This window comes from Adiantum capillus-veneris, chromosome 19 (assembly GCF_014529385.1).
Source record: "Adiantum capillus-veneris isolate H3 chromosome 19, ASM1452938v2, whole genome shotgun sequence".
Lineage (NCBI taxonomy): Eukaryota > Viridiplantae > Streptophyta > Polypodiopsida > Polypodiales > Pteridaceae > Adiantum > Adiantum capillus-veneris.
In genome coordinates this window covers 117,431,185-117,575,363 of record NC_140949.1, presented here as the reverse complement: position 1 = coordinate 117,575,363, position 144,179 = coordinate 117,431,185, and the positions used below count along the sequence as shown (strand labels likewise).

Here is a 144,179-nt window from a genome sequence, read left to right as displayed (position 1 = left end):
CATCAAGTCAGATACCCCCACTATGCTGAGAGGTACATGGATCGTGATCCATGTTCCTGTCAATTTTTTTGTTTTTCAAATTTTCCCAAATTTTGACTATGTGTAGACAAGGTCATATGCAAGCTATATACCAATTTTCACAAGTTCTGAGGTTGAGGTACATGGATCGCGATCCATGTTCAACCACATCTTGACTTTTTCTCTTAAGAGTTTGTTCCTGACTATGTCCACAAGCTAAATCTCAAATCTTTTTGGATTTGGACTTGGTTTGATAGGTCAAATAGCCAACACTAGGTCTGCACAATGGTTTTCTGTCTGTCACCTGTTTTGCTTCCTTTTGACCCAAATTTGCTCAAATTTTTCCAAAACTAGACTTGGTGATATGTTTCCTTATGTGTGTCCTACTGATTTGGAAACTTTCAATTCAAGCTGTCACTATGCGTACATGGATCGCGATCCATGTTTGGAGCCCGAATTGATTTCTCTTGGTATCATCACATTCATCGTGCTTAGGAGGCCCTATGGTATCAAAAATTTTGAAAATGGACCTCTGGATTGGAAGTGAGGTCAATTATGGCACTTGCACATAGTACTTGGTAGTTCAAGGCTTTTGGTTTTGTTTTTGGTATCCAAATTCACATTTGAAAAGACCACTAGATTCCTTGTGATGGGCTCTAACTATGGTGCAAGTTTGGTATCAATTTGTGACAAAGGAACATGGATTGCGATCCATGTACCTATGTATCAAATTGCACTGAAACTTGGCACACAGCTTCCCATTGGTCTAGTGATCCCTGCTATACGGTTTTTATGTGATTTGGATCAATTTAGGTCAGGCAAAAGTCAATTTACAGGTCTGTTTTAGAGTTTTCACCTTGAACAATTTATGGAACTTTTGATGACTTTTTTGGACTTTTTTGACAAAACTCCTTTGGAGACTTTTGTTCACAATGGTCTCTGCTACAGGCTTGAAAATATTTTTTCCAAAAATTTCTCAAGGGTACATGGATCGCGAGCCATGTTTCACCACTTTTGGATCTAAATTTTTGGTGTGCTGATAGCTTATGATGTTTGTAGATTGCTCACAATTTTTTTTGGAATTTGGATCAGTTTTTCCCTACCAAAGCTGACTTTTACAGTCTGATGTGTGACAGTTTAGAGGATGTTCTGTTTTTGGCTCTTTTGACCACTTTTTACTACTTTTTTGCATTTTGTTCTTTTGGGAAAAATGTTTGTCTATGTCTCAGCTACCTGCTGCTCAAATATTAGCCAAAAAAAAATCCAAAAATTTTCATGAGGTACATGGATCGCGATCCATGTTTGACCACATTTTGACATGAAACTTGGTTAGCTTGTAGTCCATGTTATGGTGATACTCTTCTCCAAATCTTTTTGAATTTGGCCAACTTTTTTCTAATCAAAAGTGAGTTTTTATGTCTGCCCTACAGTTTTTGACTAGTTTCTGTATTTGGCTATTTTGACCAACTTTTTTCAATTTTTTGACATGGTCCCTTTTGGCAAAGTTGTTTCACTAGTTATCAGGGATGTACTTGTCAAATATCATCCCCAAATGTCAAAAGGTACATGGATCGCGATCCATGTTTGACAGCATTTTTTCAAGAATTTTGTTATGTTGGTTCTTTATGCCCTGTAGAAGCAAAATCTCACCCCTTTTTGAATTTGGATCCCAAAACCTCAAGATTTTCCCCATTTTGTGTCTGCAATGTCTGTTTTACTGTTTTTTCCCTAACATCCAATTCTGATGTGATTTTTGAGTTTTTCTTTCAAGCAAACTTGACCAAAGCAATTTCCCAATGATGTACATTGTGACTGGTCACTTTTTACAAATTTGGTTTTCTGGGGTGCATGGATCGCGATCCATGTTCCTCCACAGATTCTTGCCAAACTTTCCAAATTGATTCTAAAGAGTATGTTGATGCCCTTGATCCACAAATTTTTGAATTTGGATCATTTTTTAGGTCTCTACCATCAAATTTTCAGAATTTCAGAGTTATGGTCGTTTTTGCCAAAATATGATTTTCACCCTTTTTCTCTCAATCTTTTAGCCCAATTTTGATGGTGGTAGTTTCTACTTATCCTACTCCTAAGTACTGAAATAAAACATGAAATAAAAACAAACAGAACAGTCCAAAATAAAGTTGCAACGGAAAACGGTACAGCACTCTGAAAGCATAGAGAAAATCACAGAATGAAATGCTTTTGGCTATCTCACTCACAACCCTCTTTATTTCTCAAGAATAGATCTAGCAAGTCCTCGACTTCTAGACTCTATCAAGCACAAAACCTCATGTCTAGCTGCTTCACTGCTAAAGTGTAAATGGATTGGAGAGACAAATCTTCAAAAAAGAACGCTCTAAATATGCACTAGGTCACTTACCATCTAAGGATCGTATCCCCGGTAGCGGCGTCAATGTTAGCGGGTCGATGCATCGGACGTCTGCAGCATAGCTTTCTGCTAACATAATGTCAATACTCAGGGAAAGTGACTCAGATGGGGCACAGAGACTCTATGAGATTGTCAATCTCATGAAGTGAACCTTAACAAGCAAACACAACAACTCTACAAGCAAACCAACACTCAATGATCAGGGAAATCTGCCTATGTCCTTTCTCACAGCACTAGGTCATCACACTATTTCGGCACTTGAACGAAACTTTAGGAGGAGGTCTAGGACACCTAGGGGCACTATCCTAGCAAGTCTGCTCGCAATCCAACAAGGTACCAAAATCACGATCCATCATGAAAAAGGTCCTAAAAACTGCAACAGAACTATCCAGAACTGTCGTCCTATGGTCTAAGAACACTCTCCTATGGTCAAAACGACTAAAAACAGCGATTTAAGTACTCAAATCTGCATTTACAGCTCACGGCCACGTAGTCACGAACCTCAACAAAACTGACAATGCTTACACTTGAATTAAAGAGCAAAGAAAGAGGACCACAATGCAAGTTTCAAAACTGAAATCTGATTACCCATTTATTAGTTGCGTCGATTACAAGATGGAGCAGCACGTAGCTTGAGCGTACGTTCAGCTGAGCTCCTTGTTCTCCTTCTAAAAATAAGCCTTTTTTCACATTAAAGTTATTGACCTTTATACCTAGGGCATTCTAAATGGCCAGTGGCCGGCTCACACGGACCTTTACAGTTATCATGACATCATTACAACTCAGGGAATTGACCTGTTACTCTAGAATTAGGATTTACATTGAGTATCACTACACTAGCTCAGATAATTAATAGAGTACAAATGTGGTGTCCAGCTACGTGTTCGGCCAGGTGGGTGCCCGTTTGATCTGTCTTGAGACATCTCTCTTTGTCATAAAATATAATATCCAACCAACCCAAATGATTTTCTCATATTAAACTGATCATTTAACGTGGGAGAATAGACGGGAACAACGGTTAGAATATAGACATGTGCTTACGGGTCTATCTCAACACGGAGCCAATGGTAAAGGGGTCCAAATGAGAGATGATCTCTCAAAAAGCAAGGCTAGCTAATGGAGCTTAAAAGACCTTAGGGTTAGCTTCATTAAATACCTGAAAAGGTTAGTGTTAAAAGTCCTTTGAACTTAGGTAAGTTAGGGTTGTGCTTGAGGTGGGAACCCGGCCCAAGCTTGAGGTGCCTGTCGTGCTTGCTGACTAAGGTGCTGGAGGTGCTTGTCGTGCTTTCTAACTAAGGTGCTAGAGGTGCTTAATGGGTGCTCCATGACTAAGGTGCTTGAGGGTAAGTTCAAAAAGTTAAATCATATCCCTACTCATGAGGAGGGAAGAGCCCTCATTCTAAATCTAGAGAGAGAACACACACACCCTCACACAAGGCAAGCTTGGTACCAAGAAGGCAAACATGACACTTGTCAAGCTTCTCCTCATGTTGCCCTCATAGTGTGCCTAAAGCCTATTGGTTAGCCTCCCTTGGGGTCCAATGATAATTTAATTGATTTAATTCATTGTTTTTGCATTTATCAAGTCCTCTCTCTCAAAGGGGAGAGGGGGACACTTGTCCCAAGACTACCCTTGTTGCTTGATATGCACTAAGCTTGTGATTGGCCAAGCTTGAGTAGGTCCAATCATATGCAAGCTAGTGCTTGAAGACGGGTTTGACCAAAGCAAGGAGGGGGGTTTCTAGGGGGGTATACTCTCCCACTCTCTCTCTCTCTCTCTCTCTCTCTCTCTCTCTCTCTCTCTCTCTCACACACACACACACACACACACACACACACATTGTGTGGAGTGCAAAGTGCAAGAGCTCCATCTCCTTCTCCAAGCTACTAGAGAAGTTGAGAGCCTACACCAACACTCTTGGATATGGAATAAAAATCCAACCAAGAGACATGCTTCAATGCTTAAGCTTGTCATATTCTCCATCTTCATTACTATGCTATTATGTATGCTAGCAAGAAGAGTGATGAATGTTTCTTCTTCCTCTTCCCTACCCTCATTCCCCCACTAGCTCTCTCCACCTTTGAAGGTGTTTGAGGCATTGGGACTGAGGCTGGGGATAGTTAATGCTTTTTACAAAGTCTATGTTATGCTTGTGATGCATGAAGCTTCCATCTTCATTCCATCACCTAGGTGATAAGGAACACAAAGATTGTATTGCACCAAGTCTCTCTTGATGGGAGAATCTATATTACAAATGCCTATTAGAGGGGGGACCGGCTCCACATAAATCCGGTCCTCAATTGTTGTCAAGTTCTCTAAACTCTCTCTCTTGCAAAAGTATTGTTCATGCCAAGTTAATTAAGTACTATGATTATGTTGCTACCATCAATTAAGTTCACCCTCTATGTTCTCAAAGTAGTCTCACAAAAATGTTCTCTTTAATTCTCCTAATTTCGCTATTCTCAAAGTTCATAGGCTATTTCCATTACATTGGTATCAGAACTATTGGTTTCTCTTTTCTTGCTTAAGAAGATAGGTCCTTAATTTTTCGATGAAAGGCTATTTATTACAATAGGGTAAGTGGGACAGGGATCTATTATCTTGGTTGAGAAGGACTTAGTTCGAGGTACACCGTTGGGAACCATAGTCTTAATAATGGAGCCTCTCGAGGCTTTCCTTTGGCTTTTGTCTTTTTTGAGAGTACCAAAGCACAAAGTAATCTATACATAAGTTTAATTAGCATGGCTAACAAGAGAATAGAATGAACATTGATAACTTTGATTTTGCACATGAAGGTGCTAATGATAATGCCCCCATGTTTGTTAATTACCTTGTTACTAGGTTGCAGCAACCTATGGGCAACCCTGCTTTGCAACCCAAAGTTACCTAACAACCTCGTGCTTATGGGATTTACCTTCCTCTCCAAGAGGAGGGAGAGCATAGGAGGCCTCTTGATGAGACCCCCAAAAGAAGACTCTCTCCCATACGAGAGGAGGAACCCAAAGAACGAGAAAGTACAGAATCCCTAAGTTCCTCTGAAGTTGTGGCTCCATGAAGATGGCGGTCTATACATAGCTAAATAGATATTTGAGTAGATTACTTAATGGAGAGAGATAGATTTCACACACAAGAGATTATAGAGTAGAGAGAGAGAGAGTACACACGATATACGTGGTTCACCCAATGTGGGCTACATCCACGGGAAAGCAGCCACTCAATGGCTTTAGTACTTCAAAACAAGAAGTAGTTTACAAAGGGATTATACCCTTAATAGAGCTCCCGCCTTGCTTCACTCACACCACCTCACACTCACCTTGTTGCATCAACTTCACACTATAAAATGTCTGTAGAAATGGACTCCTTTTATAGGCCAAAAGGGTTGTCCTCTCTCATGAGAGGCAACCATGTGTAGCCGCCCTTGTGTAGATAAGTCCAAATCGGACCCTCCAATCCGCCCATGTGTGGCCGCCCTTGAGAAGACAAGTCCGCTTTTGAATTCGGCCACCGGCCATTGACTTCTGACCACCAACCACCACTGGCCAACTAGCCAACCGATCGGTCGTTTTCCGACCACTTTTCGGCCACCGTCTGGCCATAATATTCCGACGAAAAGGAAAATATTCCGGTGGCCGTGGAAATTTTGGTTTCCGGCGAGTTATTTTTCTTCACGCATGATGGCTTCTCCTCATAATGGGGGCCTTACAAATGTGTGCTTTTACCACAAAAAATACAAGGGGTAAATCAGGCCCCATACTTAACAAGACAGTCGCCAACTCCTCCCAAGAGGAAACGGTCAACCTACGGTCCTTCTCCTCATCTCTTCGAAAGGGAAGAGAGGAAACAAAGGAAGAAAAGTGTTACCATATACATGTGGTAGTGATGTGTGTGAACACACTAGGACTGTCAGGGCATTTTTTCCCTCTTTAGGAGGTTTTTTCCCCCAAGCATTGTGTATACGCCCATCACTCTAGGGCTATCTATCTTTCCATTGCACACTAAGTAACACACACTCTATTCTATGCCTTGAGATTCCTTCATCTTCTCCAAGTTGTGTGTGTTTCTCTGCTACCCTAATTCCAACAATTGGTATCAGAGCAAGTTGCGTCCTCTCAGGCTTAGTCGCCAGCTGCTCCAGTACACACCTGCTCACTTTCTTCGATTACAGTGAGGTTTGGCGAGCGTTCGCAGGTCGAAAAATATTTCGGATGTGCTCGTAGAGCTCAGTCTGCTCAGATTTCTGATTCGGACTCATTTCGGCCTCCGTTTCTTCTACAAGCAATTGTGCACGGGCTATTTTGTCATTTTGTGTAGGATTTCTGTCAGTGCCATTTTCTACATAACAAGTGCCTCATAGTCTTCTATGGTTTGTGCTATATAGCACATGTTGTTCCCGCTTCGTTTCTCCTATTTTCGGGCAATTTTCACATCAGGTGCAGCATTTACCATGGCTGACAACAACACAGATGTGTTCAAGATGTTTGCTGCTAAGGACAGGTTAGATGGGGACAACTACCCTATGTGGGCTTATATGATGCAACATGTTCTTGTGTCAAAGGGCGTCTGGAACATTGTGCAGGGCATTGATGTACGTCTTGGTTCTCAGGATGTAGGCTATGTTGAGAATGTTGCAGGTCTTGCTGCAAGGATTGTTGCTGTTAGAGTTGTTCTGCCTACGGCAGAACAAGCCCTTTGGGATGTTAAGGATGCGCAGGCTCATGCATTGATTGTGTTGTCCGTGAAGTGCACCATTGTTCCTCACATCCGTTCAGCAAAATCTGCAAAACAGGCTTGGGATATTTTGGCTGGTCTTTATGCAAGTCCTAATGAGGCTAAAATTGCTTTGATGCGTAAAGAGCTAGAGTCGAAAATTATGCGTGAGGAAGATGATATGGACACGTTCCTTGCTAGTGTCAAGGATATTAATGAGCAACTTATTTCTGCAGGTGAAGTCATTTCAGACAGTTCCCTTGTTCAGACTGTTCTTGATGCCTTGCTAGATTCTTACCACACTTGCTAGTACTTGGAGACTTATGACCCAAGGAAATCCTGAAGTTGTCAAGTTTGATGCATTATGCACATTGCTACTGCAAGAGTCACTTTCCAGAAAAAACAGGACTAGACAGCGTGCAGTTGAACAGGCTTTTATTGCCTCTCAAAGAAAGGGTGGTAACAGCAATGCAACCACTTCTTATGGTTCTGCTGCGAGTGGCAAAACTTCTATTCCTAATGCTTCTGCTGGCAGCACTTCGTCTAGCAATTTTGGTGATAAGGGCAAAAAGAAAATGTGTTGCCATTATTGTAAAGCTATTGATCACTTGATCAAGCGGTGTACTAAATTGAAGGCCAAAGAGGCTAAGAAGAAAGAGGGTGGTTCCACTGCAAATGTTGGTCCCACTAAAAATGCAGCCATTGTTGAGTCTTCTGTGAAAGGAGACTGTGATGCTGATGTCGATGCAGAATGGGCTTTTAGTGCAAAGTGCACTTACAATCCTGTTGTCCATGATACATGCTTGTCAGTTTGCTGCAGATTTACATGTGTGGTATTTCGATAGTGGTGCTACAAAGCACATTACCTCACATCGTGAATTGTTCACTTCTCTCGAGTCTGTCCCTCATGGGAATTTAGTCACTTGTGCCAACAATGCCTCTTGTCCGGTTCAGGGAGTTGGAAAGATTGTGCTTACTGCTGCAAATGGCAGTTCCTTCACACTTGTTGATGCACTTTCTGTACCTGGGATCAAGAAGAATCTCTTGTCAGTATCCGCACTTGCTAGACTTGGACTTGTAGTCAAATTTGTGGATGACAGATGTACAGTTCATGATCTCAATTTTGGTGATGAAATTGTTGCATCTGGCCTTTTGTGCCGTGGGCTGTATAAGCTCACTTTGTATGACAAGTGTAGACAAAATTTTGCAAATTTTGTTGCAGATTCAAGGGCTATTTCAGATGCAAAACTTTGGCATGCACGTTTTGGTCATCTAAATTTTGCCAGTTTGCTGCGTTTGCAGAAATCTGATATGGTTGCGGCTTCTTTGCCGCCTCTTGAAGCACCTGTCAAACATGTTTATGAAGGCTGTATTTTGGGTAAGATGCAACGTTCTAAGTTTCCAAAGGATGGTTCTCAATTCGGGCCACATGGAGGTTGCAGCTTGTGCATAGTGCTGTTTGTGGACCCATGCAAACTCCATCCTTGGGCAATTACCTGTTTTTCGTGACTTTCATTGATGATTACTCCAGGCATGCATGGGTATTTCCGCTTAAAGCGAAGTCCGAAGTTTTTATGTTCTTCAAACAATTTCTGGCTATGGCGGAAAATGTCTCGAAATGTACTATGGGCACCCTCCGTTCCGATCGAGGGGGGAATATATGTCTCATGAATTTAATGCATTTTTGGCTAGTCGTGGGATAAAACACCAATGTACAGTTCCTTATACACCTCAGCAAAATGGTGTTGCTGAGAGAAAAAACAGGTCACTATTGGAAATGGCACGATGTATGGTCAAAAGTCAAGCTTTGCCGCATTCTTTTTGTCTTGAGGCCATCATGTGTGCCACTTATGTACTTAACAGGTGTCCTACGAAAACTTTGCAGTCTATTACTCCTTATGAAGCATGGCATGATAGAAAGCCTTCTATTGAGCACATGCGTGTTTTTGGCTGTTTGGCATATGCTTTGGTGCCACAAACACAGCACAGAAAATTGGATGATAAGGCTGTTGAATGTATTTTTGTTGGTTATAGTGCTGAAAGCAAAGGTTACAGGTTATATCATATGCAAACAAAGCGTATTCTGGTTTCACGGGATGTAGTGTTTGTGAAAGATTCTGTTCAGCCCTTATTGTCATGTACTAGAGATAGTAATGTAAGCTCACAGGACATTTATGACACTTTGTTGCCTCTTTTCAGTGGTAGAAATACGAATGTAATTTCCAATGAGGCAAATGTACAGCCTATGGGGGTTTCTAAAAATATTACAGATCAGCCTATTACCGATGCAGATGTACATGATGTACTTGATGAGGAAAGGGCTGAAAATGAGCAGGCTAGAGGTATGCCAAAATGGCTGGTGCACACTTTGCGTGATAGTAAATTGGATGCACCTTTGTCTAGTCGTACTCATTCAGGCTCTCGCCATGCATCTTATGCATCAGATTGTTATGCTTTGGCTATGTCTAGCTTACATGATGTTGAGGAGCCTCTGTCTTTTGATGAAGCACAGAATTCAGAAAATTGGATGGCTGCCATGCAATCAGAATATGATGCACTTATAGAAAATGACACATGGACTTTATGTGATTTGCCTCCTGGCAAAAAGGCCATTGGTACGAAGTGGATTTACAACCTGAAACGCAAGCCGGATGGTGAGATCGATCGCCATAAGGCTCGACTTGTTGCAAAGGGTTATGCACAACAAAAAGGCATAGATTATGAAGAGACTTTTGTTGCCACTTGTCGTATGACTATTGTGCGTTTTCTATGTGCATTGGCAACTCATTTTGGTTGGGATGTACATCAATCAGACATTGTTACTGTTTTCTTGAATGGTGACATATTTGAGGAAGTTTATGTAACGCAGCCTCGCGGTTTTGCCATAAAAGGACAAGAGGACAAAGTGTGCAGATGTAAGAAGGCTTTGTATGGGTTTGAAGCAATCTCCTCGTGCCTGGTATGAGAAATCTGACACTCATTTGGTCAAACAAGGATTTCGTAACAGTCCAACATAAAGCACATTGTGTTTAAAGCGTGAAGGTGATGTACTTCTCATTGTGGTTCTTTATGTCGATGATTTGTTGATCACTGGACCAAATGAGAGACATATTGCTGAGTTTAAGGCTGATTTGAATGCTACTTTCAAGGTGAAAGATTTGGGGTTGTTGCATCATTACTTGGGTATACAGTTTAAGCAGTGTGATGGTGGTATTGCCTTGTGTCAAAAAAGTTACATAGAGACATTGCTATGTAAGTTTGGACTTGAGGATTGCAAACCTATTGCCACTCCCATGGAAACAGGTTTGAAGTTGAGTCTACATGATGCTGGTGATCCTGCTGATGTCACTCTTTACCAAACTGCTGTTGGCTGCCTCATTTATGTATGCAACACGAGGCCGGATATTCAGTTTGCAATCTCATAGGTCAGCAGATTTATGCATAGACCAGGGTCTAAGCATTGGCAGGTTGTCAAGAGGATTTTCCGCTACCTTAGTGGCGCTTTACATCTTGGCTGTTTTATCCCAAGGGGGATCATTGCCGCCAGACTTACATGCCTTTTCGGACTCAGATTGGGCTAGTTGTTTTGACACGCGAGTGTCCACAAGTGGTTTTTGTTTCATGCTTGGCAGTTCATGTATATCATGGTTGAGCAAGAAGCAACCTATTGTGGTCACTTCGAGTTGTGAAGCTGAGTATAGAGCAGTCTTCACAGCTACGGTTGAGTGTGTATGGCTCAGACGCCTTATGGCTGATTTGGGTGTTGGACAGGACACTTCCAACACTATCTACACTGAGAGTCAGAGCGCATTGGCAGTTGCGAGGAACCCAGTTTTTCATGCTCGCACAAAGCACATTGAGGTGCATTACCACTATGTCAGGTAGAGGCTCTCAGCAGGAGAGATCAGCTTGGCTTATGTGCCAACACAGGACAACCTTGCAAATCTTTTCACAAAGGCATTGTCTCGTGAGAAGCTTGAATCTTTCTGCAAAGCTTTGGGCTTACTCCCCTTTGTGGACTGATCATGTCCTCAAGGAATGGCACTTCCCTTTACTCATGTGCCAACTCTCGTTCATCGCATCACTCCAGGGGGGATTTGTTACCATATACATGTGGTAGTGATGTGTGTGAACACACTAGGACCGTCAGGGCATTTTTTTCCTCTTTAGGAGGTTTTTTCCCCCGAGCATTGTATATACGCCCATCACTCTAGGGCTATCTATCTTTCCATTGCACACTAAGTAACACACTCTCTATTGTGTGCCTTGAGCTTCCTTCATCTTCTCCAAGCTGTGTGTGTTTCTTTGCTACCCTAATTCCAACAAAAAGGGCAAGGAAGAGGTCACCCTCTTCTCCTTCTTTTTCAGTTTCCTCTTTTTTCAATGAAAGCTATGGCTACTCTCCTAGAGAATACAAGAGGGAAGGACATCACAAATCATACCCTGCATGGAGAAGGTCACAAAAGCTCAAGAAGTTCAAAGAGGGAGGAAAGAGTATCTCTTTTCTCACCTATGATGGCACCTTTGGTGCTATCGACAAAGTATTGGCTTTCATCCAGCAATCTGATGCGGCCTTTGGAGACGAGGGCTTCAGTAGTCCTCCAAGCTACACCATGTATCTATGGACTTCCAAAAATTGGCTCGTCAATGGTGGGCTAGCCTTCGTGGCAACAATGAAGCCCCAAAGACATGGAAAACTTTATGAGTTTCCATCATAAAGCAATTCCTTGCAAGCAATGCAAAGGACAAAGTGCTTACCAAATGGCGGAGTTTGAAGCTTCTCTCCCAAGAGTCTATCCACAAATATGTGAACAAGCTTTGGGATTTACATCTCAAGGCTACTGTCTTCCAAAAGATAGACATTGTCAAGAAAAAGAAACAATTCTATGCGGGATTATCTGAAGAGATGTCCGAGTATGTCAACTCCCAACGGCCTAGTTCTATCACCAAAGTAATTCACCACACTATGGTTGCTTCGTGCATCAATTTCCAACAAGGGGCTAGACGGAATGTCAAGCCCATGGAAAGCAAAAACAAAGTGATGCAAAGGGCAAAACCAAAGCCCAAAATTATTCCCAAGGCAATTCCAACAACAAAAACAACAATCGGTCCAAGGAGAAGGGAATTTACAAAGGTAAAAACAAACTCTCTCCTAAAGAGCTTGAAGCTTTTTACAAGGAAAATAAATGTCTTAAGTGTGGGGAGCAAGGAGATGGTTATCGTTCTTGCCTCAAGAGAAATGCCTGCAATGATACTCCTAGAGTTTACACCATCGAAGCCCAAAAGAGGATGCTCATTGCAAAGGATCACCTCTCTCCTATGATTGGGGAAAGGTAAGGGAGCATGATTCCTTCATCATGTTTGACCATGGATCTACTCACAACTTCATATCAACGGAGTTGGCCACCAAGTTGGACATTCAAGCTTTTGAGATGGGAGATACTGTAACAGCCAACACAACTTTAGAGGGATAGTAAGCCTCCATTACTCCCTAATTGGGAAATTGAGGCTTCATGTTCAAAGATACGTTGACAAAGAAGACTTTTTCATCTCTCCTCTCCAACATGAGGATGCTATCCTAGGGGCAACATGGTTCAACCGCATGGTTGCCAGCATGAAGTTCCGTGAAAGGAGAATCTACTTCACCTATAAGGAAAAGGGCATGTATATATATGCTAGTGAGTCTAGTTGTACTATACCACTTGTAAATCCTCCTACTTTTGATAAGTCAATGAAGAGCTCAGTTTTTGCGCACATGTTTTTTGTCAAAGAGTCCTTAAAAGGTCCTAATGCTTCATCAAATGTAGATGGTAGGTGTAAGGACATGGGTCCTACGGGCAAGGCCACCGGCACGGCTGGATAGTGTGTAAGCTAGGGGGAGGCTATAAAATAGTATGGTTGGGTGGAGACTAGCACACGCATTACCATCGCCCTTTCACTGGTATTCGAGCTATTTTTGGGAAAGAGGAAAAGCGGGTTACATGTGCATGCGACGCGCTACTTCTCTCCCACGATTCACAGACAGTGGCGTCTCTACTGTGAAGAAAAAAGAAGGCAGGCACAGGGTTCTATGTGCAACGTGCGAAGGCAGACATCACCTATGCCCTACATGTGCATGCGACATGCTACTTCTCTCCCACGATTTGTAGACAGCGACGTCTCCGCTATGAAGCAAAAAGAAGGCAGACACAGGGTTCTGAGCACAATGCGCGAATGCAGATACCACCTATGCCGTGTGCGACTAAGGCAAGCGACCAAGGCAAACTCGGCCGACAACTCTACAGCACCGAGGCTCCGAAAGCTTTCGTGGATATGCACGTAGGAAGGCCCGCTTAACCCTTGCATGAAGGAGGGTTGAACCCACCCCATGAGGGTAAGAGGCCAACACTTTACCATCAAGATATTGAGTCTTATTGTGTATAACAATGAAAGATAGCATACTTGTGTTGACAAGAAAGCTAGAAGGAAAGAAAAAGCTTCAAACTTCAAGGAAGTAGTTTCACCCTTACTTTTCACTTCTTGGAGGAAGACAAGTTTTCCTCCGATTATTCTTTTTTCCTCAAGGAGGTAGCTTCAAAGTGAACAAAAGCCTTCACAAAAATGACGAGTTTTTGTGAAGAATCCACGAAGGTGTTCTTACGACAAACAACACGTGAAGCGCTATAATTTTTGCAAGGCAAGATTCACATGCGACGCAAATCGCCAAGCATAAAAAACACAAAGACTTCAAGCTTTACAAGGTACAAGTTGACGATTTTTTCTCTCTTTACATTAGTGTGTGTTTACCATGGCGAGTGAGAATATCCCACCTATGCACACTTTTGATTTTGAGCACGTAGATCAAAATCAGGACACCACGGGTGCTGCTGACACTAATATCCATGACGATGATGATCTAGGAGATCATGGCCTTGTAGATAAGGTTGCTTTCAAGACTTTGGAAAATCGTCAAAGCGTACTTGAACGCAACCTCTCTGCACTCAATGCAAATGTTACAAATCTTACTGAGCTACTTGTGAAATTTATGAACTCACAAATGGCTCAAGGAGCCACAAGTGGCAAGGTTCAAGGAAACCAAGCTCGCACAACTCAAGGAGTCCAAGAGACAAGTGCTTCAGAAGATGCAGAAGGTAGCAGTGCATTGCTTAAGAATATCACCATTCTTGAGTTTCACGGGGAAGAAAGTGATTGCAACAAGGATGTGGTCAATACGTTTTTACACAAATGGAGTGATAATCATAGGTTGAGACACACCCCGGATATAAAGACGACTGTGGAAACAAGTCTATCTCTTAAAGGCAAGGCCTATAAGTGGTGGATGACATTTCCAGTAGATGCTCGTCCTCCGTCTTGGGTACGTTCCAATGAAGAAGATAAGAATTGGTTAGCATGGGATGCATGCCACATGTCTGGCCTCTCTCTCATAGAGTACCTTTTGAAGTATTACAAAATCGTATTAAAACTAGAAGGTCTAGATGAATTCCAAAAGATACGGGGTTTTAATAGGGGTCTTGACAAAGACTGTCGTCTTCATGTCAAGACCCAACATCCAAAAACTTTGGAAGAAGCCATCGGTCATGCCCAAAGATATGATGATGACCAAGAGAGGAAGGGAAATGTTCCCTACTCTAAGAAAAAAATTTCTAAGAGCAATGTGGCTAATAGCCAATGGCGAGGTAGATCTCCCACACGTTCCAAGAGAAATAAGAGACAATCTACCTCTCCACGCCCACAAGAGGCTAAGAAGCCTAAGCAATCACGAGATACTCCACGTGGGTCTCTCAGCACTGCTGATTTTGAGCGTGCAAAGAAAGACAATTTGTGTTTTAGATGTCTTTCGAAAATAACAAGAAAGATTGTCCTCTTTTGCAAGGCAAAGAAAAGGCCATGCGCACGGTGCAACGCCTCACATTAGATTCATCTCCTAAATATTATGTTGTAGAGGTTCTTCATAAGGAAGAAAAGCACAAGTGTTGTGTGACTGCTTCAATGTGGCAGCCCACCTTTGGTCCCATGATTTGATTTGCATGCATGGCACTATTAACGAACAACGTGTTCGTATTTTAGTGGATGATGGTGCAACTCATAACTTCCTGAACTGAAGCTTACACAGACTCCCTGCTCTCACAAGTATGTGGTAGAGCAGATGTCTAGGAATGATAAAGAAGTATGGGACACAGTAGTTCAAGGGGTTGAGCTTATTGTTCAAGATCATATGATGACCCTTGACTTTCAAGTTATGAACATGGACCGTGCTAATGTAGTTTTCTGACGGGAGAGGCTGCATAGTTTAGGAAACACATTGCACACTAGTTATGAACACAACTCCTTATCCTTCATGGCCAATGGTAAGCATGTGTTTTTGCTTGGTGACAAAAATATACCATCTGCACCTCTTATATGTACAGCCGAGCTTTCTATTTCGCAGAAAGCATATTTAATAGATGAAGTCTTTTTGTGTTATTGCTTGTCTCCAAGTCTTGTGAATTCTCAAGAGCAAAGTGCTATGAATTCTAGTAATGGTATGGAAAGTGAAATGAATTCTAATGATAAGCAAAGTGTTAACAAATCTAACGAGCAAAGTGCTCTCAGTTTTAATTCTGCTGAGCAACGTGCAACTGCTGTGAAACAAACATTACAGGAATTACAAGATTCTCCATCCCAGCATAACTCTAGTTTACTTTCTCCTTTTGCACAGCAAAAGCTGACTCACTTACTCACGGATTATAGTGATGTATTCTCAAGTGATTTACCACCGGGTTTACCCCCTACACGTGATGTGCAGCATGTCATAGATGTCTTACCAGGCACTAAACTGGTGAGTAAACCACCTTATCGTATGAGTGCTAAAGAAGCCAAGGAGGTTGAGTCAGTTGGCTGACTACCTCGCCCATGGTTTCATTAGACCTAGCACTTTGCCTTGGGCATCACCAATTCTATTGGTAAAAAAGAAAGATGGTACTATGCGCATGTGCATAGATTATTGTGGATTAAACGCAATAACCATTAAGAACAAGTATCCTCTGCCTCGAGTGGATGAGTTGTTTGATCAACTCCATGGGGCAAGATACTATACAAAGATAGATCTTCGTTTAGGATACCACCAGGTGCGTATCCTTTTGCAAGATAAATCTTCGTTCAGGATACCACCAGGTGCGTATCCTTCTACAAGATATCTCACAAAACTGCCTTTAGAACACGGTTCGGGCATTTTTGAATTTTTGGTTATGCCTTTTGGTTTAACCAATGCTCCAGCTACATTTATGACACTCATGGATAGTGTCTTACGTCCCTATCTTGGAAAATTTGTTGTGGTTTTCCTTAATGACATTCTCATTTACAGCAAGACTGAAGATGAGCACATAGAACGCTTACGATTAATGTTTGAACACCTACGAGCTCACGCTCTGTATGCTAAGCAAAGCAAGTGCAATTTCTTTATAACAGAGATACATTACCTCGGTCATGTGATCATTTATTCTGGCATCAAGATGGACACTGACAAGGTCGCTACCATTCTCCGATGGCCACATCCCAACATAGTTGAGGAGCTTCAAATATTCTTTGGCATAGCTGGATTTTATTGACAGTATATTCGTGATTATGCCAAAGTCATTGTTCCTATGACATATCAACTTAAAGCAAAAGGTAAGACCTTTTCTAGGAAAGAAGCTCAAAAACTCAATTTTGAACAGCTCAAGGTAGCTATAGCCACTGCTCCCATCCTAACAATTGTTGACCCACTTAAGCCGTTTGTGGTAGAGATTGATGCTAGTGATAAAGCAATTGGTGTGGTACTTCTCTAGGAGGTACGACCTATAGCCTTTGAAGGTAAAAAGTTAGATAGAGCTCAACAAATTTATTTTGTCTATGAGAGAGATCTCTATGCCATAATTCACGCTTTACGAAAGTGGCGACACTATTTATATGGTGCCGAGTTTGAAGTAGTTTTTGACCATGAGAATATCAAATGGTTTACTACTCAAACGGACTTGAAGGGCGGTAAAGCTAGATGGGCAGAAATCCTTCAAGATTATGACTGTAAGCTACAATATTGCAAGGGGAGATATAATGTAGTAGAGGATGCACTAAGTCGGATGCCTCATATTATTTCACTTGCTTTCACAGAAATAAAGAGTGGATTTTTGGAATCATTACGTGGCAAGTGTGCACAAGATCAATCACACGCTAAAGTGTGGAGTGCAGTTTTAAAAAGGGGTCCCTCACACTCACATGTCTGTCAATCAGATCAACATGTCTCTGCACGCGCGGATAAAAACTCCAACACACAAAGCTCCACCCCTACTCAGGAAGAGCTTAAGCAATGGAAAAAAAATTCCATTATTGATGGTTACTTACTCCACAAGGGTAGAGTATGCCAAAGGAATCAGACACTAGGTGCCAAATCTTATTTGAGTGTCACGATAGTCTAAGTGTTGGTCATCCAGGTATTCGTAAGACGTATGCCTTAGTTCGACGGAAATTTTATTGGCGAGGATTATATCATGATGTTCAAGAGTACGTACTAAACTGCCAACCCGACCAAGTTAATAAGGCAGAGCACCTCAAGGTAGGTGGCCTTTTACATCCTTTAGAGATTCCACAAGGTAAGCGGGAGAGTATCTCTATGGATTTTGTAGTAGGATTACCTACTACAAATTGTGGCCATGATGCCATATGGGTAATTGTAGACCGTCTCACAAAGATGGGTCGATTCATTCCCACTAAGACTACGGTTAAGACATTGGAATTAGCACGGCTATTTGTAGAGCATATATATAGACTCTACGGTCTTCCAGCTAGTATCATTAGTGACAGAGATCGAAAGTTTGATAATCACTTCTAGAGAGCTGTGTTTCAAAAGTTGAAAACTAAACTTAATCTAAGTACGACTAATCATCCAGAAACAAATGGTCAAACCAAAAGAGTTAATCAAGTGCTAGAGGATATTCTACAAGCGTACGTTAGCAAGAAGAAAACCAATTGGGAAAACTACTTACTTATATTGGCATTTGCTCATAATAAGCATGTGACTACAGGGTTTAGTCCATTTATGCTTTTATGTGGATTTCAATCGAGATCACCCGTTACGGTGGGGTTGGCTAAGGAGAAGATACAACAAGCGAAGGATTTTCTCGAAGACCATTTTGACATGCTTCGAGTTGCTAGACAGAATGTTAAGCAAGCCCAAGATCGATATAAGAAGTACGTAGATGAGCATCGTTGTCTTGCTACTATCAAAGAAGGAGACAAGGTTCTCCTCAAGGTTTCGGAGCATTCAAAAATTTTGAAGACGGGAAAAGTTGCAAAACCTTCACCACACTATTGTGGACCGTTTACCATTCTCAAACGTATAGGTCAAGTGGCCTATAAGTTAGCTCTTCCAGAGCACTCACGAGTTCATCCTGTTTTTCATGTTAGCCGTTTACGAAAACAGCTAGGACAGAATGATAATCTCATTGACGCAGGTGTGTTAGTTGACCTTATCAAACCGCCAAGCATCCCTCATGAGCCCGAAAAGATTTTGGATTCTCATGAGCTTCGCACCAGACAACATGTCAGACGACAGGTGTTGGTAAAATGGCTAGATAGACCTGAAGAAGGTTCTACATGGGAGAATGTCTCCGCACTTAAGAAACATTTTCCTACGTTCATTTTCAAGGACAAAAATGATTCTCCAAGGGGGGGGTAATGTAAGGACATGGGTCCTACGGGCAAGGCCACCGGCACAGCCGGACAGTGTGTAAGCTAGGGGAAGGCTATAAGATAGCACGGTTGGGTGGAGACTAGCACACGCATTACCACCGCCCTTTTAGTAGGAATCAAGGAGAGTTAGACTTGTCTAATTTTCTAAAAGGATTCCAAGATGTATTCATCGATGATATCCCTATGGACTTACCTCCAAAATGAGGGGATGATGACCATCAAATTGAGCTCCTACCAAGAAGCTCACCGCCTAACAAGCCTCCTTAAGTTTCCCAAGCTCAACAAGAGGAGCTCATGAGACAAGTACAAGAATTGGTAGACAAAGGGATGGTGAGGCCTATCCTCTCCCTTTTGCTCTCCAATCCTTTTAGTGCAAAAGAAAGATGGTACATATCGTATGTGTGCGGACTATCGAGCAGTAAACCACATCACTATCGAAAAAAAAATTCCCGTGCCTCAAGTAGAAGATCTGTTTGATAAGCTACAAGGATTTACCTAGTTTAGTACGATTGACCTTAAAAGTGGCTATCATCAAAGAGTCATCAAGTAAGGATAGTGGATGAAGATATCCTAAAGATCGCGTTTCGTACAACGTTTGGTCTTTATGAATATCTAGTCATGCCTTTTGGCTTGACTAATACACCAGCCACATCCAATTGTTTAATGGAGAAAAGCTTTCGACCCTGCCACAAATTCACTGGAGTGTTCTTTGATGATATCATCATCTACTCCAAGTCCTTGGAGGAACACAAGCAACATCTCCGACTGATTTTTCAAGCATTGAGGGAGAACAAGCTTTTTATCAATCAAAAGAAAAGTATCATCTTCAAGAGATTCAATACTTAGGTCATATTATCTCTCAAGATGGTATCCATATGGATCCATCAAAGTTAGAGGTAATAAAAGCATGGCCTAATCCAAGGAATCTACATGAGCTAAGAAGCTTATTGGTATGTGTGCATACTATAGACGCTTCATAGAAAAATTCTCTCAAATCGTAGGACCATTACATGACTTAACAAAGAAGAATGTTAAGTATTCATGGACTGCTAAGGAGCAAAATTCTTTTGACAAGCTCAAAGAGAAGCTTACCTCCCAACCATTCCTTATGCTTCCGTGTCTCTCAAAGCCATTTGAGGTCCAATGTGATGCTTGTGGTGATTGCCTTGGAGTAGTCTTGCTCCAAGAAGGGCATGCCATAACATATGAGAGCCGAAGGCTCAATGTGGATGAACAAGTCTTGGGCATTTATGAAAAAGAGCTTTTAGCTGCTCTACATGCCGTAGACACATGGGAGCACTTTCTATTGGGGACTTCATTTATTTTACAAACAGACCACCAAAGTCTCAAAGTACTTCATGATACAAACCAAGCTTTTCAACAAACAAATGATGTGACCAAATTTTCTTTTGCAATTTAATTTCATATTTCTCACATTGTTGGTAAGCACAATCAAGTGGCCAATGCACTTTCACGACGACCAAAAGTTAATGCGGTGTCTATAGCTACTCACAATGATCTATTTTCTATGATAGATGAGTATGCCATTGACCCTGACTTTAAAGATGTAATGTCAGCCCTTGCTTTGGGGAAGAAAGAGGAACCATTCATCTTGCAGGATGGTTATCTTCTCCATGGAAATAGGCTATGTGTTACCCACTCCCTTCGTGAGAAAGTTATGTATGAATCCCATACTCCTCCCTATGCGGGGCATAGAGGCATTCAACCTACTCTCCGAGGAGTAGAGACATATTTATATTGGCCTACCATGAAAGTGGACATACAAGAGTATGCTTCAAAATGTGTGGTATGCCAAAAGACTAAGTATGATAGAGGGAAGCAACCTGGATTACTCCAGCCATTGCCTATCCCAAATTCACCATGGGAGAGTATTATCCATGGATTTTATCTTTGGATTACCCAAGTCTATCCATGGGGATACGAGAATATGGACAATAGTTGAGAGGTTCAGCAAGCAAGCACACTTTATTCCTGTCAAAAAGACTATTAAGGCACACCAAATGGCAACTCTCTTCATATCTCAGATTTTCAAACACCAGGGATTGCCAACATCCATTGTGTCAAATAGAGATCCTAGAATGACCATTAATTTTTGGAAAGGTCTCTTTGAAAATCTAGGTACAAGATTGAATTTCTCTTCGGCCTATCACCTACAAACGGATGGCCAAAGTGAGATAGCCAATCTCACGATACTCGATTTACTAAAGACTTATGTTACAGAAGTAGATCAATGCTCACAATAGGAAAAGTACTTACCTCTTGTAGAGTATGCATAAAATAATACTGTCCATACTTCTAAGGAAAAGCACCTTTTGAAATCATTGAGGGAAGACCTAAAAGTCACTTGCTACTTAAAGTACATGAGAAGATCTTTGTTGCCTATGAGTATAGCCGTGACCTACAAGAATATTTTCAAAAGATTAAGGAGGCTATATCCATCTCTCAACAAAGGCAAAAAGCTATTTGCTGTGACAATCACAGAAGGGCCTTAGCATTTAAAGAAAATGATTGGGTATTACTTAAGTTTCCTGAGGCTCGATTGAGGCAAACCACTACAAGAGGCTATTCATATTAGCGACGCTCACACAGCGACGCTCAAAAAAAAAAATCCCGGCGTCGCTATGAGCGTCGCAATTTCTTTGTAAATTTGCGACGCTCATAGCGACGCTGACTGGGCTAAAAAAATAACAGAGCACGCCCAAAAACTCAGATCTCAGATCTGTGTTTTTCGGCGCCCTCAAGCAAGGAGCAGGTAACGCTCTCTCCCTCTCTCTCTCTCTCTCTCTCTCTCTCTCTCTTTTTCTTCTCCACACACAGACACACACACCAACACACACACACACACGAGGAGAGGAAGGAGAGCCAGATATGCTCCTTCCCTCTCCTCACTCTCATGTTCCCTTCCCCTCTTTCTCTCTCCCTCTCTCTCTCTCTCACACACACACATACACACACATAGTGTTTTTGAGAGAGAGAGAGAGAGAGAGAGAGAGAGTACAAACATAAACAAAAACGCACACACACATACATAAACAAAGAATGCACACACACATTGAGAGAGGAAAAGAGAGAGAGAGCATGCATAAACAAAAAATGCACGCATTGAGAGAGGAAAAGAGAGAGAGAACATGCATCAACAAAAAACGTACACATTGAGAGAGGAAAAGAGAGAGAAAACATGCATACGATCCAAAAAAACGCACACACATTGAGAGAGAAAGAGAGAGAAACTAATTTAACGTCGTAGGAAACTAATTAAAATTAAAAGACCTAAAGATCTAGCCGAGGAGGAGTTGAACTCAAGACCTATTATTCAAGAGGGAAATGGCATAACCAATCTATCATACTTGGCATGGGTGATAGAAAGGTTATACCATTTATCTCTTTTTATTGGCACACACATCCACACACGCGCACACACACAAGAAGAAGAGAGTTATAACGTCGCAGGAAACTATCCTAAAAGACGTTAAAGATTAAGTTAGATGTAGACTTACGTTAAATTAGATTTAGGTTTATTTAAGTTAAATTAGATTAGATTTAGGTTTATTTTTAATTAGATTTACGTTTATTTACGCTAGATTTAGATTTACGTTATATTAGATTAGATTTAGGTCTCCATAGACTGCGATGCCTGCATGAAGCGGGTGAAGAAAGCCCTCAATGGAATATAGGGTATTGCTGCCTTCACTCATGGTGGGCTCCGTTGATCCAAAAGTACTGGTGAAATGTCTTCAGAAGATAGGGAAGAAGGTGGATCTTCAGGGCGGCAAGAGTCACTACATCCCCGACACAATGACCATCTAGACAACCTCTAGTCATTCAACAGCAACTTCAAAGTTAGTAACAAGAGCAAGAACGGTCTAAAGGGCCAATTGCTGTCGTCAGATGTGGATGGAGATGAGGCAGCGTCACCGCCGGAAGTTAACTCTCACATCTTTAGTGATGAGAATGACAACTCTTGCCGAGTTATGTGAAAAATTATGTGTTAAATCAGTTTTAAGGTTCTTATAATCCCTGTTAGTTTAGTTCCTTGTTTTTAATATAACATAATTTACGTTAGATTTAGATTTATGTTATATTAGATTAGACTTAGGTTTATTTAGGTTTACCCACACACACACACACACACACACAAGAAGAAGAGAGTTTTAACGTCGTAGGAAACTATCCCAAAAGACGTTAAAGATTAGGTTAGATGTAGACTTATGTTAAATTAGATTTAGGTTTATTTTTAGTTAGATTTACGTTTATTTAGATTTACGCTTATTTACGTTAGATCGAGTCCACGCAAGAATTACTTACGGTTTAGGGTTTAGAGTTAGACGAACAGTGAAAAGATCTACTGTGAAAAGATGTTAAGATGCTGTGAAGTGCTACAGCTAGAGAAGAGGCAAAGGGGTTTTGTCCACTACATGCAGTATCATGTAGACGTGGGTCTGTAGATTTCTTGTACCCACAAATATAGGTATTGACCAATAAAGACGAAATTATAACCCGGTGGTTCTGATCTCCGTGCACCTCTAGACCGAGGTGTGCGGGGATTGGACATGACTAGAGAATGAAAGGTAAAGAGAGAGAGAGAGAGAGAGAGAGAGAGAGAGAGAGAGAGAGAGAGAGAGAGAGAGAGAGATAAGACGAAGAATGCCAATAGAATATTAAATTTGTTGTCCAGGTTATAAGATTTTTATCCTCATTATGAGTAGTGACGAGGATGTGGGACCGTCCAACCGAAACACCTATCTCTCAACGAGGGTCTTATGTCCTTGTAATCAATGCAAGCATGCTGTGCGACGGACAAGACGTGTTTCTTTGCAGCACGTTCGCGAATTTGGCGAGTTCGATCCATCTATTATAGATCGAGTTGTTGCCAATTATAACTCGTCGGACTCTGACGTTGGCCAACAAGCAGCAATCTTGCAACCCAATAGACGTGTTCGCAGGCGCTTTGGTCAAGCAGCATATGTGAGGCCACAAGATGTAGCCTCTGACAGCTCAGGGGATGATCATGCAGAGCACATTCCCAACGAGGCAATGTTTGAGTCCGAGATTGATGAAATGATCGAGACGATCATGGATTCAGAAAGGCTTATCTACGATGATATGAAAAGTGAAGCCGATACGCCATTGTATAATGGAGCACGTATGTCTAGATTGAAAGCACTCCTGGTTCTTCTCAACATGCAGGCAAAGTTTGGATGGAGTGACACTAGCGTCACAGCGCTTTTTAGGTGATCTATTACAATTAGTTTACTTTAATAAAACTCTAAATGTATAATGATCTGATAGATTTTTACATGACTGTATCGTATTTTTATGTTGTGTAGATTGCTTAAAGAGCACATACTACCAGCTGACAATGTGATGCCAGATTCCCGAGATGAAGCAAAAACGATTTTGCAAAACTTGGGGATGGATTACAGTTCTATCCACGCTTGTCCTAATGACTGCATTCTTTTCAGAGGGGAATACATAGACATGGAGAAGTGTCCGAAATGTGATTCCGAAAGATATCGAGTAGATCTCCACGGGACAAAAATTCCACAAAAGGTTTTGCGACATTTTCCTCTGCTTCCTCGCGTCAAGCATTTCTTCGAATGTAAGTCCATGGCCGCCCTAGCATCATGGCATGAGGAGAATAAATCTTCGGATGGTGTGCTACGAATTCCTGCAGATTGCGCAGCCTGGAAACATATAGATGGAACATGGTCGGATTTTGCCAGGGAAGCTCGAAATTTGCGCTTAGGCCTGGCTATGGATGGCGTAAATCCATTTGGTCAAAGATCAACATCTTACAGTGTATGGCCCGTTGTCATCGTCGACTACAACATTCCCCCGTGGTTGACTACGAAGAAGGGGCACCTATGGCTAAGCTTGATTGTGCCAGGGCGATATAAAGTGGAGAATATGGATGTGTATCTTCGTCCACTATTGGAAGAGCTACAACAATTGTGGATTGGCATAGAGGTGGTGGATATGAGCTGACACACAGGACGACGGAATGCTTTGATCAGAGGCATTCTAATGTGGACCATGCATGACTATCCCGGGCTAACAGAATGCTCAGGTGATCTATTGACACTCCTCACTCAGACACTGTAAATCTTGTTTTTTCCCATAGTTGATCTATTATCATGTGTATACATGCAAGGCTTCAAACAAGCGGATACAGAGCATGTGTCACATGTGGACCTAGACTGAATGCACGTAGGGCGCCCTCACTGAAGAAGCAAATCTACGAAGGTCATCAAGCGTATCTTCCAGAGAATCATGTGTTACGCGACAGCTTTTTGGGAAGAGAGCCACCAAGGATGTCTGCACAAGCATGGTTAGAGCAGAAGGAGATGTGCGATGACGGATTGCCTCCAGGGATGAAGAGACTATCTCTATGGTACGAGTTACCATACTGGCCCCGACTCATGATCAATCACTTGCTCGATCCAATGCACATATTCAAGAATGTGGGTAATCTACTATGGGACCATCTGACCGGCAAGAAAGATACTTTGGGAGCCATAGTTGACCTTAGAAATGTGGATCGTATGGAGCAATATTGGCCGCAAACAACGTCTGATGGATCGATAAAACTCCCTAAAGCACCATGGATTTTCACAGGAGCCCAAGAACGCAAAGTAAAAGAGACCATTCGATCTTTGCGGACCCCCACTGGCGTAATGCACTCGCTCCGAACGTGTTTTACTAAAGAAGGAAAGCTTACCGGTTTGAAGTCACACGATTGGCATAAAATGTGTCGGGTACGTTCATAGTGGACTTTAATATCATTGCTGCACATACTTTACAGTTTATTTTACCGGTTGCCATTGAGGGATGTTTGTCTCTCGACATCCGTAACACAATCTACAAACTTGCAAAGGTGGTGCAATGGATCTCACAAAAGGAGATCAACGTAGACTCCATACCATTCGCCAAACTAAATGCTGCGGAGCTTGTGTGCATGTTTGAGAAACATTTTTCTACTACCATGCTAACCATTCAGGTGCATCTTCTTGTTCACATAGTTGATGAGGTGGAAATAGCTGGCACAGTTCATTCCAGATGGATGTTCTTCTTAGAACGTTTCATGAAAACGATTAAGGGATATGTGCGTCAAAAGGCACGTCCGGAGGGTAGCATGGCAGAAGGTTGGTTGGTATCAGAGTCCCTAGTGTACATTGGAGAGTGGCTAGACGGATTTGATAAAGCCCGGGACACGCTATGGCGAACCATAGATGATGAGCGCATATATGGGATTGTCATGTGCAATCTCGGTGTTGAGAAGAAGATGACGGAAGATCTAGAGGCTAAAATCAACCGATTTTGCATGCTTCACAATCCAGTGATGCAAAAGTGGATTTCACAATATGAGGATGCAAAGCAAGAGCGACAAAGGGCACGAATCGAGTGGAGACGGGGAAGACGACCACCGATGCACTATCCGACGGTTCTGGAGAGCCTACCAACCTTCATGAGCTTAAGATGGTTGCACAACCAATTGAAAAGCGCACAACAATGGGGTGACGAAGTGACTAAGGAAGAGTGGGAGTACTCTCGGGGTTGCGCGACCAAGGTAAGTTTGCAATGTACGACTAGCTAGTGACTTTATTTCTAAACGTTTGAACGGCCACTCATAATCTTTGTTCGTTGTAGTATAAGTCATACACAACAGCATGGTGTAAAGGTCGACATTTTAGGGTGGAATGGATCGACAAAAAGCGTTTTACTCAAGATTGTGGAATCATGGCAAAATTTGAATAGTCTAGTCGACAACGTTCCTCTGATGCAGAGCCTGTGGTGGCGGAACTCACTTACTTCGGCACGCTACAAGAGATTTTGAGGATCGATTACAGAGGATTTTTTGTCGACTTGTTCGACGTGCAATGGTTCAAGATAATCATGGAGGGTCGCAATGCTACTGTGCGTAGAGGAGAGTCTGGTTTTCTTGAGGTGGATTCTACTAAGAAATGGACTGACCTAAGAGACACTTTCGTACTACCCGAGCATTGTGAACAAGTAAGTATGTAAATAGTTAACATCCCCCTTTTACAAGTTATGTGCTTGAAAGCTCTCATGTAAGTTATGTGGCTCTGGCAGGTAATATTTCATCCTACAAAGTCTACATCAAACTGGTGGTACGTCATAGAGGTAGCCCCTCGTAGTGCAAGGACGTATGAAGGCTACCATGTGCCAATCACAACGGCATCAATGGAGGAGATCAGAGAAGATGCTCAATCAGAAGCCGTGCGGTGGTGCCAGACGAGCATCAAGATGCTACTACTCTATATGGGGTGCATGCAGAGGAGCTACAAAATGAAACAGAGGATATGTGTTTAAACGGAGAGCTCTATATAGATATAGGAAGTTATGCTGAGTTATGCGAGGATGAGAGAGAGATCTCTTAAAGCCACAAATATTGTATTTGAACAATTTTGCTCCGTGTTGTAAAAGCTCTGGCTCTCTAAGTACCTTCCATGGTGTATAACGCTCTTTTTTACTCGCGCTCACATCTTTTGATTGAAAATTCTGAGTTTTCGACTTGCCTCTTCTATCACTCAATTCATTGCGTCATTGTATTTATATGCGTCATTACGTCATTGTATTTAATGGTCTTTGCGTCATTGTCTACTCTATTCATTCAATATTAAGTTTAAATATTCGTGTGTTTAATGCAGGTATGGATGATGAGGAGTTTCTTTCTACTTTGTCACCGCAGCAGAGACAGTGGTACGTGGAGCGTCATCGCTCTGGCGCATCATCGCGCGTTCCTACTCCATCCGCATCTCCCTCTCTTTCGGAGCATTCGGCGCGCTCCGAAGCTTCGGTGTCGACGAGACGATCTTCACACTCGTCTAGACACCAGCGCTCTAGTGGTGGCGGTGGCGGTTGTTGTGGGGATTCCGTCGCCGATGCCTCCACACCGCCTCGTGTTCGACGAGGCTCTTTACCCTCCCCTTCTTTGCCCGCCCCCACACCAGCCACAGCATCGCCATCTACGCCAGGTTTTGCACGGCTGACTGTTCCTAGCAGCTACACACCTCTACCTACTCCGCCAGGAGCCACCCCACTCGACACTCCTCGCTTCGGGGCCCAGATGCCGGTGGAGACACCTGACATCCGTACCCCCATCGACACGCCGCTAGAGACCCCTACCGGGACACCCAGGTTCACGCGTCACCGGCCAGAGGGCTTGCCTTACTCCGTCGACTTCAGCGGCGGCATCATCATGGATGATGACGGCAAGAAGGTGATCTCGCGCATGCGTGGTCTTTGCTCTCAGCTGTTTAGACACTACATACTAAACAAATGGAGTGAAGTACCAAGTGATTTAAAAAACAGAGTCATCAGCATACTTCATGATGAGTTTCCCGTTCCAACACGGGGTCAGCGCTTCAATGAAGACCTGATGAAGATTCGAATGCGCGAATACTGCAAACACAAGCGTTCCGAAGTGCAAAAAGCAATCAAGAATGGGTGGAACAGGCCAGATTGGCTGGCCAAAGAAGATTGGAAGAATGCGAAGAAAGCAGCGCGCGAGAATCCCGACAAGTGGAAGCAACAAAAGGATGCAGCCAGAGCGCGAGTAGAGGCAGGGAGCTCGCACCACTTGGGGAGCGGTGGATGGGCATCATTTGAGGCCGATTTTGTAAGTGTTTTCGCATTGCTCTTTATGTTCGATAGTTTAGGGTTTATGAGTTTTTTAATTCTAACATAATGAAATCTTTGTATGTTTTGATAGTGGTCGATGACAGGACGTGATCCCACACCGTACGAGCGCGAGTACGCAGGCAGGAAGGGCTTAAACGCCCTGATGGACATTCTCAGTTCTCGCGGCGGCATGGTTAGTATTAGGGTTTACTCTTTTCTATTTTTTGTATTGTTTTATAAATGTCGTTATATGTTTATACTTACTGAAAGCTGTCTTATTGTCTTTTTTTGCAGAATCCGACAGATACACCGCTTGGACGCGATGAGACGTCTGACTAGACGACGTCAGTTTAGTCGTAGCTAGATAGCAGTAGTTTAGGGTTTCTCATAGCTTATGTATCATGAGACGGATTTTATACGTCTTTTTGAACCATGTATATTATTACATTTGTCACCGCAGTTCCTTTTGCCAATCAATTCTTTATGCCTATGATGTTGTACAATTGTCATTATTACATTTGCCAATCAATTCATTTTGCCTATGATGTGTACAATTGTCAATTTTACGCTTGTCAATTTTGCAAACAATGCGTCTTGTGGGTGACTATTTTGGGTCTATTATCTACCCTTGCACTTTTTTAAAAAAGTGAATCAAGTACAATATGGTTGATGGGTGGCAGGGCATTCAATGCCCTGTCACCAAAAAAAAATTCTCTCGGGCGTCGCTATAACCGTCGCTATTTATGGCTCTGTAGCGTCGCTATGAGCGTCGCTATAGTCTTCTGTGTAAACGTCGCTATAACCGTCGCTATGAGCGTCGCTATATATAGCGACGCATTTAGCGACGCTCTCGTAGCGACGGTTTTAGCGACGCCGGGGGTTATAAAAACCCAGTGTATTTCCGTCGCTAACAGTGTCACAAAATCCTACTGGCCATCAAAAGTATTATGCTAAACTAGCAAAAAGATACTATGGTCCTTTTCAAATCTTGAAGCCAATCAATGAAATGGATTATCAACTCAAGTTGCCAAACCAGTGCCTCATACAAAATGCTTTTCATGTGATCCTACTTAAGCCCTACAAAGGAGAGCCACCAATTGAACCAATTATTGAAGACCCTTCCGAAATCGAAGACCAAGAAGAGGTGCTACAACCCGAAGCTATCCTTTGGCATGAAGACAAGGTATTGCGACATGGTAAGATTATTCGACAGTATCTTATTAAGTTCAAAAATTATCCTTTTGAAGATGCTAGATGGATGCAAGGAATACAACTAAAGGATAGTATGAACCTTGTCAATGCTTACAATGCTACATTAGAGTAAGCAAATGTACAAATTTCTTTCAAATGACCAATGTTTTTGTCTTATAAGACTAATTCTCTTTTCATTGTGCACAAATTTAAGTAGTATGCATGCTTAGAATCATGTTTGTGATGACGAAGTCTCTCAAACACCAAGTAAAATTTATCACTCTACTTTGGGAGAAACATTGACTAATGACTAAGGCTTTATCTCTTCTACCTCATAGTCGAGGACGACTATGATTTCAAGGGAGAGGTAATGTCATAAAATCTAATATCTAATCAAGACAAATTATTTTTGCATATTAAACTGATCATTTAATGTGGGAGAATAGACGGAAACAAGGGTTAGAATATAGAAGTGTGCTTACGGGTCTATCTCAACACGGGGCCAATGGTAAAGGGGTCCAAATGAGAGATGATCTATCAAAGAGCAAGGATAGCTGATGGATCTTAAAATACCTTGGGGTTAGCTTCATTAAAGACCTCCAAAGGTTAGTGTTAAAAGTCCTTTGACCTTAGGTAAGCTAGGGTTGTGCTTGAGGTGGGAATCCGGCCCAAGCTTGAGGTGCTTGTCGTGCTTGCTGACTAAGGGGCTTGAGGTGCTTAATGACTAAGGTGCTAAGGTGCTCCATGACTAAGGTGCTTGAGGGTAAGGTGTTCAAATCATATCCCTACTCATGAGGAAACGAGCCCTCATTCTAGGGGCTAGAGAGAGAACACACACACACCCTCACACAAGGCAAGCTTGGTACCAAGAAGGCAAATAGGACACTTGTCAAGCTCCTCCTCATGTTGCCCTCATAGTGTTCCTAAAGCCTATTGGTTATCCTCCCTTGGGGCCCAATGATGATTTAGTTGAGTTGATTAATTATTTTTGCATTTATCAAGTCCTCTCTCTCAAAGGGGAGAGGGGGACACTTGTCCCAAGACTACCCTTGTTGCTTGATATGCGCTAAGCCTGTGAGATTGGTCAAGCTTGAGGAGGTGCTAGAAGTGGGGGTCAACCAAAGCAAGGAGGGGGGTTGCTTGGGGGGTATACTCTTCCACACACACACACACACACACACACTCTCTCTCTCATTGTGTGGAGTGCAAAGTACAAGAGCTCCATCTCCTTCTCCAAGCTACTAGAGAAGTTGAGAGCCTACACCAACACTCTTGGCTATGGAATGCAAATCCAACCAAGAGCCATGTTTCAATGCTTAAGCTTGCCATCTTCTCCATCTTCATTACTATGCTATTATGTATTCTAGCAAGAAGAGTGATGATAAGTGAGGAACTATTTCTTTCTCCTATGAATGTTTCTTCTTCCTCTTCCCTACCCTCATTCCCTGCTAGCTCTCTCCACCTTTGAAGGTGTTTGAGGCCTTGGGACTGAGGTTGGGGATAGCTACTGTTTTTTACAAAGTCTATGTTATGCTCGTGATGCATGAAGCTTTCCATCTTCATTGCATCACCTATGTCACAAGGAACACAAAGATTGTATTGTACCAAGTCTCTCTTGATGGGAGACTCTATGATACAAATGCCGATTGGAGGGGGGACCAGCTCCATATAAATTTGGTCCTCAATTGTTGTCAAGTTCTCTAAACTCTCTCTCTTGCAAAAGTATTGTTCGTGCCAAGTTAATTAAGTACTATGCTTATGTTGCTAACATCAATTAAGCTCACCCTCTATATTCTCAAAGTAGTCTCACAAAAATGCTCTCTTTGATTATCCTAATTTCGCTATTCTCAAAGTTCATAGGCTATTTCCATTACTCTCTCTCTCTCTCTCTCTCTCTCTCTCTCTCTCTCTCTCTCTCTCTTTGAGGTTTTTGTATGGGATTAGGAGGATTGAGATGGCCTTCAATGGTTGGCTATAGATGGAAATTCCACCTATGCAGCTACATGCCTTGGAGCACCTTCCATGCTGGAAGATTGATCTTCTCTCTCTCTCTCTCTCTCTCTCTCTCTCTCTCTCTCTCTCTCTCTCTCAATGCACTCTATAACGGGATTTGTACCAAGGCAGTGCCAAAGCACAACCTCTAACTATCAATATAGTCATGAATTTTGGTGGCCATATTACCATATTGCATAGAATCAAATGCCTTCAAAATACGCATGTAGTTGATTGCGTCTGGACAGAGACCATCTACTGAAAAACAACACAGAGCTTCATGGACCCTTCCTTGCTATGCCCTTGGACAGAAAGCGCTATGTGTGTGTGTGCGGGTGTGTGTGTATTCCTCGTGTATCTCATGTAGGTGATCGTGTTTAAAGAGAGCTTTGCATGTGCAACACAGAGCTTCCTGCCCCCCCCCCCCCCCCCCCCCCCCGCCCCTCTCTCTCTCTCTCACACACACACACACACTATCATAATAACTAATATCTAATTCTCCTAGATGATTTTCTCATGTTAAACTGATCATTTAATATGGGGAAGTACCAGGAGAGAAAAAGCTAGATTATTGGTAAGGCTAGCAGACTGATCGAAGTAGGGATTCAAAGGAGGGAAAATAGGGATCCAAAGGGGGACCATTTGCATAAGAGCAATGTGCAAGCAATGGTCTTCAAAGACCTAAGGTTCAACCCATTAAGACTTCCAAAATGCTAAGGTTCCAAAATTCAAAGGTTAAGTCCAATGGTCATTGCTTAGGAAAGTTGGATGCTTGGTAGTGAACACAAAGTCTTCAAAGACTCCTAAAGAGGAGGGGGCGAGCCCTTTTAGTAGGGGATGAGAGAGAAACACACACACACACACACACACACACACACACACACACACAGGCTCCCTTGACACAAAGGGAATAAGGGACACATGTCAGCTCCCTAACCATTGTAAAATTTAGTATTAGACAATCAAGGTAAACAAGTAATGAAAAGGGCACATTAGTTCTCCATCAATTTTAGCTAGTGTTATCAAAAAAATTCCAAGCCAACTTTATCTCTCATCCTCGATGGACAATCAAACTAGGGACTACTGAGATGATAAAGCAGCACATCGGATGGTGTTTGGATGAACCAGTTTAAATGAGAAAAATCATATAATTTGTTTAATGTTATCTATTAGGGGATATTAACCGATTGATGCCTCTCATTCACAAGTTGCCTTAGCCAACCTACCAAATTTCCATCTTTAAAAAATCCCTTGTCTGTAGGTCACTTTCCAATGAGGAGCTCTAGCAAGATCATCTCAAATGAGGAGATGTCCCCTTTGAAAGTGCACTAAAGCTTTGGTAGTGATGTGGAATTTGGAGGCACATAGGGAGGTGCCCATGCCAATGTGCTCACACTCAAGTGAGTGTCCAATGCACTTATTGGCCATGTCATGCCAAAGTCAACATTTTTGTCTCAAGGTTATCTTTTGACACATTGGCACAAGGGTTCACCGCAGACCTAGGTTGTGTTCAAAACTTGTTGAACAAGCAACTCTCAATTGCCCACCAGCTGAAGGGATTTGGGCCAAAGATGTATTTATTAGACATATCAATTTCAACCACAAAGGAGCAACTGAATTCTTCAAGCTTGTTATGGGAGAGGTCCATAAATCCTATTGTTCTAAGAGCCAGTACCACAATACTGGTGCCCTTGCGTTGCAAAAATCCTTGCTTAAAATTGAGGACATCTAGAAAGCTTTGTCACTTTTCAGGGAAAGGTCTGTCTCGACTTAAAACTAAGCCACATCATGAAAGCTTTGCCACTGCTCAAGGAAAGGTATGTCTCCCAAAGAACTGTCATTTCATGTTCAAAGTAGCCAAAGGCAAGTTGGAGACTGTAGGTAATGAAATACACATGAGGTCACTTTTTACATTGTGGAAGTGACAATGACGAGATGGACCCAACACAAAGAATTCATTGGAAAACAAAGAATTTTCAACACATCAACTATCATTAAAATAAAGAAGATGCCTTGCCTTGCCTTGAGTTTCCAAATTAAGTTAAAGTTGAATAAATTAAGTTGAAATGAGGTCCTCAATTTTGTTTATTTTTTATTTTTTAAGCAGCATAACAAAAACATGAACATGATGGTGCTGATCTCCCCCCCCCCCCCAAACCACCACCAAAAAAAAAGAAGCAAGGCTAATCTTTAAAGATTTTGGAGGCAATTCTCCTCTTTTTCAAATGAGCATTGAGGGGGAAGACCACCCAACCTTCTAAAGAGTAGAAGTTTTAGAAACCATGCGGCATTCCTTCTAACTTTACCCTTCAACCCATGAACCTTGCCTGCAAGAGAAGCATAGGCAACAAGCTCACACTGCTTCTGGACTTCAAAACAAAAAAGTTGTTCGTAGAAAAGATGCAATAGCTCGATGGGAAGGGAAAATGTTCTTTTAAGTTCCACATCCTCCACAACAGAATCACGAATAATGAGTCTTACATAAGTAGATGACAATTACATAACATTGAAGGGCCATTTGAAGGGCTAATGCTATTCTGAAATAATAAGAAAAAGTGAATCGCCCCTTCCTGTCTCTTCGAATATCCCAACTAGTTGTGCATGAGTGTAGCCTGGTTGTAAGAATAACATCAGACAGACGAACAAGCATTTTTAGGACATGAAAATAGTGTTAATTTCAGAGTTCCAAACAATCAATTCCATATTAAATGGATATAGAGCACGATAATGACAATATATTATTGGAGTTGGGGGCTAAAATTAATCATAGTTAGCGAGAGTTAATAGAAGTGTACAGAAAGCGGACAATTGTGAAAATGGGGTGGTGATACCTGCCCAACCACCAGCAGCTTCGATAATGACAATATATAATTGGAGTTGGGGGCTAAAATTAATCATAGTTTGCGAGAGTTAATAGAAGTGTACAAAAAGCGGACAATTGTGAAAATGGGGTGATGGTACTTGCCCAACCACCAGTAGCTTCGATAATGACAATATATAATTGGAGTTGGGGGCTAAAATTAATCATAGTCTGCGAGAGTTAATAGAAGTGTACAGAAAGTGGGCAATTGTGAAGATGGGCAGCAAGGGAAAATGGGGTGGTGGTACCTGCCCAACAACCAGCAGATTAGGGGGAGCAGGTATACCTTGGGCTATCGTCACTGTAATTTGAGATGTTGGAGGTAGCTTGCTTCAACTGGTGGTCGATCTTCTCGTCGGATCTGGCCCGCTCACAGTACCACAAATCACAAAGAGTTTTTTGAAAATGCGTATGTTAAGTTTGAGAGAGAGAGAGAGAGAGAGAGAGAGAGAGAGAGAGGGGGGAGAAAGAGTGGGGGAGTTTGGTGAACTAAGAGAGAGAACCAATGGCATACTTTACCTACAATATGCAATCGACATTTTTGTATTGTCTCTATGGGCTCATGCACCTCGCTCCTCCATGTGTGCTCTTTCCTCTAGTTGTCTGCCACTACTAAGACCTCAAATCTTTGATATGAGTGTTCTCTCGTTCATCCAATTAAAAAATCGTGACTTTTAAAAAATAATCCCCCTTTTTCATTAGCAAAAAGGAAACCATCACTAAGGCCTCCCCCCTTTGGGGCCGGCCTTTAGTTAACCGGGTTCGGCGTATCACAGCGCTCTCTCTCTCTCTCTCTCTCTCTCTCTCTCTGACGGTATCATGGAGCGCTTGGTTTTTTCTTCACATCAACAACCCATCTCCGCACGCTTGGGTCCCGTTTTCCAGCAGAAGCAACACCTGTCAAATGTGCCTGCTCATTGGTGTCCTACGAGTCTTCCTTTCAAGTGTAGAGCAATGGTAGCTGAGACCAAAGCTGGCCTTTCATATAAGGATGCGGGTGTTGACATCGATGCTGGCACTGAGCTAGTCCGTAGAATAGCTGCCATGGCTCCTGGCATTGGCGGCTTTGGTGGCCTTTTTCCGCTTGGTAAGTTTCTTCGGCATTCCGAACGCAGGCATTCCGAACGCATCCATTACATTGCTTTTACAAGTGTGGTATGTAACACAATGCAAATATGATAAATTATGGTGTAGGAATGGTCGTGCAGTGACCATTTCTTGAAATAAGGGGCGATCATGGTGACTGCGGGAGCCATGATGGGAGCACGTTTTCAGGGAATGGTCACTGCACAACCATTCCTGGCCGTCACAAGTCGGGGGGAGGGGGACCAGCTAGCCGACTCCGGTTGCTGAGGTGGCAAGATTGTAGAGCAGCCAACAATTGTTTAAATCTGACGTGTTTACAACAAAAATTCCGGATACTGAGGTGTTTACAACTTGTTGCATTACGTATGTTAACCTAGACTGGCATGTTTGGCTTGCAGTCTGTACCGATTCCGAGAGCTGACGTGATGGCCATCCGTTGACTGCTTGCTTGGATTTCTCCTCAGAATCGACAATAGATGGAGGGCGCAGCCCCCAACTCTCGATTGTGAGGGGGATGTCTTAACTATTGACAAGACTATGTAGATGCTAATATATATATATATATATATATATATATATATATATATATATATATATATATATATATATATAAAACAATATATATATATATATATAACAACGTAATGGAAATGGCCTATGAACTTTCAGAGTAGCGGAATTAGGAAATTAGATGAAACACTTTTGTGAGATTACTTTTGTGAGCATAGCGGGTGGACTTAATTGATGGTAGCAACATAAACATGGTACTTAGTTAACTTGGCATGAACAATACTTTTGCAAGAGAGAGAGTTTAGAGAACATGACAACAATTCGGGACCGGATATATATATATATATATATATATATATATATATATATATATATATATATATATATTAGCGTCTATATAGCTTTGTCAATAGTCAAGACATCACCCTCACAGTCGAGGGTTGGGGGTTGCACCCTCCATCTATTGTTGATTCTAAGGAGGAATTACGCAGTTAGAACCCGTAGAAGAAGCCCCGAACCTCGCAGATCTCACCTTCCCGCAGCAGAACCTCGTCGCATGGTCAGATCCCGCGAAGTTTGAAGATTCAGCCCGGAAAACGTAGATTTCAGCATCTGTGTTTTAGCGTGTCGTCGTCGCATCATCGCCATTGACATCGTCCCCGACATAGAGTCAAAATTCAGCAGATAAAGATTTGCAGATTTCAACCCTTAGAGTTTTCAGATTTCAGTCCGTCTCGTCGTCGTCCTCATCGTCATCGACATCGTCGGCAAGTCCAAGCATTGTAGAGATTTTTGCAATCATAAGGAGACCACTCTCGCCATAGAGAGTGGGATCCTTGGAGGAGGGTTTGACAACATCTCTGGTGTCGTATTCTCTTCTCTCTCTATCTCTCAGTTTCATGCACCTTCACGCACAATGTCCATTCACTTTGTTTGTGTCCATTGCACTCTCTCACTAAAGGAACGGAAGGCTCTCCCTTCCGTAAGTAAAAGGAATCCTTGAGCACAGTTCGGAGCACTTATCTTGAGCAAAGTTCAACATTCATTCCGCTGCACCTTACATTGGTATCAAAGCTTTGACAGTGTTTTGTATCACTCAAGGAAAGAACCACAAGAACCACATAATTTTTTTTGCTTGTTGCGGTCGCACGTAACCCAAGTCATCTTGGGCGTGTCGATTCCTAATCGTGTTTTTGAAGAGTGACAAGAAACCCAAGAAAAAAGGGCTTGTCTAGCCTCCCCTTGTGCCTCTTTTCACTCATTGAGAGCGGACCGTGCACTTAGCGGTCGGCCAATCGACGTGAGGTGGGAAAAAGCAACCTTGGTGTGAGCACAAGGCCGCCAAGGGGTGCGGGTGAAGAGAAGATCCTTCTCGAACACAGATTGCAAGCGAAAGAAGAATCGCAAGAACCTCGAGAATCCCAAGAAACCAAGACTCCCAAGAATCCAAGTTCCTTGTGAACGCAAGATTCCAAGCCTACAAGAATGCACAAGAACCCAAGACTTCTGTGGATGGTCATCACTCGAAGCGGAATGGATACTTTACTTGGAAATGATGAGCATGAGACAGGTGAAGAAGAATTTTCCCCACCAGGAGGTTTTTCCGACCCTCCCCTTTCCCCATCTACGCCAAGGATTGTACTAACTCCTATACAGGCTTTCAACAAGATGATGAGGGATAGGGAGTTAGAACGCGAAGCAAGAACAACAGAAAGAATGGCCGAAATTGATCGTCAGTATCAAGACAAAATGGCAGCCATAGCGCGTGAGCGGGAGTAAGTACGCTTGGAAGCCAAAGTAAGACAAGCAGAATTTGATCGCGAGAACAGAGCAAGACAAGAGAAGGGTGACCAACACATGAAAGAGTTGTGGCAACTTTTTTCTATTGTGTAGGCCCAGTTTGCACAGAATCAGAAAAAGGAGACTCTCTTAGTCTCTTCTTATCCCAAGCTTGACACACAGGATTTGCACGATGATAAGCATGATGATTTGAACGATAATGATAAGCATGATGATTTGGATGACAATGACAAGCATGATGATTTGCATGAAGATGAGGTGATTTTTCAAAAAGAGGATGGATTAGTTGATGCTTTTTCTAGTGAAGCTAACCTCATTGCAGACTCGATAGATTTCGAAGATCTGATCTTGGCTCTCGAGCCTAAGTTCAAAGAACCCTCATAGGAAGTACTATGTGTTCGCATGATTAGTCAGCATGCATTGATCGAGTGTTTCATTCGTGATCGTTTTCTGTATTTTAGTTAGCGTCTTTATGTGATCCCTTTTCCTAGGCATGACATTGTACGTTGAGCACGTTTCCCTCATGAATGAGCACGGATGTATACGGATTATTCATGAAAAGCTGAAACGTATGCATTCAAGGAACTCACATTCCATGTCTCTTCCTTGGCACGACATAGTTGGAGAAAGAGCACAAGAAAGTATGAGCACCAAGCATGGGCATTTCCTTTGTGTTTTGCCACAGTTGATTGATTTAGATCAGAACGAAAAAATTCGATCTCATGGTTTGCGTATGTTTGTTGAACGGTTTGGCACTGCGTCTATTTGTTCATCTACATTGCATGCACAGTCTTTTAGGAAGATAAGATTTTTTCCAATCACTCTACATGGAATGGGTATGTTCATGTTTTTGTGTTGGAAGCGGTTTCAGGAATTTTCAGCCATGGAGATTCTTGAAGAAGAAAGAAGCACGACTCTAGACGAAGATGACGCATCGAAGGAGCCACAAAAGACTTTGTGTCGCTTTGTCACAAAGTGATGACGTGGCTACCGACAACAGAAACCCTAATATTGCAAAAACCCTAATTCCCGGAAATCACGGAGGTGGAAATTAAAAAAAATAAAAAATAAAAATAAAAATAAAAATAATTTTTTTGAGCGACGCAAATCCCATCTTTTGGCTTTTTGCTACGAAAGAATTGGATGAGAGAGAGTCGAATTGCTTTATTTTTACTCATTGAGAGAGAGAGAGAATCTGCTTTTGCTTTCAAGCTTTTGGGACTCTGCTTTTGGGCATCCCTTGTAACATTTAAATTTGCGGTGAGGGCCTCACTTCTCAGAGCATCTGGACGCAGAGTCTGAGAGTGAAACCCTAACCGCTCTCTTGTACTTTGATCATTGATTAATACATAAAGAAATACCGAAAGGGGCACCAGTCTTTGGGGCCAATATCTCAACGGAACTCCGTCGGGTCAGTGCAAATCTATTGTGATCTGTGACCTGTTTTGAAGTGGTTATTTGGTGCTGTCGCGATTGATTCATGACTTGGAGTGTCCAAGTCTGTTATAGTGGTATCAGAGCACAACCGATTTCTCTTCTACCGGAAATCCGATCCCCATTTTCTTTTTCCGCGGCACCTATGGCTTCACGCAAGGATCAGTCGACTCCCTCTGCATTTGGAGATGCGGGCAGGGATCACAACGAAGATTCCGGCAGAGAGTATGGTCCACCTCGGCCTACTCAGGTGGAGCAAAGAGAGATGAAGCGTCGTCAATTGATCGGCGATGCAACAAAGATGATGCTCAATTTTGCAAAGGATCCAAAATTGGCAAAATATATGAGAGAGACTTCTTTTCAGGAAGTGCATGCAAAGTGGCAGAAAACCACTACACCACCCCTGAAACCCGCTCTCAGGAAACCTTCTGATCACAAACAGTATTCAGAGAAGGAATTACAAGAGGTGGTTGATGCACGGATTATTCAACTACGCGCAAAAGAAAGCCAAAAAGCATGGCAAAAAGCAGAAGAAAAGGCATTGACTTCCCGGGATATTTGGGTCGTCAGTCGACATTCGACAAGGCAAAGAAACAGAAGAAGCGTGTTCGATTTGAAGGAGTACCCAGTTCTTCTTCTTCTTCTTCTTCTTCATCTGACAGTTCTTCTAGCTCTTCAGATTCGAGCGAAGAAGACAGAAAAGGTAAAAAGCGAAGCAAGAAACAAAGCAGGGCAGGAAAAAGGCAAAGAAGGCTACATCTCGCCCAGAGAGTGACAGTTCTACTGAGGACTCGTCTACAGACAGCTCAGATTCCGATGACAGAAACTTTTATGCGAACAAGAAGAATTTTTACAAAGTCAACCAGTATGACTTTCTCGAAGATAAAAGCAAAGAAGTCAGAGAGTTTAAGAAAGGTGGCCACTCGATCAAGTTTGATACTTTTTCAGGATACTCAGATGCTTGGAAGGCTTTGTCTTTTATACAGCAGTTTGACATTGCTTTCGCGGGAGGACGCTATTCAGAGCACTCCAAGTTTTAGAGAGCTACCTCTTACTTTAAGAGGAATGCTCGTACTTGGTGGTCCACGCTTCTTTTAAACAAGACTTCGTCAGTTAAATGACTGAAATTTAAGAAGCTTTTTATTTCTTCTTGGTTGATGCAAGAATATGAACGAGATATACGAGCTGCTTGAAACGATCTTCGGATGACCAAGAAAGATACAATCAATGCTTACTGTGAAAGATTCTGGAGCTCTTTTCTACCCGCCTCTTCATTCAAGAAGATCTCGTTTAGAGAATAGATTGAGCGGTTTACCTTGGGTCTACCTACAGAGATCCGAGATCACTGCTTGGAACAGAAGTCAGCTTCTATTCAGGAGTTGATGAGTCATGCGAAGCGGGGCTTTGCCATTCACTCTGGCAGTCTGACCTACCCCACAGATGAGACCATGACACTACGAGCCGAACAGACTTCTGGAAATGAAAGTAGAAAGACAAAAGAGCAACCCAGAGAAAAAGGATGCACGACCCAAGCTTACTCCGGAGGAGGGAGCTCGCTTCATTAGAGAGGGGAAGTGCTTTGGATGCGGGGAGCATGGACATATCTCCGCGAAGTGCCCTGAAAAGGCACAGAAAGAACAGAATGATAAAGACGACGACAGGCTCGAGAGTTCGAGAGCAGCTGAGGAACGTGGGAGAAAAGACAGATAGAAAAGCAGAACTAGTACCACATGGCGTGGGACCTGCACCGAATCAAATGAATGAAAGTACAAACTTTTTTGCTTTTAGGGTAAAGTGAAGGTTTAGGAAGCTCTTTTGAAGGAGCCAAGGCCAACTTCTTTTCACTTGAAATTGGCGGCTCGATTTGGAATTACGTCCGACAGACTGACGGCACAGGCGGAGGTAGTTCGATTGGCACCCGGATGGGATGTTGCCATTACACCGAGCATTGGCAAACTTCGTTTGCAATGATAGGGGTGTTTAGGGCACGCAAGTGATGTTCTACTCGGAATCCCTTGGTACCACAAGAACTACGCCGTGGTTGACTACCAGGCCGAGAAAGCGACTTTGATAAATGAAGGGCTCAGAAAATTCTACTTGATGAACTTCAGTTTCTTTACTCATTCTTTTGGGAGAGAACTGAACGATGGATAAAGGTTGAATATGTTTTGACCTGATCAAAAGAACGCCAAGATTTTTCTCCACACTCATGCCGATTGCTTTTTAGAGGGCCTGAAGATCATACCATTGACTTGATACGTGGAAACACTTCACCGAACTGGCGACCTTACCGTATGAGCCGAGTAGAGAATGAAAAGATTATGAACCAAGTGAAAGACCTCTTGGAAAAGGGTCTTGTCGAGACTAGTACTTCACCGTATTGCTCTCCACTGTTGTTGGATTTGAAGAAAGATGGATCTTGGAGAATGTGCATCGATTATAGAGCTCTCAACAAAATCACCATCAAGAACAGATTTCCGATTCCCAGGATCGATGATATGCTTGACAGGTTACAGGGATCCTCGTGTTTTATCAGGATTGACCTGAAGAGTGGATATCATTAGATCCGAATCGCGCTGGGAGACGTCTACAAGACAGCCTTTCGGACGACTTTTGGGTTATTTGAGTTTTTGGTGATGCCTTTTGGCTTAACCAATGCTCGTGTGACATTTAACCGGATGATGGACATGTGTCACGTGACACATCCAACCCTATGTGTCCGTGGACAAGCTTCAGCATAACAGGGTTCAGTCATTCCAGATTTAGAAGTGATCTGGCACTTTTGTGAGTCTATTCGTAGACTGTGCATGACCAGTCATGTCACAAAGTGATGACGTGGCGGACAACAGAAACCCTAATTTCTGTCAAAAACCCTAAAAAAACCGGCAAACCCTAATTTCTGCCACAAACCCTAATTTCCGAAAATCGCGGAGGTCAACATTTTTTTTTTTTTTTTTGGAGATATTTTTGAGCGACGCAAATCTCAGCTTTTGGCCAGAAAAGCATATTTGCTTTTTATTGCTCTCATTGAGAGAGAGAGAGAGAGAGAGAGAGAGAGAGAGAGAATTTGCTTTTGCTATCAGAAACTCTCTGTGAGAGAGCGAAAAGAGCTTTTGCTTACAGGGCTTTTGATTTTGAAGCTTTTGGGGCTCTGCTTTTGGGCATCCCTTGTAACCTTTAAATAAGTGGTGAGGGCTTCACTTCTAAGAGCATCTGGACGCAGAGTCTGAGAGTGAAACCCTAGCTACTTTCTTGTACTTTGATCTGATTAATATAAAAAGAAATACCGAAAGGGGCGCCAGCCTTTGGGGCCAATATCTCTAGGCACGGAACTCCGCCGGGCCAGTATACATCTATTGTGATCTGTGACTTGTTTTGAAGTGGCTATTTGGTGCTGTCGCGGTTGATTCTTGACTTGGAGTGTCCAAGTCTGTTACAGTGGTATCAGAGCACGGCCGATTTCTCTTCTACGGGATCCTTTTCTGCGGCACCTATGGCTTCAGGCAATGATCAATCGACTCCCTCTGCATCTGGAGATGCGGGCAGGGATCACAACGAAGATTCCGGCACGGAGTATGGCCCGCCTAGGCCTACTCAGGAGGAGCAGCAAGAGATGGAGCGTCGTCAATTGATTGGCGATGCAACAAAGATGATGCTCAATTTTGCGAAGGACTAAAGATGGCAAAATATATGAACCAGACCTCTTTGGAAGAGGTACAGATGAAGTGGCAGAGAACCACAACACCACTCCCGAAACCCGCTCTCAAGAAACCTTCTGCCTCCAAGAAATATACGGAGAAGGAACTGGAGAACGTGGTTGATGCATGGATTGCTTAGCTTTTCGACGTGCAAAAGAAAGACAAAAAGCACGGCAAAAAGCAGAAGAAAGGCACTGACTTCCCGGGATATTTGGGTCGTCGGTCGACATTCGACAAGGCAAAGAAACAGAAGAAGCGTGTCAAGTTTGAAGGCTTACCGAGTTCTTCTTCTTCTTCTGACAGTTCTTCTAGCTCTTCAGACTCGAGCGAAGAAGACAGAAAAGCAAAAAGCGAAGCAAGAAACAAAGCTTCGGAAAGGGCAAGAAAAAGGCAAAGAAGGCTACATCTCGCCCAATTACTGACAGTTCTACTGAGGACTCGTCTGCACACAGCTCAGATTCGGATGACGGAAACTTTTATGCGAACAAGAAGAATTTTTACAAAGCCATCTAGTATGACTTTCTTGAAGATAAAAGAAAGAAAGTCCGAGAGTTTAAGGAAGGTGGCCACTCGATCAAGTTTGATACTTTTTCAGGATACTCAGATGCTTCGAAGGCTTTGTCTTTTATACAACAATTTGACATCGCTTTCGCGGGAGGACGCTATTCAGAGCACTCCAAGATTCGGAGAGCTGCCTCTTAATTTAAGGGGAATGCTCGTACTTGGTGGTCCATGCTTCTTTTAAAGAAGACTGCGCCAGTTAAATGGCTGAAATTTAAGAAGCTTTTTTATTTCTTCTTGGTTGACGCAAGAATATGAACGAGATATACGAGCTGCTTGGAACCATCTTTGGATGACCAAGAAAGATACAATCAATGCTTACTGTGAAAGATTCTGGAGCTCTTTTCTACCCGCCTCTTCATTCAAGAAGATCTCGTTCAGAGAACAGATTGAGCGGTTTACCTTGGGTCTACCTACAAAGATCCGTGATCACTGCTTGGAACAGAAGTCAGCTTTTATTGAGGAGTTGATGAGTCATGCGAAGCGGGGCTTTGCCATTCACTCTGGCAGTCTGACCTACCCCACAGATGAGGCCATGACACAACGAGCCTAACAGACTTCTAGGAATGAAAGTAGGAAGAAAAAGAGCAACCCAGAGAAAAAGGATGCACGACCCAAGCTTACTCCTGAGGAGAGAGCTCGCTTCATCAGAGAGGCGAAGTGCTTTGGATGCGGGGAACATGGACATATCTCCGCGAAGTGCCCTAAAAAGGCACAGAAAGAACAGAATGATAAAGACGACGACAGGCCTGAGAGTTTGAGAGCAGTCGAGGAACGTGGCAGAAAAGGCAAATAGAAAAGGAACTGGCACCACATGGCGTGGGACCTGCACCGAATCTAATGAATGAAAGTACAAACTTTGCCGCTTTTGGGGCAAAGTGAAGGATTGGAAAGCTCTTTTGAAAGAGCCAAGGCTGTCATAATAATCAATATCTAATTCTCCTAAATGATTTTCTCATATTAAACTGATCATTTAATGTGGGGAAGGCCAGGGGAGAAAAAGCTAGAATATTGGTTAAGCTAGCAGACTGGCCATAGTAGGGATCCAAAGGAGGGAAAATAGGGATCCAAAGGGGGGGCCATCTGCAAAAGAGCCATGTGCAACAATGGGCTAAAAAGACCCTAAGGTTCAGCCCATTAAGACTTCCAAAATGCTAAGGTTCCAAAATTCAAAGGTTGTGTCCAAAGGTCAACCCTAAGGAAAATTGGATGCTTTGTGTGTGCCCTAAAAGTCTTTGCACATCCCTACATGGGAGGAGGCGAGCCCTAAAGGTAGGGGATGAGAGAGAAAGCCACACAAACACACACAGGCTCCCTTTACACAAAGGGAATGAGGGACTCATGTCAGCTCCCTAGGCCAGATGCCCATAAGGTGTGCCCAATTTCTATTGGATGACCCTTGAAGTGGACCAATGAGAATTAAGCTAGAGTAAATCTAGTTTAATTAATTTAAAAACATTTAATAAAAGAAACCAATGAGAATTAAGTCTCCTAGAAGACTATTGAGCAGTCTCCCAAGGGGTCCAATGAGCATTCAGGAGCCCCATGGCTTGCCTGATTCCTATTGGCCAGGAGGCAAAGGGGTCCAATGAGAGTTTAGTTTAATTATTTAATTACCTAAAGCTCTCACAAAAGGGGAAAGGGGGACACATGTCAGAAGGCTATCACTTATGTTGCTTAATTGTAATTGGCTTGACTTGGGGAGGGCCAATGAGGCTTCAGCAAGAGCAATTAGCAAGAGGGCTCGCCCAAGAGAGAGAGGGGGCTGATTTTTGCAAGGCATTATCACACACACACTCACACAAGCTCATGTGTGAAGAAAGAGAAGACTATCTCTTCCCAAGCTTTAATGGAGAACTCATCACCTACTCCAAGCTTGTGAGATAGAAGCCTACATCAACACTCTCTTGGCATGTGGATGCAAATCCAACCAAGAGCCAAGCTTCAATGCATGCTCATCGCCTCTACCAAGCTAAGCTATGCTACATATGAGTGATTATATGAGGAGATGTACATCTTTCTCGTAAGATACTCCTTCTTCCTCTCAATCTACTCTCATACCCTGCTAGCTCTCACCATCTTCGAAGGTGTGTGAGGTCTTGGGTCTGAGAACGGGGATAATTCAAGTTGTGTTTGTTAAGTGTTTTGCTTAGTGCATGAAGTTTCCATCTTCATTGCACTAGCTAGTCTTGAAGGAACACAAAGAATTGTATTGTACAATGTCTCTCTTGATGGGAGAAACCATAATACAAAGCCTTTTGGAGGGGGGACCGGCTCCATGAAAATCCGGTCCTCAGCTGTTGTCAATAGCTTAATTTCTCTCTCTTTTGAAAGTATTGTCGATGCTATCTAACTAGGTGTTATGCTTTTTGTTGCTCTCTCCACCCAAGCACTCTTGTAATTCTCATTAGGAATCTATTCTAATGAAATGCCCACTATGTTCATGCTAATTTCCGCTACACATAAGTTATTAGGCCATTAAATGTTACATTAGTATCAGAGCTCAAGGTTTCTCTTTTCTTGCTCAAGAAGGGAGGTCCTCAAGCTAGCTACAAATGGTTGGTATTATTAATTGCCTGTGAGTAAGTAGAATAGGGATTTTTCAGCCTTGCAGTGCGCCTGCCTTCGTGCAGTTAACGGGGCATCACCGTCGAGAGCTATGGTCTTAATAGTGGAGTCCTACGGGGCTTGCCTACGGCTTAACCACTATTGAGCTATTAGAAGCTTGACAGGAGCCGGTGCTGTTTTGGTGTCGAAAGACCCTCTCTTCTATTCCTTGCAATTAATGGTATTCGAGCTGCGGGTACAGTAGCTTGAGTGCTTTTTCTAAAGGGGTAAAGAGAAGTAGCAACTAGGGCTTGAAGTGCCAAAGTACACCTAAAAATTTTACACCTAAAAGTTGTTAGAATGGCTGACAATAGTAAAGAGAGTGAAATTAATGTCGATAACTTTGATTTTGCTCATGAGCAAGCTACTAATGATGCTTCAATGCTTGTTAACTATCTTGTTTCTAGGCTTCAACAAGCCATGGGCAATCCATCTCTCCAAAGTGAAGTGCAACGGTAGCTCCGTGCTCACGGGATTCTCCAAGCTCAGCACCATGACGAGAGAACACCTAGGAAGCCTCCTTGTGAGACTACCAAAAGAGGTCTCTCTCCGATTCGGGAAGAAGAAGGGAATCCATATGAAGGGCTCAAGAATTTACTTCTTGATGATGCATCTCCTTCCCAAAGGAGAACTCAAGAGCCTCCACCGAAGGAACGAGAAAGAAGCGAGTCTCCCGCCACCTCGGCGGAGATGGCTCCACGAAGACGGCGGGCTAAACGCTCTCCATCACCACCAAAGCGGAGAAGACCATCACACTCTTCTCCACGCCATAATTCAAAGAGGGATGATAAAAAGCAAGAGAAGAAAAAGGCGAGAAAGAGGACACCCTCTTCTCCATCTTCTTCATCCTCTTCCTCTTATGAAAGCTATGGTGAAGACGACAAAGATCAAGACAAGAAAAAGGCGAGAAAGAGATCACCCTCTTCTCCACCTTTTTCAAATTCTTCACCTTCTGAAGAAAGTGATGGTGCAACCTTTGAACCATAAAAAAGAAGAGGCCATAGGAAATCCTATGCCGCATGGAAGAGGTCGTCCAAGTTGAAGAAATTCAAAGAGGGAGGGAAGAACATCTCTTTCCTTACCTATGATGGTACCTTTGGTGCTACGGACAAAGTCTTGGCCTTTATCCAACAATTCGATGCGGTGTTTGGAGATGAGGGCTTCACGGAGTCCTCTAAGCTACGCCATGTAGCTATGCACTTTCAAAAGTCCGCCAGACAATGGTGGTCTAGCCTACGAGCCAACGGTAAAGCTCCACGAACATGGAAAGCTTTAAGAGCTTTCATTATGAAGCAGTTTTTGGCCACCGATGCCAAAGACAAAGTACTCACCGAATGGCGAAGCTTAAAGCTCTCTCCCAATGAATCTATCCACAAATATGTAGACAAGTTTTGGGACCTACAACTCAAAGCCACTGTCTTCAAAAAGTTGGATTTTGGAGAGCAAAAGCAACAATTTTGTGCGGGCTTAACCGAAGAAATGGCGGAGTATGTCAACTCCCAAAGACCACGTACCATATCGGCGGTAATACACCACACTATGGTCGCCTCTCGAATCAATTTCCAAACGGGGGCAAAAAGAAATAATAAGCCCCCGGAAAACAAGGGTTCCAATGAGCCTAAGGGGAAGGACAATGTCCAAAAGTCTCCTAAGGGCAACTCCAACAAAGCTAAAGAGAAGGGAGTTTACAAAGGTAAGAATAAACTCTCTCCTGAAGAGCTTGAGCGTTATCGTAAGGATAACCGGTGTTTCAAGTGCGGCGAACAAGGGCATGCGTACCGCGCTTGTCCCCAAAAGAACAACCGCCAAGATCCTCTAGAGCTTCCTTGGTTGAAATCCAAGAGGAGGAGACTCACCAAACTCACCACAAAGGATCTCCTCTATGCCATGCTTGGGGAAAGGTAAGAGAACATGATGCTTTTATTCTCTTTGACCCTGGTTCTACTCACAATTTTATATCTATAGAGTTGGCCACCAAGCTAGGAAGACAATCCTACGAGATGGGAGATGTCCTACCCGCAGACAGTGCCTTCAAGGGGCAAGAAGCTTCAGTCACTCCCTTAATCGGGAAATTGAGGCTTCATGTCCAAGGCTATGTGGACAAAGAGGACTTCTTTATCTCTCCTCTCAAGCATGAGGATGTAATCCTAGGGGCACCATGGTTTGACCGCCTGGCTGCCGATGTTAAATTTCCTGAAAGGAGAATCTCCTTTAAGTTCAGGGAAAAAGACATGTATATAGATGCTAAGGAAATGGGTAACACCATCCCCATTGTACATACACCAGCTTTGAACAAGTCAATAAAGAGCTCTATTTCCGTGTACATGATTTTTGTTAAAGACTCTTAAAATGAACCTAATGCTTTAGCAAAAGAAAATAAAAGCAACCAAAAGGAATTAGAGTTATCCAATTTTCTCAAGGGGTTTCAAGATGTTTTTATTGACGACATCCCTTGTGAGCTACCTCCTAAACGAGGTAATGATGACCATGCAATTGAACTTCTTCCAGGAAGTTCACCGCCTAATAAACCTCCTTATAGAGTTTCTCAAGCTCAACAAGAGGAGATTATGCGGCAAGTGCATGAGTTAGTTGAGAAGGGTATGGTTAGGCCAAGCTCATCTCCATTTTGCTCACGTGTGCTATTAGTGCAAAAGAAAGACGGCACATATCGTATGTGTGTCGACTATAGAGCACTAAATAGGATCACTATCAAGAATAGGTTTCCCGTTCCACGGGTAGAAGACCTATTTGATAAGCTACAAGGATCGACCTACTTCAATAGGGTTGACCTAAAAAGTGGCTATCATCAAATAAGGATAGTTGATCAAGACATTGTAAAGACCGCATTTCGTACTACATTTGGTCTTTACGAATACATTGTCATGCCTTTTGGCTTGACCAATGCACCAGCCACATTCAACCGCTTGATGGAGAAGCTGTTCAGGCCTCATCGAACCTTCACTGGAGTGTTCTTTGATGATATTATCATCTACTCTAATTCATTGGAGGAACACAAGCAACACCTCCAGGTAATATTTCAAGTTTTAAGAGAGAATAAACTTTATGTTAATCGAAAGAAAAGTGAATTTTTTCTTGTAAGAGATTCAGTATTTAGGTCACATTATCTCTCAAGATGGCATCCAAATGGATCCATCCAAGTTAGAGGTAATAAAAGGATGGCCTAAACCAAGGAATCTTCATGAACTAAGAAGCTTCATAGGCATGTGTGCATACTATAGACGCTTCATAGAAAAGTTCTCACAAATTGCGGGACCATTACATGACCTAACAAAGAAAAGCGTTAGGTATACATGGTCTGCTAAGGAGAACAATGCTTTCGAAAAGCTTAAAGAAAAGCTTATCTCTCAGCCTGTGCTTACACTACCGGATCTCTCAAAACCATTTGAGGTCCAATGCGATGCTTGTGGTGATTGCCTTGGAGCTGTTTTGCTCCAAGAAGGGCACGTCATAGGCTATGAGAGTCGAAGGCTCGACCCTGTTGAGCAAGCTCTAGGCATATACGAAAAGGAACTCCTTGCAGTTCTACATGCCTTAGATTCATGGAAGCACTATTTATTGGGGACTCCTTTCATTCTGCGAACGGATCACCAAAGTCGTAAGTACTTCATGACGCAGACCAAGCTCTCCGACAAACAAATGAGGTGGGCAAATTTTCTTTCGCAATTTCATTTTCATATTGCTCACATTGCTGGCAAGCATAATCAAGTAGCTGATGCACTCTCAAGACGGCCGAGAGTGAATGCGGTTTCCATAGCAACTCACAATGATCTATCTTCAATGATAGATGAGTATGCTATTGATCCCGATTTTAGAGATGTGATTTCAGCCCTTGCATTAGGGAAGAAAGAAGAACCATTTACTTTACAAGATGGTTATCTTCTCTATGGCAATAGACTATGCGTTACTAACTCACTACGTGAGAAAGTAATGTATGAATCTCATGCTCCACCTTATGCGGGGCATAGAGGGATTCAGTCTACCTTAAAGGGAATTGAAACATATTTCTATTGGCCTACCATGAAAGTGAACATACAAGAGTATGTTTCCAAATGTGTGGTATGCCAAAAGACAAAATTTGATAGAGGGAAGCAACTTGGATTGCTTCAATCCTTGCCAATCCCTTATTCACCATGGGAGAGCATATCCATGGATTTTATCTTTGGATTGCCTAAGTCTATCCATGGGACTACGGGAATATGGACGATAGTAGACAGGTTTAGTAAACAAGCTTATTTTATACCTGTCAAAAAGACTATCAAAGCCCATCAAATGGCAACCCTCTTTATTTCACAAATTTTCAAGTACCATGGCTTGCCCATGTCCATAGTGTCGGATAGAGATCCTAGAATGACCAGTAATTTCTGGAAGGGTCTCTTTGAGAATTTAGGAACAAGGCTAAACTTCTCTTCGGCCTATCATCCACAAACTGATGGCCAAAGTGAAATAGCTAACCTAACCATTCTCGATCTACTAAAAGCCTATGTAACGGAAGTAGATCAAAGATCCCAATGGGAGAAGTACTTATCCTTAGTGGAGTATGCTTACAATAACACTGTACATATTTCCAGGGGAAAAACACCTTTCGAGGTAATTGAGGGAAGATCAAAAAGTCCCTTGCTACTTAAGGTACATGGGAAGATCTTCGCTGCAGATGAGTATAGCCGAGACCTACAAGAATCTTTCCAAAAGATTAAGGATGCTATCTCTATCTCACAGCAAAGGCAAAAGGCTGTTGTTTACAAGCACAGAAGAGCCCAAGCCTTTAAAGAAAACGATTGGGTCTTGTTAAAGTTTCCCAAGGCTCGATTAAGGCACACAACGGGCAAGAATCCTACGGGTCACCAAAAGTACTATGCTAAACTAGCAAAAAGGTACTATGGTCCCTTTCAGATTCTTAGGCCAATCAATGAGATGGCCTATCAACTCAAGTTGCCCAATCATTGGCTCATACACAATGCTTTTCATGTGAGCCTATTAAAGCCTTACAAAGGAGAGCCACCTCAAGAACCAACTATTGAAGACCCACCGGAGATCGAGGACCAAGAAGAGGTGCTGCAGCCCGAGTCCATTCTCCGACATGAAGACAAGGTACTAAGAGGCGGTAAGACTATCCGACGATATCTTATTAAGTTTAAGAATTATCCTTTTGAAGATGCTAGATGGATGCAAGGCATACAATTAAAGGATAACCTAAACCTTGTCAATGCTTACAATGCTTCCCAAGAGTAAGCAAATGTACAAAATGTTAAAAATGAACAAAATTTTTGTCTTATAAGACTCTCTTTTTCTTTATTTGTGCACAAAAATGAAGTAGTATGCATGCTTAGATCAAGTTTGCGGAGACGACGTCTCCCAAACACCAAGTAGAGCTTGTCACTCTACTATGGAAGACTGATAGGACTAATGTGCAGACATGCTTACGGCAGCCTCAGGCTCTCAAGCGCCAAATGGACTAGTCATCCATTGTGGAATGATGTCGTAGGGTAACATAGGGATCCTCTATCCGCTAAGAAAAGGACTCATGAACATGCTTTATCTTCTCTACACCATAGTCGAGGACGACTATGATTTCAAGAGAGAGGTAATGTCATAATAATCAATATCTAATTCTCCTAAATGATTTTCTCATATTAAACTAATCATTCAATGTGGGGAAGGCCAGGGGAGAAAAAGCTAGAATATTGGTTAAGCTAGCAGACCGGCCACAATAGGGATCCAAAGGGGGGGCCATCTGCAAAAGAGCCATGTGCAACAATGGGCTAAAAAGACCCTAAGGTTCAGCCCATTAAGACTTCCAAAATGCTAAGGTTCCAAAATTCAAAGGTTGTGTCCAAAGGTCAACCCTAGGGAAAATTGGATGCTTTGTGTGTGCCCTAAAAGTCTTTGCACATCCCTACATGGGAGGGGGCGAGCCCTAAAGGTAGGGGATGAGAGAGAAAGCCACACAGACACACACAGGCTCCCTTTACACAAAGGGAATGAGGGACTCATGTCAGCTCCCTAGGCCAGATCCCCACAAGGTGTGCCCAATTTCTATTGGATGACCCTTGAAGTGGACCAATGAGAATTAAGCTAGAGTAAATCTAGTTTAATTAATTTAAAAACATTTAATAAAAGAAACCAATGAGAATTAAGTCTCCTAGAAGACTATTGGGCAGTCTCCCAAGGGGTCCAATGAGCATTCAGGAGCTCCATGGCTTGCCTGATTCTTATTGGCCAGGAGACAAAGGGGTCCAATGAGAGTTTAGTTTAATTATTTAATTACCTAAAGCTCTCACAAAAGGGGAAAGGGAGACACATGTCAGAAGGCTATCACTTATGTTGCTTAATTGTGATTGGCTTGACTTGGGGAGGGCCAATGAGGCTTCAGCAAGAGCAATTAGCAAGAGGGCTCGCCCAAGAGAGAGAGGGGGCTGATTTTTGCAAGGCATTATCACACACCCACTCACACAAGCTCATGTGTGAAGAAAGAGAAGCACGCCACCGAACCGGCCACCTTACCATGTGAGCCGAGTACAGAATGAAAAGATTATGAACCCAGTGAAAGACCTCTTGGAAAAGGGTCTTGTCCAGCATAGTACTTCACCGTATTGCTCTCCACTGTTGTTGGATTTGAAGAAAGACGGATCTTGGAGAATGTGTATCGATTATAGCGCTCTCAACGAAATCACCATCAAGAACAGATTTCTGATTCCTAGGATCGATGATATACTCGACAGGTTACAGGGATCCTCGTGCTTTAGCAGGATTGACCTGAAGAGTGGATATTATTAGATCCGAATTGCACCGGAAGACGTCTACAAGACAGCCTTTCGGATGACTTTTTGGTAATTTGAGTTTTTGGTGATGCCTTTTGGCTTAACCAATGCTCCTGCGACATTTAACCGGATGATGGACATGATTTTTCGAGAGTACAGGCTATTTGTTGGCACTTTCTTTGATGATATCATTGTTTTCTCCAAGAATGAAGCAGAACACAGAGATCATATGCTTCAGAGATACATTTTTTTTGGGACACCTTGTCTCAGCAAACAGGAGTGCAAATGGATCCGGCCAAGATAGACACTATCCGTGATTGGCCCGATTTGAAGAATGTCCATGAAGTTGAAAGCTTCTTGGGACTGTGTTCGTACTACAGACGGTTCATTCGAAAGTTTGCAGAGGTTGCTTCCCCTTTGCATATCTTGATACAGAAAGGAGTCTTTTTCTCGTGGGGATCCACAGAGGTGACTGCCTTTCAGACATTGAAAGAGAAATTGACTACAGGACCAGATTTGACTTTGCCGGACTTGCAGAAGTCATTTGAAGTATTTTGTGATGCTTATGGTCGTAGTCTCGGTGCGGTCTTGATGCAAGAAGGCCATGTCATTGCTTACGAGAGCCGATTGTTCTCTAGGCCGGAGATGACATCACAGATTTTTGAGAGAGCTTTTGGTGGTTATCCATGCTCTTACTCAGTGGCGGCATTACCTACTCGGAGCTAATTTTACTGTCTTTATAGACCATCAGAGTTTGCGCTACTTCTTGCCATAGAAGTAGCTTTTGGAAAAGCAGATGCGGTGGGCGAACATCTTGTCATAGTTTCACTTCCAGATTGTCCATGTGCAGGGACAAAAGAATGTGGTGGCAGATGCTTTGTCTCGGAAGCCGTTGGATTTGGCTATTTCCACGATACATCATAGGAGCTTCGAGGATATGGTCGATCAATATGCCACACATACAGATTTTGCAGATATTTTCACACGGATACGGGATGGGGAGACAGTAGCTGGATACTCCCTTCGGGAAGGCTACTTGATGAGAAAGACTATGTTGTGCGTTACACAACCGTTGAAGGCAAAGGTTATGACGGAATGCCACTGTCCACCTTTTATGGGTCACCGCGGCATTGCTACCACCATGAAGGGGTAGAGAGATACTTCTTTTGGCCGAGACTCAAAAAGGATGTGGAAGAGTTTGTGCGCAGTATGCCTGAAGGTCAAGTTTGACAAGGATAAGGCACAGGAATTGTTACAGCCTTTACCCATACCCACCCACCCTTGGGAAAATATTGAAATGGATTTCATTTTTGATCTCCCGAGAACACAGAATGATCACGATGATTTTCCGATTACATGGCACGTCTGAGACGATTGTCTTCGACAGAGACCCCAGATTTATGAGTTTGTTTTGGAAGGCAATTTGCGAGAACATTGGCACGCGGCTGCAGTTCTCGTCATCGTTCCACTTGCAGACTGACGGGCAATTTGAGATTGCCAATTTAGTGGTTTTAGATTTATTGAAGTCTTGTATCTCGGATCAGAAGACTCAATGGGAAAAGAACTTACCTTTGGTGGAATTTGCCTACAATAACACGATACACTCTTCGACGGGGAAGACGCCATTTGAGATTGTTGAGAGTGTTGCGAAGGTTTCATCCTTCCTGAGCACGAAAGATTAGATATTTGAAGCGGATGAATATTCGCGAGATTTGGAAACGGCTTTTGCCAAGGTTCGCGAGACTGTGCAGGAGTCTCAAGAACGACAGAAAAAGGCAGCGGATCGCCATCTCGCGACTTGAAACTGAAGGAGGATGATTGTGTTCTCTTACTTTTGAGAAGGCACGCCTAAGAAAGAAAAAGGAAAAGGAGAGGCTTTTTCCAAAGCTTAGTATGCGATACTACGGACCTTTCCAGATAACTGAAAAGATAAATGATGTCTCCTTCCGATTGAAACTGCCAGATACTTGGAGGATTCACAATGCATTGCATGTGAGTCTCTTGAAACCTGCTAAGGGTGATGTGCCTGATGATGGGGAGCTTGATGAGCAACCCGTAGTGAAAGAAAACGAGGAGACCCTTGTTCTTGAACAGATTTCGGCACATACGGATACGAAGAAAGGTACAGTCCGAAGGCGGTTCTTGGTTAAGTTCAAGAACTTTCCTGCATTTGATGCGAAGTGGATGGAGGAGGAGGACCTAGCAGATACTCCTCGGATTGTGAAACTTTACCTCGATGCTTTTGGTTTAGCATAGTCTACTCCAAATGGAACCCAGAATTCAGCTTGGCCGGAGATCTGGTGTAGTGGGATGCACAAGAGGGGAGTCACTCCACTCCTTTGTCAACAGATGCCTGGATTTTGATACTAAAGTCATTGATGTCTCTTTGAGCTTCAGGGAGACTGAGAGCTGACAGTATTCTGCTGGATGACTTTATGAAATGGAATTCCTGATAATGATACTGATTTGTTCTTGACTTCTTTTGAGTGCAGGAACTAATAAACGAAATGACTGCAGTATTTTGGTCGGATTGATCTCGAATAGACATGGTTGCAATAGGGGTTAGTCAATCGGACATCGATGAGGTCCCGATTGGACCTAGATGTGATTGCTAGCTACATTGCCGATAAATCATGGTCTAAGATCCGAATGAATGCTGAATGTCCTGTGATGTCTGGTGATGTCTTGTGATGTCGTGTGATGTGATTGTCGATTTGGTACATGTGCTAGATGTGTCCCTAGTACGTAGGTACTAACAGTCAGTGTCTGCTAAGACGGTTTATGGCTTTTGTCGGTTTTGCAGGCGTAATCGCGGTCGATTACAATGCTTCCAAGAGGGGGGTATGTCACAAAGTGATGACGTGGCGGACAGCAAAAACCCTAATTTCTACCAAAAAAACCTGCAAACCCTAATTTTTGCCACAAACCCTAATTTTCGGAAATCGCGGAAGTCAACAAAAAAAACTTTTTTTTTTTTTTTTTTGGGATATTTTTGAGCGACGCAAATCTTAGCTTTTGGCCAGAAAAGCATAATTGCTTTTTATTGCTCTCATTGAGAGAGAGAGAGAGAGAGAGAGAGAGAGAGAGAGAGAGAGAGAGAGAGAGAGAGAGAGAGAATTTGCTTTTGCTTTTAGAAACTCTCTGTGAGAGAGGGAAAAGAGCTTTTGCTTTCAGGAATTTTGATTTTGAAGCTTTTGGGGCTTTGCTTTTGGGCATCCCTTGTAACCTTTAAATAAGTGGTGAGGGCTTCACTTCTGAGAGCATCTGGACGCAGAGTCTGAGAGTGAAACCCTAGCCACTCTCTTGTACTTTGATCTGATTAATATAAAAAGAAATACCGAAAGGGGCGCTAGTCTTTGGGGCCAATATCTCTAGGCATGGAACTCCACCGGGCCAGTGTACATCTATTGTGATCCGTGACTTGTTTCGAAGTGGCTATTTGGTGCTGTAGCGGTTGATTCTTGACTTGGAGTGTCCAAGTCTGTTACAAGTCACTTAGTGTAGATGCATATCCTCTCGTTGCATAGAGCATGATCATAAGCATTTCCATCAGAATCCATAAGATTCTATCAGGAGAATTTTCCAGTGCATTTAGCCTATTTTCCCTATTTTTGACATTTTTCACTTATTAATTTAAGTGACTTTCCAACAAAAGTAGGTAGGGCAATTTTGCTAAGTTTGTATACAAGCAAACTACAGCTAGCACTATTTGGCAGAAGAGGCAACAGGAGCCAAGCTCAGCAGGCAACTTCTCAGTAGAACCTTGGCGGTTTTCCCCTCCAAGCAAGATCCCAAGCCTCGGCGTTTTCTCCAAGCACCAGCCCTAGCGTTTTCTGACATCAGCAAGGCCTAGCGTTTTTGGCATCAGCAGGTCCTCCCTGCAGCAGAAACATAAGCCCTAGCGTTAATGAAACCCAGCCTTGCTAGCGTTTTTGGATCAGCTACACTAGCGTTTTTGGATCTCAGCACAAGCAGAGCCTCAGCGATTCTCAGCGCTTGAAGAGTAGCAGATTCAGCCCCGGTAAAGACCTCAGTTTTCAGCCATGAAGAACCTCGGTTTTCAGCCCTAAACCTGCAGATTTTCAGTATCAAAGACCCACAGAAAAGAGCCCCCAAATCAGCGTTTTGACTCAGTCGCAGATTTCAGCCCATAGACAGCAGTAGAAAGATTGCAGATTTCAGCCCTAGTGTCGGCCTCGTCATCCCTGTCGTCGTCGTCAACATAGCCTAGACTTGCATCAGTCTCATGCATTCCATTTGTACCAGATAGTGCAATCATAAGTAGACCACTCTCGTCGACGAGAGTGGGGCCTTCAAAGGAGGGTTTTACGTCTCTGGTGTCGTATCTCTCTTCTCTCTCTATCTCTCAATCTCATATACTTGCACGCACAGTGTCCATTCACTTTGTTTGTAATCATTGCACTCTCTCATTAAGAACGGAAGGCTCTACCTTCCGTAAGAACAAAAGGAACCTTGGGCACAGTTCGGAGCACTCATCTTGAGCAAAGCGCAAACAATTCATTCCGCTGCACCTAACATTGGTATTAGAGCTTTGGCAGTGTTCTGTATCACTCAAGGAAAGAACCACAAGAATTTGTTTTTACTTGTTGCGGTTGCACGAACTTGGGCGTGTCGATTCCTAATCGTGTTTTTGAACAGTGACAGGAATCCCAGGAAAGAAGGGCTTGTCTAGCCTCCCCTTGTGTCTCTTTTCACTCATTGAGAGCGGACCGTGCACTTAGCGGCCTGCCAATCGACGTGAAGTGGGAAAAAGCAACCTTGGTGTGAGCGCAAGGCCGCCAAGGGGTGCGCCCGCGAAAAGGAGTAGAACTCGGGTGAAGAGAAGATCCTTCTCAAACATGGTTTGCAAGCGAAAGAAAACCTCAAGACCCTCAAGAACCTCGAGACCCTCAAGAACCCAAGTTCCTCATGAACTTAAGAACCCAAGACCACAAGAACCCACAAGAACCCACGACTTCAGAATGGTCATCACTCGAAGCGGAATGGATACTTCGCTTGGAGGTGATGAGCATGAGAGAGGCGAAGAAGAATTTTCCCCACTAGGAGGTTTTTCCAACCCTCACCCTTCCCCGTCTACGCAAAGGATTGCACCAGATCCCATGGGAGCTTGGTGCAAGACAATGATGGACATGATGGTACGACAAGGTAGACAACGAGAAGTGTGGCACGAAGAAAGAATGGCAGCCATAGAGCGTGAGTGCGAGCAAGCACGCTTGGCGGCCACAGAAAGAAACGCAAAATTGGATCGTGAGTCCATAGAAAGACTAGCCGAATTGGCTTGCGAGCGCCAGAAAGACGGTTAGAGCGTGAAGCGCAGATAGATCAACGCATGCAAGAGTTTGTCCTACTATTCTCTAATGTGCAGGCGCCGATTGAAGAGAATCGGGAAAAGGAGACTCTCTCAGTCTCTTTTTCATTAAAGCATGATACACATGATTTGCATGATGATTTGAATGGCAATGATAAGCATGATGATTTGGATGTTCATGATAAGCTTGATGATTTGCATGATCAAGATGTGACTTCTCATAAGCATGATGAGTTGCATGAAGATGATGTGATTGTTCACAAGGATGATGTATTAGTGGATGCTTTTTCTAGCGAAGCTAACCTTGTTGTAGATTCGATCAATCACGAAGAACCGATCTTGGCTTTCGAGTCAAGGTTCAAAGAACCCCCATAGGACGATTCGATCATTCAGGAAGAACCGATCTTGGCTCTCGAGCATAGGTCCAAAGAACCCTCACAGGAAGTATTATGTGTTCGCATGATTAGTACGCACGCATTGTACGAGTGCTTCATTCGTGATTGTTTCCTGTATTTTAGTCAACGTCTTTATGTGATCTCTTTTCTTAGGCATGACATATTGTACGTTGAGCATGATTCACTCGTGAATGAGCACGGATATATGCGGATTGTTCATGAAAAGCTGAAAAGTATGCATTCAAGGAAGTCACCTTTCTCGTCTCTTCCTTGGCATGACATAGTCGTAGAACAAACACATGAAAGTATGAGCACCAAGCATAGGCATTTCCGTTGTGAATTGCCACAGTTGATTGTTCTAGATCATAAGAGAAAGATTCAATCTAATTGTTTGCGTGTATGTGGTGAACGGTTTAGCACTCTGTCTATTGGTTCATCTACATTGCATGCACAGTCTTTGAGGAAGACAAGATTTTTTCCATTCACTTTACATGGAATGGGTATATTCATATTTTTGTGTTGGAAATGGTTTCAGGAATTTTCAGCCATGGAGATTCTTGAAGAAGAACGAAGCATGACTCTAGACGAAGTTGAAGCATCGAAAGAGCCACAAAAGACTTTATCTCGCTTTCTGTGCGACCCAAAGAAGCAAGCGTTGCAGACCTTTATGAAGTTCAAGTACCGCACGACCCACACAGCAGAGTGGGCCGGCGAAGAGTCCCTTCCAGGATTCCGGATGTTATTGGCGATCTCCCTCGACGCCATAGAGTTTGGTACCAGTACCTCACTTTGAAAAGGAGGGGATGTCACGTGACACATCCAACTCTATGTGTCCGTGGACAAGCTTTAGCATAACAGGGTTCGGTCAGTCCAGATTTAGAAGTGATCTGGCACTTTTGTGAGTCTATTCGTAGACCGTGCATGACCAGTCACTTAGTGTAGATGCATATCCTCTGGTTGCACATAGCATGATCATTAGCATTCCCATCAGAATCCATCAGATTCCATTAGGGGAATTTTTCAGTGCATTTAGCTTATTTTCCCTATTTTTGACATTTTTCACTTATTAATTTAAGTGACTTTTCAACAAAAGTAGGTAGGGCAATTTTGCTAAGTTTGTATATAAGCAAACTATAGCTAGTACTATTTGGTAGAAGAGGCAACAGGAGCCAAGCTCAGCAGGCAACTTCTTAGCAGAACCTTGGCGGTTTCCCCCTCCAAGCAAGATCCCAAGCCTTGGCATTTTCTCCAAGCACCAGCCCTAGCGTTTTCTGACATCAGCAAGGCCTAGTGTTTCTGGCATCAGCAGATCCTCCCTGCAGCAGAAACATCAGCCCTAGCGTTAATGAAACCTAGCCTTGCTAGCGTTTTTGGATAAGCTACACTAGCGTTGCTGGATCTCAGCACAAGCAGAGCCTCAACGATTCTCAACCCTTGAAGAGTAGCAGATTCAGCCTCGGTAAAGACCTCAGGTTTCAGCCATGAAGAACCTCAGTTTTCAGCCCTAAACGTGCAGATTTTCAGCATCAAAGACCCACAGAAAAGAGCCCCCAAATCAGAGTTTTGACTCAATCGCAGATTTCAGCCCATAGCGTTTTTGACAGCAGTAGAAAGATTGTAGATTTCAGCCCTAGTGTCGGCCTCATCATCCCCGTCGTCGTCGTCAACATAGCCTAGACTTGCATCAGTCTCATGCATTCCATTTGTACCAGATTGTGCAATCATAAGTAGACCACTCTCGCCGACGAGAGTGGGGCCTTCGGAGGAGGGTTATACAACGTCTCTGGTGTGGTATCTCTCTTCTCTCTCTATCTCTCAGTCTCATACACTTGCATGCACAGTGTCCATTCACTTTGTTTGTAATCATTGCACTCTCTCATTAAGAACGGAAGGCTCTACCTTCCGTAAGAACAAAAGGAACCTTGAGCACAGTTCGGAGCACTCACCTTGAGCAAAGCGCAAACATTCATTCCGTTGCACCTTACAACAGGATTTTTCGAGAGTACAGACTATTTGTTGGCACTTTCTTTGACGACATCATTGTTTTCTCCAAGAATGAGGCAGAACACAGAGATCATTTGCTTCAAAGATACACTTTTTGGATACTTTGTCTTAGCAGCAGGAGTGCAAGTGGATTCTGCCAAGATAGAGACTATACGTGATTGGCCCGATTTGAAGAATGTGTTCGTACTACAGTCGGTTTGCAGAGGTTTCTTCCCCTTTGCATATCTTGATACAGAAAGGAGTCCCTTTCTCATGGGGATCCACAGAGGTGATTGCCTTTCAGACATTGAAAGAGAAATTGACTACAAGACTAGATTTGACTTTGCCGGACTTGCAAAAGTCATTTGATGTATTTTGTGATGCTTGTGGTCGTAGTCTGGGTGCGGTCTTAATGCAAGAAGGCCATGTCATTGCTTACGAGAGCCGATTGTTCTTTAGGCCGGAGATGACAACACAGATAAGAGATTTTGGCGGTTATCCATGCTCTTACTCAGTGGTGGCATTACCTACTCGGAGCGGATTTTACTGTCTTTACAGACCATCAGAGTTTGCGCTACTTCTTGTCATAGAAGCAACTTTCGAAAAAGCAGATGCGGTGGGCGAACATCTTGTCACACTTTCACTTCCAGATTGTCCATGTTCAGGGACAGAAGAATGTGGTGGCAGATGCTTTGCCTCGGAAGCCGTCGGTTTTGGCTTTTTTTTCCGCGATACATCCTAGGAGCTTCGAGGATATGGTCGACTAGTATGCCACAGATACAAATTTTGCAGATATTTTCACACGGATACGTGATGGGGAGACAGTAGCAGGATACCCCCTTTGGGAAGTCTACTTGATGAGAAAAACCATGTTGTGTGTTACACAGCCGTTGAGGGAAAAGGTTATGACTGAATGCCACTGTCCACCTTTTTACGACCATGAAAGGGGTAGAGAGATACTTCTTTTGGTCGAGACTCCAAAAAGATGTGGAAGAGTTTGTGTGCAGTATGCCAGAAGGTCAACTTTGACAGGCATAAGGCAAAGGGATTGTTACAACTTTTACCCATACCCACCCACCCCTGGGAAAGTATTGCAATGGATTTCATTTTTGATCTCCCGAGAACACAGAATGATCACGATGATTTTTCGATTACATGGCATGTCTGAGACGATTGTCTTCGACAGAGACCGCAGATTTATGAGTTTGTTTTGGAAGGCAATTTGGGAGAACATTGGCACGTAGTTGCAGTTCTTGTCATCGTTCCACTTGCAGACTGACGGGCAATTTGAGATTGCCAATTCAGTGGTTGTATCTCGGATCGAAGACTCAATGGGAAAAGAACTTACCTTTGGTGGAATTTGCCTACAATAACATGATACACTCTTCGACGGGGAAGACGCCATTTGAGATTGTTGAAAGTGCTGCAAAGGTTCCATCCTTCCTGAGCACGAAAGATTAGATATTTGCAACGGATGAATATTCGCGAGATTTGGATACGGCTTTTGCCAAGGTTCGTGAGACTTTGCAGAAGTCTGAAGAACGAAAGAAAAAGGCAACGGATCGCCATTGTCGCGACTTGAAATTGAAGGAGGATGATTGGGTGCTCTTACGTTTTGAGAAGGCACGCCTAAGAAAGAAAAAGGGAAAGGAGAGGCTTTTTCCAAAGCTTAGTATGCGATACTACGGACCTTTCCAGATCACTTAAAAGATAAATTATGTCTCCTTCCGATTGAAACTGCCAGATACTTGGAGGATTCACAATGCATTGCATGTGAGTGTCTTGAAACCTGTTAAGGGTGATGTGCCTGATGATGGGGAGCCGGATGAGCAACCCGAAGTGGAAGAAAACGAGGAGATCCTTGTTCCTGAACAGATTTTGGCACATAAGGATACGAAGAAAGGTAAAGTCCGAAGGCGGTTCTTTGTTAAGTTCAAGAACTATCTTGCATTTGATGCGAAGTGGATGGAGGAGGAGGACCTAGCAGATACTCCTTAGATTGTGAAACTTTACCTCGATGTTTTGGTTTAGCATAGTCTACTCCAAACGGAACCCAGAAATTCAGCTTGGCCGAAGATCTGGTGCAGTGGGATGCACAAGAGGGGAGTTACTCCGCTCCTTTGTCAATAGATGCCTCGATATTGATACTAAAGTCACTGATGTCTCTTTGAGCTTCAGGGATATTGAGAGCTGACAATATTCTGTTGGATGACTTTATGAAATGGAAATCTTGATAAAGATACTGATTTGTTATTGACTTCTATTGAGTGCAGGAACTGATAGTCGAAATGACTGCAGCATTTTGGTCTGATTGATCTCGAATAGCAATAGGGGTTAGTCAATCGGACATCGATGAGGTCCCGATTGGACCTAGATGTGATTGCTAGCTACATAGCCGATAAATCATGGTCTATGATCCGAATGAATGTTGATGTCCAGTGATGTCCCGTGATGTCGTGTGATGTGACTGTCGACTTGGTACATGTGCTAGATGTGTGTTCCTAGTACGTAGGTACTAACAATCAGTGTCTGCTAAGACGGTTTATGGCTTTTGTCGGTTTTGCAGGCGTAATCGCGGTCGATTACAATGCTTTCAAGAGGGGGATATGTCACAAAGTGATGATGTGGCTACCGACAACAGAAACCCTAATTTTGCAGAAACCCTAATTTCCGAAACTCACGGAGGTGAAAAAAAATAAATTTTTTTGAGCGACGTAAATCTCAGCTTTTTGCTTGTTGCTACGAAAAGAATTGGACGAGAAAGAGAGAGAGTTGAATTGCTTTATTTTTACTCTCATTGAGAGAGAGAGAATCTGCTTTGGTTTCAAGCTTTTGGGGCTCTGCTTTTGGGCATCCCTTGTAACATTTAAATATGTGGTGAGGGCCTCACTTCTCAGAGCATCTGGACGTAGAGTCTGAGAGTGAAACCCTAACCGCTCTCTTCTACTTTGATCATTGATTAATACATAAAGAAATACCGAAAGGGGCGCCAGTCTTTGGGGCCAATATCTCTAGGATGGAATTCCGCCGGGCCAGTGCAAATCTATTGTGGTCTGTGACTTGTTTTGAAGTGGTTATTTGGTGCTGTCGCGATTGATTCTTGACTTGGAGTGTCCAAGTCTATTACACGCTTTCGGCGCGGCCCAAAGAAGCAAGCGTTGCAGACCTTTATGAAGTTCAAGTACCGCACGACCCACACATCAGAGTGGGCCGGCGAAGAGTCCCTTCTAGGATTCCGGATGCTATTGGCGATCTCCCTCGACGTCATACAGTTTAGTATTAGTACCTCACTTTGAAAAGGAGGGGATGTCACGTGACACATCCAACCCTATGTGTCCGTGGACAAATGACCAGGGTTCAGTTCAGTCAAGTCAGTCTAGAATAGGAAGTGATCTGGCACTTTTGTGAGTCTGTTCGCAGACCGTGCATTTCCAAACACTTAGATTAGATGCATATCCTCTGGTTGCACACAACATGACCATCAGATTCCAGTCAGATCCCATCAGTAGCATTTTTATAGTGCATAGACCTATTTTCCCTATTTTTGACATTTTTCACTTATTATTTTTAAGTGACTTTTGTTGGAAAGTAGTTAGGGCAATTTTGCTAAGTTTGTATAAAAAAAAACCTAGCGCTAGCACTTTCTGGCAGAAGAGGCAGCAGGAACATTGCTCCACAGGCAACTTCTCAGCAGGACCCCAAGGACTTCTAGCGTTTTTGCTACACAGCAGCTTGGCTAGCATTTTTGGACAAGACCACAGCAGATCAGCCAGTGTTTTGTTTCTGCATCAGCTTGGCGATAAGACTACAGCAGATCAGCCTAGCGTTTTGCATTGCAAGGCCACCGACAGCAGCAGAAGACAGTTTTCAGCCCTAGCGTTTTTGGTTTGCAGAACAACCCTAGCGTTTTTGCAGATCATCGCGATAGAATCAGCCATAGGACCAGGGTTTTCAGTTTTCAGCCTTTAGCACTCGTAGATCAAGTCCCGAACCTCGCAGATCTCACCTTCCCGCCGCTGCAGATCCTCGCCGCACGGTCAGATCCATCGAAGTTTGCAGATTCAGCCCGGAAAACACAGATTTCAGCATCTGCGTTTTCAGCCGCGTCGTCGTCGCATCGTCGTCATCGACATCGTCACCGACATAGAGTCAGATTCAGCAGATACAAGATTTGCAGATTTCAGCCCTTAGCGTTTTCAGATTTCAGCCCGTCTCGTCGTCATCCTCATCGTCGTCGACATCGTCGGCAAGTCCAAGCATTGTAGAGATTTGTGCAATCAATAGTAGACCGCTCTCGCCATAGAGAGTGGGGCCTTCGGAAGAGGGTTTTACGTCTCTGGTGTCGTATTCTCTTATCTCTCTATCTCTCAGTCTCATGCACCTTAACACAGTGTCCATTCACTTTGTTTGTGTATATTGCACTCTCTCATTAAGAACGGAAGGTTCTCCCTTCCATAAGAACAAAAGGAACCTTGAGCATAGTTTCGAGCACTCATCTTGAGCAAAGTTCAAACATTCATTCTGCTGCACCTTACATACCACTCCCACCCGCCCCTGGGAAAGTATTGCTATGGATTTCATTTTTGATCTCCCGAAGACACAGAGTGGGCACGATGGTATCTGGTCTGTTTTTGAGAGATTTAGCAAGCAAGCTCATTTCATTCCAGTGAAGAAAACAGTCAAGCCGGATCATTTAGCGAGACTGTTCATTGCCCAGTTATTCAGATTACATGGCATGCCTAAGACAATAGTCTCTAAGAGAGATCCCCTATTCACGAGTTTGTGTTGGAAGGCTATTTGGGAGAACATTGGCACATGGTTGCAGTTCTCGTCATCTTTCTACCCGCAGATAGTTGGGCAATCTGAGATTGCAAATTCAGTCATATTGGATTTATTGAAGTCTTACATTTCTGATCAGAAGACTCAATGGGAAAAGTTTTTGTCCTTGGTGGAATTTGCCTACAGTAACACGATCCACTCTTCGACGGGGAAGGCGCCATTTGAGATTATTGAAGGTGCTACGAAGGTTCCACCCTTCCTAAGCACGAAAGATAAGATTTTTGAAGCCGACCTGTACAAGAGGGACTTGGACATTGCTTTTGCCAAGGTCCAGGAGGCTTTAGCAAAATCTTAGGATAGACACAAAAAGGCAGCAGATCGACACCGTCGCAATCTGAAATTGAAGGAAGACGATTGGTGCTCTTACGATTTGAGAAGGCACGCCTGAGAAAGAAAAAGGGAAAGGAGCGGTTTTTTCCAAAGCTTAGCATGAGATACTATGGACCGTTCCAGATAAAAGAAAAGATAAATGATGTCTCCTATGGACTGAAGCTGCTCGATACTTGGAGAATTCACAATGCTTTTTATGTGAGTCTCTTGAAGCCTTTTAAAGGCGACGTGCCCGATGATGGGAGCCAAATGAGCAACCCGAAGTGGAGGAAAGCGAGGAGATACTCATTGGCACATAAAGATAGAAAGATTAAAGGTAAAGTGATTAGGCGGTTCTTGGTTAAATTCAAGAACTATCTTGCATTGGATGCGAAGTGGATGGAGGAGGAGGACCTAGCAGATACTCCTCAGATTGTGGAACTTTATCTTGAAGCATTCGGTTTAGCATAGTCTACTCCGATAGAACCCCGATTTCAACATGGGTGAATCTAGTGCAGTGGCATGCACAAGAGGGGAGTCACTTTGCTCCTTTGTCAACAGATTACCCTGATTTTTGATATAGAGTCACTGATGTCCCTTTGGGTTTTAGGGATACTGATGGGCTGACAGTATTTTGTTGTATGACTTTATGAACCGAAATTCCCGAAAATGAATATGATATTGATTGATTTGTACTTGACTTGCTTGAGTGCAGGAACTGATAGATGAAATGACTGCAACATTTTGGTCTCATAAATCTCTATAGACATGATTGCAATAAGGATTGGTTAATCGGGCATCTGTGAGGTCCCGATTGGATCTAGATGCGATTGCTAAATACGTTGCCGATTAATCATGGTCTGAGATTTGGAATGATTTTGAATGTAATTTGTCATCTGATGTCCTGTGATGTGACTGTCGATTGGTACATGTGCTACATGTGTTGTGCCTAGTGGATCGGTACTAAGAGTCAGTGTCTGCTAAGACAATTCATGGCCTCTATCTGTTTTGCAGGCATAATCGAGGGCGATTACAATTCTTTCAAGAGGGGGGTATGTCACAAACTGGTGATGTGGCAGGCCCTTGGATACACTCACACAATCAGGAAGCAGGGTATAGACCCGCTAAACGCTCCGATGGTTGACGTGGCAGTACCGTACGGACGCTCTGTAAAATCCGCTGACTTTGGCACGGAACTACGTTGGGCCGTGTCAACCTAATTGTAAATTGTGAATTGTGAATTGTTTTGAAGTGAATCTCTGCTATGTCGCAGTAGAATCTTGACTTGGGGTGTCCAAGTTTGTTACAGGGATCGACACACCCAAGCGGTCTTGGGTTACGTGCGATCACAACAAGCAAAAAAGAATTCTTGTGGTTCTTTGTGCTTCTTTCCTTGAGTGGTGATACCGAACACTGCCAAAGAGCTCTGATACCAATGTAATGTGCAGCGAAAGTGGACGATGGCACATGGCTCGGATGAGTGATCAGTGGGTGCTCAAGGCTCCTTTTACTTACGGGAAGGGAGAGCCTTCCTTGACTTAGTGAGAGAATGTGCAATGACCAAAACAACGAGAGTGGAATGCAACTGTGAGTGAGAGTGCATGAGAGTGCTAGAGAGAGAGAAAGAGAGAAGAGACAACACTAGATGGGGTCTCAAACCCCCCTCCAAGGGCCCCCCTCTCTATTGCTAGAGAGGTATTTGCTTTAGATTACACAACGTAACAAACTTGGACACACAATAGAGATTCAACCGCGACATAGCAGAGATTCACTTCAAAACAGTTTACAAAAGACGACATGGGCCGGCATAGTTGCGTGCCAAGAGGTATTGGCCCCAAAGACTGGCGGCCCTTTCGATATTTGTTTTAATATTACTTTGTGTGCAAAGTACAAGAGAGTTCGCGGGTTCTCACTCTCAGACTCTACGTCCAGATGCTCTGAGAAGTGAGTCTCAAATGACTTAATAATTCTTACAAGGGATGCCCAAAAGCAGAGCCCCAAAAGTTAAACTCAAAAGCAATGGCTCCCAAAAGCATTGTGTTAAAAAGATGCCATCCAAAAGCAACAACGTCAATTGCAAAGATCCATACGTATTGCCACATCAACAAATCAGCGCGTTTTGCGGGAATCTGCCACGTCAGCCTGTCGGCGCAATTTTCAGAATTTCGTACGGTCAAGAGAGAGAGAGTGTGTGTGTGTGTGTGCGCGTGTGTCCAAGGGCCTGCCACGTCACTTGTTTGTGACATACCCCCTTCTTGACCTAGAGAATTGTAATCGCCCTCAATTACGCCTGCAAAACAGACAAGAGGCCATAAACTGTCTTAGTAGACACTAACTGTTAGTACCGACGCACTAGACACGACACATCTAGCACTTGTACAAGACAACAGTCACATCACCGGACATCACTTGACATCACAATGACAAATCACAAACAAATTCATTCCAAATCTCAAACCATGACCATCGGCAACGTATTTAGTAATCGCATCTAGATCCATTCCGGACCTCATGGATGCCCGATTAACTAATCCTTATTGCAATCATGTCTATAGAGATTTATGAGACGGAAATGCTGCAGTCATTTCGTCTTTCAGTTCGTGCACTCAAACAAGTCAAGTACATATCAATCATTTTCATTTGTGGGAATTCTAGTTATAAAGTCATACAACAGAATATTACTCAACCCTTTAGTATCCCTAATACCCAAAGGGAACATCAGTGACTCTATTCAAAATCGGGGTAATCCGTTGACAAAGGACCGGAGTGACTCCCCTCTTGTGCAAACCCACTGCATTAGATTCACCCTCGCTGAAATCGGTGCTCTATCGGAGTAGACTATGCTGAACCGAATGCTTCAAGGTAAAGTTTCAAAATCTGAGGAGTATCCGCTAGGTCCTCTTCCATCCACTTCGAATCCAATGCAGGATAGCTCTTGAATTTAATCAAAAACCGCCTAATCACTTTACCTTTTATGCTAAACCAAATGCTTCAAGGTAAAGTTTCAAAATTTGAGGAGTATTTGCTAGGTCCTCCTCCATCCACTTCGCATCCAATGCAGGATAGCTCTTGAATTTAACCAAGAACTGCCTAATCACTTTATGTCACGTGACATCCAACCCAATGTGTCCGTGGACAAGCTACAACATGATCAGGGTTCAGTCAGTCCAGTCAAGTCTAGATTAGCAGTGATCTGACACTTTTGTGAGTCTATTCGTAGACCGTGCATGCCCAGTCATTGAGTGTAGATGCATATCCTCTGGTTGCACACAGTATGATCATCAGTATTCCCTTTAGAATCCATCAGACTCAGTCAGGGGAATTTTCCAGTGCATTTAGTCTATTTTTCCTATTTTTGGTATTTTCACTTATTATTTTTAAGTGACTTTCCAACAAAAGTAGGTAGGGCAATTTTGCTAAGAAAATATATAAGCAAACCCAAGTTAACACTTTCTGGCAGAAGACGCAGTAGGAGCACATGCTCAACAGGCACCTTCTCAGCAAAACCCCCGCAGAACCCCCCAAGTGACCTAGCGTTTTTGCTCCCAAGCAACAGCCTAGCGTTTTTGGATCAGACCACCGCAGATCAGCCAGCGTTTTGCATTTGCAGAGCAACGGCGACAAGACCCCAGCAGATCAGCCTAGCGTTTTTGCATCTGCAGAATCCCGGCGACAGAAACATCAGAATTCAGCCCTAGCGTTTTTGGTTGCAGATCAGCCCCGGCGTTTTGTACCATCATCGCGACGGAAACTCGAGAACCATCAGCGTTTTCAGTTTTCAGCAGTTAGACTTCGCAGATCAAGTCCCGAACCTCTCCGATCTCACCTTCTTGCAGCAGTTCCTCGCCGCACGGTTAGTTCCCGCAAGGTTTACAGTTTCAGCCCGGAAAACACAGATTTCAGCATCTGCGTTTTCAGCACGTCGTCGTCACATCGTCGCCATCGACATCGTCACCGACATAGAGTCAGAATTCAGCAGATAGAAAGATTGCAGATTTCAGCCCTTAGGTCGACTTCGTCATCACCGTTGTCGTCACCGACATAATCCCAGGTTGCATCGGTCCATTGCATCGTCATTGTACCACTTTGTGTAATCAATAGTAGACCATTCTCACCGACGAGAGTGGGGCCTTTGGAGGAGGGTTTTACAAGGTCTCTGGTGTCGTATCTCTCTTCTCTCTCTATCTCTCAGTCTCATACACTTGCACGCACAGTGTCCATTCACTTTGTTTGTGATCATAGCACTCTCTCATTAAGAACGAAAGGCTCTACCTTCCATAAGAACTAAAAGGAACCTTGAGCACAGTTCCGAGCACTCATCTTGAGCAAAGCGCAAACAATCATTCCGTTGCACCTAACATTGGGAGCTTTGGCAGTGTTCTGTATCACTCAAGGAAAGAACCACAAGAACCACAAGAATTTTTTTTGCTTGTTTTTTTTTTCCGAGAAAAAGATCCTTCTATTAGTTAATGAAAGCTGCCCGTAGGGCTACATCCACCTCTGCAAGAGAGGGCTACAACAAACATGATGGGGAGACTCTCCGAATGAAAGAACAACATATGTACAATGAGGCTAAATCAAGGGATGGGAGGAGGGAAGAGCTACACAGGTGGTCGGTATTGCCATCTGAGCACACCCTGGACAATGGTATAGAAAGGCCCAAGGCGCCAGAGTCGAAGGAAAGCCTCACGGCTGCTTGCTCCTGTATGCGGTCGGAGCTGCCCTGAAGTCCCTCAAGCTGTCCTATGAGAGTATGGATCAGCTCTAGTCAAAAGTCACGAACAGTCTCTGCTGGCGGCGCAGAGCGGGCCTCAAAAATGCGGAAACAGCGGGCTCGCCAGATGAACCACAGTGTTAGGCCATTGATGAGCTCCCAACACTCCTCTCTCTCACTGCACCACTCCTGTGGAGTAAGCTCTGTAGCAGGTTGGAGTGTAGGACGCCCCCCCTGTATCACTATCATCCTGTTGGTGGAAGATAGCTCAAACTGAAGTGCCGGACCCGTGAGAGTGGACCAAGCCGTTGCCCCCCAAGTGTACTGTCTAGTCGTGGAGAGAGTAGGCATCAGCCGAAGAACTCGTAGCCACACCTGCTGGGCCGAGGGACATTCCTAAAGACAATGATGCTGACTCTCCACCAACTGGACACAGGTTGCACATGCGGCCGAGAGACCACTATGCACAAGCTGCTCCCTACTGCTGTAGCTCTGTGTGCAACCAGCCACTGGAACAAAGTGACGCGCCTCGGCTGTCTGGAGTCCCACAGCCTCTGCCAAAAGGTTGCCAAGAACTGGACTGAGGCCCTCCTCCTGCCAATGACGTGCTGCAGCGGGGCGGGCCTCTCTCTGTGCTGCAAGTATATGACGTCCAAGCCGAACAATGTACTGAAAGAAGGGGACTCCTGGGTGGTCTGCAGAAGAGAAGGGGTCCCCCTCCATAGCCACTCACCAGGATCCCATTGTACTCGTGCCAGTGGACAGCACTCCCAAGCCCATAGCCTCCTGTGTCTAGTCTCAAGAGCTGCTGGGTCAGGGTCTATGACGCAAGTGCTCCCATAGATACCCACAACTCGGATCCTCTGAAAACAGCACTCTGCTACCTGCGGGGCCTCTACTGCAACTCGCTGTAATCGTCCCCCACCCTGAAGCTCGAAGAACAGGGCTGGGACAGTCTCTGAGCAGGCCCTGACTGAAATGAGAACCTCCAGTTGTGTGAAGGCTCCCATCCACCGGTGTGCTACTGGCTCGAGAGGTGTGAGCCACTCAGCTGGAACTGACTCTGAGATGTCCTGACACATGCTTTGCACCCCTCTCATGCCCTGCAGTTGGAAACCCTTTACCTCCTCTGACAAACCTGTGAACTCTAGCCAGTCACCTAGAGAGCGTGCTAGACCTGCTGCCATGGGACCCCAGGAAACATGAGGTCGACTACCAACCAAGTGGCCTCTCTGAGTGCTAACCATGGGGTTCCAAACGAGGGGCTGCCGTAGGCGCTTCTCCGTGCACATCGGCAGTCGTTGCTCCAGGCCACGCCGTAAGAGCTCCCAAGAACGAAGCAAACTCACAGCGAAGCGGTCCTCCAGTCTCCTGCTCAAACCAACTCGGCGCATCTTTGTAAAGATCCATCTGGTCGAAGGTTGACAAGGGCCTCCTGACTGAGGCACCATGGCATGAAGCCTCTGCAACAAGAACTCCTTCCAGGGCTCCTCACCTGGAAGAAGTCCTCTGACTATGAACTTCCCTAGAAGGGCTCTGCTCTGCTGTGCTGGATCAATGATCCTAAGCCCTCCCTGAGAACAAGGAAGCGTGATGACCGACCAAGCCACCTTGGCTTGGGCCATCTGAGTGTCACGTCCTGACCAAAGGAAGTTCCTGCTCAGCCTCTCTACCTGGCTGATACAAGAACTCGAGAAGATCTAGCACGAAGTGATGTACCACATAGTCGCCAACAGCACTTGGTTGGCAACTACTACTCTACCAGCCAGCGACAGATGTGCTGAGCTCCAATGTAACAGCTTTTTCTTGATGGACAGGAGAAGAGGAGCAATCTGTTGCTCGGGAGACAAGTCCAAACCAACCTGACTACCCAAGTATCGAACTGCAGTCCGTGGGGGAATCCACCTGAAACCCTCTCCTGGCATCCAATCTAGCATAGGAGCACTACCAGCCGAGAAAGCCAGCACGCTGAACTTTGTGTTGATGTATGCTCATGTGTGTGTGCGTGTGGTGTGTGTTGTGTTTGGGAGCATATGTTTGTACCTAGTTCTACACCCACTATTGGGCACTGACGATGTTAGTGGGGATGTCGTGGTATTTAGTCAATACTATGCATGATGGAGCTGATGGTTATATTGTCTCGTGGGTGACTACCATGAGTCTATACCTTGCACTTTCCTTCAAGGGTGAATCTGGGTATATCCTGGATTCATCTAGGTATATATATATTGTCTTTCTCCACTTGATCAGTGCGCCCGATGCACAACAGAAGGTCTCCAGAGCTTGCTCACATCTGTGGATTGGCCTCTTGGCCATCTAAGTACAAGGCTGAGTCATCGGCAAACTCAGCATCCAGTAGCTCCTCTCCCCGAATAGGGAGTGCTAAGCCCCGAAGACCAACGTGCTGTGACACCAAAAATCTGCTCATTGCCTCCGCATAGAACAGAAAGAGAAAGGGGGCAAGAGGACAACCCTGTCTGACCGAGCGTGTGAGCATGAAGCGCTCACCTCTCCCCCCTGCCAAAAGCACCTGACTGTGAGCCTGTCTGTACAAAGCTGACACCCCTCTGATCCAAGCATCTGAGAAGCCCATTCTGCGAAGAGTGCCCTCTAGAAAGTCCCAATCAACTCGGTCGTAGGCCTTCTCAAAATCGAGAAGAAGAATCACAAGGTCCTCACCACGAAGCCGTGCCAGGGCAGAAGCCTCCCAAAAAGTAAAGATGTTGTCAAGGATACTGCGTTCCTTGACAAAACCTGTCTGAGTCCCATGTATAAGGCTCTCTAAGAGTGGCTGAATCCTCAAACTCAGAGCCTTGGCAAGAATTTTGTAGGCTGAGTTGAGGATGGTGATGGGGCGCCACTGTCGAATCTCATCCAAGGAGCCACCCTCCTTGGGAATGAGGTAGATCAGGCCCTCACTCATGCTGTCAGGCATCACTCCTATGTGCAAAATGTACTGAAAAGCACTACAAAGATCTGGGCCAAGCAGGTCCAGTACTCCAAGAAAAAGCTGGGAGTCAACCCATCCTCACCTGGACAGCTACCACGAGGGAGGGCCCTCAGAGCTGTGTGCAGCTCCTCAAGCTGAAGTGGCATCTCTAGCCTCTGGCGCATCTCCTCTGTCACAAGACATGGCATCTGTGCCCAAACCTGCTCCCTGCATGCATCCTGCCGCTCTGACTGAGGATCAGCCGACAGTAACTCACGGTAAAAGTCAGTAGCGACTGCACGCATATCCTTGGGCTCACAAGCAACTGACCCATTGGGCCTCCTCAACTGACTGACCTTGGCATGCGAGTGCCGAGGCCCCACTGTCTCAAAAACAGCACCAGTCACTCTGTCACCCACCTGAGTCCACTGAGATGCCTGTCGGTGGAAGGCAAACTCATGACGCCTCTCCTCTGTGATAGCAAGCTCCTGTCGAGCCTGCTGTAATTGCTCCTCCAACCATGGACTGTCTGGATGCTGCTCCTGCATCCTTTGTAGTGAAGCAATGCCCCGTGTGAGACGCTGCTCCGCCTCTCTCGCTGCAGCCCGGTGAGCCAGAGACTCCTGAAGAAAAAAGTGGCTAAGCTGAGCTAGCCCCGAGGCCACATTGTCTGCAGGTGAATCCTGTCTGTCCATGCCCTCTGTCCAGAGAGCCTCTACCCTCTCTCTGAGTGCTGAGTCCAACAAGACTCTCTCTGGGATGCGGAGTATCGTGCTCCCACTCCTCTGCTTGTCTGCCACTGTGAGGATCACTGGTGCATGGTCCGAGAAGGAAGTCCCTGCCAGGATGCCCACTGAACCCCCCAAGTCACTGAAGTGGTCACTAGTGTAGAAGCGATCTATCCGCGATAGATTCACTCCTCCCACTCCGCGGTCCGATCTAGAGAAGGCAAGACTGTCTGGGGGTCTCACAAAACCAGAGTGCTGCCATGTATCCAAGATCCTCAAAGTCATACAAAACCTCTCCCAAGCTGCCAACTCGACTCCATGCACAGTAGCATGGCTGCCACCAATCCTATCAGAAGGGTCCTCCAACATGTTGAAGTCCCCTCCTATACACCAATGATCGGCTTGCGGCAAAGACTCAACAATCTGTGACCAAAACTCTGCACGAGCACTCGCCACATTGGGCGCATAGTTGTTCAGGAAGCCCACAAGGCCACCCTGAACCTGCATAGTAATCCACTGAGCCCTGCCTGGGACAATAATCCCTCTGCCCACAATGGCCTGCTGTAGTGAGTCCGCAATAGTCATACATACCCCTCCTTGGATGCCTCAGGGTCCAAAAGCAGCTGACCAAAAGGTATCATAACGTCCACGCAAAATCTGACCACAACGCCGAATGCGGCTCTCACACAGATGGTGCTCCTGAAGCATAAGGAGATCAATCTCTTCTCCCACAAGGCAGCGCTGAAGCTCCTGACGCAGTCGGCCCCGCTGTCGCTGAAACTGGGGCCTACCTAGTCCCTGCACGTTCCATGAGACGATCCTCATGGGGAGCGAGAGAGAACAGATGCTACCGCAGCAGCAAGACGGGCTATCTTCGAGGCAGCCTTGGATGGGGAGTAATCCGCATCCGAGCGTCCTCTAGATAGGCGTGACTGCAGTGAGTGCCTAGCCTAAGCCCAAGCAGAGCGAGCCGTGCGTAACACAACCTCCTCTGTCCAGGAGTCCTCATGAATGTATACATAGCAAGGCAAACACTGCGTATCAGCAAAGAAGTACACCACAATGTGCCTACATCCTGCTGAGTCTGGGGTGTCACCGCAAACTTGGCCAATGGCCACAAAGTCTGTAGCATATCTGTAACTCCAAGTTCTCCCATGTGGTGAGAGAACTCTAAGACCTGTGTATGCGACCATCCCACCACTGAGTGAAGGGACCACTCTGTCTCGGCCCTACCACAGAGGGGGAAGGAGAAACCAACTGCTGAGTCCAGGGCTTCTGTCCCCCTAGCGACGAGGAACAAAACATGGACCCTGAAACAGGCTGCCTCATGGTCTGCTGCGGAATCGCCGAGAAAACGAGTGAACCCGTAGTCGAAGAAGTCCCAGCGGCGTCTGATGTCAATGCTCGTCAGCCCACGAGGGATGGCTGCAAGGGAGGATGTCTGAATCTGCAGAGGGGGCCGCAAGAAGGGCTGACCCTCTCTCGCTAGGCGACTCACGGCAAAGGCGCTGCCAAGAGATCTCCTAGCCGCCGGAGAGGGACCAGTCTCCTGAGCCGATTGAGGAACTGGAGCAGGAGGGGGGGGGAGAGGGAGCTCGGGAGAGTGGAGGAGGAGAGGGGCGGGATGGGGCGACAGAGGTAGAGGGGCGAGGTGGAGAGGCGACGGGAGTAGAAGGCGAGGAGGATGAGGCAAAGGGGGGGAACTCTGGGGGGGGGGAGAGCGGTTGTCGAGGGAAAAGCGGAGGTGGGGGCTGGCGCAGGGATCTCCTCCTGCTCGAGAGGACCAAAACGGTTCCCTGTGGGAACCCACTGCTGCTGAGTAGGCACCTGAGGGCCACTCTGAGTGCCAGGCTGACGCTGTGGCCCTTGGCGTCGGCGGCCACGGGTCTGCTGCCACGGGTCTGCTGCCACCCCTCCTCCGTTGGAGCCCCAAGCTCGGAGGGTGGCTCTGCATCTGTACGCTGTGCCGCTGGCTGTGGCTGCGGGCCAGCCCTGGCAGGCTGGGGTTGAGGTTGTGGTGCAGGTCGCGGCCTCCTTTGTGGACAGGCCTTCGCTAGATGGCCCATCTGTCGGCAAATGAAGCACTGGTTCGGGAGGCCCGAGTACTCCACACTCTGTCGAAACCAACCCCCACTCACCCGAGGTAAAAGGATAACCTTCGGGAGCGTGTGGGTATCTCTGACCAAAACTCGAACTGAGGGAATGCCAGCCGCCTTGGAAGCTACTGATGCTGCCCAGCGAGGTGTCTCCAGGACAGTCCCAATGGCGGAACCGATCCTGGAAAGAAGTGGTAGGTACTCCCTCGGTAAACCCGGAAAGCAGATTGAGATGGGGATGTTTGCCTCCTCTACTAGAACATCCGAAGCTGGGTCAAAACCATGTCGCCACTGTCGAAAGTGGGCACGCGAGGCTCGGATGGCCAGTGGACTCATAGCTATGACCTTGGAAGCCATCTCGGAGGACTCAAACTCGATCTGATAGTAACCCCGTCCGAGAATCTGGACATCCAAAATCTTTCCCACCTCTGCGAGAAGGTGGGCCTAGAGAAGGTCTCGCAGCTCTCCTCTGCTAGGTCGGGTGCCGAGAATCTTGCAGATGACCGAGGTCGCCTGCAATTGCTCTACCTCGGCGGCAAGGCTCGCTTGCTGTGTAGGCGAGAGAGCAAGTCGAATGGTGGGCTCAGCGGGGTTGGGCGAGGGGGCTTTTGGTGAGTCCCTCTGTGGCGAAGCTGGAGACTCCATCTGTGTCTACTGCTGTGGCGTAAGAAGAGGATGACGGGAGGGTGCTGCAAAAGGGCGCGCCAACACTGCTCCAAGGAGTTGAAAGAAATGCCGAAAGTGCCGAATCTGTAGGGAGTAACCGAGGCGGAGGGCCCAAACTGACGGGCGAACGGGCTGAGTCGGGGGGGGGGGGGGGGGGGGGGGGATAAAGCAGGCTTGGGCAAGCGGCGAAAAAGCTGGGGCTGAGGGCGTGCGGCGACAGTAGGGGTTGAGGGCAGGCGGACGAGCTGGGACAGGGGCAGTGCGAGGGGGGGCAGCGGGGCTGAGGGCAGCGTGAGGGAGGGCAGCGGGGGGGGGGGCTGGGTGGCGATGGCGATGGCGCAGCCAGAGTGCACAGCAGCATCGAGCGCGCGCACGTTTTTTCAAACGGCTTGTATTTTTTTTTTGCTTGTTGAGGTCGCACGAACCCAAGTTCGCTTGGGCGTGTCGATTCCTAATCGTGTTTTGTTGAAGAGTGACAAGAATCCCAAGAAAGAAGGGCTTGTCCAGCCTCCCCTTGTGTCTTTTTTCACTCATTGAGAGCGGACCGTGCACTTAGCGGCCGGCCAATCGACGTGAGGTGGGAAAAAGCAACCTTAGTGTGAGCGCAAGGCCGCCAAGGGGTGCGCCCGCGGAAAAGAGTAGAACTCGGGTGAAGAGAAGATCCTTTTCAAACGCGATTTGCAAGCGAAAGAAAACCTCAAGAACCTAAAGACCCTCAAGAACTCAAGAACCAAGACCCCCAAGAACCCAAGTTCCTCGTGGACTTAAGAACCCAAGATCCAAAGAATCCACAAGAACCCACAAGAACCCACAATTGCAGAATGGTCATCACTCGAAGCGGAATGGATAGTTTGCTTGGAGGTGATGAGCATGAGAGAGGCGAAGAAGAATTTTCCCCATCAGGAGGTTTTTCTGACCCTTCCCCATCTACGACACCGATTGCAATAACTCCTATGGAGGCTTTCGACTAGAGGATGATGGAGAGGAAATTAGAAAGCGAAGAAAGAATCGCAGCCATAGAGCGTAAGTACCAAGAAAGAATGGTAGTCATAGCCCGTGCGAGCGAGCAAGCCCGCTTGGAAGCCAAAGTAAGAAAAGCAGAAATGGATTGCAGACACGCAGAAGACAAAGCAGAAAGAAAAGCAATACAAGAACAAAGCGACCGACAAAACAAAGAGTTCCGGCGACTCTATTCTCAAGTTCAGGCACAGATGCAAGAGATTTGGGGAAAGGAGACTGTCTCAGTCTCTTCTTCTCCAAAGCATGACACACAGGATTTTCATGATTGTGTGAAGCATGATGATGATTTGATTGACAATGATAAGCACAATGATAAGCATGATGATATGGATGACAATGATAAGCATGATGATTTGGATGCCAATGATTTGTATAATGATTTGGATGACACTGACAAGCATGATGATTTGCATGATCAAGATGTGATTGTTCACAAGGATGATGTGTTAGTGGATGCTTTTTCTAGCAAAGCTAATCTCGTTGTAGATTCGATCAATCACGAAGAAGCGATCTTGGCTCTTGAGCCTAGGTCCAAAGAACCCCCTCAAGAAGAAGCGATCTTGGCTCTTGCGCCTAGGTGCAAAGAACCCTCACAGGAAGTATTATGTGCTCGCATGATTGATACGCACGCATTGTTCGAATGTTTCATTCGTGATCGTTTCCTGTATTTTAGTGAGCATTGTTATGTGATTCCTTTTCCTAGGCATGACATATTGTATGTTGAGCACATTTCTCTCATGAATGAGCACGAATGTATGTATGTAAGGAAGTCTCATTCCATGTCTCTTCCGTGGCATGACACAGTTTCCGAACGAGCACATGAACGTATGAGCACCAAGCATGGGCATTTCCATTGTGAATTGTGTCACGAGGACGTGGCAGTTATTAACCATGTCACAGAGATGTGGCAACTGCTAACCTTGGTTGTTGGTTTCTTTCGAATGGGGTTTATTTTATTTGTTTTGAGACCCTCTTTTTGAAGTAGCAAACGGTCGGACATTGTATGGCCAATGTGAACGGTAGATTCACCCGCAAACGGGAAGTGGTCGGCACTGGAATTCGTATGGTAAGAGGATGTCTAGGCTCAGAGCAAGATCATATAGGTCCCCCCGTCGCACTTAGCAAGTTGGTGGATACTAGGAAGTGAACTCAATTAAGGCGTAAAGTCAAGGTGGGACTACCAACAAAAAGTATCGAACAGTTGGGCCACATTGCACTTTTGGATGCGGTCCCAATGAGGATAGATGGTCAGAAGACCAGTGGGAGCCCAACGGAAGCATCTCCTAAAATTTAGGGAACTGCTATTTTGGGCCGTGAAATGTGTTCGCGTCATTACCTTCGGTATGACTAGGGGAACACTTTATAACTCTTCCGCGAAGTCAACTGACGCGTCCGTTGGGATATTTTTAAGCGGCGAACCCGAAACGGGAAAATGCTTGAAAATGCGTCAAGTGTCACATTTTCGTGAACTTTCCTCTTGCAGAAAAATGGGCGCTGATTTTTATGCTGGGAGAGGCCTCATTTCAGCTTTTGTCACAGGTTAAGAGCTATGGAGTGCTTCCTTTCCCTCTCATGTACAGTGTGGTGCTAGGAGTGATGCCCTGCAAACTACACACTGCTCTCTCTCTCCCCTACGTGCAGTTATGTGATGCCCCACAAGAGGGCTCCTCATTTGACTGATGTACAGTTGTGTGGGTTCATGCTTTTGTGCTGAGGCAAGAGCCTCCTTGAGCAGGAACAGGGGTAGCTAGCTGCTGCTCCAAAGCAGGCACTGGTGAGGGTCATAACCTCACCATACAGGTGCAAAATCAGCGCTGTGTATGCGCTGTATATTTACTGTTTTTCGGCCATATGGACGCCAGGATCATTGGGAATCGTGCCCCACTGGCAGAGGACAGTTAGGGGACTGTTTGGGGCTGAAAACAGGGCAAAAACCAGTAAATACAGCGTGCTGAATTTACTGTTTTTGGACAGGAATCAGAGGGTATACGATAGTGCAAGCGAGTTCCAGCAGGGGAATTGGTTTGGCGCAAGTTTTGGGGCTGTTATGCTGCCGAAATTTGGCCAAATCAAATGGTATCTAGGTGGATACACATGAAGGATTCCCAGGACCTTACCTTGTAATTTACCCTCCTAAAGAATAAAGAAATACCGAAAGGGGCGCCAATTTTGGGGCCTACAGGTTGTCGGCGTCTGCTCGGAGCATTCTAGCTTCCGAGCCGTGTATGTGATTAAGTGTTAATTCTCGTCGCAGGTTCTCTTTGCAAAGTGCTCTGTGTGTGTGTGTCTAAAGTAACGAATTTCGGGTGAAAGCCAACGCCTACCGCCCTATGGGCCGGTTTCAAATTGCCACAGTTGATTGCTCTAGATCATAAGAGGAAGATTGGATCTCATTGTTTGCATGTGTTTGATGAACGGGTTGTCACTCCGTTTCTGTGTTCATCTACATTGCATACACAGTCTTTAGTGAAGACAAGATTTTTTCCACTCACTTTACATGAAATAGGTATGTTTATGGTTTTGTGTTGGAAATGGTTTCAGGAATTTTCAGCCATGGAGATTCTTGAAGATGGAAGAAGCACGACTCTCGACGAAGTTGAAGCATTGAAGGAGCCACGGAAGACTTTGTGTCGCTTTCGGCACGGCCCAAAGAAGCAAGCGTTGCAGACCTTTATGAAGTTCAAGTACCGCACGACCCACACATCAGAGTGGGCCAGCGAAGAGTCCCTTCCAGGATTCCGGATGCTATTGGCGATCTCCCTCGACGCCATATAGTTCGGTACCAATACCTCACTTTGAAAAGGAGGGGATGTCACGTGATACATCCAACCCTATGTGTCCGTGGACAAGCTACAGCATGATCAGGGTTCAGTCAGTCCAGTCAAGTCTAGATTAACAGGGATCTGGCACTTTTGTGAGTCTATTTGTAGACCGTGCATGCCCAGTCACTGAGTGTAGATGCACATCCTTTGGTTGCACACAGTATGATCATCAGTATTCCCTTCAGAATCCATCAGATTCAGTCAGGGGAATTTTCCAGTGCATTTAGCCTATTTTCCCTATTTTTGGTATTTTCACTTATTATTTTTAAGTGACTTTCCAACAAAAGTAGGTAGGGCAATTTTGCTAAGAAAATATATAAGCAAACCCAAGTTAGCACTTTCTGGCAGAAGAGGCAGCAGGAGCACATGCTCAACAGGCACCTTCTCAGCAGAACCCCCGCAGAACCCCCCAAGTGACCTAGCGTTTTTGCTCCCAAGCAACAGCCTAGCGTTTTTGGATCAGACCATCGCAGATCAGCCAGCGTTTTGCATTTGCAGAGCCACTGTGACAAGACCCCAGCAGATCAGCCTAGCGTTTTTGCATCTGCAGAATCCCGGTGACAGAAACATCAGAATTCAGCCCTAGCGTTTTTGGTTGCAGATCAGCCCCGGCGTTCTGCACCATCATCGCGACGGAAACTCGAGAACCATCAGCGTTTTCAGTTTTCAGCAGTTAGACTTCGCAGATCAAGTCCCAAACCTCGCCGATCTCACCTTCCCGCAGCAGTTCCTCGCCGCACGGTCAGTTCCCGCAAGGTTTACAGTTTCAGCCCGGAAAACGCAGATTTCAGCATCTGCGTTTTCAGCGCGTCGTCGTCACATCGTCGCCATCGACATCGTCACCGACATAGAGTCAGAATTCAACAGATAGAAAGATTGCAGATTTCAGCCCTTAGGTCGACTTCGTCATCACCGTTGTCGTCACCGACATAGTCCGAGGTTGCATCAGTCGATTGCATCGTCATTGTACCACTTTGTGCAATCAATAGTAGACCATTCTCGCCGACGAGAGTGGGGCCTTCGGAGGAGGGTTTTACGTCTCTGGTGTCGTATCTCTCTTCTCTCTCTATCTCTCAGTCTCATACACTTGCACGCACAGTGTCCATTCACTTTGTTTGTGATCATAGCACTCTCTCATTAAGCACGGAAGGCTCTACCTTCCATAAGAACTAAAAGGAACCTTGAGCACAGTTCGGAGCACTCATCTTGAGGAAAGCGCAAACAATCATTCCGTTGCACCTAACACTTTAGCTTTTATCTTTCTGTCTTCATGTGCCAAAATCTGTTTTCGAACGAGTATCTCCTCGCTTTCCTTCACGTTGGGTTGCTCATCAGGCTCCCCATCATTAGGCACATCACCTTTAAAAGGCTTCAATAGACTCATATGAAATGCATTGTGAATCTTCCAAGTATTGGGCAGCTTCAGTCTAAAGGAGACATCATTTATCTTTTCTTTTATCTGGAAAGGGCCATAATATCTCATGCTAAGCTTTGGAAAAAGCTGCTCCTTTCCCTTTTTCTTTCTTAGGCGTGCCTTCTCAAAACGTAAGAGCACCCAATCGTCTTTCTTTAATTTCAAATCTTGTCGATGTCGATCTGCTGCCTTTGTATGTTGTTCTTGAGATTTCGCTAAAGCCTCTCGGACCTTGGCAAATGTAGTGTCCAAGTCCCTTGTGTAGTCAGCTTCAAAAATCTTATTTAGTACTTAGGAAGGGTAGAACCTTCGGTGTACTTTCAATGATCTTAAATGGTGCCTTCCCCGTCGAAGAGTGGATCGTGTTATTGTAGGCAAATTTCACCAAGGGCAATTTGTTTTCCTTTTGAGTCAGAAATGTAAGACTCAAATAAATCCAGAACAAGTGAATTTGCAATCTCAGATTCCCCATCTGTCTGCGGGTGAAATGATGACGAGAACTGCAACTGTGTGCCAATGTTCTCCCAAATAGCCCTCCAAAACAAATTCGTGAATCGGGGATCTCTATCGGAGACTATTGTCTCAGGCATGCCATGTAGTCTGAAAATCTGTGCAATGAACAATCTCGCTAAATGATCCGGCTTGATTGTTTTCTTCACTGGAATGAAGTGAGCTTGCTTGCTAAATTTGTTGATGACAGTCCAAATGCCATCATGCCCACTGTGTGTCTTCGGGAGATCAAAAATGAAATCCATTGCAATACTTTCCTAGGGGCGGGTGGGAATGGGTAAAGGCTGTAACAATCCCTGTGCCTTATGCCTGTCAAACTTGACCTTCTGGCATACTAAACAACTGCAAAAAAAGTTGTCCACATCCTTCTTGAGTCTTGGCCAACAGAAGTAACACTCCACACCCTTCAAGGTGGTGTCGATGCCATTGTGACCCGTAAAAGGTGGACAATGGCACTCAGTCAAAACCTTTTCCTTGAACGGTTGTGTGACGCACAACATCGTTTTCTTCATCAAGTAGCCATCCTGTATGGAATATCTTGCTACTACCTCCCCATTCTGTATTGAGTGAATATATCCGAAAAATCTGGATCTGTTGCGTACTTGAACATGGACAATCTGGAAGTGAAACTGTGACAAGATGTTAGCCCACCGCATCTGCTTTTCCGAAAGCTGCTTCTGCGACAAGAAGTAGCGTAAACTCTGAGGTAAAGTAGGTGAAGTCGCCATTGAGTAAGAGCATGGATCACTGCCAACAGCTCTCTCATAAATCTGTGCTGTCAATTCTGGCCTTGCAAACAATCGTCTTTCATAGGCAATCACATGACCTTCTTACATTACGATCGCTCCTAGATTACGACCACAAGCCTCACAATATATTTCAAATGACTTTTGCAAATGTGGTCCAGTAGTCAATTTCTCTTTTAGTGTCTGAAAGGCAGTCACTTCTGTGGGTCCCCACGAGAAAGGAACTCCTTTCTGTGTCAGAATGTGCAAAGGGGAAGCTACCTCTGCAAACTTTCGAATGAACCGGCGGTAGTAACAACACAAGCCCAAGAAGCTTCTAACTTCATGAACATTCTTCAAATCGGGCCAACCACGTATAGTTTTAATCTTGGCCTGGTCCATCTGTACTCTTGCTGCTGAGACGATGTGTCCCAAGAAGTGTATCTCCGGCAAGAAAAATTCATTCTTTTTGGCATTGATAACTAACTTGTGATCTCACAATGCCTGAAAGACCCGTAGCAGACGGTGTCTATGTTCTGCTTCATCCTTGGAGAATACTATAATGTCATTAAAGGAAGTGCCGACAAATTGCTGATAAATGATCTACACTCGCGGAAAATCCTATCTATCATTCGTTGGAGCATTGGTAAGGCCAAAAGGCATCACAAAAAATTCATACAAACCAAATCTCGTCCGAAAGGTTGTCTTGTAGACATCTGACGGACCGATCCGGATCTGATGATATCGGCTTTTCAAATTAATCCTGTTGAAACAAGAGAAGCCCTGAAGTCGGTCAAGAATGTCATAAATCCTTGGAATGGGAAATCTGTTCTTGATAGTGATTTCATTGAGAGCTCTGTAATCAATACACATTCTCCAAGATCGGTCTTTCTTTAAAACCAACACCATCGGAGAGCAGTAGGGTGAAGTACTCGGCTGGATAAGACCCTTTTCCAGAAGGTCTTTCACTTGGTTCATGATCTCTTCATTCTGGGCTCGGCTAACACGGTAAGGTGGCCGGTTCGGAGGTGTGCTTCTAGGAATCAGATCAATGGTGTGATCCTTAGGTCGAGATGGGGGCAACTCGCCTGGTAGGCCCTCAGAGAAGCAATCGGCATGAGTGGAGAAAATCTTGGCGTTCTCTATCAAGTTCATACATATTCTTTCTGTGTTTATCATTTAACTCTTTCAAGTAGATTGAGTAAACAAAGCGACTGGATTTCATTAATTTGGAAACGGCCAAAGCCGATACGATAGGGATGGACTTGCCCTTCAATTTTACATCCAAGTACAATTTTTAGGCCCTTTTCATCCCCAAAGAAATTCGAGACTATTGCTTTGAGAAGAAGCCAGGGTTCATTCAACAATTGATGGGACATGCTAAGCGGAGATTTGCTATGCATTCGGGTAACTTGACTTACCCACCAGATGAACCTTCAACAAGTCAGAACAGAAACAAACGACAGATAGATACATGAACTTGACTGACAGAAGAATAGAAAGATACACGATCTCGACTGACAGAAGACCAGAAAGATGAATATTTCAAAGCAGGAAAATGTTTTGAATGTGGAGAACAAGGACATATCGCTGCACGGTGCCCCAACAAGGCACAAGAATAAGGATGGCTGATACAATGAAAATATAGCAGGACGGGGAGATACTCGTTCTAGAAAAGATTTTGTGTAGAACATTATGGATGAATTAGCATTATTTTGGTGTATGAATTCATGAAATAAATCTTTTTGGAAGAAGATTTTGAATTTTTAGATGAAATCAATCTGGTATGGAAGAACTTGTTATTTGCGAGCGTATAACATGATTATGATTGAGATGATGATAATGGCTTTGGAGGGGATATAGCTCCCGGATGAACTTGAATTGGAAAAGAGCAAAACATACTTGTTCAGGAACAGATACTAGCTTTCCAAGATAGGAAAGAGAAAGGTAAAGTGAACGGTGGTTCTTAGTTAAGAATCATTCGGCATTGAATGCGAAATAGATGGAGGAGGAGGACCTAGCAGATACTCCTTAGATTTGGAACTTTACCTCGACGCTTTTGGTCTAGCTGTGCCTATTCCAAGAGTTTCCAACCGATCAGTGGGTTGAATCTGGTGCAAGTGGGACTGCACAAGAGGGGATTTACTCCGCTCCTTTGTCACAAATTACCTAGATGAAATCAATGTGGTATGGAAGAACCTGTTATTTGTGAGCGTATAACATGATTATGAATGAGATAATGATAACGGCTTTGGAGGGGTGATAGCTCCTGGATGAACTTGAATTGAAAAAGAGCGAAAAGATACTTGTTCAGGAACAGATACTTGCTTTCCAAGATAGGAAAGAGAAAGGTAAAGTGAATGGTGGTTCTTAGTTAAGAATCATCCGGCATTGAATGCGAAATGGATGGAGGAGGAGGACCTAGCAGATACTTCTTAGATTTGGAACTTTACCTCAATGCTTTTGGTCTAGCTGTGCCTATTCCAAGAGTTTCCACCGATCAGCGTGTTGAATTTGGTGCAAGCGGGATTGCACAAGAGAGGATTTACTCTGCTCCTTTGTCACAGATTACTTAGATGGAATAAAGTCACTGATTTCCCTTTGGGTTTCACGGATACTGATGTCCTGACAGTATTCTGCTGAATGACTTTATGAGAGAAGTACTTCGACATGGGATCCCCAAAAATGGTACTCGCACACGATAGTGCTAAAGTGGAATGATTGACCAAATGACTGCAGCATTTCGGTCTCAAAATCTATGGACGTGATCGCGATATGGGATTAGTTAAATCAAAGCGGATCTAGATGCGATTGCTAAATACGTCGCAAGGAATCATGGTCCTAGATTCTATGCGATCTGAATGTGATCTAAATGTGATTTGTTGTGATTTGATTGGCGTCTTTGTAAAAGTGCTGGATTGGTCTCGTCTTAGAGTCAATGTCTACTGAATTGGTTTATGGCCTCTATCTGTTTTGTAGGCGTAATGGAGGACGATTATAATTCTTTCAAGTGGGGGGTATGCCACAAATTGATGACGTGGCATGATCACCAGCGGACATACCATATGACGTGGCACGAGTAGTATGGCTGATGATGTGGCACCCGGATTTTGCGATGACTGTTGACGTGGCAAAATAGTACGGATTTCCGTGATTTGCGTTGACAAAGCTGACGTGGCAGCCGGATTTCCGTAAATTGTGCTGGTGGCTTTTTGTGCCAGTTTTTGGGACCAGCTGCTTTTGGACCTATTTGCTTTTAAGTTTATTTCTTTTGGACCAATTGCTTTTTGAGTTTATAAGCTTTTGGGGCTCTGCTTTTGGCATCCCTTGTAAGAATAAAAAGGGCCCAAGGGCCTCACTCTTCAGAGCATCTGGACGCAAAGTCTGAGAGCCAAGGACCCGCGGGAGTTGTACTTTGCTCAAGCATTAGTATCAAAGAAATACCAAAAGGGGCGCCAGTATTTGAAGTTTGGGGCCAATCTCTCTGGGCACGGAACTACGGCAGGCCGTGTCGACTCTAAGTTTAAAGTGTGATAAAGTTGTGGAGTATTTTCAATGATTCTCTTGTGTGTCGTGCCAGATTCTCAACTTGGGGTGCCCAAGCCTGTGATAGTGTCTATGGTAGCATCTTCATTGACTTGGTCTTCCTACAACTGTCCACCTATGAGCTTTAGAGAGGGCTTATGCATCTCAAGTGAATGCCCAATGTGGTGAATCATGCGAAAGAAGGGCCGAGCACATGCGAGCTGGAGACATGAGCAGCAGCCATCGATATTCAGCATGGCAATTTCATCGCAAAACCTCTGTGTGTGTGTGTGTGTCCGTTATCCTTTTTATTAGTACAAAAGAAGTTGCTCTCATTTTCTGCCGAACTATTTTGATGGCTATGATGCTTGATGACACAGTGATGTGATGCTTTATGTTGACAGGTGATTCTTATCTTGTGGCTGGTACAGATGGTGTGGGAACCAAACTAAAGCTTGCTTTTGAGATGGGAAAACATGATACCATAGGGATCGATTTGGTATGCATATGATTCAAGAAAACAGGCCAAAACTATGCTCGCTTCATCATTTTGTGTTTATCATATCAATCTTACATGCAACAGGTTGCTATGAGTGTCAATGACATTGTGACATCTGGTGCAAAGCCACTTTTTTTCTTGGACTATTTTGCAACAAGTCAACTTGATGTTGACCTGGCAGAACAGGTCATTCTATTTTCACATTTCTGAAACAAGTGTTAATCTCATACCATTTGAAAGAGCTAATGGTTAGAATGGTTATAGTAGATACTTAAGTTGTGTCCTTGCTGTCTTGCTCATGTATCGTGCAGGTAATCAAGGGAATTGTGGAGGGGTGTAAGCAATCGGATTGTGTCCTTCTCGGTGGTGAGGTACTCTGTCTAATTTGAGATCTTGAAAACTGTCCAGTGTTCAATACTTTTCAGGCTCCAATGATGTGTGGCCATAGACTGCAGAGATGCCAGGCTTTTATGCAAAAGGAGAGTATGATCTTAGTGGTTTTGCGGTGGGCATTGTTAAAAAAGAGCATGTCGTAGATGGGAAGGCGATCCGAGAGGGGGATATGCTTCTCGGCCTTCCATCCTCGGGGGTGCATTCAAATGGATTTTCACTTGTAAGAAGGTCTGTACTTTCTACTTAGGTAAAGTCAAGGTTTTGACAAGGTTAACTAACTGTAATATTGCAGCATATGCAATTATGTGTTTTCTTGTACTAACTGAATACAGTGGAGTAATGAGGTTATAATTCAAACTTAAAGGGATATCACTTTTTGAGTCTCTCTGTCTTGCTATCTGTTATGACCATTCTTTGTGCCAAGCACATGAATTGGTCTTGTCTATAAAACAGAAGGTGCTTCTGTGGCACTCAATGAGATCTGTTCATGCTTTGATTGTTGTAGACAAATTTGGCACGTGTATGCGTGTGTGTGTGTGTGTGTGTGTGTGCATGTGTGCACGTGTGTGTGTGTGTGTGCACGTGTGCACGTGTGTGTGGTGCCTAACTATTATGAGTTGTATTAAGAGCTACACCACTTTGCTGCTTCATCTATGGTTAGAACAGACAACGAGAAGATTAGAGAGAAAGGAAGGTTCTGTTAGGCAGGCAAAGATTAAATAAACTCTTTGAGCCTTAGGTCTTGTAGACAGGGTTCACGTAGAAAAGGCCATCACAGCCGAACATGTCTTTCGGTACCTCAAATCTCCCGCACAAGCAAGAGTTTCTTAGCAGTGGCAGCTGCGTCAAAGGACTCCGCCGCTTGACAAGAAGCACACATTACAGATCTGGAGGTTAAAAGTTCAAGAACTCATCGAGCAGAACAAAAAGCTGAAGGAACGCTTACATAAACTTGAGGAAGGGAAAGAAGTAGAGACCCAAGCTCTGCTTGCAAAAGCACAGGAAGTCAAATTTCCCCTTGCCAAGAGTGTGATTGAAGTCTAAAAGAAAGCTTACGAGGAAGCCCATGAAAAGATTGACACCAAAATTCAAGCCGCCCTACAAGAGTGCCGACTGCAAGAATCTCTTGCCCTCAAGGTCCGGATTGGTGGGCTCCACCCACCATGGTGCAATGACGAAGACACCCTTGAAGAAGCCATCACCAAACTTAATGACATCCTTCAACCAGTTCAGATCAAGCCCGAAACTGTTTCTTGGATCAACGACACGCATAGGCATGTGCCACCCAAGCAATGTATCCTCACTCTCAAGGACAAAGAGGAGCGGGTCAAGTTGCTACGCCAATTCCGACTCTTGAAGGGAACAAAGCTTTTGATTGCCGAAGAATTAACCACGACGCAACTCAAGATGAAAGCGAGAGAACTCAAGAGGATGCACGAAGTTCGCAAGCAAGGTAAATGGGCAGTCTATCGAGGTGGTAAAGCTTTCATCCAAGAATTTCGAACTTTCAAACCAGATATCTCCTCGCCTGAGCCCCCTTAGGTTTTTTTTTTTTTTTTTTTAGGTTTGTTATTTTCTTCCATGCTTTTGATGGAACCTAAGTCCTTAATTGATATGTATCAAACGTCCTCACATACTTGGAGCGATTGTTATGCTTTGTTTTTGGTCCCATGGGTCATATCTCACCTTTGTGGACGATAATTTTATCTCTCTCTCTCTCTCTCTCTCTCTCTCTCTCTCTCTCTCTCTCTCTCTCTCTCTCTAGGCACGTGCAATTGTGCACAAGCGACAACAATCCCCGCATTTTGGCCGAGAATGAGTCAGCTTGGAACTGTCACGTGACACATCCAACCCTATGTGTCCGTGGACAAGCTACAGCACGACAAGGGTTCCGTCAGTCCAGTCAGTCTAGATTAGCAAGTGTTCTGGCACTTTTGTGAGTCTGTTCACAGACCGTGCATGCCCAAGCACTTAGTGTAGATGCATATCCTCTGGTTGCACATAGCATGATGATAAGCATTCCCATTAGAATCCATCAGAATCCTTCATGGGAATTTTCCAGTGCATTTAACCTATTTTCTCTATTTTTGACATTTTTCACTTATTATTTTAAGTGACTTTTGTTGGGAACTGAGTGGGGCAACTTGGGTAAGATAATATATAAGCAAACCTAGGCTAGCACTAATTGGCAGAAGAGCAAGGAGAACACAGGCCACAGGCAGCAGGTTCCCCCCCTCTCTCTCAAGCAAGACATTTTCCCCCTTGGTGGCGATTTTCTTCAAGCAAGACCTCTAGCACCCCTAGCATTTTCAGCAATAGCCTCATCGCCATAGACCCCAACACCTGGCGTTTTCATCAAAGACATCATCGTCACAACCCCCAGCCCTTGGCGTTTTTCAGCAAACCAACATGGCCCCCCTTTCCCTAGCGTTTTCAGCATCGCCATAGCATCAGAATTTCAGCAATTAAAGACCAGCCACAACAGCGTTTTCGGAGGACTTCAAAGGGTTGCAAATCAGCGTTTTTAGGGGCAGCCGAAGGCACGAAAAATCTGCAGCAAACCAGCGTTTTGCAGCAGCAGATTTCAGCCCATTGGCGTTTTTTGGACAGTAGAGAAAGTGCATCAATTTTAGCCATAGAGTCGGTCTCGTCATCCCCGTCGTCAACATCGACATAGCCTAGACTTGCATCAGTTCTCGTTCATCCACTTTGTACTAGTTTGTGCAATCAATAGTAGACCACTCTCGCCAACGAGAGTGGGGCCTTCGGAGGAGGGTTTTACATCGTCTCTGGTGTCGTATTCTCTTCTCTCTCTATCTCTCAGTCTCATACACTTTCACGCACAGTGTCCATTCACTTTGTTTGTGTCCATTGCACTCTCTCATTAAGAATGGAAGGCTCTCCCTTCCATAAGAACAAAAGGAACCTTGAGCACAGATCGGAGCACTCATCTTGAGCAAAGTTCAAACATTCATTCCGTTGCACCTTACATTGGTATCAGAGCTCTGGCAGTGTTCTGTATCACTCAAGGGAAGAAACACAAGAACCGCAGAATTTTTTTGCTTGTTGTGCACGAACCCAAGTTCGCTTGGGCGTGTCGATTCCTAATCGTGTTTTTGAAGAGTGACAGGAATCCTAGGAAAGAAAGGCTTGTCCAGCCTCCCCTTGTGCCTCTTTTCACTCATTGAGAGCGGACCGTGCAGTTAGCGGCTGGCCAATCGACGTGAGGTGCGAAAAAGCAACCTTGGTGTGAGCGCAAGGCCGCCAAGGGGTGCGCCCACGGAAAAGAACAGACTCGGGGAAAGAGAAGATCCTTCTCTAATATAGATTGCAAGCAAAAGAAGAACCTCAAAACCCTCAAGAACTCAAGACCCGCAAGAACCCAAGAACCCAAGACCCACAAGAACCCAAGTTCCTCGTGAACTTAAGAACCCACAACTTCAGTGCATGGTCATCACCCGAAGCGGAGTGGATACTGGGCATGAGAGTGATGGGCAAGAAAGTAGTGAAGAAGAATTTCAGCAACATGGAGGTTTTCCTGACCCTCCTCCTTCGCCATCTACGCGAGGAATTGCACCAAACCTCATGGAAGCTTTGGTTAAGTCGATGATGGACATGATGGCAAAGTAAGAGGCGACTCGCATTGCCGCGGAGCGTGACCGCCAAGATAAACAGGATCGCGATCGCTTGGTGGCCGAGGAGAAATAAAAAGTGGCAAGAAAGGCCGACTTGGAGTAACTCGCTTGGCGGCCGAAGAAAGGCTACTATTGAGTGTGAGCTTGTGCAAGCGCGCTTGGCGGCCAACGCAAGAAGGGGAAAGAAAGGCTACTTTGGAGTTAGAGCGTGAGGCCGAGAGAGAACAACGCATGAACGACTTAGTACTACATATCCTCACCTCGAAACCCGAACCGGCCAAAGATGTTGGTGGTTCATCAAGTGGCGCAAGCCGAGATTCAGACTCCAATCCCGTCATCGAAAAGTTGACATTCAGTAAGTATGATGGTAAGATGGACGCTAGTGTTATTCATTCTTGGTTGCATCAATTTAATGCTTATTTTGCGACAACTAAGAAGACAGGACATAGCAAGGTTTTGCCGGTGATGCCATCAATTGGTACCACGCATGGCAAGAGGCACAGCTAGCCGCGCACCTAGAGGAAGCCGACAGAGACGCGCCCTTTTCCTTCAATTGGGCCGACTCCCAAGACAAGCTCAAGGCGCGGTTTATGCCTCCTTAGTATCTAGCACGATTCAAGCAACATGGTATGCCAGTCATGTCTTTTTCTAACCGTGTTTTGCAGCTCGGCACTCAATGACGCAAATCGGATGATGAGCGCAAAGAGGCTTTCCTTTTTGGGTTAGATGAATATATCAAGTTTGATGTAGAAGTCTTCGATCCAATCGATCTCAACAAAGCGGTAGCGATTGCTCTCGCACAGGAGATGAAGCACAACAAGGGAAAGCCTAAGGAAAACAAGACTTCCACAAGTACCTCTCAGACTTCTTAGAACCCTCAGAACGGTAAGAATGGTACGGTAACTCTTCTAACCAATCTTCCAATAGTCTCTCAGAAAAGAACTGTCAAAATGGACCTAAGGGTAAGGCTAACACAATTGCTAAACCTAAGCTCACTCCAGATGAAAAGGTAGCACAAGGAATTCTAGGAGGATGCATCACGTCGGAAGAGCAAAGCACTTATTCTAAGAAAGGTCGTTGTTTCCATTGTCACATTAAGGGTCACATAAAAAGCACATGTCCTAAGCTTGGATCGAATGAATCTAAAGAATCCACAGAACCCACTTCCTTTGTCAATGCAATAAATGACAACACGAGTGTGCCCCAAGTATCTCATGACCCTCCCATTGATGAGTCTCTCATTAAATGTTATGTCATATGACAAGGTAGCGTTTTGTCATATTGTTTGACCCAGGCAGTATGCATGATGTGATTAGTCCCTCTCTTGTTGAGAGAGCCCGCCTAGAGGTTAGTCAGAAATCTCCTCTTGAGGTCTTTGGCTTCGCTCCCGGTATGGACACTCTCATCACGAAAGAGTGCCTTGATGTGTTGTTTACAGTTCAACAAGCTGCTTTCCGTAGAAATTTTTTTGTCTCTCCTCTCTCAGGATGTGATATTATTTTGGGCATTCAATGGTTTCGTGAGCATAACCCTCTCATTGATTGGGCGGATTCCCGGCAGAAAAGGTGCAGCGGAATGAATGTTGTATTTTCTCAAGATTAGTGATCTATATTTGCTCAAGGTTCCTTTTAGTTCTTAGGGAAGGAGAGAGCCTTCTGTCTTATGGAGAGTGCTATGATCACGAACAAAGTGAGTGGATATTGTGCGTGCAAGTGAATGAGACTGAGAGAAGGAAAGAAAAGAGATACGACACCCGAGAGGTTGTAAAACCCTCCTCCGAAGGCCCCACTCTCATCGGCGAGAGTGGTCTAACTTTGATTGCACAAAGGTGTACAATGATGATGCATGGACTGATGCAAATGGGGGCTATGTCGATGACGACGACGATGACTTTAAGGCTGGAATTGGTCTTCTTCTATCTACTGTCCACAAAGGGGGGAATGCTGAGGATCTGGAAGATCTTGGGCTGTTTTGGTATGGCTGAAAATCCCTGTTTTACTGTTGTGTTGATGGCTGAAATTCTCTGTTTTGAAGAGGTTCAAATAGATGACAAAAGGCTGAGGTTCCTTGCTTGACAAATCTGCATTTTGGGGCTGCGTTTGAGGGCTGAAAACGCTGCCTTGCTGTGGGGCAGAAGCTGCGTTTTTGTGTCTGGAAATGCTGGAATTCTGCAGCACTTGCTAGCGTTAGTAAAAACGCTGAGGCCTGGCTGAGATTGCTGAATCAAAAACGCTATTGGCTGGGCTTGATGGCGATAGGCTGAGGTGGGGAAACGCGAGAGCTTGAAGGAAGGTAGGCGATCCAAAAAACTCTAGGGCATGAAGGGGGGGTGGCCTCACCAAGGTGCTTGATGAGGTTCTTGCTGAGAGAGGGAGGGAGCACCTGTTGCTTGGGGAAGCCTGCTATGCCCTTTGCTCATCTGCCCTATTGTGCTAACTTGGGTTTGCTTATATATTAACTTACCCAATTTGCCCTACTGAGTACTCAACAAAAGTCACTTAATAAATAAGCGAAAAATGTTAAAAATAAGGAAAAATAGGATAAAGTCACTTGAAAATCCCCAAACTGACTCTGATGGAATCTGATGGAAATGCTTATGCTTCTGCGGTGTACAACCAGAGGATATGCATCTATACTGAGTGACTAGGCATGCACTGTCTACGAATAGACTCACAAAAGTTCCAGATCACTTCTAATCTAAACTGACTTGACTGACGGGAACCCTGTTATGGTGTAGCTTGTCCATGGACACATAGGGTTGGGATGTGTCACGTGACATCCCCTCCTTTTCAAAGTGAGGTACTGGTACCGAACTGTATGGGGTCGCCAACAGTATCCGGAATCCTGGAAGGGACTCTTCGCTGGCCCACTCTGATGTGTGGGTCGTGCGGTACTTGAACTTCATAAAGGTTTGCAACGCTTGCTTCTTTGGACCACGCCGAAAGCGACACAAAGTCTTCTGTGGCTCCTTCGATGCTTCAACTTCGTCTAGAGACCTGCTTCTTTCGTCTTCAAGAATCTCCATGGCTGAAAATTCCTGAAACCATCTCCAACACAAAACCATGAACATACCCATTCCATGTAAAGTGAAGGAAAGAAATCTTGTCTTCTCTAAAGACTGTGTATGCAATGTAGATGAACATAGAGACGGAGTGACAACCCGTTCATCAGACACATGCAAACGATGAGGTTGAATCTTTTCTGTTTGATCGAAATCAATCAACTGTGGCAAATCACAATGGAAATGCCTATGCTTGGTGCTCATACTATCATGTGCTCTTTCTGAAACTGTGTCATGCCAAGGAAGAGACATGGAATGTGACTTCCTGACATACAAACTTTTTAGCTTTTCATGAAGATACATTCGTGCTCATCCATGAGAGAAACGTGCTCAACATACAATATGTCATGCCTAGGAAAAGGGATCACATAACGATGCTGACTAAAATACAGGAAACGATCACGAATGAAACATTCGAACAATGCGTGCGTATCAATCATGCGAACACAATACTTCCTGTGAGGGTTCTTTGGACCGAGGCTCGAGAGCCAAGATCGGTTCTCCCTGAATGATCGAACCGTCCTGTGGGGGTTCTTTGGACCTCGACTCGAAAGCCAAGATCGGATCTTCGTGATTGAGCGAATCTACAACGAGGTTAGCTTCGCTAGGAAAAGCATCGACTAACACATCATCCTTGTGAACAATCACATCATCTTCATGCAACTCATCATGCTTGTCTTTATCATCCAAATCATCATGCAAATCATGGTCAATCAAATCATCATCATGCTTCACACAATCATGCAAATCCTGTGTATCATGCGTTGGAGAAGAAGAGACTGAGAGAGTCTCCTTCTCTTGAATCCTTGCAATCTTGTCCTGCATATTAGCAATGAGAGATGGAGAATGAGCAATGTCTTCTCTATGAAAGACGGTAGGAGAATCACTTTTGGCATTGAGAGTTAAAGTGTTAGCCTCAAAATCAATGAGAGCGTTAGTCTCACGAAACCATCGAATGCCCAAAATCATATCACGTCCATACCGGGACGAAAGCCAGAGACCTCGATAGGAGATCTCGGACTAACCTTGAGGCGGGCTCTCTCAACAAGAGAGGAACTGATCACATCATGCATACTACCTGGGTCAAACAATATGACAAAACGGTGCCCCGACGTACGACCATAACATTTAATGAGAGAATCATTAATGGAAGGGTCCTGAGAAACTTGGGGCACACTCGTGTTATCATTCATTGCATTGACAGAGGAAGTGGGTGCTGTGGGTTCTTCAGATTCATTCGATTCAAGCTTAGGACATGTTCTTTTTATGTGACCCTTAATGTGACAATGAAAACAACGACCTTCCTTAGAATAAGTGCTTTGTTCTTCCGAAGTGAGTATCCTCCTACAATTCCTTGTGCTATCTTTTCATCTGGAGTAAGCTTAGGTTTAGCAATTGTGTTAGCCTTACCCTTAGATTCATTGGAAGAATTCTTTGTTGAGAGACTGTTGGAAGATTGGTTAGAAGAGTTATCATTCTTACCATTCTTACCGTTCTTACTGTTCTTACTGTTCTGAGGGTTCTGAGAAGTCTGCGAGGTACTTGTGGAAGTCTTGTTCTCCTTAGGCTTTCCCTTGTTGTGCTTCATCTCTTGGGCGAGAGCGATTGCGACCGCCTTGTTGAGATCCGCGGGGTCAAAGACTTCAACATCAAACTTGATGTATTCGTCCAACCCAAAGAGAAAAGCCTCGTTGCGCTCATCATCCGATTTTCGTAATTGAGTGCCTAGCTGCAAAACACGATTAGAAAAAGATATAATTGGCATACCATTTTGCTTGAGAGAGCGCCAATCGTCTTTCAATCGTGCGAGGTATTGAGGTGGCATAAACCGCGCCTTGAGCTTGTCTTGGAAATCAGCCCAACTAAAAGAGAGGGGCGTGAAATCGTCGGTTGCCTCTAGATGCGCGGCTCGCTGTGCCTCTTGCCATGCGTGGTACCAATTGATGGCATCACCGGCAAGGTACATAGTTGCCGTCAAAACTTTGCTATTTCTTGTTTTCTTAGTTGTCGTAAAATAAGCATTAAATTGATGCAACCAAGAATGAATCACCGTAGCATCCATCGTACCATCATACTTACTGAAAGTCAACTTTTTGGTGACTGGTTTGTTGGAATCCGCATCGTGGCTTGCACCACTTGAGGAACTCCCACGATGTTTGGGTGGTTCGATCATCGAAGCTAGCACTTGGGAAATAAATTCTTGAGTGCATATCTCCCTTTGAGCTTCACGCTCGGCCTTCCTTTTTGCTTTTCGTTCATTTCGTTCATCGCGCTCGCGTTCGAAAGCAAGGCGATTGGTTTCTATTGTGCCAATGCAACGCGATTCGCTTCTAAAGTGACGCGAGTCGCTTCTTGTTGTGCTAGCATCATGTCCATCATTGACTTGACCATCATCTCCATAGGAGTTAGAACAACTCGTGGCGTAGATGGCGAGGGGGGAGGGTTGGAAAAATCTCCTGGTGGGGAGAATCCTTCTTCGCCTCTCTCATGCTCATCACCTGTATGCGAAGTATCCATTCCACTTCGGGTGACGACCATGCACTGGGATCTTTGGTTCTTAAGTTCACGAGGAACTTGGTTCTTAAGTTCATGAGGAACTTGGTTCTTGAGGGTCTTGAGGTTCTTGAGGATCCCTTTTGCTTGCAAATCTCGTTGGAGAAGGATCTTCTCTTCACTCGAGTTCTACTCTTTTCTGCGGGCGCACCCCTTGGCGGCCTTGCGCTCACACCAAGGTTGCTTTTTCCCACCTCACGTCGATTGGCCGGCCGCTAAGTGCACGGTCCGCTCTCAATGAGTGAAAAGAGACGCAAGGGGAGGCTGGACAAGCCCTTCTTTCTTGGGTTTCCTGTCACTCTTCAACAAACACGATTAGGAATCGACACGCCCAAGTAAACTTGGGTTCGTGCGATTGCAACAAGCAAAAAAAATTCTTGTGGTTCTTGTGGTTCTTTCCTTGAGTAATGCAGAACACTTCCAAAGCTCTGATACCAATGTAAGGTGCATCGGAATGAATGTTGTATTTTTTCAAGATTAGTGATCTATATTTGCTCAAGGTTCCTTTTAGTTCTTAGGGAAGGAGAGAGCCTTCCGTCTTATGGAGAGTGCTATGATCACGAACAAAGTGAGTGGATATTGTGCGTGCAAGTGAATGAGACTGAGAGAAGGAGAGAAAAGAGATACGACACCCGAGAGGTTGTAAAACCCTCCTCCGAAGGCCCCACTCTTGTCCGCGAGAGTGGTCTAACTTTGATTGCACAAAGGTGTACAATGATGATGCATGGATTGATGAAAATGGGGGCTATGTCGATGACGACAATGATGACTTTAGGTCTGGAATTGGTCTTCTTCTAAGAAATCTACTGTCCACAAAGGGGGGAATGCTGAGGATCTGGAAGATCTTGGGCTGTTTTGGTATGGCTGAAAATCCCTGTTTTACTGTTGTGTTGATGCTGAAATTCTCTGTTTTGAAGAGGTTCAAATAGATGACAAAACGCTGAGGTTCCTTGCTTGACAAATGTTTTACTGTTGTGTTGATGCTGAAATTCTCTGTTTTGAAGAGGTTCAAATAGATGACAACGCTGAGGTTCCTTGCTTGACAAATCTGCGTTTTTGGGTTGAGTTTGAGGGCTGAAAACGCTGCCTTGTTGTGGGGCAGAAGCTGCGTTTTTGTGTCTAGAAATGCTGGGATTCTGCAGCACTCGCTAGCGTTAGTAAAAACGCTGAGGCCTGGCTGAGATTGCTGAATCAAAAACGCTATTGGCTGGGCTTGATGGCGATAGGCTGAGGTGGGGAAATGCCAGAGCTTGAAGGAAGGTAGGCGATCCAAAAAACGCTAGGGCATGAAGGGGGGGTGGCCTCACCAACGTGGCTTGACGAGGTTCTTGCTGAGAGAGGGAGGGAGCACCTGTTGCTTGGGGAAGCCTGCTGTGCCCTTTGCTCATCTGCTCTATTGTGCTAACTTGGGTTTGCTTATATATTAACTTACCCAATTTGCCCTACTGAGTACCCAACAAAAGTCACTTAATAAATAAGTGAAAAATGTTAAAAATAAGGAAAAATAGGATAAAGTCACTTGAAAATCCCCCAAACTGACTCTGACGGAATCTGATGAAATGCTTATGCTTATGCGGTGTACAACCAGAGGATATGCATCTATACTGAGTGACTAGGTATGCACGGTCTACGAATAGACTCACAAAAGTGCCAGATCACTTCTAATCTAAACTGACTTGACTGACGGGAACCCTGTTATGGTATAGCTTGTCCATGGACACATAGGGTTGGGATGTGTCACGTGACAAAATACGTTCACTTTCAATGTCAAAAGTGACTCTCCCATTGTCATTCGTGGAGAGCAAGTTGTTCATTCTCCATCTCTCATTGCTAATATGCAGGTGAAGATTGAACGGATGCAGGAGAAGGAGACTCTCTCAGTCTCTTCTTCTCCAAAGCATGACACACAGGATTTGCATGATGATAAGCATGATGGTTTGAATGATAATGATGAGCATGATGATTTGGATGACAATGACAAGCATGATGATTTGCATGATCAAGATGTGATTTTTCACAAGCATGATGATTTGCATGAAGAAGATGTGATTGTTCACAAGCAGGATGAGTTAGTCGATACTTTTTCTAGCGAAGCTAACCTCATTGCAGATTCGCTCAATCACGAAGAACCAGTCTTGGCTCTCGAGCCAAGGTCCAAAGAACCCTTACAGGAAGTATTATGTGTTTGAATGATTCGGCAACACGCATTGTTCGAGTGTTTCATTTGTAATCGTTTCTTGTATTTTGTCAGCGTCTTTATGTGATCCCTTTTTGTAGGCATGACATACTGTACGTTGAGCACGCTTCACTAATGAATGAGCACGAATGTATGCGGATTGTTCACGAAAAGCTGAAAATTATGCATTCAAGGAAGTCACATTCCATGTCTCTTCTTTGGCATGACACATTTGTAGAAAGAGCACATGAAAATATGAGCACCAAGTATGGACATTTCCGTTGTGAATTGCCACAGTTGATTGATTTAGGTCAGCAAGACAAGATTCGATCTCATTGTTTGCTTGTGTGTGGTGAACGGTTCGGCACTCCGTCTATTGGTTCATCTGCATTGCATGCAGAGTCTTTTAGGAAGACGAGATTTTCTCCAGTCACTTTACATGGAATGGGTATGCTCATGTTTTTGTGTTGGAAGCGGTTTCAGGAATTTTCAGCCATTGAGATTCTTGAAGAAGAAAGAAGCACGACTCTAGACGAAGATGATGCATCGAAGGAGCCACAAAAGACTTTGTGTCGCTTTGTCACAAAGTGATGACGTGGCTACCGACAGCAGAAACCCTAATTTTGCAGAAACCCTTATTCCCGGAAATCACGGAAGACTTTGTGTCGCTTTCGGCGCGGCCCAAAGAAGCAAGCGTTGTAGACCTTTATGAAGTTCAAGTACCGCATGATCCACACATCAGAGTGGGCCGGCGAAGAGTCCCTTCCAGAATTCCGGATGCTATTGGCGATCTCCCTCGACGCCATACAGTTCGGTACCAGTACCTCACTTTGAAAAGGAGGGGATGTCACGTGACACATCCAACCCTATGTGTCCGTGGACAAGCTACAGCACGACAAGCGTTCCGTCAGTCCAGTCGGTCTAGATTAGCAAGTGTTCTGTCACTTTTGTGAGTCTGTTCAAAGGCCGTGCATGCCCAGGCACTTAGTGTAGATGCATATCCTTTGGTTGCACACATCATGATGATAAGCATTCCCATCAGAATCCTTCAAGGGAATTTTCCAGTGCATTTAACCTATCTTCCCTATTTTTGACATTATTCACTTATTATTTTAAGTGACTTTTGTTGGGAACTGAGTAGGGCAAATTGGGTAAGATAATATATAAGCAAACCTAGGCTAGCACTAATTGGCAGAAGAGCAAGGAGAACACAGGCCACAGGCAGCAGGTTCCCCCCCTCTCTCTCAAGCAGGACATTTTTCCCCTTGGTGGCGATTTCCTTCAAGCAAGGCCTCTAGCACCCCTAGCGTTTTCAGCAATAGCCTCATCGCCATAGACCCCAGCACCTCGCGTTTTCATCAAAGACATCATCGCCACAACCCCCAGCCCTTGGTGTTTTTCAGCAAACCAACATGGCCCCCCTTTCCCTAGCGTTTTCAGCATCGCCATAGCATCAGAATTTCAGCAATTAAAGACCAGACAAAACAGTGTTTTCAGAGGACTTCAAAGGGCTGCAAATCAGCGTTTTTAGGGGCAGCCGAAGGCACGAAAAATCTGCAGCAAACCAGCGTTTTGCAGCAGCAGATTTCAGCCCATTGGCGTTTTTTGGACAGTAGAGAAAGTGCATCAATTTTAGCCATAGAGTCGGTCTCGTCATCCCTGTCGTCAACATCGACATAGCCTAGACTTGCATCAGTTCTCGTTCATCCACTTTGTACCAGTTTGTGCAATCAAAAGTAGACCACTCTCGCCAACGAGAGTGGGGCCTTCGGAGGAGGGTTTTACGTCGTCTCTGGTGTCGTATTCTCTTCTCTCTCTATCTCTCAGTCTCATACACTTTCACGCACAATGTCCATTCACTTTGTTTGTGTCCATTGCACTCTCTCATTAAGAATGGAAGGCTCTCCCTTCCATAAGAACAAAAGGAACCTTGAGCACAGATCGGAGCACTCATCTTGAGCAAATTTCAAACATTCATTCCGCTGCACCTTACAGGAACTCTCTCTCTCTCTCTCTCTCTGTCTCTCTCTCTTCTCTTCCATCACGAATCTCCCCTCTCACCCATTTGATCGTAGAGCTCACGCAAGCTGCAAGGCAGTGCAAGCTCAAGACGGGCACAGTAGGGTACAGTACAGCGCAGCAGAGCTGACACTGTTAGAGTTCGCGGCAGCAGCAGGAGCCGAGATAGGTGGGGTGCACGTCAGAGCAGGCTGTTGTATAGCGCGAGCAGGTGCAAGGCAGCGCGAGCAGGAGCAGCACGGCAGGCGAGCAAGAGCAGGGCGCACACAAAGCTCTTCCGCTGTGATCGTGCGCACACACGCTCTCTCTGCAAGCTCCTCTACGCGTAGAAATACTTTCTACGTGTAGCAAGTCCCGTCCTACGCGCGCCCCGGCACTCTCTTCATCTACGCGTAGAAAGTCAAATAGCTCCTACGTTAAAGTTTAAAGATTTTTAAGCTTTAAGATAAACTTTTAAGTTTGCCCTATTCTCAGCAAGGGTCATTTTTTGAAGGGTGACCCTAATCATTCATTTGAAGGGTATATTTTAACTATCTTTCATTAAGCTATATTTAGACAAAAATTAGAAGGGCTACTCAAAGATTTTTCAATATTCTATCCTTCTTTCGAAGGGTAAAATATTTTTGCCTTCACTAAGGATAAAAGTGCCTCCAAAGGGCGTCGAAGCCTTCAAAAATTAGGCTTGATTCTCAATCCCTCACCCTAGTACCCTAGTACCCTACCCCACATTTGTGGCTCGGGTTCGATGGATCCGCCTACCGAAGGGGAAGGGCTAGGTGTAGATAGCTACACCACCCCAAAAAAAACAACAGCTACATTCAAACGGAGAAACAGAGGTACTGTACTATCACCAGGATCCTTACGAGTGGGGAAAATCTCCAGGATACATGATGAGCTAATGATGGAGAAGGTCCAGGTGATGCTAAAATCAGAGCTAAACTATATGAGGGATGACATCAAGAAGGAAATGCACGCGAGCGCTGAGAGCTACAGGAACTCCATGTATGGAGACATGATGAGAGAACTAAGGAGAGAGATCCGGGGGATACAGAATGAGGAGATTCAGATCTTGAAAACGGAATTACGAAACCTAATCAAGGCCGAAGTAAATGTAACAGAATGCGTTATGCAAAAGAAACTCGATGAGGCAGTAGCAAGTTTTGAAGCATGGAGAACAAATATGGAAAAGCACATGGGGGAAAAAGATGCAATAATCGAGGAGCTAAAAGGAAAACTTGCGGCTTGCAAATCTGAAACTAAGGAGAAGGGAGACGACCAACCTTCGGTGCTGAAGGAGCTGGAGGACATGAAGGATCAGATGAAAGCTCTACGGGAAGGAGATGAACAGAAATCGAAAACGGCATCTTCATGGGCGGAACGTCTTTTTAAGACACAAGAAAAGGTTGATGAAGCAGAGAAATGGATTGAGGACGCGAAGAAAGGGAAGGTCCAGATGCTCGAGACCACACCTACCTCCACCATTATTAATATGACCATTGAGGAAGAGCAGAAAAGGAAGAATCGGGCTTTGCATGTGCGGGTCACAGGAGTCAAAGACAAAGAGAATGTAGATGAAGAAGTGAAGGAACTGCTACAATGCATGGGCATCACAGAGCCTACTCACACAAGTGCATGGAGAGTGGGCAAGAAAGGAATCGATGAGAAGGGAAACGTAAAGGATAGGGCACTTATTCTCCGCTTCCCGAATATAGAAATAAGGAAAGAATTTCTAAAGAAGAGGCCAACTCTTAAGAAAACCGGTATTTTCTTGGGAGATGACCTTACATTGGCACAAGTGGCACACATGCAAGAGTTGATGCCAGAGATCAGGGCAGCAAGAGAAAAGGGGAAAATCGCCTTTTATAGAGGAGGGAAAGTAGTGGTTCTGGAAAAGCGCTCAGCATAACGGTGCGAGACCTATGTGGCGACGCTCCGGATAGCGGCGTGGAATTGTAATGGATCATATAGGCTAGATGTAGGTGCCTTTGAAGACAGCTTTAGGGATAGAGACATAGTTTTCTACTCAGAGACACACCAGATACCGGGACAACGTATGCCACATGTGAAGGGTTATTTATGAGGAACAGTTGGTCGACCAGACAAGAGATCTCTACGGGGTAGCCGGGGTTCAGGAGGAGTAGCAGTCTTATTTAAAGAGGAGCTGAAACCACTACTACAGATTATCAAGAAAGATGAGCAAGCAAGGTATATGTGGGTGAGAATGAGAGCCGAGACAGGTAGATTTCTATATATCGCTATATGCTACTTCCCTCCAAGTACATTAGTCTACTCCTCACCTAAAGGACAGTCCCCTTTCTCCATATTGAATAATGACATATGGGAGTTCTCTAGAGATGGAGACATCGTTCTCTTAGGAGACTTTAATGCCAGAACGGCCAACTCTCAAGCAGTATTCTATGATACTTCTGAGGAAATGCTCAAAGAAGTGGATTTATCACAGAGGGGGCTTACTAGAAACTCACAGGATAAAGAACACACTGAATATGGGAGACATCTCATGGAGATGGCAGCTATACATGGTTTGGCCATACTTAATGGTCTAGAGAATTTCCCTTTATATGGGGGATTCACATGCTTCCCGCACAGGCATGGGGCCAGTACAGTGGATTATGTTATGACTTCACCAAGCTTTATTTCTAGTATCGAGGACTTTAAGGTGGGACCCAGACCGGTTGGGATTGCAGTGGATCATGCTCTCTTGACCTTATCAATCTCCTTCCAATACAATGCCTCTCAAGTACAAAGGAAGAAGACACACAAGATATACTTTCACGCCAGAGACTGATTCAGTCTATGTGGAAAAGATCTATAATAGGATGTGGACAGCCGAGCCAGTATATACTGTAGAGGAGATTACTTCTGAGTTAACAGAGATACTACATGGAGGAGCACAAGAGGCATACCCACATTGTCACCAGGAGGTGTATTTTTCCTGTTGCCTTCCGTAAATAAGTACTAGATATTTTTATTTTTACTTGTTTTCCCCGGAACCCTTGAAAAGGTGCAAGTGGACATTGCATGGCCAGTGTGAAACGGCTGCGGCCGAATAGGTTTCTCACAGCGGGAGCCTGGGTCGGTCAGTCACGGACTGGTCGGGCCAGTTAGCACTGAATTCTGATGAGTATGGAAGCCTGTGTGCGCCAAATGAACTTTGGGCCACTCGGAAAGTCACTTATAACTTTATAAGTCAGTGGGAACTAGGGAATTAGCTCAAAGGGGCAAACTGGACACTTGGCAGCTGTAGAGCCATCTGCAGGACACCTCAGCTGGAGGGGGCGCCCAATTTGAGAGAGGAGGCGGATTTTTGATCATAAGTGACCTACAGTGTGTGTGTGTGTGTGAGTAGTGGGTGCAGGTCTACAGCTTTAATGGAAAGCTTGCCTTCTCCTTTGTCTCATGTAGCGCGATGACTTGCTCTCGTGCATCTCTCTCTCCCCTTTGGCACATATGGTAATGCCCCACTAGTTGGGCTACTCAGATGAACATGTACAGTTCTGGGGGTTTATGCGCGTTTGCCAAGGCAAGAGCCTTCTGAACAGGAACCGGATTAGCTAATTGCTAATCCTCCACAGGTACGCACAGTTCCATCGCGAAAGATTGCGAGTTTGGAGAGTTTTCTCGCGTGAAAACTTGTCCGATTCTCAGGGGAACTGTCCCATTGTGTGCGGGAGCCCTTGGGACACGCGTAGGCGTGTTCGCTCCGCTAAAAACGATCCAAAACAGCGAATTACAGCCTGCTGCAGGTTTAGGGTTTCGCACCTAAACTGCAAGGGAACACCGGGGGAGCCTCGTGAGAGCCTTGGGATGCGTGTATAGGCTTTTGGGCACCCGGCAGCGAAAAACAGGGAATTACAGCCCGCTGAATTTCTGTGACAGCTCACCAAAAAGCTTCCAGATAGCGAAGGAATCCGTCCTAGACAGGTGCTTTTGACCTACAAGGGTTTTTGCGCTGTTATGCTGCCAAAATCAGGTCGAAAACTTGTGTTTTCAGCCCTCGCCAGGTTTGGACAGCTTTGTGAAAGCTTGTGCGAAGTGATCGGATCGTCTACCTTAATTTGAATAAAGAAATACCGAAAGGGGCGCCAGTCTTTGGGGCCTACAGGGTGTCGGTCTCGTGTGCGCATTGACATTCTAGTCGCTGGACGCAACTGTGTTCTCTTCCCTTCTCAGTGCTTTGTGTAAAGTTAACAGGTAATTGAAATGGTACCGCCCTCTACGTTGTACAGGCCGGTTATATGGTTCCATCGACGGGATAGTCACTTTTTCTTCAAAAAGTGCAGCGTGGATTGTTGTGGGTGAAAGCAACACAGAGGTTGTCGATATGGCAGAGAAGAGAGACCAAGTACCTGAAGAAGGATCTTCCTCACATGGCACAGAGAAAATTCCTTCAACTCTTCAAGAAGAGGACAGGTTGTTTAGAACTCAACTACGTAGTTGCATGGACATGTTTCAGCAGTTGGCTAACAACCCAAGGATGCAGGAGTTCTTACAGGCTCCGACACAGGGTTTTTAGCCTCCTACACAGGGCATGACTGAGCCGTTGCAGGAAAAGGAGATTTCCAATGCGCAGAGGACTCATGATGCTCGAGGGAAAGCCCATGTGGTTGAGCAACTAGCGGTGTCCAATGATCCAAAGCAGCTTGCTGTAGCTGGACAGGAACCGTTTGTGAATGGTCAAGGGAGTAATGAACACGCTATGCCTCAGACCCTTCCATTACCTAATACTTATCTTGGTTATTTTGGAGGTGGTTCAGTGTTTCAAGCTATGGCTGGACCTTCCACAGGTTATATTCCAGGGAATGTGTTCGGGACAAAGCAAACAGGCATGGGTACCCTATGTACGCGAACATGGGTGTCCAACCAGGTTTTCAGGGTGCCTATGGCCAGTTTCGAGTGCCTGGAACACAATTTGGTATGGCTGGTTTTTCGCAGCCATACGTACAAAATGCAAATATGATAGGGAAAATAGTCGATGCGAGTGCTGGAATGAACACTCATGGAGCACCACTGTTCCAGGCACCTGTTTATGATTATGTGGCTCCTTTGAGTCAGCTTAAGGATTACAAGGAAGGTGGGCAGGGAGTGAAGTTTGAAACTTTTAGAGGAACTGAGGATCAATTGAAGGCTTTGACCTTCATACAGCAGTTCGATGCAGCTTATGCTGGAGGAAACTTCACGGAATCTTCAAAGATACGCAAGGCTGCCACTTTCTTGAAAGGGAATGCGCTTCAATGGTGGACCGCATTGTTGAACCAGGGTCAAGCCCCAACAACGTGGGTCCAATTCAAACAGCTTTTTGCGCCTGCATGGTTGACAAGCACTTTTGAAGTGGATGTGATGACAGAATGGCACGAGTTGAATGCTAAACAGTGTGCGAATCTGGAAGAGTACAATAAACAGTTTTGGGCCGCACTGTTGCCAGTCACCTCTTACAGGTTTGTGCCATTGTCAGAACAAATTGAGAAGTACTGTTGCGGATTGCCCAAGAAAATCAGGGACTACTGCACAAAGACTACTGTCATGAATATGTTTCAATTGATAGAGAATGCAAGAGTGGCCAGCAATCTGTCGAAGGGAGATTCCGATGGATTTAATAGCCACAAGAAAGGGTCCCAGGGCAAACAGTTTTCAGCCAAGGGCAATGTTGCAGCAAAGCCTTCTGAGCCTCCCACAAAGAAGCCCTCCACTGAAGAAGGTGATACGTCCAAGAAGCAGTCTAAGTCTTCTTCGGGACGAGGACAAGGACAAAAGACGCATTTTTCTGGCAAAACTTTTGAAGAACGGAAAGCTCTTAGGGAGGCCAAGAAATACTACATTTGTGAATAGGAAGGACATTTTGCGAATGAATGCCCACAGAGAAGTCACAGGATAAGGATGACAAGTCAGACCATAAAGGGAAGAAGCCAAAGCCAAGTGCAGGACTTGTTCCAGATTTGGTTGGAGACCAGCCAAACACAGATGCCACGGAGTTGTGCAGAGCTTGGGGCAAAGTTAGAGACCAGACAGTGCTGGTTTTCTTTGATCTAGGAGCCCGTGCAAATTTCATATCACCAGAATTGGCATCAAAGTTGGGCATCTGTGCAGAGGAGATGGGTATGACAAGGGAAGCAGGTTTGGCATGCCCAGGTCATTCAGAGCCCGTTACTCCCATTTTGGGGAAGCTTCGTCTGCACATTCAGAGTTATGTGGATGCGGAAGAATTTCATATTATGCCACTTGAGGGCTGTGATGTGTTACTGGGTATCCCATGGTGTTACAGGTTACATGCTATGGTGGATACTTACAACAAAAAGATTACCCTTGTACATAGAGGAAAGACTCATGTCCTTGATGTAAAGCTTAAAGGCGAGTCTGTTCCAGTTGTTTCTGCTTCTGCTATTTCATATTTAATAAAGAATCATCTTTCTGCGTACTTGATCTTTGCAAAAGAAGTACCTCAAGTTGTATCTAATTTGTCTACCTTAGATAAAGACAGGTCAACTTTTTTGAGTGGTTTCAGTGATTGTTTTTCGAACTCTTTACCAGGGGAGTTACCTCTTGAGAGACCTGAGGATCATACTATAGACCTTGTGCCAGGTTCTAGTCCACCGAATAGACCACCATACAGGGTTAGTGCAGCCCAGCAGAAAGAGATTATGAGTCAGGTCAACGAGCTTTTAGAGAAGGGGCTGATTCAGCCCAGTTCATCCCCTTTTTGTTCGCCTGTACTCTTAGTGCAGAAGAAGGATGGTTCATGGCGCATGTGCATTGACTATCGCGCCTTGAATAAGAATACTATCAAGAACAGGTTCCCCATACCGAGGATAGATGACATTCTTGATCGGCTTGAGGGAGCGTCATTGTTTACAAGGATAGACCTAAAGAGTGGGTATCATCAGATACGCATTAGGCCAGAAGATGTCCATAAGACTGCGTTCATGACAACATTTGGTCTCTATGAGTTTCTTGTCATGCCATTTGGTCTCACAAATGCTCCTGCCACGTTTAATAGAATGATGGACGGAATTTTTAGACCACATAGAAACTTCGTGGGTACCTTCTTTGATGACATGATTGTCTATTCGAAGTCCGAAGAGGAGCATAGGGATCACTTGACTGCAGTTTTCAATGAGTTACGTAAGAACAGGCTACTCATTAATGCGAAGAAGAGTGAATTCTTTTTGCAAGAAATTCACTTCCTTGGGCACATTGTTTCAAAGGATGGGGTACGCATGGATCCCGCTAAAGTGGAAGCAATTAGGTCATGGCCAGACTTGAAATCCGTACATGACATTCGAAGCTTTCTAGGCTTATGTTCCTACTACAGGAGGTTCATCCGAAATTTTGCTGAGATTGCTTCTCCACTCCATGCACTACAAGGAAAAGGAGTTACTTTCAAGTGGACAGCCAAGGAAATTTTAGCGTTCAAACACTTGAAAGAGAAGCTGACTTCAGATCCGGTAATCATTTTGCCAGATCTTTCGAAACCTTTTGTGGTTCAGTGTGATGCGTGTGGCCATAGTCTTGGTGCAGTTCTAATGCAGAATGGCCGAGTAGTTGCATATGAGAGCAGAATTCTTTTGAAGACTGAAAGGAACTTGCAAGTGTATGAGAAAGAATTGCCGGCAGTAATTCATGCTCTCACTAGTTGGAAACACTATCTGCTAGGGGCTGATTTTGTTGTCCAAACGGATCATCAAACCTTGCGATATTTTCTCACATAGACGAAGCTGTCTGAGAAGCACATGCGATGGGCAAACATCTTGTCAATGTTCCATTTTCAGATTGTGCATGTGCAAGGGAAAAAGAACGTGGTGGCTGATGCGTTGTCACGAAAGCCGCAAATTTCAGCAGTGTCAATTCCGTACCATTGTGAACTAGATGAAATGAAGACACAATATGCTGAAGATTCAGATTTTGCAAGGATCTATGACCAGCTTCTTGATGGGCAAGATCATGAGCACTATATGCTTAAGAATGACTTTCTCATGATGCATGGAAAGTATGCGTTACTAAATAGTTACGGCCAAAGATTTTGATGGAAAGTCATGCTCCACCTTATGCTGGGCATCGTGGAATTGATGCAACAGTGAAAGGGGTTGAGGCATTCTTCTATTGGCCAGCTTTGCGTCAAGATGTTGACACATTTGGAAGATCATGCTTAGTATGCCAAAAAGTCAAATTTGACAGACAAAAGCAACCGGGATTGTTGCAGCCATTGCCGATCCCAGATAGGCCATGGAAAAGCATAGCAATGGACTTTATCTTTGATCTTCCAAGAACGCAAACAGGCAATGATGGGATTTGGACTATCATTTGTAGGTTCAGTAAGTAGGCCCATTTCATTCCTGTGAGGAAGAAGATAAAGCCAGAACACATGGTCAAGATATTCATGAGCAATATCTTAAAATATCACGGGATGCCTCAGTCAATTGTCATTGACAGGGATCCACGTATGACGAGTCTTTTCTGGAAGGCATTGTTTGAGAACATGGGCACTACGCTAAAGTTCTCTTCTTCGTTTCATCCGCAAACTGATGGACAGTCAGAAGAGGCAAATTCTACTGTCCTGGACCTGCTCAAATGTTATGTGTCAGAGCACAAGGCAACTTGGGAACAACATCTTCCATTGGTTGAATATGCTTACAATAACACTGTGCATACGTCAACAGGTAAGGCACCATTTGAGATAGTGGAAGGAGGGAAGAAAGTCCCGTCCATTTTGCAGACTAAGGACAAGATTTTTGAGGTAGACAAGTATGTGCAAGATATGGATGAAACATACAGTAAGATAAAGATTGCTCTTGAGAAGACTCAGGCTAAGCAAAAGAAAGCTGTTGATCGTCACCGTCGTGAACTTGTATTTTCACTTGGTGATTGGGTGCTTTTGCGCTTTGAAAAGGCCAGGTTAAGGAAAAGGAAAGGCAAGGAACGCTTGTTTCCTAAGCTTAGTATGCGATATTATGGTCCTTTTCAGATTTCAGAAAAGATCAGCGATGTAGCTTACAGGTTAAAGCTACCAGAAGGCTGGAAAATACATAATGCTTTTCATGTCAGCCTTCTAAGACCCTTTGTTGGTAATGTGCCAGAGAATATGCTTGATGAGGAACAACCCGAAGTGGAAGAATTGGATGAAATCCTTGTTCCTGAACAGATATTGGCACATAAAGAAAGAAAGGTTAGAGGAAAGGTTGCAAGACGCTATTTGGTGAAGTTCAAGAACTATCCATCGTTGGATGCCAAATGGATGGAAGAGTCTGAATTGGTTGATTCACCTCAGCTATTGCAATTGTATCTTGAAGCCTTTCAGATGGAACCCACAGTGACTTGATGTAGCCTTTTCTGGAGCAAGGCAAGAGCATGGTTCATGATGCTCAAGAGAGTAGTTAAGCAATTGTATCTACTCTTTCCATACAAAATTTAGCTAGAGAAGTTTGTGCTTGAGAGTACACTAGAAGACTTCTATGCTTGATATATGTGTCGTAGCCAGGTTGGTGGGATTGTTTAATCGTCCAACACTACATTTTCGGAAGCATGTATATCTTGGATTCCCATCATAGAATATATGTGATATCAGGAGATACCGCATGTAGTATTGGCATGCAAGCGAGGTCGCTTGCAGTATTTCAAGAGTGGGGTATGTCACCAGGAGGTGTATTTTTCCTGTTGCCTTCTGTAAATAAGTACTAGATATTTTTATTTTTACTTGTTTTCCCCGGAACCCTTGAAAAGGTGCAAGTGGACATTGCATGGCCATTGTGAAACGGCTACGGCCGAATAGGTTTCTCACAGCGGGAGCCTGGGTCGGTCAGTCAGGGACTGGTCGGGCCAGTTAGCACTGAATTCTGATGAGTATGGAAGCCTGTGTGCGCCAAATAAACTCTTGGCCACTCGGAAAGTCACTTATAACTTTATAAGTCAGTGGGAACTAGGGAATTAGCTCAAAGGGGCAAACTGGACACTTGGCAGCTGTAGAGCCATCTGCAGGACACCTCAGCTGGAGGGGGCGCCCAATTTGAGAGAGGAGGCGGATTTTTGATCATAAGTGACCTACAGTGTGTGTGTGAGTAGTGGGTGCAGGTCTACAGCTTTAATGGAAAGCTTGCCTTCTCCTTTGTCTCATGTAGCGCGGTGACTTGCTCTCGTGCATCTCTCTCTCCCCTTTGGCACATATGGTAATGCCCCACTAGTTGGGCTACTCAGATGAACATGTACAGTTCTGGGGGTTTATGCGCGTTTGCCAAGGCAAGAGCCTTCTGAACAGGAACCGGATTAGCTAATTGCTAATCCTCCACAGGTACGCACAGTTCCATCGCGAAAGATTGCGAGTTTGGAGAGTTTTCTCGCGTGAAAACTTGTCCGATTCTCAGGGGAACTGTCCCATTGTGTGCGGGAGCCCTTGGGACACGCGTAGGCGTGTTCGCTCCGCTAAAAATGATCCGAAACAGCGAATTACAGCCTGCTGCAGGTTTAGGGTTTCGCACCTAAACTGCAAGGGAACACCGGGGGAGCCTCGTGAGAGCCTTGGGATGCGTGTATAGGCTTTTGGGCATCTGGCAGCGAAAAACAGGGAATTACAGCCCGCTGAATTTCTGTGACAGCTCACCAAAAAGCTTCCAGATAGCGAGGGAATCCGTCCTAGACAGGTGCTTTTGACCTACAGGGGTTTTTGCGCTGTTATGCTGCCAAAATCAGGTCGAAAACCTGTGTTTTCAGCCCTCGCCAGGTTTGGACAGCTTTGTGAAAGCTTGTGCGAAGTGATCGGATCGTCTATCTTAATTTGAATAAAGAAATACCGAAAGGGGCGCCAGTTTTTGGGGCCTACAGGGTGTCGGTCTCGTGTGCGCAGTGACATTCTAGTCGCTGGACGCAACTGTGTTCTCTTCCCTTCTCAATGCTCTGTGTAAAGTTAACAGGTAATTAAAATGGTACCGCCCTCTACGTTGTACAGGCCGGTTATACACATACTCAACCTGATCAGAAGAGAGGATCTGGGAACATGCCTCAAAACAGTTGGTATGACGAGGAATGCAGAGAGACGAGAACCCAGGTCCAGAAAGAGCTTACACTGGGGATCATCACATATAAGCAGTCTCGGATTGCTCTTCGACGTATAGTACGTGGCACGAAAAGGGCATTTTTAGCCAAACTAAAAAAGGATTTATATCAGCTCTTCTTGAGTCAAGACTCACATGAGGCCTGGCGCTTATTTCACGAGCACTCACCGCCTCCGACGATTACTTCTCCTGAGATTTGGGGTCAATATGTAACATCATTATATATGGTATCTGGACAGCCTCCATTACCAGATCCGCTAGAGCCATGTCCTGCTACTAGTACTTTCTTTACTACGGAAATGGTGAAAAAAGCCATTGATAAGATGAAGACAAGAAGAGCATATGATCATGATGGTTTAGTAGTAGAACATCTGATCCATGCCAGGGATCTACTTTCAGAAGTCCTTGCTCGTTTGTTTAATCGGGTCATGTGTGAAGGATTACCTGAATCTTGGAAATTATCTACTATCGTACCTATTTTCAAGTCAGGGGATCCTATGATACCCGGGAACTACCGTACCATTATGGTAGGTCACACATTGACCCGACTGTACGCATCCATTCTTGAACAAAAATTGAGTAGATGGGCAGAGAATGAGGGCATAAGGGCAACAAGACAAGCTGGATTCAGGAGGGGTTATTCCACTGTAAATCATATTCTTACGCTCAGAGCCATTATTGAGGAAGGAAGAGCAAGCGGGAGAAGGATGTATTGTTGCTTTGTGGATTTCCGGAAAGCTTTTGATACAGTACCAAGGGCTAGATTGATGCGCAGGATGCAAGAGTTAGGGGTCCCCAAAGAGATTATTTGGGGGATCATGGCCTTATACGGGTCAGTAACTGGTTATGTACGTACTCCAGAAGGGGATTCCGACATTGTTCATTCCACCGTTGGAGTAAAGCAGGGATGCCCACTGTCCCCTACTTTATTTGGTATGTACATAGATGAGGTATCAAATTACATCGATCGAGAGGGTGACAGAGGTGCTCAACTTGCAGGGTCATGGATCCCTTTGTTGTTGTATGCAGATGATATTGTATTGATAGCAGAATCACCAGATGGAATGCAGAGGCAGCTAGATGCATTACATAAATTCGCGGAGAACAGTGGACTGTCGGTAAACTTGGGTAAAACCAAAGTTATGGTGTTTAACACCACACCGCAGTGGGTTAGGAGATCGGCACCTACATTTGCATATGGTCAGGATACAGTAGAGTACACAGAGGCATACACATACCTTGGTGTGGTATTTGCAGGACCGAAGTTTACTCTTAAGAAAGCAGCGGATGCTAGATTGTCCAGAGCCTCTGCGGCCTTGGGAGGGTTGGAGAGGATGTGTTCACAAGTGCAGTTTCAGGAACCACGAACAAAATTTTGGCTCTTTGATACTGTGGTGGCTTTGGCTATGCTTTATGGGGTCCAGATTTGGGGACCATCTGTGGATCAGGATAATTGGAAGTCAATGGAGAGACCTTTGGTATCTATGATTTCCCGAATGATTAGAGCCAAGGCCTCCGTACCACACGCGATTACCCGAGTGGAACTAGCTGCCCCTTCGATAGAAATTGAAGCTCTTACCAGATCAGTGTCCTTTATACATGGTTTGTGGGATACAAATAATTGCCGATATACTAGACTGGCCCTCGAATCCTCTCGACAATTAGCAATGAAAGGGGATACATCATGCTGGTATGCGCAACTGTCCTCGTGGTTTCAGAGACACGGGTTCAGTATGGAAAGATTACCCCCCTTCCAATACTCTCTTGAGGCTCCATCACTGGCAATTACACGAACGGAGATTAATAAAATCATCTGTCGGGATCTTATACAATTGGATACTAAGAGGACATGGGTAGACCCTACACAAGAATTGGGCACGAAGATGGCTGACTACAAAGAAAACTTCCGACAGCTATCTGAAGATGGATTTGTGATTCGCCCGAGCTACATGGATACCCACGTATCTCATGGTTTGAGATGTGCTATTGGTCAGATTCGTACATCCTCTCACCAATTGGAAGTTGAATTTGGCAGATTTAGGGGAATCCCACCCGAGAGCAGAATTTGCAAGTTATGCGGAATGGAGCCGGAGACAAAATTACACTACATATGCCATTGCACCGTATACTATGAGATACGTGGGCGTTTCCATTGCCTATTTAAAGAAGGCTTTGGACCTCTAGATAGAGTCATGCAATACCAAGATCAAAGATGCTTAGGCTTGTACCTATTGGAACTACATCGGCACAAGGATAATCTAATGAGAAGACAAAGAGCACTACCGCCTCAGAGGCAGATCACAGATTTCTTCGGATCGAGAGAAGCAGGAGTGGAAGGAGAAGCAAGAGGCCAGCAGCCAGCACAAAGGAGTACCCACATTCATACCAAAGGCACCCTCATTGACAGGGCGATTGAGCTTAGGAAATCAAGACGACCACGACCGAGATGCAGAAGCACACTTCACCGGAGGAGACTACAACAAAGGATTAGAAGCATTCTAGCCAGACACCCAGAATGCTCCTAAGAAGTTTATTTAATACTTTGTATTTAGTCTTTAACATTTATTTTCGCACTTTCACACTTTTCACACTTGTACTTTAGTACTAAGATACCCAGTCATTGTAACAGATTCACCACTTTTGTATCAGTTTGGTCTCATAGGTCATTCTGGCCTTTTGAAGACATTAATATAACATTTCATTTCATCTCTCTCTCTCTCTCTCTCTCTCTCTCTCTCTCTCTCTCGCGCGCGCGCGCGCGCGAGTACGTGCTCTGTTTCCTGTGCACTGGCCAGGCTGCAAAATACACATGCCTTCGGAAGCCTTTGTCTCTCTTCGCGCAGTCTCTCTTTCTCTTGATGAGCGCGCTGGCCGCCTGTGTCACCGGGCTGCAGCCACACTCCCCGGACTCAGTAGCATGCGACACGTGTCTGAGGGGAGGGCCCGGAATCCCTTCCCCCATTATATATAGTATAGATAAGTATAGGTATATAGGTATGTCATAAAAGGGATTCAAGGAAGATGATGGCTTTGTGATGCAAAACTAAAGGGAAATGCCAGCCAGGTGTCCGCAGGTAAGGTACTCTCCATGAAGATTTTGCCTTTGGAGTTAGAAAGGGAATGCGCAAGGGGAATTTTTTTTCTTCTTCTCTCCAGATCTGTGTGTGTGTGTGTGTGTGTGTGTGTGTGTGTGTGTGCTGCATGTGCTCACCGCATAGGGAGGTGGTCACCGGGTTTATGAGGGAACAGGGCTCAGTTTTTTTTAATGCATTTAGCTGTGTGGATGCCGTTCATCGGGCTGAACGCCCTGGCAGCATTCACAATGGGCCTGATGGTGAGTGATGGCTATGATAACTGTCGACATGCGTCTTTGCCGATGTCGACTTTTGGGCAGTCTCCATGCTGTCGGCATGCAAGCGGCGAGCGCAGGTGGTTGCGTCTCTGAGGAATGGGGGCAACCCTATGCTTGCCACCCTTGCCTCCCTTCTGTGGAAGGCAACGAGTGTACTGCTGCCCGAGCTGTGACACCGTTACAAACAATGCCGTGGCGGGAGCGAAGTGCCAACGTTGGGGCTAGTGGTAGGAGGAGCTCGCCATTGTGACTTTTGCTGCGGCAACTCTTCATTGGCTGCCCATTGCAGACAGCTGGGGGCCAGGACAGCACCCATTGATTTCACTCAAAAGGACATGAAAAATAAAAGGAGTCCCTGAAAATTATAACACCTGTGCCTCAGAAAGATGGTACCTTCTTCAACCAGATCTTGCATGGGTTCAAGGAATATCCCACCACCCTGAGAAGTTGACGAGAAACCCCTCAGAAACCCAAAAAGCCAGGCAGTATGAATGTATGATAATCAAGTTCAGTTCGCAAGGGGCCCTTCTAAATTTTTCATCAAAATTTCATGCCCTAAGATCTTCTTAGAGCACTTTGGTGCTCAAGTATACCATTACACTTGACGAACCTATGTCCCTACATCTATTAACAGATACCAAGTGAAGTGGAAAGTCACATGCAAAAGACAATTTCTACGCACACACATTGCCAACCACATGCACACCAAGCCATTTCAAATCCAAATCTAAATAATTCAAGCAGACAGTAAAATTGTGTGGACAGGTGTCATGCCGCGGCCCATAAAGAGTTCTTGGGCTGCAAATAGCTCGTAGCTTTTGTCAATGGAAAGACACCAGAGCCCAATGTCATGCAGATTTGAAAAGCAGAATAATAGGGCACATAGTACTGCACTATAGTCTCACCGCTCGGTAATTTCAAAGGCACCCCTGCCCCATATGCACTCCATTCAGCCAAAGCCAAAAAAAGGAATGCTCTCTACCTACGATTTCCACCGCTCTCTTACTGACTCTGAAATCCCACTTTGCTGAGGAAAACCAGAACTATAAGTTGGAGGACAATCTTTGATTTAGAACCGTTTAACATTTCGTTTAGTGGGATTAAGTGCAGTGTTGCCTGGTAGTCAAAATGAGGGGATACCTTATCTATACCCCTGCTATTTGGGGCAGCTGGAACTCTCTCTCTCTCTCTCTCTCTCTCTCTCTCTCTCTCTCTGCCTCCAGCTCCTGGGTCCCTTGCCTCCATGAGCCTCTTGGTGAGCCTCACATGGCGAACTGTGAGCCACCAGCAAAAAAATGGCAGCGCAGGCTCAGAGAACACCTGCTCTCACACACATACACAGGCGCAGGCAGCATCAGCATGGGGCAATAGCATGAGAGCGGAGAGAACATGTGCAGAGCGGTGGAGGTTGCAGAAGAGCTCGCAGGATTTCTTTATTTCTTTGCAGCAAGGCACCCTAATTGACAGAGCGACTGAGCTTAGGAAATCGAGACGACCACGACCAAGATGCAGAAGCACACTTCACCGGAGGAGACTACAACAAAGGATTAGAAGCATTCTAGCCAGACACCTAGAATGCTCCTAAGAAGTTTATTTAATACTTTGTATTTAGTTTTTCACATTTATTTTCACACTTTCACACTTTTCACACTTAGTACTTTAGTACTAAGGTACCCAGACATTGTAACAGATTCACCACTTTTGTATCAGTTTGGTCTCATAGGTCATTCTGGCCTTTTGAAGACGTTAATATAACATTTCATTTCATTTCATTTCCTCCTCTCTCAGCTTGCAGAAACACACTCTCTCTCTCTCTCTCTCTCTCTCTCTCTCTCGCGTGAAATAAAGTGCGTGCACCCATTTTTTATACGAATATGATACGAATCAATAACTCCTCTCTCTCCCTGTCCCTCCCTCCCTCCCTCCCTCCTCCTCCGGCCTGCACTACTCTGCCCCACCTTGGTTTCCATGCGCGAGAGCAAGGAATCCATCATCCTCTACACTCAAGGGATCCCCTCAATGCTCTGACTTGATCGTGGTGGCACCCCTCTCTCGCCTCTCTTCTCACACAGGCACTCTCTCCCATAATTCAGTGTGACATGAAATGTTTCGGGGTTTCGTGCGTTTCGAGGTTTCTGAAACGTTTCGTTTTGGAGCTCCAAGAAAGCGAAACACATGTTTTGTTTTACATGTATGTAGCTATAATTATACATTCAATATACATACAATTCACCTCTCAATACATGTGAAATACTAAAATCTAGATGTGAGACTTGAGTCACGAGTAAACAAGGTAAGGTACATGGCTTAAAAAATCCCCAAACAGGTGGTTTGAAGTCAACTGGTCAAAAGGGGGCAACAAAAAAAAATCAACTCGTTTCGCTCGTTTCGCCGATATGTTTCGACCGTTTCAAAGGGCCGAAACACGTTTTTATGTCACTATGCTCCCACTCTCTCTCTAGACTTCATTGCAACTCCAGCGGTGGCCTCTCTCTCTCTCTCTCTCTCTCTCTCTCTCTCTCTCTCTCTCTCTCTCTCTCTCTCTCTCTGTGTGTGTGCGACTGCCGGGCCGCAGGGGACACTGGCCGAACTAAGCAGCTTGCGCCATGTGTCCGGAATACCTCCCCCCATTATACATAGTATAGATAGATTAGTAGACATTGAATTTTACATTGGGAATATTTGATCTATTTGTGACCAATTAATTCTATGTCAATTTTTCATAAATGAAGCGGTTCAAAATAGATGAAACATACGACGAAAGAATATTTATCGCCTTGATTTTTGTGGCCAAAAACTGATGAAGACTTAGCTAATTTTAGCAGAGCAACTCAAGAGTGAGTGATTGTGACAAAACCTGTGTCATTGAAGTCTGCACAAAAAACTGTGGAATTTGCAGTTCCGAAGTCCGAATCCTAAAACCATCGATCTCGACCACTTAGTACAGAATCCTCTTAAATGTATGCCTATAGTGATGTTTTTTTTTTTTTTGGGGGGGGGGGGGGGGGGGGGGGGGAGGTGGTAGTTTGGTATAATGATGGCTAGTCCTAGGCTTTGTGGCTGGATTCCCTATGACAGAGAGGAAGTACATACTTTGGTGGTAGGCTTGTCACGGCTTGAGTGCCAGTGGTGCAGGAAGTGCCTATTTGTAATACTGTCTGCTCATGTGTTTTAAGGGAGGGTGGGTGGGAAAATATATTTAATAATTAGTTCTACATCCACTATCAACGTTAGTGGAATGCCCTAATATCCAGTCAAATTCTTTGCATGTTGAAGCTCATTGTTATATTGTCTTGTGGATGAATATCTATGGCTTGCTCTTCATTTTATGGGTAAGTTGGGTATTCATGTAGGTATTTGTCTTCTGTATTAGACTTTATTACTTTAATCGCAACTGGATAGTGATGGGTTTAGACCAGATTAAGATTGGCATGGCCTATTTGGCTGCTGGATTCATCATTCACTGCATGTCAAAGCTTCCAGTTTGTGCTGATTTTGTTCTCTGCTTGCATCGATCAGGGTTCTAAGTGACAGTGGAGTCTCTTTGAGTAGTGTGCTTCCCGACTCTGATAGTACCATTTCAATTGGTGAAGCCTTGCTGGCACCTACAGTAATCTACGTAAAAGAGGTTTGACGTGCATAGAATTACTTGTAAATTGAGCATGATCATAAAGGATCCTTTTGATTGTTCAATTCTCTGTTTTTCTTGAAATTTTTATACTAGGATATTTTTTTCTGCTTTCAGGTTCTAGAACTTGTAGATGCAGGCAAAGTGAAAGGTCTTGCTCATATCACAGGGGGTGGGTTCACAGACAACATACCAAGGATTTTTCCAAAAGGACTTGGTGCTTCTGTGGATTTTGGTTCATGGCAAGTCCCTCCTATATTCAAGTGGTTGAAGAAGGTAAGTGCTACGGCTAGGCATGAGGTCTTTCCAGCTATTGCTTATTTACCGTTGTAATCAACTTGTGTGATCACAGGTGGGTGGGATTAACGATGCAGAGATGAGAAGAACCTTCAATATGGGCATTGGAATGGTGATTGTAGCTAGCCCTGAATCAGCAGAGGACATACTGGCCAACAAGGGAGACAAAGTAATATACAAAATAGGCCGAGTGGTCAAAGGGGAAGGGGTTGCATATTGTTAATGCATACTCGTCGATGCCAAGAGTTTTTGTCCCAAACAGCCAGATTGTAGTTACCAAGAGGTGAAGAGCTCTCAGCTGTCATACTAATTACAAAGATGAAATGACAAGAGAGCAGCACAGATGAGGCCATGTAGCCATACCGTTGTCTCCAGCCTTTAAGAGCCGTAAGGATATACAATGCTTTACTGCCTTGATCTATACCAACACATCAAATAAACTCCCATTGCAGCCCACCAACAGGAAGAGGTCGCCCTTGGGGAAGATCAATTTGAGAGAGAGTCATGTATGCTGCAGATTGTTTTGGAATTTTGAGGCAGCTCAGTTTTGAAATTAGAAGAGTGGTTTGACATATTGGGGCCATTTTTAAGGGCTTGTAATATGAGGTTATCCTTCGCACCATTGTCACTACCCATGTAGAGCAATGATTGGTCCTTTGGGAAGAGATTTCTTGCACTGCAGTACCTTCTTTAAGGGGTGCTAGTCGAGATCTTCAGAGGGATTGAAATCCTGACCTTAGGGTGGTAGGTAATATGGGTAGCCAGGCTTTTGATTGCTATTTTGAGCCTATTTTTAGCCTTCCTTGAGGATGTTCTATACGGGATATGTGTCCTACTCTTTCATGCTTTGCCTCCGCTAGACAACCCGCAGCCTGCTTGCGAGGTGGCTAAGTGGTAATGCTGGTAGTTTTGATGTGTGTTTCCTGCTTTTCTTAATGTATGACCTTAACAGGTTTGTCAGCTGTATTGCTTTCATAGTCATGTACTTTAGCTGTGGATATGCACATTGTTTTGTGGAATTGTTAATGGACATATGTCTATGGTGTTTGAGCTTGTGGGTTAGGACATGGTTAAAGTCATGGTGTGGGTGAGGTCGATGTATTGCTTTGCAAGTAAGACAAAGTATATTTCGCTTATACTCAATGTTGTGGCCAACTTTTGAAAGGGGCGTTGCGCTTTGTCGAGGAACTTACTAGTAGCAACACCATGTTTGCTTAGTAGGTAATGCATTTTTGTAGGTCCTTGTTCATTGTAATTTATGGAGGCCATGCTTGTTTCTTGTTGGTTTGTGTCCTGATCGTACTAAACTAATAACTGCCTTTTTGCAAGGAAAGTGTTAGTGAGTTACCCCTCCCTCTCTCCACTACTTAGGGTGCAATTGGAAATTAGCTTTGTTACCACTCCCTTTTCGTGTGTGTGTGTGTGTGTGTGTGAAGCATTGTGGATTGTACATGGGTGTTGATTTGTAAAGAGGCGTGTGCTTTGTCTGTGTGAAACCGCGTATATTTGCCGAGAAGTGTGCTGTTTTGAAGGTGTTTTTGAGAGGAGTGGGGTGCTCCGAATGCCTTTTGGGAGTCAGGTAAGGAGGATAGTCTGAATGATAAGTTCACATCTTTTAGAGAACAGACGGCCTTTGATGAACCTAAGTTGGTAAGGGTGAAACTGTCTTATTGTGTCCTTGATGATATGATGGTCTGCAGTGTGCTTGATGATATGATGGTCTGCAATGTGAAAGAAGAATAGGTGGAAGTGTCCAAGCTGGTGGATGAAGATATGCAAGGGGGGTGATATACTATACCATGCTAATGGCTACACTTGAGAAGGTTGTTGTGAAATATGGTATGGTGGTGCACCAAGTGCGAAGTTTTTTTGGAAAGGACAAGGTTGCCTCAATTATGGAAGAAGAGCAGGTGGATGAAGCGGTGGTTATAGGTCTACCTTGTGACTGTGGTGACATGGATCTAGACTCGAGCTTGGTGGAGGCAGGAAGTGATGAAGTCGTGTAGAGTAAGTATGCATCCTCTTCTGAAGAGGGAGGTTTTACCCATACTATGCTTCTTGATGATATGATATGGGATAAAAAATTTACTTCTTTATGTGAGGGTGTGGTAGTAGGAAACACGTTTGAAGAGTGGGGTGATGAAGTTGGTTTGCAAGAGGTGTAGTTCATCCCTATGGCCCAGTTTTTATGTGAGGGCTTGATGATGCTTGCATTGAAGATACTACGGGTATTGAGGCAAGCGTGAAACTGATGGTGGTGGAGGAGCCTATTGGGAGAGAGTTTCCACGAAAGCAAATGTATCCTATTGTGCATGGAGGATAAACTGAGGATATGTCTTTGGCTAAGCTCACTAAAGAGGTATGTGTTTCATGGTTGATGGGTATGCTTGTAAGTGAAGTTGTGCAATGGGTCATCCGTCGGTTACGGAATCCTTTGGGGAGGTCTCTACTTCATGGTTGGGAGGGAGGGTCACGTATGTGCTATGAGCATAATGATGTGCATTGTGGTGCTCTATTGGGATCAGTTGGATGTAGATGGATGCCCAGAGCAGGGAAGGTATGTTGTATGCATTTCATATGGATAATTGGTTACATGCTTGGGTGCAACACCACTTGGGGTCATTGTAGATGGATATATGTGCTCAATGCCTTGTGTTTGATCCAGCTGGCTTACCTATGAAGGGGTTCGGGAAACCCACTTAGACCCAAGCTATAGACCAACAAAATAAAGCTTTTTACATATGATACCAATTTTTTTGTGTTTGCTTGAAGTGTTCTCTAGTTTTGCAATTTTAGGTTCAATAAGCATCTCTTGTGGTTGAACATAAATGTTCAATAAAAGGGGGTTGGGTAGCAATGATGGTGCAACTGAAGTGAGTCCATGCTAGGAAGAGCAAGAAGAAGGGCCATGGGTATCTACAGGTGCATGCCAAGGTGGTAAAGCAGTTACGAAGGTCGAAGGCACACAAGTGGATCTAGATTTGTATGCTTTTTGGGGTTGTTTAGGCCAGAGTGATTAGCTATGGTCCTTCCCATGTGGTTGACCAGAGAGCAAGTGCCAAAATGGAAGTGCAGAAGGTGGTCTTCAAAATGCTCTATGAGCTGGTCCAAATGGTCTATTAATCCAAGGTGTTCAACTCAAGATATGACAATTTGAAGAAAAGAGTGCCTTGCAGATTCGTCGGATTGGATAGGTGTAGCAAGATGGTCATGGCATAGGTGAATTTATAGGGTTGAAGTGTTCACTTTATGGAGCATGTCGGTTTTTTCGAATCTGCAATCAAACCTCCAATGGCCTAGATATGATCAATTAAATTTTTGTTGGGGGCCAATTCTTCACCATTTTAGTCGCCTCAATAAGTGTGCCAGTAGGAGGTTTTCCAAGCTTGCCAAGAGGAAGTGTGCAGTGTAAGAGGTATGTTGGAAGTAACAGATTATCAATCGAAGCTGCAAGTGCAAAGATATGCTCGATTGAAGTTGTGGGGAGAGAGAGGTGGCAAGTACAAGTGGGTTTTTGTAAATTTTGGGCTCTCGGTTCGAGGCCGTAGAAAGATCGGATAGCAAAGGGGAGCTGATTGATGACATGAATTTTTTCCATGGTTTTGTAGAGTAGGAATAGAGTAAGATGCTATAAGTTATCGAGCTTCTGAGCAAAACCAAACAAAAAGTTTTTTGGGTGGAGTTTTAAATTTGCAGTGCACCCAAAAGTGCCATGTATGTGTGGATCAATCCCACATATGGGCGTAGATGTGGAGCTTGGATTATATATTATGTATGGTAGACCTTATTTGGAGTTCTCAAGGGAGAGAGAGGAGAGCTATGTCATCCCCCCTCCCCTTGCCTGTGGGAGCTGTAGTGGTGGCTATGCGTGTGCTCGCGGAGGTCGTGGGTGGTTTTGGGCAGCCTATGACATTGCGGTGGCTTTGGAATTTCTAGCATTGGCAAGTGGCATGGTTGGGGCTTATTCCCATTCTAGGGGGCCATAAGGCCTCCCCTTTTGTTGGAGCATAGAGCCCCACCCCACCTAGCAATATTGCTAGTGCGTGGAGGGAGGGAGGGTATGTTCACGTGGAACCTCAAGAGAAAGAGAGGGAGTGTAGAAAGTTGACACCACCCTACAAGGATAATATTTCCATGCAAGTAATACTAAAAAGAGCTTGGGCACATGTACGATGAAGGGAGACTTACCAAACATGTAAAATCCCCCCTATAAGGCGTCCCCTATAGGCGCTTTTTACCCTGGAAAGTTAGTAGAGGAGCCATGAAGGTTGTAAGAAGTGTGTAATGTTTTTTTGGATGAAACAAACTCCACAGCTTCTCTATTTTTGTTGTCTCCCTCCACTCCCTTCACTCTTCTCCTACTTCTCTTTGGTGTGTCGGTGCTGGCGTGTGGATGTACTTCCGGACGTTTTGGTGTGTGTGTGTGTGTGTGTGTGAGAGAGAGAGAGAGAGAGAGAGAGAGAGAGAGAGAGAGATTGTGTGGTAGTGGCTTGTATGATAGAGGCATTGTGGATGGTGTATGGGTGTTGATTTCCAAAGGGACGTGTGCGTTTGTCTGTGTGCAACCAAGTGTGTATTTATCGGGAAGTATATCGTTTTGAAGGTGTTTTTGAGAGGAGTGGGGTGTTGTGAATGCTCTAGGCTATAGAGAGGCAATTTTATGTGTCTGTGGGTGTGCTCACATTCCCTCTCTCAAACGTGCGGTAACTCTTTATTTGGAGCACCAGATATGCTCAGGCATATGTACAGGGAAGCACTGCGAGGAATAGTGAATAGGGGGTTCTTCTCTTCACTTTTGTACTTGGAAGAGTCATTTTTTAAGGTTTCCATGGATGTGTGTGTGTGAGGAATTGAGGGAAGAAGGTGCAACTGTCTGCAAGAAGACTATTTGACCTTGTGTCGTTGGGCCATTAAGGTTGAGGCTACCAAAGTGTCCAACACAGTGGATTTTTGTGAAGATTTTGCAATGGTTTGAGAGAGGCATTTTGTGGTTGGAGATTTTGTGTTTTTGATGGTCCTTCTTGTGTTTTCTGGTAGCCATCAAGTGTGATTCCAATCCTTGATCAACTCGACCCACAACGTAGTGACTACGAGTAGGCAAGGGCTTGTAGTTCGAGACGTTTGGAGCTTGAACCCACAACGTAGTGACTACGAGTAGGCAAGGGCTTGTAGTTCGAGACGTTTGAGTTTGGGGGGAGGATTTTCATGGAGATCTTGAGTGGTTTTGTGTGAAGTGAGGAGAGTAAGTGAATTCCTTGTGTTGTGTCAAGTTGCAAGGGTGTGTGTCAAGAAGAGGTGAAGGGTGAGGTATAATCTCTCTCTCATTCGGGAGGTGATTTGTGAGCATTTGAAGGTCGGAGTTTTTGGAGGAGCACAAAAGAGGAAGAGGGAATTGAAGCCTACATAAGAGAGAAGTGCAAGGTACAAGGGAGCAGAAGAAACTTGTGCACCCTTTCTCATGCTTTCTCTCTACGTAAACGGCAACATACATTCTTCACCGCTCTTGGAAAAGAAGATAGTATACGCCTATGTGGTTTTAAATTATTGATTGTAATCGGTTTCAAAATTTTCCAATCAATACAAAGCAAATTCCTATTGTTTCTTATGTCATGCACCTTCTCTCTCTCTCTCTCTCTCTCTCTCTCTCTCTCTCTCTCTCTCTATTCCCATAGCCAGGAGCCTCGTGCTTTTTCACTCATCCCTCTTGAGATAGGCTTTGCTATTACCTAACTAGTGACAACAATACATTTTTCTTAGAGTGTCTCGTTTGAGGTAGGATTTACTGTTAGTGTGAGATCTAAGAAGGGGTTCCTTTTGGTCAAAAGGAGCAGTCTCTTAGAAAAATATTTGATTGCAATCATTTATTTCAATTTTTTCAACAAGCAGATAGTTCCACATACGAGCACTAGATTTGGTACTTATGACATGGATCAGTTCACCTGATGCATCTTTAGAGAGGAAAACACTAAGATTCTTATGAAGAGTTGTTCATTGAAATTTTCAAGGAAAAAACCTCTCCTTCAAGGGGGAAGTGATATTAGAACAAGGGTAGGACCACGGGAGGCACAAGCCTAGGCAAGGCTAGCTAGGAATGTATTGTTCAAGGGCTCCTAAAGGTAGTCTAGAGGGCCTATAAGAGGAGGATGGAATTGGAGTTGATCTCTTTAGATAGCTGATTCTAGTGTTAGAAGTTTACAGCTACGAGTGATGTGTTAGTTCAAGCAGTAGACCGGAAAAGGAAATAGAAACTGAATTGGAATACATCTACTGGAATGAGAAACAGACTGAAGCATTGAGAATGATGTTCAGATTCAGATCCAGATTCAGACTCAGAGAGAATGAGTACAAAGTATGTATGGCTGGATTATACTGGACTGCTGTATTTAAGATTACAGATGAAGATGTTGTAGCTCAAGAACAGCTCGGGAACTAAGGATTATGAATCAAAAGCTAAGCAAAAGTACAACCGACAAATGACTCGATTCATGCCCACGACTAATTCCAACCCAATTACAATGTAATGGGTCCTATTTATATGCCTTCGGAATTACTATGGTAACTGTCGTGGTAATTACTGACTGATCCACTGTTCATCTCACAGGAGCCGGTTCCCACTCAGTGAGACTGTCTTAGTCATCTACATCCTTCCCTCCTTTCTTGAATTTTGGCAAGATTCCAAAAATTTTGAGAAAAAAATCCACCGTCTGATTGTTTTGGAATGTTGCTCGTCGAGTGCTTGACACCCCTATAGTTGTAATTCCATGGGCATCAAGCCAAGTGGAACTGAAAAAAATCCATCGTCTGATTCTTCTAGTGTTGGGTCGTTGAGTGCTTGACGCCCTTATAATTGTAATTCCAAGGGCCGTCAGCCAAGTGACACCAACCCCTGAGTGGGAAAAATCCAATGTCTGCTGCGAAAACTGTTGGAAAAATCCACCGTCTGATTCGAAGACCAGTATCCTTCCACTGAACCCGCTTCCGTTTATCATTTGGCCTGGATGGCGTCTGAGAAGTCCTAGTGCCATCATTCTTCTTCTGAATGAGCCTGTAAATGGCCTCCTGCTCAAGCTGATCCCGCCTTTCTGTGGTCATCTTCATTTCATAAGGCGTGAGAGGATGATAGGTTTTGGTGTCAAGATCATAGAGCGTGCGTCTGCCTTTGGTGATCCGAGTCTTGGCTAGTTTGTGACAATGTGAGACTGTATGGATCCATCCTTCTGGAAGAGGCTGATTGGTTTTGATCCGAGCTTCAAAAAGAATCTCAGCCATTTCTTTGTACTGTGGTCCTAGGCCTGGTTTAGCCGTAATGTCCTTTTCAAGCAGTTTAGAGGACTCAACAGTGAGTTGTAGCGGTTGGTTGGTGATCTTAGTGAGGCCTCTGATCTGAATTTTCCACTGGCCCATACACAGTTTGATCCTTTGCACCTCATGTTTCAGCTCCTGGAGGTCATTCAACAGTTGGAGAGCGTCGTTGAATAGTGTTTGCCAAGTTTTCCATTCCATAGTCGATCGCTCATACCAATCTTGAAGATCATCAGTAATCTTGAAATATGTGAGCCGATCGACTGGTTCTAGATGTTGAGGATAAAGTGCTAGAAAAAATGTTGGCAACTCTGCCTCTCTTGTTGGTAAAGCATACAAAAAAACTGGGGTATCAGGGACAAATTCCAAGAAGTTAAGGACAGCTTGGTTCTCTTGCTGCATCATCTTTCTGGTTACTCTAACCAGCTGAAACAATCACCGGAGAGCAGTTGCCTGTTCTCCCACTGACATTCGAGTTTGAGGTCCCTTGCTGGTGGCAGTATGATCTTCAAGAATGGTCCGCACCCTTTGATCCAGAACTCCCCTAGCAATCTGCATTTGCACTAAGACCTCTTTCAATTGATTCCGGACATCCTTCATGCATTTATATGTCGGCTGATTTCCTAGAAGAAGCTCTAATTCCATGGCCAGAGAGCGACAATCTGCAGTAGACTGCCGTTGCCAATGTGGATTGGTTACTCTCTCTTCAGTAGTTAATATCCATTCAGGCACCCTTTCTAACATCTGTATTGTACTGGGATGCGCAGGTAATTGGCATGCCTCTTGATCATGGAAGGCAGTTGATTTCCAATGCTCAACCATTTCCCTGGCGTCGACATACAGTCGCTGAAAGTGCTCCAGATCAGATATAAGATCATCATCCTCCAGATACCGCCTGGTTATAGGAGCCTGCTAATGTCTCAATCTCTTATTCAGCGTGATGAGCTATAATGAATGTTGCTCATCACCTGCTAGTCCCTCAGTCACAGCTTTGCCTTTCCCTTTAACATCCCTGCTGTGTTGTGACTGGTGTGCCGGTGGATTCCCAGTGTTGCTGGGTTGTTGCTCTCCTAGCTGCTGCTGATTGCTCGACCGCTGTCCTTCATGCTGGTCTGGATGGTCTGCCTGTTTGACTGATTTCCTCCAGTTGGCCCTCTACCACCAGTACCAGGTTCTGGAGGTGGAGATGGAGGAGAGGCATCATCATCATCATCATTATGCCCTTCGTTTGGTTCATCCTCCTCCTTCTCTGCTTCTTCTTCCTCCTTATCCTCATCTTCTTTAATGGTAGTCTGCTGTTCAATGTAATCAAGGATAGCTTGATTTGTCAGAGCACTGTTATATTCAGTAACTTTATCCTGCAAATCACTCTGCATCGTCTCTATAAGAGACTTCAAGTTATCCATGTTAAAAACAGCATTGCCCGCTGGATTCAAGATCTCGGCTAGATTATTATAAATATATCGTTTTGTTAATGTGGTCTTCAGAGCATTTTGGCAAATCAGTAAAGAGTTGAACTCAACCCGCTTCATTCTCAGCATGGTTTCGAACCGATTAGCAGCTCGTTGAGCTTCTACCTTTTCTTCCCGCATGGTCTACATCTCAGACTCTACCTTGGCTAGCTTATTTTGTAAATGCTGAATGGTCCTATCTGAGTGAGCCTCAAGGATAGTATGGAGCAGGTTCTGGGCTGCTCTCCCTTGCTCCAGCTTTTCAATCTGCTCCTCAGCCTCCCTTAATTCAGTCTTTACCTTAATTAGTTCATCTTCTGACCCTGCAGCATCCAACATTTGTCCCATACAATTGACAATAGTATTCCATGATGACTGAATGAGTACTGAACAACCATCATTAACTGTTGCTGGGTCAGAATCAGTTGGCTCATAGACTGTGACAGGAGCCATATAAGGTAATGCAACATAATCACATTTTTGCAATAGAAGACGTCCCTTGAGCGGATGATTCTGTAGCTGTTGTAACCTGTCTTTCTTTGTCAAGTGCAGGGCTTCTTCACTGTATGGGATGGAAACTCTGCCAAGTGTATTTGGAGAAGCTGGGCCTTTGCCCTTATCAATCTAGTCTGCTGACTGCTCAAAACTGGCTCTTTCTGACTGATCTTGTCCAGTACTAGTGGTTACTGAGATCTAGCCTGCTGACTGGTTGATTCCACGAGTGGTCTGGTCAGTCTGTTGTTCAGTCTGGCTAACTGGAATCCTTTTAGTAGACACTGTTTTGACTTGACTTTCCAGCTTCTTTAGGAGAGCAGTGCTCTTAGTCATTGTCATCCTTGGCTTCTTTGAACTACAAGCTTCATCTTGTTTAGCCTTCCTTTTTTGTCCAGTGGGGGTTGACTGGCTTTCTGGCTCTTATTCATCCGATGACAAGTCTATATTCTTGGATGCTGGGAACGGCTTCTGGATCCAAGCCATTATCACTTGATCATGGATGTCTGGAGTAGTTGCCCAGTACAGAAATTGCCAAACATACCAAGCCTTGAATACACTTTGAGATTTCAGCTTGGCAGTTTGCTGAAGCACATTGTGCGACAATATTTGGTAGAGGTTGATAGAGACTTTGGAATCCAATCTTTTTGCTAAAAGCATGGCAAAAAGTTTCTCTGACACATATGTCGGGTTATTCTTCAGGCTCACAAATTCAGCCACCACAAATTGGTAGGCGGCGAGAGCTTCCAGTCCTGCGAACTGGAATTCCTTGCGCACTGGCTTTCCTTTTCCTCTAAGTAGCATCATCCTCCTTTAGAGCTGCACTGATCTGCTCTGCAGTTGCTACAGATGGCTTGGGCCCGTTTGGCATACGAAATGCAAAAGAAATACTTTCTGGTGTGACACACACCTTCATGCCATAAATCACAGCACTGCCATCTTCAGCATTAAAAGAGTCCAGGACTTGCCTTATGATGGCTGTGTCAAACTCAATCCTCGTGGCTTGCAAGACCACATGCAAGTCCCACAGTTGGAGTAGAGCCTTAGCTTGATCAGTAAACACATATCGCTGAATTTTGCTGTGCGGGATGAGTGGAAGAGTTGCCTTTGTAGCAGTAATAAGGGCTTGGGTTTCGTCGATAGTCTCCTGCATCTTTTTTGACAGTTTCCTCCTACCCATGCACCGTGAAGATGATGAAGCAGGTGAAGAAGAAGATGACCATTAGTTCGTCTTGTAAAGACACTTCAGAATAGCCCTCCGTACTCCTAGAGAGGAAATCAGTGCCACAGTGGTTCTTGCCAGGTTTATGAAAAATTTGAAATTCAAATTCCATAAGGAACATCATCCACCGTATTAGCCTGCCTTGAATAATGACTTTATTAATCAAGAATAGTAGGGCATGATGATCCACATAGAAATGAAACAATTTGCCTAGCAAATAATGCCTGAATTTCGTAGCACTGAAAACCATCCCTAGAGCTTCTCATTCAGTGGTTGTATAACCTTGTTCAGCCTGACAGGATAGTCAGTCCTTCCATCTGGCTGGGCTAGTATCGCCCCCATTTCCAGCCCCAAAGCATCCACATGTACATGGAAGATAACATCCCAATTTGGTTGTCGAAGGACTGGTTTACTGATAATGACACTTTTTAAGTTCTGGAAACTTTCCTCACACTCAGCAGTCCAATTGAACTTGTTGGTTTTCTTTGTGAGCTCGCACAATGGTAAAGATTGGGAGGCAAATTTATGTACAAATCTTTTGCAAAAGTTAATATATCCCAAGAAAGAACTTAACTCAGATGCATTCCTGGGTGCCTTGGCCTGCTGAACATAATGGATCTTGTCGTTAGCCATTTCTATTCCATTGCAGGATACCACATGTCCCAGTAGCTGTCCTTTCCAGACTAGAAAAACAGATTTAAATGGATTCAGACAAATTTGCTTCTCCTGACAGCATTTAAAAACCATTTCCAAGAATAGTAAATGATGTTACTCAGCTGAATATACAGTGAAATCATCCATGAATATGGCGAGGAACTGATGAAGAAACTCATTGAATACCTCCATCATACACCGTTGGAAAGTGGCTGGTGCATTGCATAGGCCAAATGGCATTACCAGATACATAAATGCTCCCCACTCTGTAATGAAAGTGGTCTTCCCCCGATCCTCAGGAGCAATTTATAACTGATTGTAACCACTGTATCCACCATAAAACTATACATCTCATACTTTGCAATCTCATCAAGTAACATATCTGTGAAGGGTAATGGAAATGGATCCTTGATGGTTTGAGCGTTCAGTTTCCTATAATCCACACATACTCGCAACTTCCCAATCTTGTTGGGAACAACTACAATAGGAAACAACCAATCGATACTGGCTACTTCAGTGATGAACCCAGCTTTGAGAAGGTTGTCAATCTCTTCCTTGACCTTCTTAGCATAATTGGGATTCATTCGGTACTGCTGCAGTCTTACTGGCCTGGCATCTGGCTTCAGTGGTATCCTATGCTGACAGACCTTTGGATCCACCCCTTTCAGATCACTGTGTTCCCAGGCAAAGACATCTTTGTAATGCTGAAACATTCTGTGTGCTTTCTCCTTCATTGTAGGGTTGAGATGTTTGTTAACTTTGATCATTCTAGGGTTGTCTTTAGAGCCTAGATTCCATTCCTTGATCTCTTGATCATCTGGGAGTAACCAGTTAGGCCCACCGCCTTTTCTCTTGGTTGACTCTTGGACGTAATCCCAAGACGGCCCTTTGAGTTCCAAATCACTGTCCTGATTTGCCGTGTCCTCCCCAGAATGTGCTAGCTCATCTAGCGTGCTGGATTCCATTGATCCTTTCGGCCTTCCAGGTAAGTGAACTGATCGTTCTCTTGAATTGAGTTCAGTAAACTGGTGTGAAAATTGCTTCTTCTCTTTGTCAGCCTGCTCCTTGTTCAGTAGAACTGCATTGAGATCAATTTCTGCTAAGGGAAAAATATTTAGAGCTGCTAACATCCTTTCAATCTTCTTGATCTTATACTTCTGGCATAGTTCTTTAGGTCTTAGCTCCTTTCTCCAGCTTCTAGTGTTGTTTATTTGAATCTGGATTCTGCCACCACTGGCCCCTTGTAGAGTCAAAGTTTGATTAGCATAGTCATGAACAACCTGTGCCGTTCGCAACCATGGGTGCCCTAGTAGCATTCCATATGCTCCTTTCACATAGAGAACTAAAAAACTGGTCTTGAACTTCTCCTTGCCCACTCGTATCGGCATATTTTCAATCATACGAGTAGCTTGCACTACTCGATGATCTGCCATCCGCACTTTGAAAGGTGCTGGCTTCAGGTTTGTGATGCCCATCCTCTTCTGAAGATGTACTCCCATGATGTTTACTCCTGCTCCTCCATCCAGAATGACACTCGAAAGTGGTTCCCATTTTTTTCAAACTTTGTAATCTACTAGAATTAGCGGTACTTCATCATCTTTGACAGCCATCAGGTCAACTGTCCTGGCCTCCGCCTCAGCCTTCCTTTGCTGTCTGATGAATTCTGCTGCTTCAGGCAAAGTTCTTCTAATGTCTTCTAGCTCCACAATGAGCTTCTAGATTCTATCACAGATTTTTACATGAATTTCCTCTTTCTCATGATCAGAGTTGTTGTTGGAGCTTGAAGAACTGGTAATATCTTCATAATGCCATTCCTTCATTTTAGTGCTTTCAGCTTCTCTATCAGCTCCCAACTCTTCAATCATCCCTTGTACTGCAGCCAACATGGTCTCAGTTATGCTAGGCTTTGACTGATCTGTCTTAGTAGATTAGGCTAGTATCTTTTGAATGACCCGTGCTTCGAAACTCTCTGGTTGCTCTGGCAGCTTCTTGGTTAAATCCTCTGTGATTTTCGCCGCTAGTTCTCTCTGCTCCTGCCATTCATCAACCACCTTTTCTTTACCCTTGGCCTTCCATACCTCTCTGTTGAGCCCATTTGCTGCTTTCAGTAGTGACTGGTTTTTCTGGAATCTTTGGGATTTTCTCAATCACTACTCCTTTGCTTCGTGTAACTGCTCATACTGGAACTAGCTCTGGTACCTTTGCCTCAGTAGCCACAGTCCCAGGTGTGTCTGGACATTGAGTCACAAAATGCCCATACTTTCCACAAGTATAGAAATTCAGACTTCGGCTCTGGAAATTACCACGCCCCCGGCCCTGGCCAGTACCCTCTTGGTATCTGCCACGCCTTGGACCAGTACCACTGGTACGTGGTTTCTCCTCCTGAGAAGCGTTGGCGGTTCGGCATTGGTAAATGCCACCACTGACAAGTCTTTGCATTTTTTGAAATGATGAATCCTAATGCCACAGTTATTCCATAAATGGCCATAGGCTTTACAATAGGTATACTGTGGGCACTCATTGAAAACATGGTCCTTAGACTTACATTTTGAACACCGTCTCCATTCTTCTCATCGGTTGTCTGGTCTGGCTAATCTGAGCAATTTGCCGAGCCATCTCTTCAATCTTCCTAGCCCAAGACCCCTTTTTAGGCTTATCCTTGGTATTCTCATCGGAGGTACTCTCAGAACTACTGGAAACTCCACTTGAATCAGAGCCATCAGTAGAAGGACTGCTACTACTGGACCTCCTCATTCTATGACCCTTTTCCTTCTTAGTTTGTTGTTCCACCTTCAGGACTCGCTGCACCAAATCATTGAATTTCTTCGTCGGTGTTGGCACCTCTTGATCCCTAAGCTTCTTGCTGTGAAAGCCATTCAAGAATCATGCTCGCAGTCGCTTTTTCGATGGTGGTTCCTGCCTGCCTTGTCAGCTCCTTGATTTTCTCAACATAGCTTCGGACTGACAATTTCCTCTGCTTAATCTTATCTAGTTCACAAAGAATATCCTCATCACCTTTATTGTTAGAATAGTCCAGTTTGAAGGCTTTAAGTGGTTTATTATAGGATTTGAGATGGCAAGCCGAGTAATGGTAGTACCACTTCCTCGTCGCCTCCTTCAACGTTTGCGGAAAGTATTCACCCCAGTCATCCTCATCAATATTTTTCAGCTTTGCATCCTGCTCAAAAGCTTGGATATGAACATTCGGATCATCCTTCTTGCCCCCTTTGAACAAAGGAAAATAGATTTTCAACGAGGATGTGTAATCATGCCAATCACTGTTGGTCCTTCCTCTTCTCATCTTAGAGTCTGGACACCTCTTTGGGGTTTTCTTACAATTGTCTGTGTTTGCATCCCAATTAATATATGCCTCTGTCTCAGTTTCTATGTCCTCCTTGGCTTGTCTACTAGAAGTATGGCGACTTCCTTTACTGCCTTTGGCGCCCTCGTCTCCCTGCCTGGACCGAGAACTTTTAGCCTTGCGTGCTTTCCTTTCTGCCCTTCTGCGTTTGGACTGACTAGAATGCTGTGAGTCCTGCACCTCATCAGCCTGACTGTGCTTCTCCTGAGCCTCAGTGTCAGTCACCAGCTCATGCTCGGGGTCAGAGTCTCTTTGTGACTCCTCAGGAATAGGATCAACACGATAGTATGGTTTCCGGCCACGACTGGTTTTGGGTGCCATTACTGCCAGCTGAAAAAATTCAAACTAGGAGATGAGTTTTCTAGTCAATGAGCAACAACTCTAGCCACCGTGATCGCCAAAATGGAATTGAAGCTGATCTCTTTAGATACCTGATTCGAGTGTTAGAAGTTTACAACTACGAGTGATGTGTTAGTTCAAGTAGTAGATTGGAAAAGGAAATTGAAACTGAACTGGAATACATCTACTGGAATGAGAAACAGACTGAAGTACTGAGAATGATGTTCAGATTCAGATTCAAATTCAGACTCAGAGAGAATGAGTACAAAGTATGTATGACTGGAGTATACTGGACTGCTGTATTTAAGATTACAGATGAAGATGTCGTAGCTCAAGAACAGCTCAGGAACTAAGGATTATGAATCAAAAGCTAAGTAGAAGTACAACAGACAAATGACTCAATTCATGCCCACGACTAATGCCAACCCGATTACAATGTAATGGGTCCTATTTATATGCCTTGGGAATTACTGTGGTAACTGCCATGGTAATTACTGACTGATCCACTAATCGTCTCACAGGAGCCGGTTCCCACCCATTGAGACTGTCTTAGCCATCTACAGAGGAGTTTGGGTGGGGAATAGGGTGCATTAGTCTCTGACCCTCACACACATAGACTCTCTCTCTCTCTCTCTCTCTCTCTCTCTCTCACGAGTGGAGAGAAAGAAAAGGTTCTTTAAATAGGCTCACAATGTAAATATAACAAGTATATTTGGGTATTATTAATAATCTCTTGACCGCACGTGATATAGGGAGCTTTCATGAGAGACTGTCCTAGAAGGTGAAATGCTACTTGTTCATTTCTTCACTGAATTAAGGAGAGAAAATAATAAATTTAGAACTAGCTTAGAGGGCTCCTCCATAGGCCCTCTGAAGGGCCTTGCAATTGGAGGCAGTTTACTGATTGGAGGGCCCAATTAAAATTAGTGGAGTGCCCATACCCCCAATAGAGGCTAGTCAAGGTTTCCATCAGTGAGATAGCCTTTGGCGCTGTGAGCGGGATGAAAACACACACAGCGCCTCTATAATGACCCGACACACACTCTTGGGAAGATACACACACACACACACACACACACACTATGGGGCACCACTCGGCTTAGACAACACACCTGGCCGAGACAGGGAACACACCTCTGGAGTGAGAGGAGAGAGACTATCCACTTTCCCACTCCACACTCACACACACACACACACACACACACACACACACACACACACACACACACACACACACACACACAAAAACTCAGCTCAAAAGAGGAAAACTTCTGATGTTTAGATACAAATGATCTTGGGCCAACACCAATGGGGCAAATAGCTCACACAATATGGGTAAAATAAGCCAGATACAATCACAAACTAGAGCAGAAACTTCGCTCATAGGAGAAACTTACACAGAAAAATAGCAGGAAAAGAGTGAGGAATTTGGCAAAATGGACAGCGCCATCGCGTCTGGAACGGTCCAAAACCCCAGTCTACAATGTCAAAGTGCTCAAATCCAACCTCGGATGAGCAGTTTACGACCAAAATAAGCTCCAAAATGAGCAAAAACACACCTGCGGCTGTTCCTCCTCTTCTCTCCACGTTTTTTCTGGTCTTCTCTTAGTTTTTTCAGTTCTCACACTTAGCTTTATTAGTTGGGCACCCTTGGCCTTTTAGATGACCTCAAACGGACCCCGAACATGCCAAAAACTGACCTCGCAGTGCATAGTTGTCACCTTTTTGCATCATCCGCATACCTGGCACTCATTTCTTTTCAATAATGCGTCTCGCAACCATGTGAAGTGGCCCCAAAAAGTGGTCCTAATGATGACCTTTTTGCATAAATCTCACAAGAAAACACCCACGTTGTGTCCGTCCTCATCCGCGTGCAAATATTGACCCCGTTCGCCCTCCTGACGCCACTAGATGCCATTTGATGCACCTGCTTACCTCATGTTGTCGGCCCGTGGATAGCTTCCTCGAGAAGTTTTACGCGCTATAAACTCCTCATTATTGTAGAAAAAACATACTGGTACTGGTGATAGTGAAAATCGATGCACTATGTACATGCTGTCCTACTTGTACACATGTGGGCCCCACGTAACCACCTGGCTCTGGAAAATGGGCAATTCTTCATTTGATGCACCATGCATGTGTATGTACATATGCGCAATCCCTTGCTCCAAAAAACTCCTGACATAATTTGCCCCTCCCCTAGCTTGCTACATCATTCATGATCAGCAGCAGCAAAGAGAGATATGAGACTCGCCGCATCACAGGTCTCCTCATCCCTCACCAACACTGCTTTATCCACAGACAGCTCATCTTGCTCCACCATCATCAATCTAGCATGATACAATTTAAGACGCAATCCATTTACCCTTGACTTATGTAGAACACCATCCAGGTTAGCCAGCTGATATGTGCCATTTGGAAAACACTCCACTACCTTGAAAGGGCCTTCCCACTTAATTTGAAACTTCTTTTGGAAGGTGTTGTCCAGCTTACTGTTGTAGCGCAAAACCAAGTCATGTTTCTTGATACCCTTACTTTTGACCTTTTCATTTATCTTTGCCAAAGCCTTATCCTGCATCTGCCCATAATGCTCCAATGCGCTCATCCTATCCAACTGGACCTCTTGTAACTGCAAGAGCCTCTCTTTGAATGCATCACTAGGCGGCCCAAGAAACTTCTCTAACATCTTGACCGCAGGCAACTCTACCTCCACCGGCAATAGTGCTTCCCTTTCCATACACCAAATGAAATGGAGTAAACCCTGTACCTGTCTTCACCGAAGTACGGTAAGCCCATAATGCACTAGGCAATTCCAAATCCCAATTCTTTCCTTGGTGCTCTGTCACTTTAGAAAGAATTTGTACCAACTCACCATTGAATCTTTCATTTAAGCCATTACACTGCGGGTAATAAGGAGTGGTATGCTGATGCCTAATCTTCATCTTTGTGCATAAGAAGTCTAGCAGTTTAGCTCTAAATCCTGGCCCCTTATCTGAAAATAGCTCTAATGGCACCCCAAACTTGCAACATATTTCATCATACACAAATTTTGCCACATCCTTTGCAGTGATCTGTTTTACTGCTATAGCCTCTGCCCATCTAGAGAGATAGTCCACTGCCGTCAAGATATAGCCTTTGCCCCTGCTTGTGATAGGTAATGGGCCTATTGCATCAATCCCCCACTTTTCAAACACATCAAACGCCATAATGGTTTTTCGTAGCTCTGGCTTCAACACTCTCTTCCCAAATGCTTGACACCTATTGCAAGACCTACACCAATGGTGAACATCCTTGTGCAAACTAGGCCATACATACCCCTCTTGCAAAATCTTATGCAAGGTGATCTTTAGAGCAAAATGGCCACCACATGCGCCTTCATGATTCTCTTCCAACACTCTGTAAAGCTCCTCCCGCCAAGGTACACGTCTCAACACGAGATCAGCCCCTTTCATGTATAAGACATCACCAATCAATTTGTACCTGTATGCTCTATGCACAAAGCCATACTTCTTAGACTTCTGAATCTCCTTGGAATGATTCCTGTTAGCAAAAACTCCTCTTCTTGAGCCAAACTTTCCCGGCCATGATAAAGAGGTGAAGTGGTCCTCAACACAAATAGCTCCCCAATCATGCCTTGAGCTGCTTCATGTGCCTCTCCATTTAGAGCACGTTCAATGTGTCTGATGCTCCATGCTTCGAAATTTTTTAACAGGCCTTTAATTCTGAAGCACATTTCCTTCAATGAGGTGTTCTTGCTCTTCCACACACCCAGCACTTGCTTCACCACTAACAAGGCATCACCTTTTATGCTCAACCTTCGAACCCCATGCTTCAAACAAATGTGTAATCCGGCTTCCAGAGTAGCATATTCAGCCTCATTGTTACTATGAGCATCCAATTTGAACCCTCTCTTGCATACCAGCTTCCCCTCTGGATCATAAAGTGCTATACCTCCTGAAGCCGCATCATGGCTCTTTCTGTATGAACCATCAAAGAACAACACATGTGCATTGCTGATCTGTGGCCCTTCTTCAACTACCTTTCTCACCACCTCTTCATTAACAATAAGGGGATTCTCCCTGTAGGTCAACAAATCAGCTAGGGTAGCCCTTGTACTATCTTCCACTAGAAAAGAGAACTCAAACTCTTGCAGCTCAATTATCCATTTCTTCACCACATTTGATATGTTAGTGCCATTAATTAACTGTGGCAAAAAGGTATAACTCGTCAAGAAAACAAAAGGTCATGGTAGCAAGTAATGACGAAATCGTCGACAAGCAAATATTGCACTAGCCATCACTAGCTCTACTTCCAAGAACTTTCTCTCCGCTACCAACTTCACTCGGCTTGCACAATACACTGGCCTCATATAATGGCTGCCCTTCCCCTTTTGCAATAGCATGGCTCCAATGGCATCATCCCCTACTGAGGGATTTACATAAAAAACTTTCTCCCAATCAGGAGCCTGCATGGCTGACAAACCCCCTAACACCTCTTTCACCTCTTGAAACACTTCTTCACACTTGTCATCCCATTGCAATGGATCATGCTTTGCCACTTGTTGTAATGGATAAAGAATCTGAGAAGACAATGGAATAAACCTTGCCATGTACTTCACTTTGTGTATAAAGGTTGCCAATTGCTTCGTACTCGTAGGTGATGGAAGAAGAATAATAGACTTAACCTTATCTGGATCAGCCTCAATGCCATTTTTTGACACCATATGGCCCAATAACTTCACCCTTGGCTGTGCTAGATGACATTTCTTTGGATTTAGTTGTCCTCCACATTCATCATATCGAGCCAATACCATCTGCAGCTTCTCATGGTGTTCAGCCCTACTGCTATAGACACAGAAGTCATCCATAAAAGCTTTAACACAACTACCAATGAATGGTTCCAACACCCAATTTGCTCTCTCTTGATAGAAGGAAGGTCCATTTGTCAACCCAAATGGCAATACTGTGTAGCAATAGTAGCCCCATGGCGTAATAAAAGTGGTCTTTGTGCGGTCTTTAAGAGCAATCTTCAATTGAAAATAGCCTGAAAAACCATCACACACACTGTACCTCTCATAACCTGCCACTGAATCCAAGATCTGATCGATGAATGGAAGAGGATATGGGTTCTTCTTAGTGGCTACGTTTAAGGGCTTAAAATCTACACAATTTCTCCACTTCCCATCCTTCTTTGGAGTGACTACAACTGGACTCACCCATTCTGTGGTCTCCACAGGGACTATGAACCCTGCCTTCAACAACTTGTCCACCTCTTCTCGCAAGGCTTCCATTTGCTCTTGACCCATCCTTCTTAGCCTTTGTCGTATTGGCTTAGCACCTTCTTTCAGCTCTATATGCATCTCTTCACCCTTGAACCCTCTGATCTCTTCATATGAAGTAATGAACAAATCAGGAAAACTAGCCAGCATGTGCATATATATATCCTTCTCCATAGCTGAGACGTCTCCACTGATCATTTGTGTCATCAATTCCTGCTTCTTTGAAAACTCAACCTTGGTTTGCATCAGCCCTTCAATCACTTCATAAGGCCCTTCACTTTCATCTTCAACCTCATTCGCAAATGCAACTAAACCAAACTCCTGGATCAGCATCCTCATCACTGCTGGTAGTGCTATCACTGTCCTCATCTGTCACCGTGGAAGAGTCTTCATCACTAGACTCATCCTCATCTTCATAAAGCTCCTCTAATCGTTTCCTTGTGTCCATATTATAAAGCTTCTTGGTACCTGTCTTTCCATAGAGGCTAATCGTACCATGTCGCCAATCTTGAACAGCTCCCACTGCGTGTAACCATGGTCTGCCCAGTATAATAGGATATGCTCCCAACCCTACTGGCATCACATGAAAATCAACCACTGCCTTTGCAGCATATGCCTCCTTTTCTAAGCTCTTTACAACACCCAAGCATTTTACTTTTTGATGGTTTGCCAATCTGATCCGAAAACCTGACACCCCAGCCATTGTGAGACCCATCTTCTCAACGCATGAGTGTGTTATGACGCATATTTGGGCTCTGCCATCCACATAACCTTGTCCCAAATTTTTCCTTTTATGCCACACATCTACTATTGGACAAATGTCTGGTAGCTCATCCATTGCCAACACCTTTACTGAACCTCTCTCTGGCTCTTTCTCCATTGGGTTAACCATCCTCTTCCACTGTCGCTTTAGCTTAGGCACCATCTCTATAAGCTGCCCAAAAGTAACATCTGCCTTCCTGCTCGTCAGATCCTCCTTCAAGTCATAGCTTAATTGCCCATCCCCTAGTGGAAAATCTGAAACATGAAACTTTCGACGAGCTCTCCTTTTCCTCTTGGCCTTGACATCCTCGCCTTCATGGCTCTTTCCTTTCTTCTTACTAGGACCTGGGGCACTTCTTCCTTCCTTATCCTCTGTGGTCCTCTTCCCAATAGGCATCACTAATGTATCCTCTAGCTTTGATGCCTTCTCCAAGGTGACTACACTTAGCACTTTTGTCTTTCCCTTTTCCTCCTGGGTCAGTCCACTGGTTCCTTCGTCTCCCTTAATTTCGATGCCATAATCATTTGACCTAGTTAGCACCTGCCTTGGCAATGGATACATGTCTCCCCCCATCCTTGGTGGCTTATCACATTGCGGGCTGATGTGACCCAACTCTCCACAATTATAACATGTGGGCGTCTGCCTCCAAAACCTACCATTGCTTTGTCCAACACCATTCCTAGGCATTTCTTCACCTCTTGGCTGATTTGCAAACCTCCCTCGACCTCGATTATTTCCCACTTGACCTAGCATGTTTAGCCTGAGATTCTTCATCAAATCTACCATTTGCCTCATGTCTTGCCTTAGCCCATCATCTTGCACTGCTGTAGTGACCACTGCTGGCATAACCTGAGTAGTAACAGGAACCACTGGTTCGTGATGAACCCCTGACATGCGACCTTGTAAAGACTCTATAGGCTGAAATTCAGACCTCATGGGCAAAGACTCCACCCCTAACTGGCTCATTTTCCTCAACTTCCACTCTTTGTTCCTTGATACCTCTAGTGCATCTTCATATGTCCTAGGCTTCTTTAGCTCCACTCTCCAACGTATATTCTGTTGAGATGTCGAGCTCTACACCTTGAGCTGGCATCCACTACGGGTCTTGGCCGCTTACGGCATTTACTCACTGGCGCGTTAGGTGACCGACACGGAGGATCTCTGCCAGTGATTCTACAGCTGGACTACACTTATAGTGCCAGCCTAGTACGCTTCTAGCGAGTTCACACTTAGTGACCGCATGTACATATGTGCTACTTTTCAGCTTTAGCACTTAGTCATTTTGTACTCTCTTTTCTGTGAAGAAGAAGAAGAAGCTTTCCATCTCTGTGTGCTTTGTGCTTGTCTTGTGTAGCTCTCTTGCATCCTCATTCTTTACATGGTATCAGAGCCTGGTGCAGGCAAGAGAGGCTAAGAGAGCAAGAGCATCACAATCCCTTCGTTCGCAATCCACAAGTTTCTGAACAGGTCTCCAAAGTTTCTGAACAGGTCTCCAAAGTGCAGTATACAGAGATTTACTGTACAAGTACAGTGGTTGTGAAACGCTTGATTGTGGACACTCGTTGAGTGTAGAAAGCGTTACAGGAACCACGATAGCAGGTTCATCAGATTTGCAGGTTTTTGCAGATTGCAGCTATTTTGTCTTAGTGCTTCAAGATGTCTGACGGTTTCAGTCAGATTGTTACTGAGAAGCTTGAGAAAAATAACTACCCTGCATGGAAGTTCAGAATAACAAATTTCCTAAAAGGAAAAGGTTATTGGGACTATGTAGAAGGAGACAATGAAAAGGAACCAGAGATTCCCGAGGCAAATGCTACAGCAGAACAAAGGAAAGCTTTGAGGGACTGGCAACAAGGCCAGAGCAAAGTGATGTATTGGCTGTCTATGAGCATCACAGATGGCATGATGGGCTATCTACAGGATGCTGAAACCCCCGCCATTGCATGGAGAAACTTAGGCAGAGTGTTCGAGGTGAACACCAAGGCCAGGAAGCTTCAACTAAAGTCGGAGCTAAATCAGGTTAAGAGGAACAACCTCTCAATCAATGATTATGCCTTGAAGATCAAGAGTATCATTGAGGCTCTTGGATCTATTAAAGTCTCAGTGGAAGACGATGACATTGTCCGTGCATGCTTGGATGGTCTAGGAGATGAGTATGTACATTTTAGGTCTTCCATGAATACAAGAGACGACATCCCCGTGTTCCAAGATTTGATTTCTATGCTTATTCTTGAGGAGAAGAACCTTGACACATCTTCTTCTCATGGCAGAAATAATTCTGAACAGGCCTTCTATTCTAACTCCAACAGAGGTAGAGGTAGAGGTCGTGGTCGAGGCCCAAGGGGTTGCAGGGGCCAATTTCTGGAAGGTCAATCAAATCAAAACAATACAGGTGGCAGGGGAAACCAGTCTCAAGGCAGGGGGAGTCAAAGAGGTCGTGGTGCAGGATCAAGCAGGCAGCAACATACTCCAGATAGTAGAGAATGTTGGACTTGTGGTGAAAGAGGTCACATGTCACGTGACTGTCCAAAGGGAAAAGCAAGTAGAAAGAGAGAACAGGGCAACTATGCATCTACTAGCAGAGATGCAGATGACAGCAAAAACGAGCGCATGTTTGTTATGCAGCATGTAATGAATACAATGACTGCAGAGAATTCCACCCAAGATGATGTTTGGTATGTGGATTCAGGTGCCTCTAATCACATGACGTCTCGTGGAGAGTGGTTTAGAGATATGCGCAAACCAGATGTGTCAGGCTATGTGCAGACAGGAGATGACACAGCTCACCCCATTGCTCATGTAGGGGACATACCTCTAAATACGAAGAGTGGGAAATCAAAGTACTTAGCAGATGTACTTCATGTCCCAAACATTACAAAGAATCTTGTTTCTGTTGGACAAATGGTTGAGCAGGGTTTGCAGGTTCGCTTCAATCCAAATGGCTGTTATGTAGAAGATTTCCAGAATGGCTGTAAGCTGATCACAGAGGGCAAATGTGTGGGCATAATGTTTACGCTGAATGTAGACATGCCTGAGGTAAAAGATGCATTATTTGCACAGGGCACAGGTGTTGTGGCTGATGTTGACATTTGGCACAAACGCATTGGCCATGTCAATGAGCAGAGATTGCGCAGCATGCAATCAAAACAGATTGTAAAAGGTTTGCCCAAATTCAAGGTGGATGGTATGCATAAAGTGTGTGCAGCATGCCAGTTTGGAAAACAGTCAAAGGGCTCATTTCCACATGAGCGCAATGTATGTAAAAGGCCACTTGAGGTGGTGCACACAGATGTTTGGGGTCCAACCGATACTGCAAGTATACATGGTTGCAGGTATTATGTCTCTTTCATTGATGACCATACAAGGAAAGTATGGGTCTACTTCATGCGTAACAAAAGTGAAGTGTTTGGTCACTTTCAAGACTTCAAAGTCATGATTGAGAAGGAGACAGATATGCAAATCAAGACATTGAGGTCAGATGGAGGGGGAGAGTACTTCTCCAATGATTTTTCAGATTTTCTGCGAATGCATGGTATACACAGGGAGTTTACATGCAGATATACTCCACAGCAGAATGGGGTCGCAGAAAGGAAAAACAGGCACATTGTAGAGGTTGCACGTGCATTGATGAATGAGAAGAA

The 144,179-nt window shown here is 44.5% G+C and overlaps 1 protein-coding gene across 2 annotated transcripts; it reads left to right on the top strand.

Annotated features, from left to right (window-relative positions):
* The first annotated feature begins 35,253 nt into the window (after positions 1-35,253).
* Positions 35,254-120,723, top strand: LOC147434722 (phosphoribosylformylglycinamidine cyclo-ligase, chloroplastic/mitochondrial-like). Of its 2 annotated transcripts, none has more exons than XM_086491168.1 (8): positions 35,254-35,614; positions 87,411-87,505; positions 87,590-87,691; positions 87,817-87,876; positions 87,954-88,126; positions 119,271-119,379; positions 119,497-119,655; positions 119,732-120,723. In XM_086491168.1, exons 1-8 carry the CDS (start codon positions 35,347-35,349, stop codon positions 119,897-119,899), a joined length of 1,134 nt encoding a protein of 377 aa, XP_086347294.1. In that variant the 5' UTR covers positions 35,254-35,346; the 3' UTR covers positions 119,900-120,723. The 2 variants fall into 2 exon arrangements, with proteins under 2 accessions (XP_086347294.1, XP_086347295.1); XM_086491169.1 differs by having other exon boundaries at positions 35,256-35,614; positions 87,438-87,505.
* The last annotated feature ends 23,456 nt before the right edge of the window (positions 120,724-144,179 follow it).

Coding starts and splice junctions, on each gene's coding strand:
- LOC147434722 (XM_086491168.1), top strand. CDS start 35,347: ATGGAGCGCTTGGTTTTTTCTTCACATCAACAACCCATCTCCGCACGC. Junction 87,692..87,816: donor ATGTTGACCTGGCAGAACAG/GTCATTCTATTT, acceptor TGTATCGTGCAG/GTAATCAAGGGAATTGTGGA. Junction 119,656..119,731: donor TATTCAAGTGGTTGAAGAAG/GTAAGTGCTACG, acceptor GTGTGATCACAG/GTGGGTGGGATTAACGATGC.